The sequence below is a fragment of the Pezoporus occidentalis genome, unplaced genomic scaffold (assembly GCF_034315485.1).
Source record: "Pezoporus occidentalis ecotype Australia unplaced genomic scaffold, CSIRO_AGI_Poc_V1 ctg127, whole genome shotgun sequence".
Classification (NCBI taxonomy): Eukaryota; Metazoa; Chordata; class Aves; order Psittaciformes; family Psittacidae; genus Pezoporus; species Pezoporus occidentalis.
In genome coordinates, this window is record NW_026913071.1 from 2,211,091 (window position 1) to 2,355,269 (window position 144,179).

Sequence of the window (144,179 nt, forward strand, 5' to 3'; positions counted from 1 at the left end):
GTCATCTGAGCGATCTCGAGCTACCCATGTGCTGGTCCCCCTGCATGCAAGGTCGGATCTGCAGCTTCCCATGCACCTTGTCACCTGCCGTTTTGACCCTCACCCATCCATACAGACAAGTGACAGTGAGCCCTTCCAGCCTACACAGTGGATTTTTTAGGTGAGGTGCAGCGTGTGCAGAACCGGCCTTTACACCTGAGGTTTGACTGCCATGGCCTAGCGAGCTAGGACGGTGACAGCAAAGTCCTCAGGGCGTAGCTTTTGTAAGATCACCTTCTCCTTGATGGAAGACCATACAAGGCTAGGCGAGCTCCATCAGCCCGCGTTTGAAGATAGGAGTTTTCCTTCTCCTATGACAAAGGCCTGTCTTCGCTAACGAAGATTCAGGAAGACCTTTACCCACGCATTCTGAACAAGACTGTCATCTCCTGGGTCAATCACAAGCGACCGGTGATGCAATAGCACAACAAGCGTCTAGGCGGGATACCAAGGTGTTCAGTCATAAGCCCGCAGATGGTATATTAAGTTAAATAAGCTGGAAATCAGGGTGACAGCACCAATATGGCCAGCAGCCCACCCCTGGAGCAGAACAGGCCAGGCTGGTCAGCCCTGCCTGCGTGGAGGGGCTCCTGAAGGCATCCCTGTGTCTTCAAAAGCAGATTGTATGTCTGTGGCTCTGTGGAGACCAGAGAGCATCAGCAGAGTGGTGCTCATAGATGGGGCAGGAACATGGGGACTGCTTTACCTCCCCTCCCCTGGGAAAGGGCAAGCCCTGAGAGATAGACACACTGGGATCCAGCTTCCCATACAACAGCTGAGCAGGCCTGGGCCTTTGGTGAATTATTAACAAACCTTCAAATAGGATTTCTTTTCCAGAACAAACTCCTCAGGTGAAAGAGAATTAACTGAATCTGCTTGCAGATATCCATTGCCCAGAGCTCTTGGTGCCACCAGTCTGTACCATATCTTACAGAACAAGAAGGTGAACAGGGATCTTCCTTGACACTCTGGCAAAGCTGGAGCAGGCTGGTAGCAGTGAACACATGCTGGGGTGAATCAGGACACCACAGGAATCCCCTGGACAGGCTGCTGTGTGCCTCTCATTCATGTCTGGAGCATCACTCAGGTGTGGGTATTGCCAATGACCGAAGGCTGGATGAAAAGCAGCTGAGTGATGACTGGCAGCAAGACAGGAGACTTTAGCTGACTGCAGTTTGTCACAACAGGTTGAAAACCACCGGGGTATAAAGACTAGCAGAGGCCCCTTCTGAACCCACTACTGCCACTAATATAGAAACCTTAATGACTCATTGATAAACCTTCAGAGTAGAAATACACAGAACACCTCTATGTACAGTAACATTCTTGTATACATCAACTGGGTTAGGAACTTGATGCAAGGATTGCCACTGGTTGTTATTGATTTAGCTACGTGATTGGGACTTGTCTGGAAAGAGCAAGATCATTTGGGATAACTCATATTGGCAGCAGTTGGCTCCGTTGCTGCGTTGAGCAGTTGGTGTGACGTGGAGGAGGCGCTTGGTATGTGGTTGTGTTGCACAACTCAACCTCCACCTAAAGATGATTGAATCCCCTTGGCCAGGAATGGGCAATTCCAGTCTTTAGTCCATCTAAAAAGATGTGCTTCTAACTAGTTCCCTTCTTCTCCCATTCCTGCCAAGGAATAAAGGCAAATTAGTCAAAAGGCAGATCTGGAAAGCCACAATAGTTGTAATGTGCATGGTCAACCCAAGTGGTTTTGGCTGCAGAATAGGTCAGGGCTGTCTCTCTGTTATAAGCAATACACACATTTATTCATTTAAATCACATCTAAGGCAAACCCAGGTAAAAAGACCAGAGGAAAACCAGGCTCCAAGTGGTGCTTGGTCAGGGGTAAGACACCCCACCACCCCATCCCACTGCCAGGAGGGAAAAGCAGCGGCATGTACAAATTAACGCGTACCTTAGCTTTCTGTAGGACTGTTCCCTTCCCTGTCACCATGACGGATAAAGGCCTGTTTTTTAAGGCTGTTGCTGAATTGACTGGTGAGTTGTCTGCGCTGTTGGTTGGACTGGCACATTTTGCCTGAATCTACAGCAGAAAGAACAGAAGGGTGATGACTTCAGCCTACCAACAGAGATTGCTGCCTTTCCCCAGCAGCTCCTTCTCACAGCCACATCCCACTTGCACTGAGGAATATATATTTCAGTGACATCCCAATTTCAAAATACCAATATGTGTGTGGTGTGTTTGGGTGTTGAGGACTCAAGCAGAGATTCAGAGCAGGGCTCAGGCAGTGACCATCTCCGTTTCATGGGAACAACGTTCCCAAGAATGAACTTAGCTGCCTGAATCTCCCCCCAAACCACCCTGCGGCTCAGCTGAGCACAGAAGGAGCTGGGTCCAAACCTGCATGGCCCTGGAGGGTGTTGTTCAAAGTCCCATGTGGAAATACAACTGCTCTCTTGAGCCCCAGCCCCCTTTCACTTCCCCATCACTGCAGTTACCTCATTATGTTATTATTATACTATTATTTTATGTCTATACATAGCTAATAATTTACATAATACTTTGCTTAGATAAGATATAATCTAGACTTTTATGTAGGATTACATATTATAATAATTTAATGCTGTTGTTAATGATTATATTATTAAGCAGGCTGAGACAATGGGACTGCCTGGCTGCTGGAAAGCCACTGCACACCCCAGGGGTGCCCCCACATACCCGTGGGGCTGCGTTCTCCAGGTGTGTGGTATCCACCGCAGTGCCCAACGTCACAGGGCCGGACTCAGCCTTCTTCAGGTTCTCCTTCACTTCCACCAGGCTCAGCTCCAGGTCCACCCTCCGGCTCTCCTTCCTTTTGCATTCTTCTTCTATCTCCTTCAGCCGCTGCTCCAGGCTCTTGTCTGTGAAGGGAGGGAGGGGTAACTTGATGCTGGCTGGGAACTTGGGGAGCTCATGAAGGGAGCAGGGACCAGGGCATGTCCTGTATGTTTTCCTTGTATTTCCTTATATTCCCTGGGCAACCTGTGCCAGCACCTGATCACCCTCACAGGGAAGAATCTATTCCTAATATCCAATCTAAATCTCCCCTCTGTCAGTTCAAACCCATTCCCCCTTGTCCTACCCCTGCATGCCCCTCTCCACACATCACCCCTTGCCCAGCTCTACCTGTGTTACCCCCAAGCATTTCCTTCAGCTCTCGCCTCTCCTTGCGCAGCTGGGTGAGCTGAGACCGGATTTCATCCTTCTCCTTCTCCAGCCGCTCCTTCTCCTCTGTAAACCGCTTCACCTCTGCTTCTGTCCTGTTCTTGCCCAGCTTGGTTTCCACTGCTGATGCTGCAAACACAACCCATCAAAACAAGGGGGAAAATCAGGAAGGAAAGCTTTCTTAGGTGCTCAGAAACAAAATGAATGAGGGTCTGGGAAGTCACCAACCAGGAGACTCATCCCCTTGTAAAGCTACTGTATAGCAGCATCAAGGGAACCACAGGGCAAAACTCACACTCAGAGCACCACCTCCCTCCAAGCCCCTGCTGCCCCAGTGTCACCCACTCACCCAGCAGTGGCATCTTGGGCCGGTGTGTGGGTACCAGCTGAGGGCTGCCCGCTGTCCCTGCGCCCAGCGGCACCTCGGGGGCTGGCTGGGGGAAGGCGATGTTCTGCTGCTGCGTCTGGATCTTAACAGTGGGCATCCGTGGCAGCGCCTCATCGGGCTCTGGCTTCTCTGGCTGTTTCTGGGGGCAGAAATGAAGTGGGATGATGTGGTGGGGAGAACTGGCTCACTGGTTAAGTCTGCACCACACCACAGTCCAGGACAGTACCTGCTCCGAGGTCTCCATCTCCTTAACACAGGGCTCGGCTTCCTTAGGCACAGGGGCTGGCTCTGCTGTGCTCTCTGCTGCAGCCTTGTTGGCAGCCCTTTCTAGAGATGGTGAACTGAGGGGTGAAGGCTGGCATGACATCTTGCCAGCACAGTGCAGGAAGGACTTCACTGGGGTGAGATCCAGGTATACTCTGTCCTGGTCCCCCTCCGCTTTGCTCTCATTCTTGGGTACTTCTTCCTGCAAAAGGAGAGTGCTCCCCTGAAATGGGACCATCTGCTGCAGTATAGGAAATACCTCACTGCAAAGCAGTAGTATCTCAGGCAATCTGGAGTATTTTCCATAAACCTTAGAGGAATTAAAAACCCAATCTCTGTGTCGTTCCATACAGGGCTTTTTGGTGTACTGAAAGAAAGGTCCTTCTTGCTCTCCTTCTACAGCACTTTCCAATGGTACCAGCAGCCCCATCCAAGGATCTCACGCTGCTGTACATCTTGCAGCCCTTGTCAGATTCTTTCCTTGGATAACAGTCCCATCCCCAGGGTGGTCCGTCTTTCTTGTCCTTACACAGGACTTGTTCTTACAGGCATCAAAAGGAGTTTGGATAGACCAGGCTCCAAACAACCCACCATCAATCACCAAATAATCCATGCTGTTTGCTGACGGAAACTGTGGGATTTTATCCCAGCTGCCTGAGAATCCATACAGCACCCTGCTGGAAATTTCTCTCCCATTCTTTAGTGCCTCCTCTCCAGCACTCACTTTGCCCCATTGCAAAAGCCTGGATTTCCCCAGGACCAAGGAATCCCTTTTGCTGCTGTTGGAAAACCCTCCCCCTTCACTGCTGGAGACTCCCCCACGGCCAGATGTTTGCTCATGGCACAGCACTGGGTGATGATGACTCTTACCACAGGCAGGTCTGGCAGATCCACATCGTCGTACAGCTCCTCCTGCTGCACCTTGCCCTTCGGCAGGTTGTCGATATAGGCATTGGGCTCAGAGTACTTCCTCTGCATTAAGCTGTGAACAAGAAGCAGGACATCCCATCAGGGTGTGCTGCATTTTGGGGCACCCAAGCATAGTGGTCCTGGGGCCTGGGCAGGGCTGCATGGTCAGATGCAGAAGATAAGAAGGTAGAGCCATGCAGCAATGTGAGAACTGCTGCTGTCACATTTCCCTTTGGCTCTTCCTCACCCACCCTCAGGCACAGCACTGCAGCAGCACTATAGCCCTGTACCAGTGGCACAGTGAACCACATGGCTGGGTGCCCATGGCCTCACATAGAATCATAGAACGGTTTGGGTTGGAAGGGACCTTCAAAGCACATCTAATCCAACTCCCTGCAACGAGCAGGGTCATCTTCAACTAGATCAGGTCCATGAACCAAGTCCACCCCACCAACCTGCCTTTGCAAGAACCACCTAGGCATGTGCCCTAGACCCATGGTAAGCTGCAGCTCAGGTTAGATGTGCCATGGTGAGACAAGTGCTGTCCTGTCCCTCACCGAGCTTCCAAAGACAGCTACAGAGCTGTGAATTTACCACCCCTTCCCATGTGGGAGGCAGCCAAGCTCCCACAATCAGAGGAACCCTTGCTCCAGTTGCTTTCCCTCTACCAGCATCCCCATTCCCACTGACGTACAAGAAGGAGTTCTTCGCGGCGCTCACGATGCAGGAAACCCTGTCAGCATCCACGTAATCATAGGTGAATTCCTCTGGGTCTGTTTTCGAACCTGACTCCGACAAGAGGAGGCCCAGCCAGTGACCCATTTCCTCCGAGGACTTGGCCTATGGGGACATCAGAGAGGACAAGTTGCAACAGCAGTTTCTCTTCTCTCCCAAGGCTAATGCTGCTTAGCCCTGCAAAGGGGAGTATGCTGGGCTTGCAAGGGGAAAGATGAATTGCTGGCTATTTATATTAAACCTAAGCTGCATTGAAAGAAAAAAGAAGTACCCCTGACTGATGTGCAAATTTGGAAGATAAATGAATGCAGCTCTTCGATTAACTCTAGTCAACCTGCGTTTTCTTTTTGACGGTGATCAACTCAGCTGCTTACAAGAGTAAGGGCAGTCTCTGGGGCTGGAGATGCTGGCATGGAGCTGGCTTTGGCAAGGAAAGCATGCGGGATTTATTTTGCACCAGCAGAGCGCAGCAATGGGATTGCCAAACACAGACATGCAAGGAGACCTGAGCACACAAGGGAACCTGCGAGTTCCTTATGGCAGAGCTCAAACCCCTTCTAGGGCTGAGAGGAAAGAGGGGAAGGAAGGTGTTTAAAACAGGATCAGAGAACATCAAAGACAGCCCCTCACTTTAACATGATCAGTATTAAATGAACACCCTGATATTTTGCACAATGAAGAGAGAAATATGGTGCCTTGTAGCCAGCTATAGGAAATAGCCGCATGTACTTCTGGTAGTGAGGGATTTCTACCTGAAGCAAGAAGATGCAGCCATCTTTTGCTTTGATTTAAAGAGAGCAGTAAGCACAAAGAGAAATTCAGGGCAAGTGAATCCCAAACTGGAAAGTATATTTTAAGCTACCAATCTGTTTTATTTAGCAGGGACTCGAGCCCCTGGGAAGTCAGCCAGACCGTACAAAATACACATTCTTCCATTCACAAAATGTGAACTTTCCCAGCACCTCTTCTTCACACCTGTAATTAGGCAAGATTCCTCAGACACAGACATACCCTGAATCAGAAACTAAACAAAAACACCTTTGAACTTCATGGCAGGCCCTCGAAGTCAGTTGTTTAGCTATAAATATTCCGCCCACTGGAAAAATACAGGAAATTGCTCACATTGTCCACCTCCTACTATAATCATGCTGTCGTCAGAGAGAACTAAGATTAGAGATAAACAGTCCTGGATGCAGGCAAAGGAAAGTAACAGATGGAGATGAATTCACTTGCACTTTCAGGGGCAGATCTGTGATCAGTTTACTTGAGATTCACAACCCATGGCTTTGGGACTCCCTGTTTGCAGAAGGTGAAGCTCTCCATTTCTCCTAACCACAGACTTAAATCCCTAGAGTGGCATTCTTCTCATCTAACATTAGCTATCTGAAATACATCCCATACAACTTAATCATCATACAATCATAAAGTCAGCGGAGAGAGATGGGTATCTCTAGAGGACCCTTCATCCCATCCTAAGATGAGTGCCTAAGATGAAGGCTGAATGGTCCTCTGGAGGCACCAGCATCAGACACAACCTGGATTGACAGCTAGGTGGGACACCTTCTAGGTGACCGCAGGCAGATGAACCTAAGTCCCTCGCTTCAGGTTCTGCTTTCCTGGACTGAGGGCTCCTCTGGAGGGCCTCACCAGCATTTAGGCCTCTTGAGACACCCCCGCTGACAGCTTAAAGCAGAAATGTCTTGGAGATATACACCCTACCTCCAGAATGACCCGCTCTTCCCCGTTGTGCAGGATGCGGAAGGAGTAGAGATGATCAGGGCTTGGCTCTGGGATAATTTCACAACCTGCCAGGCTCAGGGGCTGCTGAGCCAATTTGCTCCGGTTCTTGTCCTGGTAGAAATGGAGGTGACCATCTTTTATCTGGCACCAACGGGACTTCCACTGGCTGTTCACTAGCACATTCAGGTAACCTGCAAGCAAGCATGGGTTACTTAGGCACATTTTCTACTCCAAGGGGAGAGGGAATCCAAACTCACTGTGTGCATGAGGATGTCTGATGGGTAAGTTCTGAGGTCACCACACAACACAAAGCCACTGACAATGACAAAGAGCAAAGGCACAAGCTGTTCTATCCATACAAAACAGGATGAAAAGGGTAAAATCTGTTCAAAACGAGACCTTTGTAATTCAGGTTAGGTTTGGAGCAGCAAATTGGTTGCAAAGGGTTGGACAAAGTTGGTCCCAGATGGTGAATAACAGCTGACTCACACAACTCTCCCCCTGCCAACTCCTACACACTGGGCTAATGCCCAGGGTGAGCAGCACAGATGCCTTCTGCATGCACACCTGGTATTACCTGCCCTTCCTATTGGGTCACCCTGCAAGCTAGTGTCCTCCTTGTAAGCCACTCAGTCACCTTAATGTGTAAGAGGTACCACAACCTATACGGATTTACTGGCACAGACCAAGCAGACTGTGGCCTCTGCCTCGGGACAGCCTGGCACCTGTGGTTGAGGAGGAGGATGCCTGGTGCTCATCCTGCCCTGCACACCGAGATCCATCACCAAGACAAATCCCTGCAGAGGAGCTCATGCTGGCACTTACTTGAAGTCTCCAGGGATCTCTCTGGGCTATCCAGGGAGCTGGATTTCTTCCTCCCAAGGTTCATGAGGTTGCTCAGTTTCAGTCCAGATGTGCCCTTCTTTTTAACTACCAGAAAAGAAAATGAAAGAGAGCATTTGTGTGGCTTTCCTAGCCCACAGACATACACACAGCCTGCTCTCCCTGCTAGTCCAAAGTCCAGGGAGACTATGAGCAAGATGTAATCCCACCACTAATCGCAGAGTGATTTGCTGAAGATACTTCATCTATATTGCTTTAAACTTGGGTTAATTCTGACCAAACACCAGTCACTGCATAAAGGCTGTTCGCACAGGTCTTGCTGTGCAGGTGCCAACCTCCCTTCACTTTCTTATACTACAAAGAATGGAACTAAAAGGAGGGACTTCAGGTGGGGAGGGTGAAAGCTTATGTCCAAACAGCCTCTTTAGCATTTTCCTACTGAGCATATCAGTCAGTGAATGAATATAGCTGCATAATCATCAGGTAATCACGGTGAAGAATCAAGTTGGATGTTTTTAGTCCAGATTTTCTTTCCCCCTACTCTAACAAAATGATGAATTCTTAGTGTAAAGGGACTCAGCAGCCAAGTTCCATCCGTTAGGTGACTCCAGTTGAGTCCTCAGCATGGCTTTATCTTCCTCTATCCCTCATATACATACATGGTGCCACCATCCTTCTAATAGAGCATCTCTTCTTTCAATGTACTTACCTGCCCTATCGTACAGAAGGGGAATATAGATGAATTGCCCAAAGCCAGACACCCTAGCATGAAGGTGTAACTCTCCCGTTGGAGACGGCTCAGCATTTCACACTCCAAGTTTCTCTGCAGACATCTCTGAGGGAAGTCACTTAGGTTGCATTTATGCCACCTCAAACTGCCCCAGCGTGACTTGCCCAGAGTCACACAGCATCTCTGTGGTGGGGCAGGCATCATGCCCAGGCTTCTCCAGCCCTATCCTAACTCTGTAACTGCTGAGAAATCCCAACATCTGTCACTGCATTATGGAAAATAATGAACTGGAATCAAAAGGACAGGCAGAGGATTCACACGCAGCTTTCACCCTGCACCAGGTCAGTTTGAGGTGGTGGTGGCAAACATGAAGCCCTCGCACATGCAGGGTCAGTGATCCCCATTCCCCTGCCTTTCCCAGGGTGAGGTTTTACCATCTTTTGTCTCGGCTGTCTCCGGGTGTCCGTCGGTGCTGCTCCCACTCTCGGAGGCTGCAGAGTACCTCTCAGACACCTCCACCTGCCAACAGCACCAGATACAGGCTCCACAGACAAACGTGACCCATCCCTCAGTCCAGCACCCGCCGCAAGTGCCTTTCCCCCCTCTCCACAGCAGATGCTTTCACACAGACATGTCCCACCTCCCCAGTCACTCTGTGCCCTCCCTGTCATTTCTGATCCCATCATCCAGCACACGAACTGCCCTGGCTGGGCTCACCTCTGAGGTGACACAGTGGCACCACCAGTGGCACCCTATGGTATCCTGTCCTGCAGCCTGGCTGGTGGCGGCATCTTCCAGTCCCCATAGGACGGCATGGGCAGAGGAACTGACCAGGTACACAAACAGGTCCATTTTGGGTATCCACCAGAGACTTTAGAAGGGCTCTTTCACCTCTCAATATTTTGGAACAAGTTGCACCCCCTGAAGAGTGCCACCTAAACTGGGACTAAGACTGGCCCAAGCCCTGGCATCCAAGGGTCTATTCCCCTTCCAAAGCTCCTGGGGAGTACGATTGTCCTGCTGGATGAGATAGTGGCTGCTGCCTTGTGTGGAAGAGAGCCCATTGCTGAGTCACTTTTGGAGTAAGATTTGGCAACAAAAGGCTGCAAAGAAAAATTATTATAGCTCCAATAACTCTCCTTTTCAGCAGAACAGGGGTCTGGTTACACCCCTATCAGTCTTTGCTCAAATAAAATTACTACACCTACAACTATTATTTATGGCAGGGGGTTGGATCTGGATGATCTTAAGGTCCTCTCTAACCCAAACCATTCTGTGGTTCTATGAATAAAGGAACAGATGGAAAAGTTGAAGTGCTAATTCCCTCTGTAAAGATCAGGTGTACCTTTGGGTAACAGAGCCTCTGTGAATCTGGGATGTACTGGTTGCCTTCACTGCCTCCTTCACACAGCAGACCACTGGTCTCCTGGATTACCTGTGCAGAAAAGCAAGCCATAGCCTGTGAGAGAGCTGCAGTACCGAGTCAATACTTGTCCCCCACTCAGGACAGGCAGAACCAGCGCAGCCTGGGAGACCCACAGTTTATATTGCTGGCAACGCTGGGGATTTTCCTGGCGTTGCAGCAGGCAGCCAGCAGAAACCGATGGATCCAAGTCAGCGGGCAGAGACTGCCAGCAACGGCAGCCCCGGCGCCTTGCAGCCCAAGGCTGCTTCTTTTGCTGCTGCTGTCTGAGGGAAAGGGCCATATCTCCCCCTGTCCTCAGCCAATTCGTACTGGGCACCCACGCCAGACATCCCTCCTCCAGCAGCTGGGCTGGGAGGTCCTTCCACAGCCTCTTGCACACAGAAGGCAGCAGGGGCTGCAGGAAGAAGCTATCCCAGGACATGGAAATAAAGCCTGTGTTTGTATACAGGCTTGCAGGGAGGAAGGGAGCCAGAGCACACAAGGACAAGACTGAGATAAGATATAGTCTCCCAGCAAAGCCAGGGTGGGAGCAAGGAAGGCGCCACTGACCCTGAGCCACTGCTCTGCCTGGTCTTTACTCTGCAGCCCCAGCACAATGACGTCTGCATTCATAGGGATGATCTTCAGCTTGTGTTCTTTCTTCCTCACTTGCTTTTCCTTGTGAATGACAGTGCAGCCCAGCAAATTCACATCCAGCTGAGGACTGTGGTCTTTGGAGCTCTTGTAGCACTGGGGAAGGAAGAAGGAGGGCAGGTAAGAGGCTGAGGAGGAGTTTTCCCTCACTCACTGGCAGAACTCAACCCAAGAAGCGGCTCAGTGCAAACACACGAATTAAGTTTGCTGAACACTAGAAAGTCCCATAGATCCTACAAGGCTGCGATGTCTACATAGGTATTTATAGAGATAAATGCACATCTATGTACATGCATATATAGTCTGAAATACCTCTTGCAGATACTCCTAGAGGGTCAAGTATGTGGTCAGCCAGTGAGATAAACATCCCTTCTCCTTAACCACCTCAAAAAGTTTCCCCCCAAAAGCACCTCTTTGGGAGTTTGGGATTTTGGTTCCAAATGTGACCTTGGGTCCCCCTCAGCAGCCCCATGCACACATCCCTTCTGAAAATGAAATGGTAGGCCCAAATCTCTGGGACATGATTTTTGAAGCACTGCTTCTAGAAGTACTTTTGTTCTGCCAGCTAGTTAGCATGACCTGAGGTGCCATTTCCCTCCCCAGCTCATGAAAATAGGATGTTATAGGCATAGAATAGAGGATCTACTCACCAGCAGCCTGGTGTCCTTGATAACACACAGCTGTTTTGCCCACTGTCCTAGCCACTTCTTCCTCCACAGGAATGCACAGATGCGGGCATCCTTCATCAGCTCAATGGTGGCCTCCGTGGATGGCCATTGGTGGGTTGCAGACTTGCCTTTACTACTCTCTTCTTCATCGTAAGATTCATAGGAGCTACTAACGGCTTCACCATCTTCTATAACAAAAGCAAAGCTCTATCATTAAATACATTCCTAGGACAACTCTGAACTTACTGCTTGCCTCAGCCATGCTCACACATGCAAAAGCTTCCAGCGCAGGGATGTGTCTTTTGAGGCTCTCCTACAGGAGAATAATGGATAGGATAATAACCATCATGGATCCCTTTTTCTTTCTAGCCCAATACTGATTCCATTGCAATGCTTTGTGCCTCATAGCAAACACTCAAAAGACACTTCTCAGTTGCCCACAAATTCAAGAACATTCCCTTAGACATTTCTGATGTTTGCTGCTCCCCCCACCACCACCAAAGATGCTTTTCCTACTTCCCACTTCTAGCCAAACACTCACAGTTTTTAAGGCAACAGCAGGCTACAATCAGCCCTTGTCCTCTGAATGTCAGAAGTAAAAATGATATTTGCAAGGCCATGCAGCAAGCAATGATCTATTGCATTTGATCTGTCATTCCACTTCCCTCTCTGGGCTAACAGGTCTCTCTCTACTCAACATCTAAAGGGCAGCAAGGGGCTTTGAAGGAATACACTGCTGCAGCAGCAAATAAGACTAATCACATCTTTTATATTCATTCCTAAATGGATTGCTACGTTATTAAGATGTGTTGGGATTTTCAGTACCCAGCTCTAATACACTGTAGGGTGTTGGAGTTTTCAGCTGATAGGAATAGCTGGTTATTGGCACCAGACCCATCAGAAACAATGAAAGTGTTTCCACTGACCACAGGGGAATTTGCAATGCCCTGCTGGGGTTTACAGTATGCCTCTTATTCACAAAATAAGCTCGCATAGCAAGATGGTAAGAACTGGGCAGCATCTTGTTTTGCATTCCTGTCTTACCAAACAGCATGGAGGAATATTGTTAAGTTTCTCTCACCAGAATTTATCTAGGTTTGACTCTCATTAAATCTTACTATATAGATAAAAGTCACATTATCAGATTGGTGCAAATTAAAAAGAGGAAAAGCAGCCAGAAAAGAGAAAAAAAAAAAAGCATTTGGAGCTTCACTGAAGAACATTTCTCAAGTTAGGTTTATTTCCTCTTAAGATAAAGGGAACTGAGATGCAGTAACAAAGCTACAGCCTTACCTCTAGTGAAATCTCACTCTATAACATCCCTCAAGTGATCAAAGCTGCACCAATTAAACAAGCTTAATAAAAAGAAAATAGCCCCTTTCAAAGTCTCTGAGTGGTACTGATAACACACTACTGGCTCACCATCTCCACACCCTCAGTGTATTGGACTGTCCATCCTTCATGGGAAAACATTACCCCAGTGCACTATCACTATGCAGACCTTGTCCACAAGCACCCTGCACAGAAATTCAGATGGAGTAAAAGTGTTGAGGTTTCTCATCCCTAAATATACTAAGAAGCCAAACCTCTGCACTGCTAGGGACCTTCCTTATGCATCAGCAAGGATGCCTAAGGGAACCTCATTGTCTAAACCTCCCTCCTTATCAACATGGGGCAGTTAGCAATATGCCCCCTGGGTGTCTCTGCTGCCACCTTTCTCCTAGGACAACAATACTTTTCTTCTATGCTTTCAGCAGGATCCCTGGCTGCTGTTTTCTGCACCAACCACAACCACAAGTGCCTCACAAGATGAGCTCTTCTTTACTTGGAGAGCTACAGCCATTGCTTTCCTGGTGACACCACTATGGCCTCACGACAGAAAGGTGTTTTCCAGACAGTCTAGTTGGCAAACAGGGACAAACCTTGCTTGGGTAACTTGAGACAACACTGTTGTCCCTACTGAGCTTCACTTGATCCCAAGTCATACAGCTCAGGCAGTATGTGCTTCAGTACAAGCTCTCCATGTTCACCTACTGGCAGTTCAACTAAGACCAGTTTTACCCTCTCATTGCCATGACATCAGTGGCAGCCATATTCTTGGTTATCTTTAATCCACCTCTGCTTTCTTATTTGTCTTCCTATGACCATGATGCCGGAAGCTCCAACCATCTTGTACACCAGAGCTGCCTCTGTCCAAGCAGAGCATCTTCAACATTCACTGAACGCTGCTTATCAATACAGCCAGTGCTCTCACCTGTCGGCTCCACATCAGTGACCAGAACCAGGGGAATAAAGGCTAGGGATGTTCTCTTCACTGTCATTTGAAGCATGGGGAAATACAAAGAAATGCCACCTTGTGTATTGCCAGCATGGGCAGGGAGAGGTGGTTACCCATGGTCATGGGTAATGGGCAAAGCCAGGGGGAGGCACCTGATCATCTTTGTGAAAACTGAGGGGCTTTTGAGGTTTGGTTTGTTTGTTTGGTTCTTTGAAAGGCACTTCAGGTTGGGAAAGCATGCCATACCCATCGTTATTGTGGCATAAATAACGCCCTCAGTAACCTGCAACCCTGGCCTGGGTCCAGCCGCAGCAAGCCTACCAAAAAGACCTGCACAGTCAAAGGGAAAGAGAAAGGGAGACAAAGGGAGAAAGACAAAGAAAGAACAAGGTCAGTCCAGCTCAGCCCCGTGATTTCCCCTCAGCCGGAGAAGCTGCCCCATCCCTGATGTGAACAGGGGAGCACACTACACAGTGAGACTTCAGACAGATGTTTTCAACCCATCCCCTCAAACAAGGCAATTCCCTTTCAAACAGAACCATTGCAATTCAAATCAGCCAGGGCAGATGAGATGCTTCAGCTGGAACAACGATTGCTCAGCTGGCAGTCACACTGCCCCTTGCTTTTTCATTCCCTTTCTTATCACACCCTCCAATTACGCAAAGGCAGACGAGGACGATAACAGTTTAACACATCTCAGCCCAGGAGGAAAGGGAAGGAGCAGCAGCACTTGCTGTAAAATGAAAGGCAGAGGTGCCCCCAGCAGAGGGGAGGGAATCCTGCTGATGAAAAAGGGACCCCGAGACCCAGCGGACTCATCCTCCTGCTTCGTTTTAATTAGTTCACCCATGGTTTGCTACAGTTCCTTGCAGTCCCACCTCTGATGCTGCACAGATCCTCTATCTCCTCAGCCCATCTGGAGGCTTGCTTTGATGTCCTTTCTTGGCAGTACACCCACTAATTTTAGTGGTGTTCCTATTTTTGTTTGGTTTCACTACGCCCATTTGTTTGGAGACGCATGGGTGTCTTCCAAGGCTCATGTGTAATTCTGTCAGAAACATGACCAGCTGCTCCCTGGAGCTCCAGCCCTTTCTCTACCCAGCTTGTGGGGACAGGGGGTGAGCACAGACAGGTGAGGTTGTAGCATCTTTAGTCACGGTAAACCCATGTATGTCCAGAATGCTCTTTAACAACAGCAGTTACACTAAGGTCTCAAGGCAATTGCTGGCAATGAGCATCGCTCCACATAGGACAGACAGAGGGTACTATTTGCCATCTGGTGAGATAACAGAACAGATGCCCAGAGAAGCTGTGGCTGCCCCATCCCTGGCAGTTTTCAAGGCCAAGTTGGATGGGGCTTGGAGCAACCTGCTCTAGTGGAAGGTGTCCCTGCCCATGGCAGGGGTTGGAACTGGATGATCTCTGAAGTCCCTTCCAACCCAAACCATTCTATGATCCTATAAAGGAAGGTGGGGAAAAGAGATGGGGAGCCCAGATTTGTACTTGTTGAACCAACAAGCAGGACCAGCAGGACCAAGACCTGCAGGTTTGTCAGTGTGCCATAGGGTTTGAAGCCTGATCTCAAGGCAAACCAATATACTAACAGACTCCCAGCACCACTGCCTGACCTCCCTTCTGCACAGCATGCCTTTACCCTCTCTTGAGCCCCTGCATCCTCCTCCTGCCACATAACTGCTGCTTCACATATTTCCCTGCTCCTCTTTCTCACTCAACCCAAGGCACCCTCTCGAACAGGAGCTTGCCAAACAGCAGAGAAATTCTCAGTGACATGTTGTTGCCTTCCTTCTCACTCAAACCAACTTAAAAACCATCAGCATTATAGCACACCAGGTGTCTTGTGTAGAAGGGACTGGGGCTTGCAGAGGGAACCCAGCAGTTGAGTAGTCACAAGAGGCAAAGGCACCACAAGCCTCGGTGGCGAGGGACTGCCTGGGTTTGCATGTCCCATCTCTGCTCCCTTTGTGGGCTCCTATCTCTTCTTACAGCTGTGATACTGCTTGGTAAAACAGCTATTTATAGCAGCCACAGACTGCTCTTTGGCACCCAGAACGATCTCATTTTGACAGTGCTCCTATGATATGGTTTTCTTCTCTTTTTGCAGGGCTCTCATCTCCTTAGGCATCTGACTGGCCTGGATTTCAGTGGCTGGTGGGTGGATTTGCATCTTAGAGCAGCAGGTTACCAAGGCAAAGCAGAGGTTTAAGCTGGGTGTGTGCTTATCACTCCTTCCAGCCAAGGCTCTGAATGCCACTGAGTTTATGGGGCTGCCTGGATAACATAACCTGGGTTTCTCTGCATGGATCCATGGCTGTACTCCAGCTAATCCAGTCTATGTCTTTACATGCCATGGCTCCTAGCACATTATCCACTTTCCCAACGTGTAGCAGGGAAAAACAAGTCCATTTATCTTACAGTGCAGGCAACTGGAAACTCCCTGTGAGTACAAGGCTGCAGCAACCTGTGCTGCAGGGCTTCATCCTCCTGCGTGGTTCCCTCCCGGGGAGCTTCAAAGCTCTGTGGTGCACACTGGGGCTGGCGAGGACTCATAAGCAGCTCAGATTCAACAGCCAAGGGTTTAAATCCAAAGCTTTTACACTTAATGCTCACTTCTTTGCTTGCCTTGACTCTCCTTGCTCAGCCTGCCCCATGCCACTCATGTCATGGAATGGTTTAGGTTGGGAATGGACTTTAGAGCTCATCCAGTTCCAACCCCGGCCATGGGCAGGGACACCTTCCACTAGAGCAGCTTGCTTCAAGCCCCTGTGTCCAACCTGGCCTTGAACACTGCCAGGGATGGGGCAGCCACAGCTTCTCTGGGCACCCTGTGTGAAGAAAAACGTTACACCCCACTTACTGCAGTCAAGGCTGATGGGCAGAGGTCTGCTTCTGCAGCAGAGCAATACAATCTGTCTCACTTGGTTTTAAATGGATTAGAAAGTGATGACAAGATCAGCTATCAGATCAAAGGAAGGTAATCTCTCACTAAGGGTGTTTGCCAAAAGATGGATGAAGGAATACAGCTTAAAAACATGAGAATCTGGGAACTCGGCCTGTGCACAGCAGTCTGCTTCCAAAGGGCTTGCGATCCCATAGGGATCCTATAGGGATTGTGGCACTGCTGAGGACATTGCCATGAGGTGCCGACCCAGCCACAATCAAGTGTGTGCATGGGGAGCCTGCACACTCTCCCCTCATGTGAAGAGTACCTTTCTAATCAGGTTTACAGGTCGTCAAACTGCCACAAGAACAGAGCTGAACAAATACCAATTATAAAGACATTTAACAGACCAACAGAGGCATGGATTTGGAGCCCCAAAGGGACAATTAGAGCACCAGGATACAAATGCAAGCCACCACAGCTTCACCGCTCACTCCTGAACAGAAACCTGGGTTTGGCTGCAGTCTGTCTGCCAGAAAACCATCAAGACAAAGAGAACCCACAATGGTTTATGTTTCACAGCAATGTGCTATTAACCCGGATATACTACTTATTTCTACAGTAATCCAGTAGCCTTTTCTTTCCAACTAGCATTAGATCTGTAATATCAAGTGTGACCAGTATCAGAAAACAGACTTTCCATACAAGCTGTAAGAAATGTCTGTGCTTTCATTTACTCATTCTCAAACCTCAACTCCTCCATGTCCCGCATGAACCCCCCAGAGAGTCAGCTGTGATATACCATTTACAGAGACATCGTATGGCTCAGCCTCCTCGTAGTATCCCTCTGGGGATTCAATCTTGGGCACCGGAGGTTGTTTTGTTTCAGGAATCTGCAGAAGACATAAATAAAAGCAGCACGATTTAAGGTAAAAACATCCTTGAGAACAATGGGGCAACCCATTTGCCTTACCGTGAACTGGGACTTGTGCCTGCTGCACCAACCCCCTCTAAGCTGCTTGTTGTAACTGGGGATGATCCTCTCTGCTATGGATTGTCTGAACAGGGAACTAGAAGGGTGGGCACTTGGTGCTATCCCAGCTTCACATGGAAAAGTGTAGCCTGAGCAGTCGCTGGTCATGTCTCAAGTCTCTGACTGATAACAAACCAACAGCTAAACCCCTCTGCTTCAGGAGCTCTATCAGGAATCTTTAATTGTGCTTTGAGCAAAAAATGAAGGAAATGGATAAACAACACTGATGGAAAATAGGCCTTTGAAAAGAGTCCAAGTGCTGGAAAATCCCTGTGGCGCCTGCCAAACCCCTCCCTAAACACAAGCAAGGGCTGGCAGGAAGAACAGGGCCTTGATCCTTTAGAAATACCAACACATGAGAAAGCAGAAGAAAGGAGGGGGAGCTAAGAAACAAGCTTTTTACTTTTCAAGTAATTCGCATTGCTGCTGAACATGAGACAGCAGAGCTGGAAGATGAGCACACAGCTTAAGCTGTTCTCAAAATACGTGGCATCCCATCTCCCATCATGACCCAACAGTAGTGTCCCTCTGTTCACAGTGAGGTGTCCCCTCTCCTTGCCCAGGTCAAACCAGCCCAGTCATCTGACACTGGTACGCTCCTCTGGCTCACAATGCTTCTACTGGCTTCTGTGCAAATCCTGGACAGGACTTCAGTGCATGTAGGGCTAAAGCCCTACTCAATCCTCCCAGGAGGACAAGGCAGAAGAGCAGGTCTCTCTGCAGACAGCAATGTTGAAGGTTATGGATCACACATGGTCCTTCATGCCTTCATGATTGCCCTTGGTGGCCTGCAAAAGAGGGTCCAGCTGGGCACCAGCACTGCAGAGCAATTTAAGGCAAGGTCAGTCCCTTTGCAGGTCATCATCAGATGCAGTTCAAAGCTGCCCACCCTGCCCTGGCTATTTCCACCAACAGGCACTACTACCCAGAAGCAGAAAGAAAGCTTTGAAGGGAAAGATTTTGTGGCCAGCAATTGCCCATGGAGCGGGATGCTGCTGAGCCAGTGGGAGCTAGGTACCAAAAATCACACATTTCTGCTCCCACATGGGCGAGCTGCCCGTGCCTCTGCCAACCTCACAGACTTCTCAAGTGCCTTGGATGGGAATTCCTTCCTACGTGGGCCTGCCAGATGTGTGAGCAGCCTCTGAGCTTGCTTTCCAGAGCCATACAGGACACACCGCCGGAAAACACTCGCCTCCAAACACTTCAAGGTTTAGGAACTTGTTCTAATGTGTTAAATTAAAGAAAAACAAACCCAGCCACTCCAACGCTCTACTTAATCCCTTCCCTGGCCAGGGAATGTGTTTGCAATAGCCATCTGTGGTGGCCTTCTGCATGTAACCAGCTCACATTGTGTTACAGCCATAAACAAATTGCCTACACAAAGAAACGCTGTGGGTTTATTTGACATCATCCCACAAATGTCAGGGAAGGATGGAAGGGGAAGGAGCTGCTCCATTTTGTTTCCTACAGACAATGGAAGCCAACAGGGACTAGGTGGGACTGCACCTCAGCTGCCCCAGGAGCTATTTTTTAATCCTCTCTTTCCCTAAAGGCGTGGAATTGTTTTGTCTCTATCTTAAGTCCAGAAGTATTCACTGTGTTATTTAACCCAAGGCTGGGCTTGCAGAACATTTGCCTGTTCCATTACAGCACAACAGAGCATGCAAATAAAACCCTCTTGGGCATCTGCATCCGCAGTGTGTGACTTTTTCAGTGGATGGCTGTGGAAAGAGGCAGGGCTGCCAGGGGTAGCACCAGAGGAAAGGTCACCAGTGTCTCAGCCACAGCCTGCAGGACCCATTGTTTAAAGGCTGCTTTGGGACAAATCCAAAGGAATTAGTGGGATCCAGGTGGGCCACCCCTCATGGGTTGCCCATTGACTGTTGGTGTCAGTGAATGTCAGGCACAATCTGCTGTGCAGAGGTTTATCACCACATTTCTCCTGAGCCTCAAAAGGCAGGTGTAGAACAGCACCATAGGGTTGCTAACACCACTGCCTGAACATCACTAAACCACAGAAAACTCCAACAGCTAGAACAGGTATATTCTGAGGTTCTCTCCTAACCTGCCCATTGCTGTGTAAGGAATTGTGCTCCCTCTCCATCAAGTTCTCTCCAGCCTCGCTCCTTGAAGTATGTTCAGATACCTTTCCTGCTAACAGCTCACTGACACTTAGATGCTCACAGTGAGGAGGTACTTGATTGCTTTATTCAAAGGAAGTCGGCTCCAGTGGCAAAAGCAAGTGGGAGAAGATGGATGGCTTAGGTCCCTTAGCTAAAATTCAAGATTGCTTTTTCCTATTCCCTCACTTCACTTCCTGATTTCCCTATCAAAAGGCTGGGCTTCACCAAGCACCAGCAGAGATGTCTTGGGGACACCCATCTGCTGCTTCTGCCACCCTCCTGTACATCTCCCTGACACAACCACCTTCCCCTCTGCCTTTGAGATGCCCAAAGCCAAGCAGTGATTCCTGCTCCGGTCGCTGCTCCCAGGCAACTCCAGCTCTGGGGCTGTATCCCAGCTGCCTGTGTGGGCAGAGCCTCCCTGGACTGGAGCAGCTCCCAGCAGGCAGCCGCACTGTGTCCAAGGGTTCATCGGCTGCATCCCATCCTTTTTTTCCCATCTAACAACTCCAGCTGAGCCACACAGCCCCCTGAGCAGAAGGTCTGGGGCCTCACCCTGCATCCTGCTTCCTGGGAAAGCAACAGATCCTCCTCTACTCTTGATGGATGCACCACCCCGTCATCCTCCATGCCTCCCCTCCTCCTCATGCACACTCCCTGCCCTTCATTCCTTTCACATCCCGAAATCCCAGCTACAGCGATTCCCACGTCAGATCAACTACTGAGCAGCAACATCCGGGGTCTCGAGGATGACCCGTGTCTCTCTAGGACAGCCATGCTGGCACAGAGACAAAATCCCACTGGAAGCTGATGGTGCGGAGCTGGACCTTGGGCAGATTTAGAGCTGCCCTACAGAAACACCTACAGTGCCAGTGACTCATCCTTGAAGACCTGTGGGCCAGCAGAACACTCGGCATGGTCACCAATGCACAAACACAAGGCACTTCATCTGGACACAAACCTGATCTTCTCTGCTAAGGGCTCATGGTGCTGCCTGGGGATTGCACCACCATCGCACAGCTAGAGGACTTCTGGTTTGAGTAAGTTCATGTCACCAGCCCAGGCACAGCTGCTTTACAGCTCAGGGGAGATTTCCAAAGCATCATCACCTTTGTTCCTATGAACACCCCCATTCTCTTCCTTCCCTTTGCCATGGGATGTGTGCAGGTTTCCCTGGCAGGGAACACAGCCCGTTTTGCACAGTGCTCCCGCACATGCATGGGAAGCCCAAGGCTCTCACAGCTGCTTTCTCCATCTGTGCATGCGCTTTGGGAACCACAGGGGTTACTGCATGCCCAGCCACCCTGGAACACAGCCACCCTGCCTGAGCCAACCGCATCCTGACCCGCAGTGTTCATGAAGACAAAACGTACAGCTGGAAACCCATACAGGGGGGAGTGCATTTGAATATTTCGTTGTTATTTTTTTTAAATACTAATAAAATTATTATTTAAAAAGTATAAAAAATAAATAAAAATAGGAAGTATTTTTTATAATTTACTTTATTATAAATAAAAGCTCCCCATGACCATTCCCGTTACTAACACACGTGTGGAGTGGTCTCTCCATTTAGCCACGCTGCACAGTACATAACATAAGTGATGCCTCAGTGGGTTCAGATCCCCAGGCTGAGGGCTGGGCAGTGAAAAGCAAAGGGTTTTCCAAACCTACCTTTGGAGGGGGGAGGTCCGGCAGGCTCTTCTGAGGAGGGGATGAATGCAGTCCCAAGTCTCCATTGGTCAAGGAGTTCCTCTGATCCAAAGCTGCAAGCCAGAAACCCAATTATACTGACAACATGTGGCATTTCCCAGCAGAGCACTTGCTGCTAGGGGCTGTGCAGGAACAGGGAGGTGCTATTTGGGTAAGAAGCAGTGACAATTACAGTGCTGCAGGGCCACTGTGTCATTTCAGGCCTTAGCCAGGAATGTGGCACTAGGAAACCCAGCAGAAGAGCTGGCCTCTGTTTTTAGGGCATGATTTTCTTTCTGGAGCAAAAACTGCGAAGCCCACACCCCTGGCTGAAACTTTAAAGGGTATTGAGAAGCAGAAAGGGCAGACAGTGCACAGTGACTGGAAATCCACATCACTTTAGCCCTCACTAGCTCTGATCCTTGCTGCTGTAAGCAGACAGAACAGCAACTGTGCCCACCTCTGCTGCCTTTCCAGAAAACTGGAGCTAATATCACCCTGCTCCCATTCAAAGGATGCTGCCTAGCTGAGCTGCACAATGGCTCAAAGCCAGCCAAGAACAGTGATTTAATCGCTACTGAAGGAAGAGCTGCTCTTGAAGGAACCCAGGCCAACCATGCGAAAGGGCATATGGCAGCAGAATAGCTCCAGGCGACCCGTGTCTGCCTTTGAAAAGTCAGATTTTCCACACAGCTGAACCAGCAGTGATTCAGTAGCTGGAGGGTATATTGAGGGCCCCGAAAACTTGTGTTCAGTCCCTCTTCCCCCACCACACAACTCCTGGGTGGCCTCAGACAAGTGCCCAAATCCCATGACCTGCAAGATAGCTCAAAGCAGCAATGCTCAGGAACAAGTGGGAGCAAGGCACAAACAGCTGTAAAATGAAGGACTTGGAAGGCATTATACTGTGCAGAGAGGAAGTCCCCCTTTGCAGAGCATCTCTTACCAAGTATTTTGAGAGAAATACAGCTGAGGTATTCAGATATTGCAAGTCCAGTAAATTATTTTAGGATTTAGGGCCTTAATCAGCAGCAAGCTGATGCTCCAGCTCCCTTAGTCACCTGCTGATGCTCCAGCCGCATTCTTGCATACACAGAAACCACCAAGGCATTGAGCAGTGCCTGGCAGTGGTTAGCACTGCACTCAGAAGACATGGGCAGGAACTTTGTTGCATATTTTCTGGGCTTTAAAAATAGAAGCTGGAAGCCACATTACTTTGTTCACGTCTGGGGCCCGGAAGCCACAATGACAGCTCTGCCCTGCCAGGCTGCAGCCAGCTCCTGGCCTGATGGCGCAAGAGCCCAAAACACATCTCTTGCGGCAAACTGTTTCCTTTGGCTGCTCCTGATCATCAGCACTGGGTAACTTCAGTACCCCAGGAAGACATGGAGATCCACGGATCAATAGGCACCAACTCTAAGCAGCTGTGTGCACCCCACAAGTAGGGCTGCTGGATGTCTTGTAAGGTTCAGAGTAAGCTGATAAGGCTATGACTGAGTGATTGTGGGGAGATCCACCTACCAAAATACCCCATTGATTATACTACCAGAATCATATCTACAGGTTGCTGTTGGAAGTTGTCCTTTTCTATAAAGGACCAAGGAGATGAAACCCTCCAGGCAGGCACCTTCCCTCAACAGCAGCTGCTGAGGCTATTACTGAAGCCCCAATGGGCTACTCTCCAAGAGGGGATTATCTCTGCACTCACACTTGTCCACACAGAGACTTTTGAGGGGCCTCTTCAGCAGGCAGAAACACAGGTCAACTCACATCCTCCTGTACCAGGCAGAACCTCTCATGCTCAGCTCCATAGAAGAGAAGTCATTGCAGCAGCAAAAACCACTGCCAAACCCTTCATAAGTGGTGGCCATTTGTTCTGGACTCTGCAGCAAACCTAGCAATCATCCCACAGAACCACAGTGCCAGGAAAATGCTGTTGGATTTCTGTACCAGCAGCTCCTCCTCCTCCCATGAACCTTGGAGCACAGGATGGAGACCACAGCTTTGGTCCTTGCCCTGCTGAAAACCTGCCCACCTCCACAGACATGTGCCCATGTACTCCAGCTGAGGAGCTGAGCGGGATATGATGGAGTTTTGATTTCCAGGCTCTGTGCAAGTAGAAACACCCCTTTAGCCTTCATCCTGTCCTGACAAGACCTATGGGAGATGTTATGGGCTCTTCTGTTCTGAGATTGCAGAGGGCAGCTAATGGTCTGCCCATCATATGAGGACAAGCAACTAACACATGCTTTCTGTACGGAAAGTCCACACAGCACGTGTTGTATAACCCTTTCTTTTCCTGCTACACACATCAGCACCACAAATAACAGGCTGCTTCCTTAGTGGGGTGGGAGAAAAGGAGTATTTTTTCTCAGACAAGCACTAACACTTCACAGGTGTCTTCTGATAAAGATGTCTCTCTAAAACACAGGATTTGGAGAATTTAGAAGAGAGAAGGAAGAAAAAGAAAAAACAGACAGCCAAAAGTCTGCTAAAATTTGTATCTGTACAAACTGCGACTTATCTGTGGGCTCTGTTCTTTGTATAGGTGAAAGTCTCCTGGTACTTGGGCTAAAAGGATCACACCACCAGGAGCTGTGGATCACTCCTGCTTTTGATCTCCCTGTGCTGACTTCCAGGACATGCCATTTGGCTCACTGAGGAGCCCCATTGACTTGCAGGGTAGAGATTTGCTGTGTTTCTCGAGTAACTGATATCAAGCAATGATGGTGCCTGCATCACTTGCTGCAGTGAATTCGATTCCTGCCATAAAGAAGTCTCTCAAAAGCAGGGTACTGTTCAGCTTAAATCCTTACCAATGAAATTGGATGTAGATACAGTGAGCAGTGAAGTATTGCAGAAATAGCATGTTTTAAGGTTTAAAGGGGGGGACTTTAAGAGCTCAAGTATTATGACTTGGAAAGTGCTTCACCCTATGCTGCTACAGCACACTTGAGCATGGCTATGGTGGTGAAGAAACTCCGCAAGGCACAAGAGGTCCTGTTGGCCTCAGCTGCAAATGTGATCACCACATCCCATCAAAGGCTTTTGGTGAAACAAAGTGCACAGAGCATCAGTAGATAAATCGGTTAAAGGGAGTGACATAATCACTGGGACATCCGTATCACACTCCCCTCATCAGTGAAGTACTAGGCCCCTCCATCTGCTAAACCCAAACCTGCAGGTCTCACCACTGACCAGACAGGCACTGATCTCTCCATCCCATTACAGAGGTGGGATCAGGGCTGCACACCCAGCTGCAGCTATGGCTATGATCCATACATGTGTCTCACTGACTTCAGCATTTCCAAGTAACTCAGAAGTTTTACTTGGAATAGAGAGGTCAGTGAAGTGCCAGGTCTCACAGGGAGTGACTGAGTGGGTAGGCTCATGGCCTTGATAGGGAAAAGTCTGAAATAAGAGAACCAACTCTAAAAATAAGTTGTCTGAAATTTGCCTTCATGTTCCAGCACAGTGAATCGGTGCAAGCCTTATTTTATCCACCCAAAGGAGAACTTATATAAGGAGATGTTTCTGTTGCTGCTGAGCAGCTGGAGCTACAGGGAGGCTGTTCAATCCTGTTACACAGCATTGCAGCATCACCCAGAGGGCTCCATCATTGGCCACATTGGGGTTGCACATGTCATCTGGGAGGACATCCTGTTGTCAGGGGTATTGAAGTTCACCTAAATTCAGCTGCAGGTAGTTTAAAAGACAAGACAAAACAAACAAAACCCTACCACAAGACAATAAAACCAAACCAAACACCTCTATAAGTGGAGCTATCCCAACTCCTGCAGGACCAGCATGCCAGCAGCACTGATGCATCCTCTTGTCTCATCCATTTGGACTGGAAACTTTGGGTAGGGTCAGCCTCAGACTAGGTGTGTATTAAGGAGATGCGTGTCACTAATAACCTCACTCTGCTGCTATCAGAACCAGCTTTTGCGATGAGCTTCAAGGAACAGGAACATTTTAAGACTATTATGTTCTTTGCTGTGTTACAAATTCAAAACCTGGGAAGTCTGAAGTCAGTATTTTACCTAGGTTTAATCTCCTGGCTTGCACACTGCAGAGCTCTCGCATCCCCAGGAGATGAGGGTGCTCTGCCCATGCAGATAACGAGGGAACTGGCCTGGTAAGGTTGGGATGACACAGAGCAATACACTAAAGAAGACACATGCTTTCAAGGTCTCAGCGAGGTGAAGCGACTTGCTTTGTGGCCAAAGGAAAGATGAGGGCTTCCTTAAATACCTCAGGCACTGAAGCTTTAAGCCTTAGAAGGCAATGTTTTTATCCCAAAATAACACCTTCCAAAGTGCTTCTTCCAGGAATAGCCTCACAGTTTTGGCAAGGGCCACTATTTCTGAGGGAATGTCATGAAAATGGCAGTCCTTCCACACCATCAACTGCCTCAGCCCTCAGAGCTGACAGAGGGGGCCCCACTGGTAAAGCAAAACTCTAACCACATGTGCCTTCATCACCACCATTAGTCATGATGCAACCATTAATCTTCATCTCCCTACCTTTATCTTGCTTCTCCTGGTCACCCTGCTGTTTATGGATGGTCACTTTGTTCATATAAATATATTCCTCATCGCCACCTGCAACCAGAGGGAAAAGTGAGCTCTTTACCCACACTCTGCTTCCACGTTGCTAAGTTTCTCCACAAAGACAGATGTGAAAAGTGTCTCTGCTGAATACATTTAGGGAGAACATGTTGTTGAGGCAATGTAGGATAAAAACCCCAAGCAATAATAAAAAGCAGAAAAATTAAGTGCTTTATAGTCAGGAAATTCCGTCAGTTAAAGTTTCTACTTAAACATTAAACTTGGCCAAATGGTACATCCTGTGTATCTTATAAAGTGGATTAAATAAACTTAAGTTTTAATAAAGAAAACAGAAAGGATCAGGAATCTTGGGAATCCTTTGCTTGTAAAGCTGGACGCATAACTATAGTAATTTTACATAAACAATTAGAGGTCACTGCAAAAACAACCTCTGTTTTATTTTCTCCTTCTAATTTTCATGTCCCTCTTTCCCACCAGCCTCCAAGAAAACACTGCTTCAGGACTCTTCAGCAATCCCCATGAGCCCAGTGCCCCGTGCTTCTTGTCTTTACCAGTGGACTTGGTGTAGACCCGCAAGAGGTCGGAGAGGAAGCTCTTCTTCAGGACGGCAGTGCTGCTCAAGCTCTCCTTGTCCAGGATCAGCAGAAAATCTTCCAGTTCTGTGAGCAGCTGCTCGAGAGCTACAACAGCAACAGAGACAACGCTTGGCAAAGCAGTTGGGTGGCATTCAAAGAGGACATACATTAATGCTGTGTTTTCCATGCAGGAATAATCCCTATTTCATATGCAGCTTGAACCATTCTTTTAGTTTTGAAAAGAAAGTGGGCCCCAAAACCCAAAAGCCTCCAACTTCCCTTCGCCTGTTCATACAACAGTAAAATCCTGTATAATTACCTGTTCTTCTTCTTAAAGGACTTTTTGCTCAAGGTGGGAAAGCCTGAAGTGGTTTTGAGTACTGGGGCTGAGATTACACAAAAGCAGTTAGTGAGATCTTGAGTCTCAGCAAACATTCAAACCCTATTTTTATTGGGACCTACCAAACCCACTGCTTTTTCCTTCCTCTTTCCAAGTCTCCTCCTTATTTCTCTTTCTGTAACGATTTGAAAATGTTTATGTGTGCCTCCTAAAAAGGGACAAAAAACCCACCTCAAAGACTCCACGTACGCAAGTGATAATTCGGTAACTTCTCAAGCCGTCTCGCTTGGCTAGTGACAGCAGAGATCATTGTGCCACGTGGAACTGAGGACATCTCAAGCAACCTTAAGGAAAATCAGCCCTACCAAAGACATCCCTACATACCCACATCAAGCCACTCCCCAGCATGGGCAGAGGCTAAGCCAGGCTAATAAGTTTGTTTTCCTCCTGAGGAGGTGCTGCTCAACACCACCACCGACAAATCACCCCACTGACAATGCTCACGCTGAAGCAACAGGCGTTTAATTGCTTGCTTTTGTTCACGCTGAAGTTTATCACGGGCTGATTAGCAGCAGTGGCAGGAGTGGGTCGCAGGAAGGAAATAACAGAGTATTATGTGGAAAGAGGAAGTGCTGTGCACGAATGACAGCGTGTGGGAAAAGCTCGGAAAACCCAGCCAGGGCTGTTCCTCCCCTTTGGAGGCACCCCTGCTTCCCCACTCCATCGCTCCCTGATCTTAAGGAGCTGCGAGAGAGATGGGTTCGCCCATGGGATGAAGCTTGGGTTGGCCATTGCCAGGCTGCAAACCAAGCTGTGCCTCCTCAGCACGTCACCAAGGAACGTGACTTATGGATAACTGAACTGGGACAATGCTCCACTCCCTTTACTTACAGCATTTCCATGCCATGTGTTCCCATGGTACACCTATGCGTTCACATCAATGAACTAGGACTGTGTTAACAGTTTGGTTCCACAGTGCAAAGCATCTGAAGCATGTGTGGTTTAAGTGCTACCACCTCCAAGGTCACAAAGAACATTTGTTTAAGAGCAGGAGAAAGTCATCACCTTCATACTTCCCTGTCTTTAGCCACCAGATGACCCTTCCTTGGGTGAATACATGTTAGAAGATTGATACAAAAAAGGCAAAAATGACCCTGTAAAGGTTTATGCTGCTAGCCATTGGCTGAAAACCAGGCTACTGCTCTCAAATTGTATTAATTTCACTAGCTTGACTGTAGAACAATAATGACTCCAGATCGATCAATAACGGCTCAAGTGGAACCTACTAAGTAGTAGTTCCTCGCACTTCATTTTATACCCCTTACACCAAACTAATTCTCATCTGGTCTGATTTAGAACCAGTAGAGAATGGAAAATGCCTGTATCATGCTGCATTAACCTGAATGTTTTTGCTAGCTGCTGTTTTGCTCAGAGAAAGCAAAAGTCACTTCAAGAAACAATGGCTTTTTTCATTAGCTATAAGGAAATTGGTACTACGTGTTGACAACAATATCAGATGGCACTGATAATCATTAAACAATGAACTGGGAGCATTTGGTGTGAAACCCACTCATAGCCAGCTTCTCTCAAGCTTCAAGGTCCCTGCTGCTTCTAAGTTTAAGGAAGCTCCACTGGGGTAAATGACAGCCCTGCTGTACTCACTCATCTGCTTCAATGGCTTATTTCAGACAATGTAAATGGAGATCAGTTCCTGCTGGTCAGGTCTGATGGACAGGACATTTGTGTCAGGGATGGTATCAGAAGAATGTAGCTGTTGGGATGTTGGTTGATGAGAAACCCGACATGAGCCATCAGCGTGCACTTGCAGCCCAGAAACCAACCATGTTCTGGGCTGCATCAAAAAAGAGTGTAAGCAGCAGGTCAAGGGAGGGGATTCTCCCCCTACACTCCACTCTTGTGAAACCCCTTCTGCAGCCCTGATCCAACTGTGGGGCAACAACACAAGAGGGATGAGGAGCTGTTGGAGTGAGTCCAGAGGAGGTCATGGAGATGCTGCGAGGGCTGGAGCAGCTCTGCTCTGGAGCCAGGCTGAGAGAGCTGGGCTGGGTCAGCCTGGAGAAGAGAAGGCTCCTGAAGGGGAGACCTTAGAGCAGCTCCGGTGCCTAAAGGGGCTGCAGGAAACCTGGAGAGGAGCTTTGGACAAGGGCCTGTAGGGACAGGACAAGGGGAATGGCTTTAACCTGCCAGAGGGGAGACTGAGATGAGCTCTTAGGCAGAAGCTCTTCCCTGTGAGGGTGCTGAGGCGCTGGCACAGAGAAGCTGTGGCTGCCCCATCCCTGGCACTGTTCAAGGCCAGGCTGGATGGGGCTTGGAGCAACCTGCTCTAGTGGAAGGTGTCCCTGCCCATGGCAGGGGGTTGGAACTGGATGAGCTTTGAGGTCCCTTCCAACCCAAACCAGGCTGTGGTTCTATGACTTTAAAGTTTCCATGTATTAAAAAAATAAATGTAATTAGTATCTGAAGCAGGTCAGCTCCAACAAGAGCCCACATGGATGTCACAATATGGGGTTTGCAGGAAAGGGGGTACAATTAAGGGGGTATAATTCCCATTCCCTCCTCCACCCCCACAACTACAGATAATGACTTTAGTCTTTTCCCAAGCATCCACAGCTAACACACACACACAGGGCTCTGCACTTATGAATAGCACAGCCTATACAGTAGATTGCATTTTCCAGCCCACCAAAGCTGAATTCAGGCTTCTGTTGACTCAAAGCAACTCATTTAGGATGTGATCCTGGGGCCACAGAGGTCAGCAGAAAGACTCTGTCAGACTTCAATGGATTCAGACTTCAGGGGCTCGAGAGATTCATTTTGCTCTTCTTCAGCAAGAAACAGCATATAAACCATCTGCTTCTATGCAAGTATCTCTTTGATCTCAGCTGGACATTCCCAATCCAAACCCGATACCTGTACAAATAAACTGCCGTTGAAATGAATGTGACCATTCATCCTCTCATATCTGAAGAGCAAGCCAATACTCAGAGCATGATGAATGTGAGAAGTAAGAATCAACATCATGAGGGTCTGTAAGATCCTCTGTGCAAGCAAGTATTGCAGCAGGGCCCAGAACGTCAATATGACTAAAGAAATTGAGAGCTTACGTACATCAAATCATCTCAGGATTCTGAACGCTGGAAACCTATGATGTTGTGGTGATGATGTACGGAACACGCTCATGGTAAAACCAGTTACCCAAAGCAGCCTGAAACAAGTGTGTCTTGTTATCTTAGCAGTTTAGAAATGAGAGCACACAAAGAGATGATTCCTGTAGCGCGGTTTGCAGGGTGATAGTTACAGGTGCAAGGAACATGTTTACAAAATCAAATGGCTATGAGCAGCAGAATGAGAGATCAGAAGTAGACAGAAGCCCAAGTCTCAAGACAGCACAATACTCAGGGATGCATTTGAGAAGCCTTCCACAGCTACATTGCTATTCTTAACTATCATAGCACTTCTTTGTGAACCCCCAGTGCAGTGGGACTCCAGTAATCTTTCCAGCACCATCTCAAGTAAATATCTCCATAAGGCTTGCAAAAATTCAGCCTAATTCATGTAAAAGAGGAGATTACCTCTAAGGTTAAGATTGGCCCAGAAGAATTAAGAGACTTCGCCAAGGTCACTGTGAATGCCTCTCCTGAATCCAGCCCTCTCAAGTCCCAGGATATGACGTACTCCATCTCCTCAAAAAGCATGGCTGCAGATATGGGGTACCACAAGATATCACAGCATAGCTTGTATCATGCTGCTCTTCTTCATGGGCAGAGGCAGCAGTCACCAGATAAAACCCATGAAGATTTCACAACACAACATGGGGAGAGCTGTAAGAGCATCATAGTCAATGTAACACTTAACTTATTTGCACCTGCAGTGAGTGGATATTCATCTCTGAAAGGACTGAACTTTAAAGGGTATAGAGATGCCATATCTTTACTGATGCAATAAGGACTTAGAGGATGGGCTTACAAAGAGAACTACCAGCTCCTCCTGCATGCACTTAAATGCATGGTGAGAGATGTTCTCCCTCCTTTTACAGACACTCCCAGGCATCCCTCTGACCACAGCAGACTCTCTCTGTCTGAAGACAGTGACTTTGGTCACAGCAATAAGCAACGGATTGCTTGAAACACGACTACTCTGTTTCAAGGGCAATTCAGTAGCAGTAGGACGGAACTGAAAAGGGCTTCTTTTGGCAGGAGTTTATGGCCTTTCTTTGCAGACAGAGGCTCTTGCATTGCAGCAGTGTCTATCCTAGTTCATGGGAAGCTAGAGCCAAAAATGCAGCAGCTTGCAAAGCCCCCATTGAGGAAGCACATTCCTTGTGAAAGAGCTGCCAATTTTGCCTGACACCAAGGTCACTGAAAGGTAAATGACCATTAAATGAGATTATAAAAGCCATTCCTACCAATAACCACTGATCTTTGTCATTGTGCTACAATAACAACCTATGTCTACATCTAATTACTTCATGCCTTGGCCTTATGAGGAAATGGAAAGAGAGGCTCGGAATGAACTTCCATTCAAGTGTTTTAGTAACCACTGGGCAGGATTATATTGGATCATTTAATCTAAATTCAATTATTTATTTTACCCAGGTGGAGGGGCCCCAGCCACCAGACGAGGAACTGTAATAAGATACATACTGAACAGCAAACTCTTTCCTCTGCTGAGAGGTGAAAGATAAGGAGTATCATTTGCTAACAGGAAACTAAGGCATAGAGAGATTAAGTGATTTGTCCAAGGATATGGGTGTATTCTCCAGCAGATCAGGAATACAGTCCAGCTTTCCTGTGCCCCAGCCTGCAGATCGCACTCCCAAACCACCCTTCCTTGGATCCTGAAGCTATGGGAGACTTCCCACCCTCCTGTCGAAAACAGGATCTGGGGTTGGTACTTTTGACTTGACCCCTTATGGAAGGGGCTGGGCTAAGCTGCTGGCAATCCGCACAGATTCAGCACATACCTGCAGCCTGTGGCATGCCAGGACTTTTGCTTCAAAACCCTTGGGAAATCTAGAGATAGTGGAACTGATGCCAGCGTCGCGATTCATGCATGCATCAGACTGCAGAAGCAGAGAGGCTCCTGAGGGGCACAGAGGTACCTGCACATCCCCGACTGCCTCCTTAGTGCAGTACATCCCATGGCACCCCTTTCAGCCCCCATTTCCCACTGGCCAGCCCCAGCTGCCAGCACAAGTATTCCCTAGAGGCTTCTTTGGCATAAAGCAGTTCCTTTCTTGTCCTAGTTTCTTTTTCCTTTCGCTGCATAAAATCAATAAGGCAGCTGACAAGCGTGCCGAGAGGACAGGCGGGTACAGAGACAGCATTCAGGCTGCTGAATAGCGGGTGCTGTCAGCAGAGCAGGAGGACCCAGCCCAGGCCTCCTTGGCTCATTTGGAGTCTTACAGTAACAGTCGGCTTTTGCAAGTGGGAAAAGTCACCCATGATGACAGCTAGAGAAGGCCATTCTCCCCAGCTGTGAGGAAAGGCAGATGTGTGGATGGTGACAGCTGTAACAGCTGGATGACCCCTACACGGGGCCACCTTCCAAACCAGCAGAGTGGATCCTTTCTCAAGCAGACCAGCCCTCCTCATCATGCTGGCTTCAGGGTGGTGAAGAGGAGCAGTGAAGCAAAGGGTAAAGCAATGCTTTGGCCCTTCTGCAGTGGTTATGGCTCCTCTGCCCTGCTCTGGATCCTGCTGGCTTCATCACACATGCACAATGTAATGCAAGAAATGACATGGTGAACAGCATGTCCAATACAGCACCAGGAATAGGCAACGTTGAACTCCAGAAGGCTGCCCTTCTGAAAATCATCACCCTGAAGCCCCACCAGCATGCACCCAGGGTGATGAGCAGAAGAAAGCATACAAGTGCAGAGTAAAATTTACCAGGTTGGTTTTGACAACCAGAAACCAGGCTTTACTTCCTACACTTGCACCTGCAGTGCCTGGGCAGCCTTCCTTGTAGCTTTCCATGGGAAAAGGAAGAAAATCCCCAGCTTGTTGTTGTCCAGCTGAAAGTGCTCCACTTTTTCAATAGAAAAATAACTAAGTCTATAAATACTTGGAGACAGAAGAAATCTCCCCACAGCAAGATGAGAAGTGCTATATTTATCAAAGAAAGAAATTAAAACCCCCACCAAGTTTCTGGTAAACAGTGAACTTCCTCATTGGGGAATCACTGCTATTAAACAAGATTAAAGGCAAAATTCACAAGCCTGAGACAAGATAAAATCCCTCACAATAAGAAAACTCTAATCTTGGAGAACTCCTGTCATAGTTCTCCTATTAAACCAGACAAGTGCCAGACAGTTATGACCACTGTCCCAAAGCAGTCTGATTTTCAGGCACAATGAGTTCTCAAAAAGAAGAAAGAAGAGAAAAAAATCACCCAGACTGCTTCTATTGATGCACCTACAGCCCAGCATCGCCTGGCTTCACACCCATGTTAGGAGCATTAGGCTCCTCTTTGTTGCAAAGCATGAATCATGGAAGGAGAGAGGCAAACAATGTGTCTCACTGGTTGTGGGCTGTGAACTGTGCAGATGAACCCGAGCAGCTCTGCGTGGGCTGCTCTGGAAGCTCGAACAAGACCCGTATTGAGAAGGAGCAGCTCTAACCTAGGAACTCTGAACTTTAACAGAACGGCAGCAGAAAGTGCACACAAAGCTTTTTTTCCCAGTTAGCTGAGCAAACAACAGGCTTCTCTTCCCTCCTGGAAGGTGGGAAACTGCATCCAAGAAAAATTAAGGAAAAAAAAAAGATAGAAGAGAAGCAAAACATGAAAATCACTGAGTTCTTACTGAGCTGTCTTGTATTTTAGTCCCATGTCGCCTTATTATATGCAATAGAGAGCATAGGCATGAAACTTCAGGGGTAACACAGTGATGTCTTTCTTTGCAAAGGGTTTCAGTTTTCCCATGACAGAGCAACTGGTGAGTCATTGGAGGTCTCACACTGCCAAAAAACTTTGTTGGACACATCTTCGTACCATGCCATGTTAGCAGACTGCCCATCAAATCAGAAGATCCCCAAAGCTTTACTAGGCTATGGGCTGCAGGTCTGTGCTTAGGTAGTTAGAGATGGATGTATCATCAGCAAATGGAGACTTATCACAAAGTGCCATGGAAAACCATGCCGGGACCTGGGATGGATCAGAATGTCACCCTGGAAGTGCTGCATCTTCAGTGTGTTGGAGAACCAAGTCACACATTGGTTGTGTAATGTGGTAATGCCTATTGGGACAGAACCCAGCTAGCAAAACATCAGCTCAGTAGCCAAGACAGTAAGGACTGACTCAAACCAGGATAGCTGTCAACTAGAAAACTGTGGACTAAGTTAGGCAGGGCAGGCTGTTAAAGAGGGTACTCTTTCTAAGGTAAATGTCCCTAAGCAGGGCCTATTGGGATCCCTTCTCAGCAGGGAGGAAAACAATCTCAAATTGTACAACACAGAAATCACATTTGCTGCCAAGCCCCTGCTGAATCCCACAGTGTTGTGACACATGCATGATTTCCTCTAAAGACTGATTCCCTTCTCTCCCCATGGTCCTTTCTGCCTGTTTTTCCCCTTACTCTTTCAGTTTTCAGTAAGATGGGTGGCTGGTTTTGGTTTCTTTCTGTCTCGCGAAGTCTTGCTCTCCTCTCCATCATTCCATGTGGTTGACTTGGCTGCAGGGGTTGGTAACCACCTGACCTGCAATTTAAACTACATCCGTTGTTTGCTATCTCATGTAATGCACAGCTATATCCAGGAAGGGGCTACTCAAGACGCGTCTGATCAAGTAGAACAGCTGTTTTCAAGGAAAAGAAACATGCAAAAACCTCCACTACATGACAAACACATGGGGCTCTACTGCTGGAACCCAGCACAAGGAGGCATCCCACAGCTCAGCCCAGTTTTGTTCTCCTCTGCTTTAATGAGGTCTTTGCTCCACGAAGGTGACAACATGTGCTCCTGCACCTCAGCTCGGGTCTTTGCCATGGCCTCTGGGTTAAGGAGCATGGTTGTAGTAAAAACTGTCAAACTTTGCATCATCCTTGTTCATCACTCTGCATGGTTACGTCTAGAGGAAAGTACATTTCTATCCCTCTTTGCATTACAGAATAGCAGGCACATGGCTGACTTAACACCTACCAGAACCAGCCACCACAGGAGACCTCTTTCCCATGGAAAAAGGAAGCCTGGATACCACATTCCCAAAACAGCAACAAGGAAAATGCAAGGTCCTGATGAGATTAACTATCACAATGACTGTGAACGACAGCTTTCAAACAACACCCCACAGTTTGTACCACTTCGATACAAATAATGGAGGTTAACTGCCAAAACCGTCTGGAGATGGATTTCTCTCTTGCAGGCAAGACAAATTAAAGGAAGCTGCCAGATACACAGAGGGCTGTGTTGTTTTCAAGAGAAGACATGCACACTCACATACGCATGCATACACCCTCTGAAGGCCTCATATCAAAGCATTTTCCCACCATTCTCTGTTGATTTAATGGCATCATTCTCCAATGAACAATAGAAACATAACAGAAGGGGAAAGCAGTTATGTCTGAGAAAGCAAAAGCAAGAGCTCTGGGGTCAGAGAAAAAGACAGACACACAGCCGTGGAGTTCCCAGTCTTTTCCTTGCTGTTTCCTCTGCAGCAGGGGCTCATCTAGCTGTGCCACCCACAACAGCCAGGGCTGGGCCTCCATTCCTACAGCTGAAAAGCAGAATGACTACTCAAGGCTATTGCACTAGTTCAGGGGAAAACCAGATTTTAAAGTATCCTGAAGTATATGAGGGTAGGCTGGCAGAGCCTACAGAAACATTGCTATTGATTGCTAGATTTCTTCCTTAATAATCTTACTCAATCCCTTGTCCAAACACTGCACACAGCCCTCATCCATCCTCTTCAAGGTGACCTGGGAGCCTAAATACCAGGAGGGAGCACAAGAGGTGCTGAGGTGCATGTGAGGAGCATATGCAGCTGAGGTGCTGAGCACTGTTGATGCAGCAATGTGCAAACCAGAGATGTTTTCTGGAAATTGACAGTCATCAGTAGACAAATATACTCAAAAAATGAGAACAAAAAACCCCAAACACCACTCCCCCAAAATTCCCCAACCTACAGGCATCACCAGTGACAAACACTCAATCGCCTTCCTAACAACAAGATTCAAAGCAAACCAACATTGGCCAAACTTCAGTTCAGGGTTAAGAGGCGTGGAAAGGAAAGGTTTAGGAGTGACTATTCCAGAGGTCAAATCACAAGCCCACTCCTGCCATGAGTCACTGGTACTCAGTGAGTATCTCCCAGCAGTGCTCCAACATCTGCCTCCACAGGAGGCCACAAGCTCCCACCCACCCTCCCACACGCATGGGGATGACTGAAGGTGACCCGAGGACAGTGCTGGATGTCCTCACTCTTACATTCAAGAGATGCCAGCTTTATTCCTCTCCCACACCTCCAATTTGATGTTTCATTGAAGGCAGGGTGGACAAGCAGCCTCCCAGGAGCAAAAAGCTCCCCTGTTTGTTAGGCATTGCCAAAGCAGCTGGGCATCATGAGCTGTTTCAAGACACATGTGCCCTGTGGGGAAACACTAATGTTGTTCTAATGCTGAAGCGATGCTCCAGAGAAACAGAGGCTCTGCCCTGCTTCACAGCATAATCATTGCTTCCATCACTCAACAGGTTTTCAAATGCCATTCAAGTTTTTGGTTAGATGTGTCATGTGTTATTAATCTACCTTGTCCAAGAAACTCCCAAATATGTTTTCTTAGTAGAACCTTTTTGTCCAATAATAATAAAACCCAATACTTATTGCTTGCCTTGGGGAAACAAGTGTCACCGATAGTGAAGAGTCTCAGAAGAGAGCTTCTCCCAAGCCACCCAATTCATGCAATGGCTGCATGCACATCACTCTTCCAACATAGGTCCCACTCATCATGTGAAAGAAACATGTCCTAAGACAGTAGTTGAAGGAAAAATGGTGATACAATACTTCTAAGCCAGGAGTGTACTGGGATAAGTGATGCAGCAATATGCAAACTAGTGTGGAACCAGTGAAGGTAAAGGGTCAGGATGCTGGGACCATGGAGACTCCTGAAACTTCACACCACTGCATGAGGAGATACAGTGTGAGCTCCCCTTGGTCTGCCTACAGATCCAGGCCCCACATGGTGTGATAATCACTCAAGGAGCATGGATCAGAGAAACAATGGACATTTACCTACTGAGATAAGCAACTTCTGCAGTGGCCTACCTAATGGATGGCTCTTGGTTTGATAGTGATAGACCTGTCCCACTGCCCACAGCTGCAGGCGAAATCTTTTACAAGGTACGATAGAGGCAAGCACTGAAAGAGCTGCCAAGGCTGAGAAACAAACCTTGTTTTACCATTAAGGTCACAGGAGAAGCCACCACCTGCACCCTGGGCTTGTGTCTCATCACCAAGCACCAGCAACTCAAACTCAGAGATTTACAGGTGGGAAAGAGAAGGATCAGGACAAAACAACCACACCGCACCTTTGTCTCCTTCCCCAGCAGGGCCCTGCAGGAGCCCAGGGCGGCTGAGGCAGCCGAGGACCAGGAAAAGACTGGCGTTTCTTTTTTTCCATGTGAATCGGAAGACTTCTCTGTTTCTATCCCAACTGTGAGGCATGGGAAATGAAAGACAGCTCTCAAACCAGCAAAACAACCATTTAACGGATAAAAGATTGTCTTACTTTGTCTGTCTTGCACTTTGTTTACATGAATGAGAGCCAGTTATCCAGGCTGGGAACAATCCTCTGAATTAAATCTCTGAAACTCATTACATAAATATGCCAAAGGTATCACTAATCCTATCACAGATTTAAGAGTTAGATCATTATTTTCATTTACCATTTCAGCAGAAAATCTGTGACAAGAAACTGCTGATGAATGAGCTCAAGCCCTTCCAGCAAATTCAGCTTCCTTGGAGCTTTTCTAAACTCACATTTGACTCTTTCACCTCCTTTTTAACAGTCTTTGGAGCCATCCTTGTTTGGCTGTAATTTACCCAGCCTGGCATTTCTCTTTTCTCAGCATTACACACTAATGAACACTTATGCTATCATCAGAAACAGAGGATCCCTTCCCACCTGCTTTATTTGGATAGCAATGGCTCATGCATGGATCCCTGCAGTTAGGGCAGCCCATGCTGTCCTCACTCAAAACCACATTGCCATGTTTGCCATACAAAAGGTAAACATAATAAAGTTAAGTTTTGGCACTAATAAATTAATAGCTTTTAATGAAAACAATAACTTGAAGGAATTCTCTACTTACTTACTGCCAGTCCACTGCTCTGCCTCCAGCACTGGAAGCAATTCAGTGAAGGACATGATTAGCATCTTGGAAGCAGGAACTGTCCTCGAGACAGTTTTCTTGTGTTCATAGGCATAAAGAGATGCACATCCTCACAACTGCTGGTTAGCTAGCAAGGAAAAAGGCAGCCACAGCCAAGCCTTCCAGCTCACAGAGAAGGAACTGAAGACTTCTGGCCATACCAAGTTGCCAACAGCCCAGAGAAGAAGAGAGAGCAGGGACGTTGCTTTGCCTACCTTGGATATTGCTCAAGGAGGAATCATAGGCTGCCACTGCAAACATCTACTCAACCTGTTGACTCTCCTTTTGCTCTTACGCTCCAGCTCTGAAGGCAAAGCCAAGGCAGCCAGGGAGCACAAAGCCACAAGAGCCTTTTGATCCTCTCAGGTTAGGAAAATACATGAGGATTATATCTGTTGTGGTTTGTTGCAATTTCATTTGTTTTATTGCTACCTGTTTGCCCTGCCTTTCTATGAAGCAGACAAGGAAAGCAGGTGAAGAAAAGATAAATTACTAGGAAAACACTCCCCATCTGTAGAGCTAGGCATATTTTGTTGCAGAATTCACTGAAAACAAAAATATTAATTTGTTGAGATAAAAGTAATTTTGATTTCACCCAGTTGTTTCAAGGATGGGGAGGAGGAATAAAGATATAAAGAGATGGTAGGAAAAGGCTGGATCTCCAGAGGCAGGGCAGTTGCCCTCTAGCCCTTACCTCCGATTGGGGTTGAGATCCCTCCCCTAATTGAAGTGACTTGAATTCATCTTCTCTGGAGGCTGCTCCATCTATTTATGTTACTACAGGTGGGAAGGTGCATGGGCTCTTCCACCCAAAGAACCCCACCTCGAACAGCAACTGGGATCTAATCACTTTGTGATTAGACTGATCTAATCAGTCTTTCTGATCCCCTGAAAAGCTTTTACTTATTGTCCTCCATCACTCGAGTTTGGTTAAAAAGAAACAATCTTTTGTGTGCCCCAAACCAATGTCAGGCAGTCATCCCTTGCCTGTAATTTCTCTCACACTGGCACCAATGGGAGTTTGCTGCCTCTCAACAGTTCCTTGCGCAAAAAACTACTCAGGGGAACAAAGTGCTTGACCTGGTAGCCAGATGGATGGGTAGGGAGAAGCCATAAGCTCCATCTCAACCTTCAGCAGGGACATCTATTAGAGCCACCTGAATAAAGTGCTGAACAGGTGGCAGGCATAAGAGCTGCCCAGTTCCTCAGGGCTGCTCAAACCATCAAACTCCCCAGCTCCTCCGTGGCATTCAAGAATCGCACAATTAAATTTCCTCTCCATTTTTAATAGCATCTGACTAAATTTCCAGGTGGGACATGCCAACTGATGCTTCTGCAAATCCCTCCTCTTGGAGGGCAAGGAAAGGGCAGGAAACCATTTTAGAGATGTGAGGACCAGTGAGCCTGTTGCTAGCTAGGGCAGGCAGATGTAGTAGGGGATAAAGGAAGGACTGGGAAAAAGGTCAGTCAAGACATCTTATATACTTATGCAGCTTATGCTGCAGCATCTCCCCCTCACCCTGAGCAGGCACCATGCAGAAACCATGCTCAGGTCCTGGAAACTGGTCTTGAAACACCACCATGCTCACAAGCTCTGCTCCTTTGCTAGCGTAAGTATCTCTGTCAAACTGTAGAATCAACTTCCGCAACGCTTGATAAATTGGTCCTGCAAGCCTGGGAAAGGCTACTGTACAGTTAAACACTTGGGAAGTTCACTTTCTTCAGTATCCACCCTTCATCACAGCCAGCCTTTTAGGTCAAAGCACAAAACTTCAGCAATGGGGCTGATTGCCAAGGCTTTGGCAAAGATACACACCCAGCGCTGATCGATGCTCAGGTTCCTGCTTCACCAATACGTGTTTTTCCTCTTAACACACCTCTTAACACGGCGTTTAGACCTCTGCCATCAAATTTGATACCCTATTTTAGGGGGCTGCAGGAACTTGCTCTCCAGGCTGACACAAGGCACATTACCTTTTCTTGCATGAGTCAGCCGCCAGCAACAGGAGAGGCGCTCTTTGTAATTGCAAAGGAATTAAGTGATTTTGAAGCAGGGGAGTGTTTTGGAGACAGCAGGAGCACTTCAAAAAAGGCTGCATTATGAGAAGCAAACTTCAAAAGGAGAAGTGACAAGAGTGTTTGTGGTGCCTGAGGAAGTAATTAGAATTTAAAAGGGACACAGATCGGGCAAGTACACTAGGCTAAGGAAGATGAACTGCTGCCAAAAAAGTTTCTTTAACTCTTCCAGTGTAGCTTGCACCAGAAATGCAGTTTCATGAATATCAGTCTTAAATCAATTTTAGAGAAAACCCTAGCATTTGTTGAAAGCATGAGAAAGATGCCACTGTCAAAAAACTAGATGCCTCGTGCTTCTACTTCTCTTTTCAGCTTGTTAATTGCTGCCTTGCTTTCATGGTTCCCAAACAGGAGAGGGTTTCTGCAAACCCCTCCGAGATAAGGCATTTCTTAGAGGACTGGGTTTGTATATGGCACAGTTTATTTCCCTTCAGCCCAGGGTGGGGCTGTTTTGAAGCAAAGGCTTCCAGGTTCCATAAGCTTTGACCTGCCAGCAAGTGACCTTCAGGGTGAGGAGCACTGCTCCAGCTGGAGAGGTGTGATGCTAGCCAGAGATTAAACTGAATGCAAAACTTCCATGATCACTGCTAGATCTCTGCTGTGTCACAGGAGGCTTTGAACTGATGATTCAAACAAATATGAGGCTGCAACAGCAGAACTGCAGCTGAAAGGGTTGTTCTGGTTTCCATCAGCAAGCTGAAGCAGCTCATGACAAACTCAACACTTAGCCCATTCCACCATGAGGTCCTAACACTTCCTTGGAAAGCAAAAGCCAGAGATAAAGGTCTGCAGTAAAACTTAAGACCAAAAGATTTGCAGCTTTGGTGTGAAGCCAAAGTTCAACCAGGGCCACTTCTTCTCATCCTCTGTTCCCTACCTGAAGGCACTAATGCCCATTTCCTTGATCCTTTTCCCTACAGCAGACTCTTTTGGTCAGTGATTCATACCCAGACAGTGACTGAGACAGCTAAAATGAGTCAACAGCCCTTGGAAAGCAAACAAGGCTCATGTTGTGTTGTCTCACCTGGTGCAGGTGAGGTGGTGAGTCAGGCTGGAGGAATGAGCTGGAACAGCAGCACCTGGCAAAGGCCATCCCTCTGGACCACTCTCCCAGCTCAGTGGGTCATTGCAGTTAAGGCACTTAAGCTCCTTATCTGTCAAGTGTGCAACAGAAAACTTGCCAGGAGTTCGGCAAGCTTAAACAGGCTTCCAGTAACACTCTGAGGAAGCTTACAGGATGTCATAATACAAAGTAGTTACTGAAAATTATCTCAGACTTCAAATGGTCCTCGTGGATTTAGTTCAAGCTGTGTTGGAACTCATCTACTTCAGGCTTGTGGATGCAATCCCAATTTCAAAGGAATGGAAGTTTCCACCCTATGTCATTTATCCCCACAGGTGTCACAGGGCCTCTCTTCCCCAAGCTCCTGACATGGATTTTGAGAGAAATTTAATATTTGTGCAAATGCAGCTACTCCTGAATGAGGACTCATAACAAGAAGGTGAAAAAAGGACACCCCATTTCAGGACTGCATCTTGATACAGAAGATACCACTTTGGAATTTGCTCCAGGAGGTATCAGTGGTACCATCAGCCTGACCCACACACAAGCAGCCACCTGGGTATTTGGATCATAGAATCAATTAGGTTGGAAAAGACCTTTAAGATCATCAAGTCCAAAGGTGACTGAACGCACTGCTTGCCATGCTGATCCCTTAGTCACTGGCTGGAAATGAGTGTTTCTTAACTATGTCAGTTCAACACGGTGGGCAGGTCTACCTGGACCTTTGGACTTGCACTGAAACTTGGAAGGTTGGGTATAAAATTGGGTTACATATAAAAGGAGCATTCCTTTGAGAGCACAGAAATGCTGTGAGTATACATAAAAATCATACCGTTGCTGTGCAATCACCGCATGTATCTACCAGAGCTGCGTCTTCCATCTGTCTATACCAGATGAAGATCCTATACACCCCTACTGAAGCTTACAAAATCAGCTTTAATTTAAACACAAAAGTTTTCTCTTGTCAGAAAATTCCAGTTTTATGGAGGCACAAACAGTGCAGAAATTTGCCCTTTCATGACAGATCCAGATGTTCAGCTCTGGAGAACCCAAAACACCAGAGAAAAACCCAGATGAAAGTGAAACAAACGCAAGCTGTACTTCATTAAAATGGGAACCGCAAACCACCCCATGTCTAATGGGAAGCTCAAACTTGGGGATTTTGTTTGTTTTTAAGAAAAGGAAGGCAGAAGCCACCACCTTTCAATAGCCAACAATCCCACCAGGCCACCCCAGCAGGATGGGAGTGTCTGAGGACCAAAACCAAGCTCAAACTATGCAGCACCACAGGCAACTCCTCTGCATACCACTGCATACCAACCACCAGTCCCTCTAAAGCTGCTCTCTTCCATTTTCTCCCATTTAAGTCGTTCCCTTCCATATACATGTATACATACTACTAGTGTTCCTGGGGGTGGGAGCCCCATCAAGACAAAGGCAGTGATCTCCAAGGCTCAGGCCTGATGACCTGTGTTTTCTGGCCTTGTTGCAGAGGGATAGCCACAAGACCAAAAACCAACACTGAAAAACAAACATCTCTTGAACCCAGAGTCACAAGGCAACCCTAAACTTCTGTTTGAAAATATTCAGGCAGGATGTCTTGCTGAGCCGACACATCTGGTTTCCAGAAGGACTTCAGATGGGAGCTGCACTGAACAAAAGCTTTTCAGGATGCCCATGGAAAGAGGGAAACAAGGAGCCTGGGAGACACTGCTGCAGACATGCAGCAAAGGGACAACTTGGAGCTGTAGAGCCCCAAGGGACCCATCCCCATGGCTATCCCCACTCAGCACAGCTGTTGGTCTTGGATGTAACCTGAAGTCCTTTAGTTCCTGCATGTACCAAGTACAGTAGGGGGGTGATGTAAAGGCTGTATTCCCCTTAATCCATCACTAGTAAGTGCATTTTTTAGCAACTCAGGACAGCAGACGTTTACAAAACACTGTACTATTGCAACTGACCTATTTATGGCCCTGGCTCAACTAAACAAGTCAAGCATGAGGTTAACTCCATCCCTTGACGCACGTCCTGGCACACACAACTCACTTTTAAGCAAGTCTGTGGTGGGATCTGATCCCATGTTCAGGCTGGGGGAGGGACTTCTCAGCAGTAAAGCAGGCAGGAGCCTGCTCCTGTACTTTCCCAACTGGCACCTTAAAACCTCCCAGAGCATCCCAAACAGTGAGCAGAGAGGAGAGGAGCTCCCGAGATGTCCACTGTGCTCGTTCCTAACACGCTTCACCTTCTAGTAAAGGCAGGGAGCAAGACAGATTTTCAGTAGAACAAAAAATCCCTTTTCTTTCCCTTATTACATTAGTTGTGGAAGCATCCACCAAAAACTGGCTGGTACCAGCACCAGCACAGCCCTCCCTGCATGCTTCCCACTCAGACATCCCTTTGCTAAGAGAGGAGAGGCAGGCAAGCAGGATGCATTTTGTCTCTTGCTTACCTAATAAAAACATAGATCATAAAAGGTTGGCTTCCAGGTCCTCACTGTAATCCAAATAGTATTAACACAGGCGAGAAGGCAAATGCAGCATGTACCCAGGGGACCTGGAAACACCCAGCCATTCCCAAAATAGGAGCAGGGCCAGGACCCCCATTCCCGGCACTCGGCTCTCCCAGGCAAGCGCTGGGTCAGGAGGTGCATTCCTCTGACTAAAATACTATGAGAAAAAGCGACGGAGCAGCAGCCCCAGCGCAGCCCCTGCAGAAAACGAGGGAGCTGCACTGGCCCCTGTCACCTCCGGGATGGTGTGGGAATGATGGGCCCCTGGGAAAGGGGCTGCTTCTCATGATGTCCCTGCAGAGCGCCTGGCACTGATTGCAGCCCTATGGGATGCTGCAGTGCTGAGAGGTTCTGCTGAGATGCTGCTGGCTGTGCCAGGGAGATGGGAGATACACAGAAGCACTCATTAAAAATAAGAAGTTAAACCCACCAAAACCAACCTCCACCCTGAAATCAGCACAAAACCCCAGGGCAATCAGCTCACTGCCATAGGAACAGGTTTTGTGTTATGGCAGGCAGACAACTTGGTCCTGTAGCCCAGGGTCCTTGTGGTAACCTTGGGAAAGTCATCAGCTCTTAATTACAAATCTCAGGGAACATCGGATATTAGTGTCTTTACTGCCACGTTACATCTTGGCTCTGGCTAAGGCTTCCCTTGGCTCCCAAGGTGCTGGAAGACAAACATGTATTTTCTTCTCATTTCAAGATAGCTGAAAGCCACAGCCTGAGCAATGATGAGAACTGTGTGTGATTAGCAACAAATGAATAAGACATTCTTAAACAGAAATCCCCTGCCTCAAATCCCAGACCAGGACCCTGGGGAGCCAGAGGGATGCAGTAGCGGTGGAAATCATTGGACCAACAAGCCTGAATCGATACCTGGCACTCCACAGATCCACTGCAGCGTCAGGAGCCCACCTGCAAAACAGGGCTCAGAGACTAGGGACTGCAATGTGGGGTCTCAGCATAGGATGTTTTGGGTCTCAGCATGGCACACAGTAGGACAGTGAGTCTTTGCCTGTGCTCCTTATAGAGGGTCTTCTTCCCTAACTTGGGCTACACCGCCTTGTCAAGGCTTTGCTTTCAAGGTGTTTACCTGCAAGACCACACCACTCCACATCAGCTGCTGTACAACTCCCCTAAGCCCAAGGAGCCCACAACATGCCTGCTTTGTATTTATTGCAAGCGTGCAGATTGATTCTGCCTAGCCACAAGGCACAGTGCAGACTTACTGCTTTGAGGCATGGCAGATTTAGGTTACATTCCGTTAGCAAAGCCCTTTTTAAAAGCTAGGCTAATAGAGTGACTCTTTGGCCCAAGCACCGTGTCCCACAGGCTGCACTCACAGGAGTCCTTTCCTTTATTCACTTCCCATTTCCTGCCCTTTTGCTTCAGCAGCAAACTCCCTGCGCTCATAGTGTGGGTGGGATATATGGAGAGGAAAGGAGCACTCCCTCCTTACTGTACTTCTCATCCTCCACCCATCACCATACAGTATCAGGACCACAAGTTATTTCACCCAGCCCTTTCTAGGAAGGGGCAAGCTTGCAAACCCAGCCCTTCTGCTGAAAAGCAGCTTTTCCACAGAAAGCATGGAAAGAGAAACCACCACCCACAAGCAAGGCTGGACATGTAGTTTCCACAATAAATCAATGCAATAGCACAGAGGGAAGTGCTTCCCCATGGTAAATGGCATCCCCAGGCAACTTTGCTCATTAGGAAACCAGCTCCCAGAGCAGGTGGAGAACGACCCAACAATAACCCAAACCTCCCTGCTTGGATTTTGCTGTTCCAGGAGGAAAGGGGATGGGGGGATGCAAACAGGCTGCATGCTCGCTGCAGCAATCTACCCTGCTCCAAAGCAGCCCCTGGTGCTCCCTTTCACTTACTCTTGTGTGAATAAGATCAAAGCTACATTGCTGCAGCTAATGCAGGGAGCAACTGAAATGGCCAGAGCTGCACAGGCACCTTGAGCACTGTGGGGTGAGAACAGCCAGCCCTCATATCCTCACTGCGAGCACCACAAATCTTCAAAGCTATTCCCTGTGCAAGCCTTTTTCCAGGTTTGAGCTCATGTGTGAGTTTTCCCAGGGAAAAGCAGGCAAGTTTAGCCCAGCAGTTTGATGCCTCATCAATGGTTGAACCGGCTGCTATTGATCACCTCAGCTGAAACCTGGCTACCTGAGTCAGCAACTGAGCCTGAGGACAGGGAAAGTACAAGGGGGGAACCCACCACCTCTGGCCAAGATGTAATGTGCATCAGTGTCTCCTCCCAGCCCCTGCGGTGTTCCAGGCTTTCTGGTTTTTAAATACACAGGCAGCCCCAGATGACTCAGCCCGCTGCTTCCCCTCAGGATTTACAGCTGGGATACAGGCAGCAGCGCAGGGGAAGGTAGAGGGAGTGGTTTTACACCCTGTGGAAACAATGCCATTTGTTTTGCTGGGCAGCCTTGTACCCTCCAACAGGAACAGTCCTGCTGGTGGAGCAAAGCCAAGCACAGGAGCCATTCAGCATCCTCATTGAGCTGCATTGCAAGGTGCATCCTGCACCAAACTACACTAGAGGTGTGGGATCCTGCCTGACCAAGCGCTCCAGCAGCTTTCCACCAGCACAGCTTTGGGTGTCAGAGGCACTGACTCAATATGCTGTAATTTAAAACACAACTAATCTCTCCAGTTATGAAAACAAGCAGTTATCCTCAGGACTTACTCCCTTTCCCTCTTCCCCTGAAAAATCGGGGATTACCCAGCTTTTCGCCTTTGGCTCCAGAACTGCTTTGCTGGAGGGATGGAAACCTTGACAGTGGTCACACTTAAGGAGTTACAGATGTTCTTTTTCACTGGAAGTCCCTCCTGCCCAGCTGAACTCCAGTATGTGTAGGAGACCCCATCCTCTAGTGAAAAGCCTCCCAGAGACACTTCCAACCCCTTAAGAGGGCAGCTAAGGAGGATCAGCACTGGAAGCACCACACTTGGTTGGGCTGGAGGGCAACCTGGACAGCAGCTCTGCCCACATCAACCACAGCTAGCCAGAGGTGGGAGCTTACCTTTGATTCCCAGCAAAGGAACAGGAAAGAGCAGTTTGGAGTGCCTGGGAAGTGACAGACCTGCCAAGGGAGACTCTGTGCTGAACCAACCAAATAAATAAGAGCGTTTTCCCTCCAGCCAAACAGAAGAGCTGATTAAAACAACCTTTCTGCATGACCCATTTAGCAGTGCTTCAAGGAAATCGGAGAGGCAGCAAACCCATTAGCAGGGAAAAGCCTCTTTTTCCAGCCCTGACAGTACACTGTCAACACTCGAGATTTTCATCTGCAGAACAGCTTAAGGGCCACAAGTTCACAGATACCTGGAGTGTGCCAAAAGCAGATCCAGTGCAATGGGGTGGGTGTTCATCCATGCAGCTGTGTCATGTGCTAAAGGAACACAGGCTCTGCTCCAGGAAGCTAAAACTCCCTTGACCAATACAGATTGTGCCTCTATGGAGCTGCATTATAGGATGGCTTGCACACTCCTATTAAAATGTTCCTTCTCTGTTACTAAGGGTGTACCTAGCACAAGCAGCTGCTAGGGCTGGAGTAATGCATGCTCCATCCCAGATCCTTACTGCTCACAGAAATCCCTTCAAAGGGACTGTGCTGACAACTGAGAGGTTTCACTGTTCCCACAGGAGAGGGGGGCAGGCACCTCTGGAGAGCGCCTAATCCAAGTCTCTGCCTGGAGCAGGATCAGCTGCAGCACATTACTCTGAACAACCTGTTCTAGTTTATGATAAAAAGCTTTATCCTTACATTAAAAGGGATTTTTCCTGTATTCTGCTTCGTGCTCACTGCCTCTTGTCCTTTCAAGACACCACTGAGGAAAGCCTATCTTCTCTACACCTGCTGCACTGGGCATTTATACATAAGGATGAGATCTGCTTGGACTGATGCTTCTCCAGGCTGGATGGTCCCAGCTCTCTCAGCCTTTCCTCCTGTGACAGATGCTTCAGTCCATCATCTTCATAGCCTGAGACAGCTCCAGTATGTTCACCTTTCCTGTACCAGGGGGGCCAGCATCAGAGCCAGCATTCCTCATGTTGTCTCACTCGGGATGAATAAAGGGTGAAAACACAACCTTCCTTGACCTGCTGGCAACACAGCCCCAGAAGCTGTTGCCACCACAGCACATTGCTGGCTTGTGTTCAACTTGGTGTCTACCAGGACTCCCAAGTGTTCTTTTGCAAAGCTGCTTTCCAGATGTTCGGTCCCAGCAGGTACAAGGTGCTGAGGTTTTTCCTCCCCAGGGGCAGGACTTTGTCCTTCTTTCTTGAACTTCAGGAGATCCCTGTTGGCTCATTCCTTCAGGCTACCGAGGTCCTTCCTAACAACAGCACATTGAGCACTCCTCCCAGGGCTCTCTTATCTGTAAAAGACACTACCCCCTCAGCTGGGTCACTAACAAAGACATGGACCAGCACGGGGCCCCACTATCAACCCCTGGGGCACACCACTAGTGACTGGCCTCCAGCTGGATTTCGTGTCTCCAGTCAAGACACACTAAGCATGGCAGTTCAACCAGTTTTCACCTCACCATCCACCCTCTGGCTTGTACTTCATCAGTTTGCCTAGGAGGATGTCATAGGAGCGTGCCGAAACCCGTAAAGAAGTCGGTAAACATCCACTGCTCCCCCTTCAGCCACCAAGCCAGTTATCAGAGCTCTACACACATCAAGGCTGTAAAATAATAGGGTGTAATAAATAAAGCCAACATTTTCCCAAGCTGTCTACTCATCAGAAGCTAAACAGAAGTAGTAAGGTATGTTTGGGGTTCTTTATATAGTTATTTAGAGTGAGTAATATTGCATGTCTGTGGGTTGTTCATGTTTCTGGTTTAGGATGAAAATACAGAGATAAGAATAATCGTATATCACCAGAGAGACAGAATCCGGTTCCCTCACCTGTATTTCTAGATGCCACCTTAAACCAAACAACAGATGCAGTAGATAGATATTCTGTTGGCTCATTTTAATCAGCATTCACCTGCATTCAGTTTACAGCAGAAACATTGGCACTGCATCAAGTTACAACACATGGTTTTGGCAGCATCTGAACACCTCCCACTAGTGCATCACACTTTCTCTCTTGGCCTTTCTTTTCATAGGTTTAGAAGAACTTCTTGTTCAGAAGTTCTGTATAGTGTGTATACAAGAAACCGTACAAATAGGTTGATGCCGCTTTGTTAACATCTTGGTCTCTTGGCTTGTCACAGCCTGAACTTCATCCCAAGGGAACAATTCACTGTCTTGAAGGAACATTGATTTCAGTTTCGTCAATAGACAGCATTGCTACAAGCAGACTGGCCTATTCCAACCAGAAGGAGGAAGTCTACCTGGAGAACCCTTACTATATTGTCAGCACTTGCACTCTTTATCTTGTTTTAAAAGATACACACACAAGCAGCTCCTGGCTATAAGGGCAGCTTTGGACAGTGGATGTGTATACAGAACTCTCACAAAAGGGGCTAAAATACAGCTTACACAGTCTTCAACTACTCCCTGCAGGCAAGGGCCCTCCCCCACACACCCAGGGGTTCCAGTAGAATACAAACCACAATCTTTTTCTTCTCCAGCCCCAAATCCAGTCAGTTCTTTACTCCTCTACAAGCCCACCCCTTGGACCATAATATCCCAACCTGGGCACACATTTAAACTGGACAAGGCTGTCCCTGTGTCTGAGCATCACCACTGCATCCTAAGCCAGGAAGCATCCAGTTTTCCATCCAGAGACAGGCTTTAAGGCTGCAGCAACCGCACTGCTTTTCAATTTACAGCAAACAAAATACTTGCTTCACAGCAGTCAAACCAAATACTTCCTATAAACTTTTCTCCATGTTGTGGGTGGGAAGGGAGTGGAGAAAAACAAATCAGAACAGTTTACTCAGGGTAAAAAGAAAAAAGAAGGAAAAAACCACCCTGAAAACACTGAAAAAAGGCATTTGCTGGAGCAAAGTTGTTTTGACAGAAATCTTCTGTCTTCCTCTCCCTGTTTAACCCAGCCTGCTAAAACTAGTCTAACTTCCTTGAAGTCAATGGGAGATTTCCCCCAGTATAGTGACAATTGAGATTGAAATAACACAGATTATGGGTACAATCAGTAAAAAAGAAAATCAACTTTAAGAACCAGAGTTTTAGGTTGAATATCATATTTCAAACATAAACATTAAGAGCATGAGGGCCTTGGAGGGCTTGGACAACTCCAGCCAACAGGCAGAGCCCAAGAGGTCCCGTGGAAACAGAGACAGTAAATTCCCCAGATTGAGTTTATTTGTTGGCAAAGACAGAGCAATTCCCTTCTGATTTATTTGTGCCTTGAAAGAGACATTCAACAGTTTCCCAGCATTAAGACATTTTCACCCTTAAGTCCAAAAAGGGTCTTAAAGCTACTTATGCCCAGTTACTGTACATTTCCACAACAGCACAGAGCCTTGGCAGGCTTCTCAACCAGCTGGTGAGCCTCAAATCCACCAGAATGTGAGGAATAAAACATTTTTCCTCCCAAATTTCTGAGCAGCTGTTTCTCAGGAAAGGCACTGGCCAACTTTCAATGGATCTGCATAGTTGCAGCGCAGGAAGTAGATGCGATCACTTCAACATTGCACACAAAGCCAAGGGTGTCTTCACCTCTCCAGCACCATTTTAGCAGTGATTATTCCATAGCACAGAAAATGTTTCTTGAGTTAATCTGGACAGGCTTGTTAGAAATGCAGAAGATGTGTCTAAGGACTGAAGACAATTCTGCTCTCTTCGTGTTGGAGCCCCCTCCATATCATTTCCATGAGTTCACTTTGGGAAACATCAGAGTTATCTCAGGGGCCCAGAAACCTCCCAGACCCATACAGCTAACAAGACCCTGTGCTCCTCTTTCCTTTTCCCTGCCTTTGGCTACATGGTTTCAATGCTCCCTTGCACTTGTGACGGTACCCATCGCACCCTGCACTGAGCCACATCCACTCTAAGTTGACGATATATGCAGCACGACATGTTTGATGTTTGAGTGATGGTTTATTGTGTTTGGGGTTTCTTTCAGAACTGGCTCAGAGGTGGGCTGACAGAGCAGGCACAGCAGAAGCAGCTGAAGAGCGTGGCTAGGGCTAAAGCTCCCTTTCCAGTGGGTGTGAGGTGTTCAGCAGCTCAGGTCCTCTGCTGTGAGGTGTGATGACACTCTGAGAGACCTCACTCTCACTTCACCCACTCCCTTCAGGCTCTCACTGCATTGGAAACTGTTGAAGGTCAGACTCTCCCATCCCTTTCTCTCCCACCACTGCCCCCCCCACCTCTGGCATCTCTGCTAATGCAAAGCCACCCACACTCTCCATGTGACAGCTCCATCCACTAACGTTTAACAGCTGACATTCTTCCCTAATTTGTTGATTCTGAGCCATGTTTTCTTACACAGGAACACTCTAGAGCATCAAAACTATTTAATGTGGAGAAAAGCCCATTGCTTCCCACCAGAAGGCTCTATCTAATTCGTATGTGTCTGATGCTCATCACTAAAACGCATCTTAGCGCAGTGCCCTGATCACTACCTCAGTGTACAAGAGTCTTCCTGAAGCCAGAATGCAAACTTCTCACTGAACCATTACATGCTGTCTCTTGCCCATTATCCTCACTTACAACCCAGAAACAAACACAAAAATATCCCACCAGAACGCCCCAGGAACATACACCTCAGGCTGGAAAACCCCCAGACCTGGTTCTCACATCAGCAGCAAGGACACTTGGCTGGATTCTCAGGTCCAAAGTGCCCAGTAATCAGTGGCCAAAGAGGGACTACTCAAGTGGTGCTGAACCCAAGCAGCTCCTCCAGCAGGGAGGCTCTGTGTCACAGTGTACTTCTCTGCTGCCAATTCCCCTGCACTAGCCAGAGCACGCACATCTGTGTCTAGGACTGTGTGTTGCTGCCACTCTTTCTCAAGGACAATCTTTCAGTTACACCAACTAGAGCATGCTCACCCCAAAAAGCGTGCCTTGGTGTTTCCTGCACAGCTGCCAGGCTAATGACGGCTTGTTTCCAGGGAGAAGCTCCCAGACTGCTGCTGCTAGCAAGTCCTGCACAACAGAGAACCCAGCACAGGACCTTGCTGAGTGTCTCACCTGCACGCCCTCCTCCAGGACACCTAGTGCCACTGCAGGGGGTGTGCTGCTGCTCTGCACCCTTTCCCCACCACATGCTCTGTCTCATGGGATCAGTCATGCCACAAGGCTGCTAGGAAGGTCTTAGGGCACTTCTACAACATTATCAGTGTGCAACACTACTGGAATCTCCATGGTCTGCACACAGGGGACACTCCTTCCTACTGGTGCCAAGTACACAGCTGGGGGTTTGGGAAGGAAATTGTAGAACAGTTTGGGTTGGAAAGGGCCTCAAGATGATCCAGTTCCAACCCCCTGCCATGGGCAGGGACACCTCACACTAAACCATATCACCCAAGGCTCTGTCCAACCTGGCCTTGAACACTGTCAGGGATGGAGCATTCACAAGTTCCCTGGGCAACCCATTCCAGTGCCTCACCACCCTCGCAGGGAAGAACTTCATCCTTAGATCCAACCTGAAGGTCCCCTGTGTGAACAGTTTGAACCCTACCTGGACTGGGGCTTTCCAAGGCTGCTGAGCCACTGTAGCCTTACCTGGAGGGACAAGCAAGTAAACTGCAGTGCAAAAGGCTCAGACAGATGGAAAGAAAGGGATAAGTTTCACCTCAAACAACCACCATGAGGTAGATGCTCATCAGTCTCTTACCATTTGCATCCTCTACAGATTCAGAGCCCAGATCAGTTTCAGGTTAGTGGAAACCCTATCTACTTCTGCTGGGTTTGGATCAGGCCCCTCCTAGGTAAAAAAATGACCCAACAAGTTAATGTTAATGCAGCACGCATGGAGCTCCCACTCCCATTAGCAGGTCTCTCCGAGAGGACACAATTTTCCATCCATGCATTAAGCCAGTCCAATACTGACATCAGCTCGTTTCCATTGATCCTGATTACATAATAGTGACTTAATTCTCCATAGAATTGAATTTTCCATATGTTTGAATCTTTTGCAGTGGCTACATGACTTCCTTGTTCCCTGCTGGATTTATCATCTTTTTGTGTTATACTTACAAAAATCACGATTTTCTCTGCAAGCACAGATTTCTACAGACCTGCTTTGGTTTTCTGATAAAGCATTTATCACACCCATTTCCTTCTATCTAAAAGAGACTTCATAACTCTGCAGCACTGGACACACCTATAGCTTTGAGGATCACTGCCAATTCTGGACTGAAGTTGCATTTTGTAACAACAGACTAAAAGCAGTTAACTGTTATGGCACCCAAACATTCAGATATATTTACTATTCATTCACAAGCACCCATTTTGTGAGATTTATAAGTTGTCCAAAACTCCCAACTGGTTATAAAGGTTATAGTCTTATAGCTGTAGATGAATATTCTCACTCTTTGTCCAGCCAATAGTCAGGAGTGTTCCTGTCATGAGGTACAGCTATCACAAGCTCTCAGTGGCTTCACTCAGTAACACTCATAACACCTCTTGTCAGGTCCTTTTGGCTGTTTCCAGGAGGACTGGAGCCCACGTTTCCAAGTTCTTTGCTAACTTACACATTACCAGGGCTACTCACAAGAAAATGTTTTTCCTTTAACACTCAGGTGGTGCCATTGGGTAAAGCCATTAATTTTCATACTACTGCTTGATAGCAAAGGCAGCACTATGCACATGAGACAGGAGTAAACCAAAGCATGGGAATAATGCAAAGCACCCACAGAAAGTAGGAGTACACCTGTACTGCCATGCTACAGGCTGCTGGAGGTTTGTTTGGAATCAGCCAGAACTGCAATGCATTTTCAGTCCATCAGCCTCTCACTTGTGTATCATGGTCAGTTTTGTTCTGTCTTAACCTTGACACAACCAAACATGTTCCCCTTCCCATCCCTGCAATATCCCTTCTTTTCAACGTCACTGAACTTTTTTCCACCTTTGTGCTAATTTTAATCCAAGAAATCCTACAAACCTCTACCAGACTCAGTGGAGCTATACACATACTTGGAAGATAGCAGAAGTTCTTCAGCACTCCTGTAGATTATGGTTTGCAAGATCAACTACAACATTGATCCCATCTGAGAATACTAGTTAGAGAGCATGCTAAATTCACCTAAAGCTTTTCTTCCAATCCTCCTTCCCTAGCTTACTTATTCTCCCACCTACCTCCCAAGTTTCAGGAGTCCATGCGTGGGCAATGAGTACAATTCCTGGCAGAGCAAGGCTCAGATTTCTTGCCAAATAAGCACTTTGTTCAGCAGGAATACAAAAGCTGCCCTGATAAGTAACTTGAGAACGTTGTAGGAAAGGCTACAGCATCTACAACTGCACGAGCAGCATCCAGCCCCTAGCAATGAAGGAGTGGAGATGGAGGAGGAGAGCACAAATGGCAGCTGAGCATGGCTTGCACAGCCTGGAGATGGCCTGGGGGGCTACCAGGACACTACGAGAAGACCCAGCTCCCCAGAGGCCCATGGTGGGAGAGCAAGAAGTGGAATCAATTGAAACAGGGAGGTGCCAACTGGATACACAGGGGGAAAAATTTCTCCATGAAGATTTGTTGTGGCAGGCCTGCCCTCTGAGGTTTTCAAGGCTTGACAGGATGGATCCCCAGACAACCTGGTCTGAGTTCAGTGTTGGCCCTGCTCTGAGCAGGAGACTGGAGTGGAGACTTCTCAAGTCCTTTTGGAGCCAAATAGCAAAGCGTCATTAAAGTACATTCAAAACTATTCAATTGAAGAGACTGGGATTTAGGGGAAAGACAAACTGAAAGGACTCTTGGGCAGAAGTTTTCTCTATGGCAGGGGAGCCACTGCTGAAGTAAGGCTATTTGTAAAACCTTAATGCAACCACCTGCTCCTCAAGCCTTCACAGAGAGACCCTCCCTCTGTCTCTGCAGGACTTTGAAATGGTGATAGTTCCTGGAAATGCATCAGCAGAACAAGACACAATGATGGAATGTACAACGGGAAGTTGGAAGAGAAGGATCTGTTGACATCTGGGAGCTCTCAACCCTCTCTGCTGTAGAATGGGCAGCAGCTGCCTTCTCCCTCCCACATCCCCCATGGTGAAAGCACCTGTGACTGTGTTCCTTTCTCCTGGAAGAAGGGATGCCATCCATCAGCCCTTCTCTGTACCAGCATGAGGTCAGTCCCCGGCCACCTCTCACCACCTGCAGCTCCCGAATCAGCTCCAGGCACAGCCTCTGCACTCACACATGCACAAGCCTAACCAGTCAGTCTCACAGTGATATGGCTGTAAAAATCATGACAGCCAGGATGGTTTCAATTTGGTGACAGCATGCAGCATGGGTAGCTGCATCCTCTGTGCATCCCCTGGTACAGACACACTCTCTCCAGTTCCCACATCACAGCACCGGTTGTTCTTTGGCATCAGTGAAAATGTTTGGGGTCTGTCTTGCCAAGAAAGGAAATTATTTTATTCTCTCATTCTATATATATATATATCCAATACTAATAATGTGATGCCTTTATACATGGAATCCCAGACTGGTTTGGGCTGGAAGGGATGCTAAAGCTCATCCAGTTCCAACCCCCTGCCACAGGCACGAACACCTTCCACTAGGGCAGGTTGCTCCGAGCCCCTGTGTCCAACCTGGCCTTGAACACTGCCAGGGATGGGGCAGCCACAGCTTCTCTGGGCACCCTGTGCCAGGGCCTCAGCACCCTCACAGGGAAGAACTTCTTCCTAAATCTCAAAGCCAACCATTTTGATTCAGCTGTTCTCAAATGCAATGTTGCAGAAAGTATGCATCTTCTAGTGTTCTCCCTACTGAAATGTGAACTATTCCCAGTAAGGTGACTTGCCTCAGTTCTCTTGGGGATTATTCCATGGTCTGGGACATCTCATTACTCTTACGAATATGATGATGGAGTTCTACCTGGAAATCTAAAGGATCTTTTCTGTCTCTGATTTCACCACCTCTGTACCTGCACAGCTTGGGCTAACTAATCAGTCTACTCTCTTGTAACAAATTCTGTGACCAGAGCTACAACAGGGAAGCTCCTGCTGCCAGGCATCTCTGAAGGATCTGCACATCCTTGACATCCCAAGTTAGTCCATTTGCAGTTCTTTGCTACCCAATGGACTACTCCCTCTCCCCAGCACACTGTTCCAGCTCCCAGTGCTGCCCAGTCTGCCAGCAAGCCAAGCCAGAAAAGTAACCTGGTGAAAAGCTAGTAGCTGTCTGCTGGTGAGGAGAATGGGTACCAGAGACAGTGCAGGCAAGGAGGTGCGACATCTTCCCTGTGTGTGGGTAAGGCTGAGGGCTGGGACATCCTTCTCAGCAGGAGTAAACTGTTAGATAGCAGGATACTTCACAAAGTGACTGTGCCCAAGAAGCCTCCATCACCTACTGAATGCATAGAAATGTTCTGAGGCCCTCCGCAGGTAGACATTACCCATTTGTTCTTAGCCTATAGAGGCCAGCAGCACAGAACACAACGTATGTCAGTGGCTGGATGTACAATAAAGCTACAGAAATAATGAACACCATTGGCACTTTCCTTCCATACTGGGAATTGCCAACAGCCTGCTGGTCCGTGCCAGACGCGTTTCAGCACATCCCCAGGATGCTGGCCATGCAGCACACCAACCCAACCGCACAGCTCAGTGCGCATGCGTGCTGCGGGAGCACAGGGACCCAGGCTGGCTCCAGCTGTGTTTATTTGGCCAGCTGCAGTGCCACAAAACACAGCTGCATTGATCTGCGGTCGGACACCTGGCTGCAGATGAAAGCAGCTCAGTAGAAAGGAGCTGGCTATCCCTGCTCCATGCAACAGGAGCTGACCCGGTGACCGAGTGGGGTCTGACCACATCTGCCTTCTCATCCACAGCACTGTGAACAGTGACAAAGGGGACACATTGAATCAGCACACATCGGTTATGGAGCCTGACCTGTGGTCAGGAGATCCCAGTATTCATCCTGGTCCCACCTCTGGCTTGATCTGTGCTGGAGGAAGTCTTTCTCCTTCCTTGTTTGTCCACGTCGCTCATTATTCCTCGATAGAAATGATGCTCCCCCTCAGTCCTTTCTGGCTTCAGGAAGACTCTTGGCAACCAAGATCAGAAGTTGTTTTTTCTCTTTAGAAAAGTCTCCACACTTCATTTCAGATGTTATGGTTTTCATTTTCACATAATATACACTATGACTGACGTGTCAAAGCCATCATAGCCTAAATCCTTGGGTTTTATTTCTAAACTCACTATAAAGAGTTGTTCCCTGCTACTGACTGAGTCATCTCCTCTAGATCAAAGCTTCTCCTGCTCAAATTGAAACAAAACAGTTTGGCATTTGTCTCTTTCATCTAGAAGCCAGCTCTGTCTGTACTAAGCAGCAGCTCCCTTTACATATTCAGAATGGAATATTTCACTTCCTTCTGTCTGTACTATGGTAGGGCACGCCTGCACATTTGGGAATAACAGACCAAAAGTGAATGTATGAATGAGGGGAGGCAATCCTACAGGCAAGGACCGAGAGTAAATCTGAAACTCCAACCCAGAATCTGAGATCAGCAAAGCTCTCAGCAGCACCGTTTCACCAACAGCTGAAGAAGCTTCAGCCCAAACCACCAGAGCAGTTGAAAGCTGGAGCTGTTCAGCCTGGAGAACTGCGTGGAGACGTCAGAACAGCCTTCCAGTATGTGAAGGAGGGCTACAAGGGTGCTGGGAGGGATTGTTCATTAGAGACTGTAGTGATAGGACAAGGGGTAATGAGTTAAAACTTAAACAGGGGAAGTTTAGATTGGATATAAGGAAGAAGTTGTTTATTGTGAGGGTGGTGAGGCACTGGAATGGGCTGCCCAGGGAAGTTGTGAATGCTCCATCCCTGGCAGTGTTCAAGGCCAGGTTGGACAGAGCCCTGGGTGGCATGGCTTAGTGTGAGGTGTGCCTGCCCATGGTAGGGAGCTGTGGAACTGGATGATCTTAAGTTCCTTTCCAACTCTAACTATTCTATGATTCTTTGTCACGGACTGATAGGGTCTGTGCTGCAGTGCTGGCTCCGCTATCAGCTCCACAGCCTCAGCACCGGGGGCCCTCAGCCCTTGCAGAGATGACCACAGTTGATTTGGCTGCATTTCCAGGTCTCCAGTGCAGAAAAGCCTCCTCATCTTTCATGGTCCAGATAATTATGTCTGGAGCAAGGGTCAGTGCCTCTGTGCTATTAGCACCCGGAACTGTTAGCATTGCTGTTTGGCTAAAAAGTTGTCAGCTCTACATTCCTCCTCTATCACAAGTCAACTTTTGTTATGTTAAATGTAGATTTCCTGGCATGTAAAAAGCATCTTTATCAACTTCACCAGAAATATGGTAAAGCAACATCTCAAAATGCATCAACAGAAATTGTGACGTATTAATAAGACTCGGTAAATCTAATATCTTAGATCCACCGAGATACTTGTGGTCAGCCCATTGACTATGTTGGAATGACACCAGGAATGAAACTGGCCCTTCCCACCTCCCCTAAGCATCGGCCAAGAGACATTCATGTTTATCAGGAAAAACAAGAACATATGCTGAAAACAGAGCATTTCCAACAAAAACCTCAATCCAGCATGGGAACAGCAGCAAACTGCTAAGATTTTGTAGCTAACTGGGAATGTCAGTGTGAGGTTGTCTGACCAGAGTTAAATGTTATGAGGATACCTTAAAGAAAGCATGGGTATATCTTCCAGACCTACACATTTCTTAATGGAGACATGTACAGCAGTTAACTGATGCATGAACATGGGATCTGGAAGTGGTACACAACAGTCCATGGGTCTTATCCTGGTTTTAGAGTAAGATGAGTTTCAAAAAGACACCAAACAGCCTACATTAACTGCAAGGATAATCTATTCTATTATACACATGGCACCAACAGGACACCCTACATATGCTTTTCAACCCCTCTCACACAAGCACATTGTCTATGCTCAACACCTGGGTGTGCTCCTGTTGGTCCCTGTGGCTTTGACAATCCTGTGGGGTTTGTAACTGACCACCACAAGAATAAAAGACTCACCATAGCTCAAATGATATGAGCAGCAACTGAAAAACAACCCAGAACACAACCTTAGGGGGATGTCGTTATTTGAGCCAAAGAATTGAAGGAAGGCTGACGCAGCCAGCCCAAAGAAACATGAATGTGAAATTCCATGGTGTTTAATACACAGTTTCAACCGGAGTCAGCCTGTGCATGGCCCACAGGCAGTGCAGATGCCCAACAGCCAGGCATATCCATACTCCCTACAGCACCCCAGGATCTTCAATCTCAGCACTGCCTGAAGCTCGATGCAGTCAATTCTACGCAGTATAATGAAACTGTCATTACTCTCTTGGTTTAATAGCTTCAATGAACTATCAGAATTAAAAATAAATCATTCCAGTTTGGGGAATGCTGAGCCTCCTGGGTCTAGAAAGCATTTGATTCTCTTCTCAGCCAGACGTGGGAATTGAGCCTTTAGGGTAACATACAGGAACTCTGATTGCCATTTCGCTTCCCCCCACCCTGCCAACTCCCACTTCAATTTCCAGAAATAGAGCTTGGAGAGCATCTGCCTGAACAACCTGATCTGAAAACTACGTTCACTTGCAGTTAACTAGTGCAGAGTGCTAACAGACACGGGCTTAGAACAACTACATCCTCACCCAGGTCAGCTCTGCTTCATATAGTGCCAGTTTATGCTGGCTTAGTATAAGGCAGTGTAACCCATTTACATTGATGTGATGAGTATTTTGGCATATATAGCTGAATAAATCAACAGCCCGCTGAGCTCAAAGTGTGACTGGCTACCATGATGAAAGTGTTCAGATACCAAACCACATCAACAGTGTCTCAATAGCTGTGGATCAGGATCAGAGACAGAATTACAATCCAGCATCCTAGAAATCAAGTGTATAGGTCAGTATAACTCAAGACTGATTTAGAAAACTGGTGAATTTTCATAAACCCAGGCCTTAGAGTTCACATACACTCAGATAAGTGCCAAGCCACACTTGTGAGAGTTGATGCATTTGACATGCTTTAATCAGTTACAGTGTATGGGGTCTGAACAGTGTTGCATTAGAACAAGCCAATAATTCCTTTCAGCACTCAAAGGACAACCTAAATACCAAGAATTATTATCTCACTAGGGGAACAAATGCAAAGCTCTAGCTAGAGCAAATTAAACTGACGTGGCATCTAGGAACTAGATAATAACATCGGCCTAGCACTGCTCGTTACAGAAAGCTAAAAGACAATGTGAAAGGATCCATGTGTATGTATCCTGTAATATGACTGGAAGAGAGAAGATGGGATAAGGTTGAAGCAGTAATGAGAACCTGTGTTTATACAAAATGATGCCATGCTTAACGGAAGAGTAAATCATTTACAAGTGTTGCTCTGCTAAATGGTATGGTACCCGACTTCTGTTTCTATCAGCAAGAAGAGACACGACCTTTTTGTTTTGTATCAAGGTGAGTGCATCTCTGCTGTAAACCACAGAGAATGTGCATTGTTCCTTATTCCACACAGCCTTGGCCCAGTAGTAAGACAAGTCCTTGTTAGCAGAAAAGGGATTATTAATTCCTTACTGTTAGGATTAGTTGAGTAATAGAACCCAGTAACACTTGATTAGGCCCATCGTGAGAAGTTAGACCTCACATTTTTCCTACAGCTTGTAGATCAGCCAAAAGAGGCCTCAGCAGATGAACTGGTGGGGTGAGAAGGCAGAGCACCCAGGAAGGTGGTCTGCAGAGCAATTTGTTGTAGAGGCTTCTAAAGATACCATGACCATGCACAGGCTGAGCATCACCAACCACATTCATCTCTGACAATGCTGCACAAGAGACAGGAAGCACAAATACTGGGGTAGGACGAAAACCAAAACCACCCCGAAGAGTCACATACACATTTCACTGGAGACTCTGCACTGCCCTGGGGTACTTACAACCATCTCTCAGTGAGAGGTGAAGGTTGCTGAGCTCTGATATCACCTGCAGCCCCAGGCACTGGGTGCAACAAGCCCCACATGAGGCAAAACACCCCCATGGGCTGCAATGTTTTCAGGGGGAAAAGCACGTAGCCACCGTGCAGCAGAGACGGTGAGAACCACCCTGCTCGGTCTGCAGCCACATCTTCTGTAGGTGCAGCCCTGGGGGGACATCTGGACCTCTGGCAGCAGCCAGGCTTGCCTGCCCTTGTATCACACCTTCTACTGGGCATCGCTTGTGCCGTTTCACACACTGCTCATCTTCCAGCAAAAAGAGCTGCCTTCACCCATGTGCACATATAACCAAACTCACAACAGGGACCAGAAACCTGGCTGTGCATAGAGGAGATGGATTCACCCCTCAACCCAGCTCACTACAGAAAGGTAAAGATAGCTCAGCTGCTCTGTAGATTGAGCCCCATTAGCCCAAGCAGTTCTCTTCTCAAGCAGGGTTTTATCATACTCCAGCAGCTGCCAAGATCAAGCAATCCTATAAACAGATGTGGAACTGCACATTACAATCCCAGCTCTCTGACTGATCCTGTGTACCCCAGGGCAGTGTGGAGAAGCCTGAAAAGTACAGCAATAAAAGCGGCCGAAGTTCCCACCATTACAGACTACATGGCACATTTTTAGAGACTGCAGTAAAACACAAGAGATCCTTGAAGACACTGGATTTAAACAAAGGAGACAGGACACAGTCCCCAGCCGAGCAGTAGGGATGAAGCTGCCGATGGGATGCATGGGGCAGATGGCCTCCAGCTGTTACAAGCTGAAGTCTGGCCTTGCCACATCTCCACATTTAAAGGCAGCCCCAATGTCTACATGTGATATTTTGCTACCACAGGTGGTGGCCACTTAACCACCAGGTACCAAAGAGGTACCAGCAGGTACCAAAGAGCATCTCTGCATTACTACTGACTCATTCCCAGCGGGACCACCATAGTGGGAGCTGTTTGGCACTGGGACTGGACACATACACTGGTTTATTCCACAGAGATGCCAGACCCACAGTGCTACTGGAAGGCTGTGGGGCTTCATTCCTCAGCAGAAGAAAGCTCCACGTTTCACATACGTGTGTGGAGAGACTTAAGCTAAAGCCACCAGTGGCATCACAAAACCTTGTGCAACTCAAGATGTCTGCGAGCCAGCTCCTTCTTCCCAACCTTAATAGTTGTCATACTTGGTGGTGATAAATAGCAATGATGAGATCTGCAGAGCGAGTCCGGATCAGAGATTTCTTTGCAGATACCTTATCTCTGCTCACAGAAGCCTGCACACATGCTTCTCCTCCCACCTGCCTCAGACCACATGCAGGCTCTGGGAAAGAGATCCACGCTCCCCATCTAACTTGCTCCTAGAGGTACAGGCTCAAGCCACGTCTTGAGCATGAACTGCAAGAATCTCCGGGCTCAGACTCACCTTTTTCAAAGCACTGTTGCCAAAGCGCTACACGAACTTCAACAAGCATCCCCGCTCGCTCAGCTGCCCACCTCTACACCCCAAACTCAGTACCCACTCTGGAAAGCCCAGATTCATTGATTATTGGCATGAGTGGGGGTCTAAAGTTACTGTTTAAAACATTCAGTTTCTTGGTTATCACAGGAGGAGTTTCCTATGCTCAGAAATAGGAAGCCCACAGGGTGAACTGGCAGCAAAGACTTGTGGATCCCTGTTTCCCAGGCTCCTTCTAAGCCTTGCACTATACTTTAAGCCTATGCAGATCTTTATGCAAAACAAAGCACAGTCCACCCAAGGGGGGGAAATACTAGCTCTTATTAAATTGTAAGTGGCCAAGTCCATATGTTATAGGAGAGTTTCAGTCTGATCCCATAATTCTGAGATATTTACTTCCAGACAGAGTTGTTTATAACCAAAGACAACATTGCCATGCACCAAACCGTCCTCAAACATGGCTTCTATGGAATTCTGCACACAAAGAAAGCAATAGGTCAGTGGGGAAAATAAAGAAATAGTCCTGACCCTCATCTTCTGAACTTTAGACCAAACCAATGCACTTCCCAGGCCTCCCCTCTGCAGCACCCTGATTCACTGCGGGTCCCACACACTGGCACAACCCACCTCCACCGCTGCACCCAGCCTGAGCAGGATGGGCAATGGGAAGCCAAACCCTCCCTGCCAGCAGGAATTGCCACACTCCCACCTTCTTTAGCGATGGCTGCTCCCACAGCCATCCCAGCCCAAGTTAAATAGCTCCAAGTGGTTTCAGCCCCAGTTGGTCTCTTTTAGCTACAGCTGGAAGGGGAAGCTGGATTCAGACCCAGCGCTCAGCCCCACAGAAGGGGACACGCAGGCACAGCTCCAGCCCTGCTTCACAGGGGCTTGGAGCAAGCTGCTCTAGTGGAAGGTGTCCCTGCCCGTGGCAGGGGTTGGAACTGGATGAGCTTTAAGGGCCCTTCCAACAAAAGCCATTCTATGGTTCTCAAAGGGCTTGGTTCCCCTGACCACCCTTAGCAACTTGCTCTGGAGCTGTATTTTTTCCTCCTAAAGCTCTGCACTCCCTGGCTTCAAATAAATACATTATTTTATTTTGGTTTAAAGTACAGAAGAACTTTGGGTACCAGAAGATCGATGTCTTCATGCTGAAGACTTCCACACAGATTTTACTTTTGTGAACTTTTACAGTCGTTCCTCCGGTTCACACAAGTTTTACCCCAGACTATAGCACACAGCAAGAAGTCCCCAAATGTGACTCCTCCTCTTCTTTAAATCACAGTCTAGCTCTTACAATGGCAATGCCTTCTCCCAGCTCCTGCCAGGGAACGTGCCTGCTAACTGACACTTCCCTTCCCACCCCATAACCACAGCCAAATAAGCGGTTCCAGCCCCCAAACTGGTATCGGCGCTTGCACCAGCAGCTCCATGGGGCAAGCCCATGTCAGACACATCTCTGACCCACAGAGCTGTGCTGACAGTCTGCAGCACACACCTGACCAGTCCGTCCTGTCTGCTGACCCAAGAGATCAGCACAAGTGACTCAACTTCCAAGATGAAGTAAACAACACCACACAGGTTGTCAAACTGGCTGCGTGACTGTGGGATCCCAGCTTACTTACTGGGTCTGGATGTGTGCTTCAGCAAGGAACACGTATGTCCTAAGGTGCATCTGCATCATCTTTAATCATAGGTGCACCTCTGATTTTTGGTTCCCCAAGACTTTCCCTGCAGCTCTGGGCTCTCCAGCTGCTATTGCCTGAAGATGGACTTCCCAGTCTTAAATGAATCCTGCCATTCTGAAGGGTGCAGCAAATTAGAGTTTACAGGGACTTTGCAAGAGAACAACATCTCTCATTTCCACTGATCCAGGCAGGGTGGTTTCAGGGAAGGCATTAGCCAGTGGCTGGGAAGCTTGGAGTTCAGGTTCTGGATTTGCCATAAAATCTTAAAGGATCCAGTCAAGTCATTAAAGCCTCCGTATGTGCTGTATGTTGAGACAGAAACGTCATGGAGCAAGTATGCAGCTGACCAGAATCCAGACTTAAAAGCCTTTGGTGCACAGTCCTGCAGAGCCTGGCTGATGTTAGCTGCCCAGTTGCCTGCTTGCCCCCAGTCCATCACCACTGCTGGGAGCCGAGTGAGCCAGCCATGCTCCAAAATAAAGCAGTACAAGCATTTTCACATAGCCATTCCCTGTGCTCCTGGGCTGTGGGTGTTCAATGAGAGCCATCAGTGAACAATAAACTCATTCACATGGTGCCTCCAGTCCTCAGCTGGGCACAGAGCCCACTGTGAGGAGTGATGGAGGTGCACGGAGGAACAGGAGCAAGACTTGCCCGACACACTGATTATCACAAGAGAGAAGCAAGGGCTCATGACTTGCCAGGAGCACTCCAAAAGCAGGTGCCTAAAGGCTCAGAGCTCATGAGCACTGCTCACTGCAGAGCGGGCTCCTGTCAGCTTTGGTGATGACACAGATGGGGCACAGACCCCTGAGCTTGCAGGAGCAAGCACCACTGATCGTTTAGGAGCAGCAAAAGGAGCACTCCAAGGCCTGGCAGTTACAGACACCCCCTTGAGGGCCATAACTGCTCATCAAACGGGACTGAAGCCAGCATCCCTAAAGCCTCCCGTCCTTCTGCAGTGAGCCTGTCCCAGTCTGGAGAGCGCTGAAGAGGCTCACGTGCACCCAACACAGCTAAGAGCATCCTCAGGCACCCTGTTTGCATAAGGAATGCAGCTGTGCCAGAAGAGACACAAATGTTATGCTGGCACAGGTGACAGTGTGTAGGATAGCTTGATGGGGTGGACAGGGTAGATGTGTAACTGAGACAGGCACTGGTTTCAGTCACAGAAAAAGGTTGCATCCCTTAAACCCCTGACTCCGCATTCCTGCTTATTCCATCCTCCAAAACCAGCCACGGTCACACTCACATAAATGAGTTACTGCTCATGTTATAAGGTTATGCAGGACATGAATTTTCAGCCGAATTTAAAGGCAAGCTCAGCCCAGCTGCTGAAGATTGCATTGGATTTGGCACAGAGCTGTACATTGCCCTGTTTTCCCCAGCTGCCAATTACACCAAGACAATGAGCTAAACACAACAGCTGTGCTGATGATCAGCTGAGGAGGAACTACATATGTTTTTATAGAGCCTAGCTCATGTTAATATGAATCGAAGCATTTCTCACTCTGATTATCAAGAGTTTATAAAGGGCCTCAGATTGTTACCAGGGCTGGCGTCTCTCATTCATGTCTCCACTTTGCGGTTAATCCCAAGCCTATCTCCTTGTATGTGCAAGAACTTGTTCAAAAGAACACGTGCCAAAGTCCCAAACAGGCCCACACCCCTCTCCCCTCCCAGTTCAAACATGTTAACTAGCAAGCAAACACTTCATCTTTCTACCAAGTCATTGTTTCAATGGCTTCTGTTAGGAAGACCACCTCTTCTCCACTGACAAACAATGCTTGCCTCCATAGGGAAGCACTGCAAACACCACCAATGCTCTCTAGAGCCATGGAAGACCCTCAGATAAGAAGCGTGAAGCTTGTTTCTTTGCTTAGAGATAGTAAAAAAGGAATGCCAGACACCTTTCTTTGAAGAACTGGGCTTCAAGGCACTTCAATTTCCATTACATTTAAGATCTAACCTTAAAACCACAATAATAACCTTCCAAATCTCTCAAGGCTCACATCTCTTGCCATTTTAGACTATATGCACAGGGCTGCATTACACGGGACATGCGCATAACTGTGGTGACAAGAGGTTGGTCTGAGAGGCCTTATTAGGGAAGCAGATAAGCAAGGGTGGCACCAACACACCCCTCATCAGTAACAGTGCATTCAGCACCTCTTCTCCCCTGGGTCTGGAGATGGTCATGTGTGACAAGTGGGGCAAGGAGTAGGCATGAAGCCACAGTGCCACTATAAGAGGGAGCACAAGATGGGACAGGTGTACAGATCTCACACTGAGGGGAAAAACTCATGGGATGGAGGGCAGGGAGTGCTTACAGAGAACAGAGGAGGAACAAGAGATGAACAGCTCTTCCTTGTCACTCCATAGCTGCGGGTACAGTGACCTGGTTTACTCGTGCCTGCCCTCTGCAGATCACCCTCATGTCCCCTTGAGCCTGGGTATGCTGCTCTTCATGCCTCACACATGCTTCCTAAATCATAGGAGAATGTGGATATTTAAGCAGCATCTTCACCAACAGAAGACACTCTTCATTGCGGCCTTGGCAGGAAAAAAACCCTGCCACACATTAAGATCATGCTTCAGAGCTTTAATAGCTTGACAGAAGTCAAGACATCTTCCTATGCAGTGGCCTTGCAACCTCATTTGCAAAGGCTGGGAAAGGAAACCCATTCCCAGGAGAGTTTCACAATTCCTCCTCCACTTCCCACTGCTCAAGTCCAACAGCCTGATCCCTTCCAGCCCCATGGGTGCCACCCTGGGAGCCACCAGCCCCAGGCTCACACCCCAACTTCCCTGCCTGCTCCTCCCAGCAGGATTCCTGTGGGTGCTTCACCCTGTCTTGAAACGGGAGAGACACCTCTTGCATGCCAGGATAGAGTTTGGATGTAAGCACATCCTTTCCTGAGCTTAAAGGAAAAAAACGTTGCTGTTTGCTGATGCTTGCAACCTGCATTTCTTAAGTAATAGAAAAGATCTTGTAGTCAAATCTGTTTTCCCATAACACCATTTTGTTGCTCAACAGCCCTCTCTATCCATCTCTATCATTACGGGATTTCCCTGCACAAGTGCTCTGCCTTACTAGTGGCAGGGATGAAAACTCCCCATGGCAGCAACAAGATATCCCCCCCAGAACAGACACATATACCCGGTGCTTATTGCTAACAACTTACTTACCTGCTTCCTCCACCTGCTCCTCAGGGCTCCCAACTCCCATGGGTTCTCCCCAGCCCAGCACAGCCATTCCCTCCCTACCTGCCTCATCCATCCACCCCACCATGCTGGGGACACCTCCTGCCACTAAACAAGGTGCTGCCATCACCTGTGGCTGCCCTACAGAGCTGGAGGTGCCTCGGTCCCCTCATTACCACTAACACAACAAGGACTGGCAGGGCTCCGCAATCAGTTGCGCTTGCTATTCATTTCCCATGTGCAGAACACGTCCTCACTGCTCTGAGGGAGCAGTGTGCATATTTCAAAAGACAATATACAAAACATAGCTGAATCGTAATGAATCTACAGCTTTGCTACTGGAACTGAATGGAATTGTACACAGCCTGCCAGAAAAAAGGACAAAAACCAGACTACATAATATTTGACTTGTAATATAATCCTTCACATCCCTCTTGCAGTATGGTGCTATTGTGCTTATTGCGTCTGTAAAGTATCGATTGGAGGGAGGAAAAGGATCAAAATGCAACAGGCAGCACAGTGCCAGCCATCAGAATACTGAAGTACCTCCATAGTCAAAAAATACACAGTCCTGGCAAAAACTGACTTCACACAACAGGACACCGTGACATACAAAGTCCCCACCAAAGGAGGATTAGGGAAAAAGGGCTACTAGCTCAAAGGCATCTGCTGAGACACAACCGAGCCTTGCTAGTTTCACGGTAACAAGTCCAAATGGAGGAGTAACTGTCTAGTACCAAGTTCATTACTTAAATGTTCAAGCTGCAGAAGGAGGACAGCAGTTACAAGGACCACCACACTTCCTCTCAGCAGGTAAAATGTGCTGTGCACTTTGTGCTACGCAAGCACTGGATCCCCCTCCACCAGGGAGGGCTTTCACACACCAGCAGAAGCAGAAATCACAGTGTACCCACACACACCTGAGTGTCCCCTACCAGGACACCTCACCCCACCTCCTCCCTCCTCATCTGACAACGAGCACTGAGGTTTGAGAAGTTTCCAGGAGCACCCATAGCCCCACAGACACAAGAAGAGCCAGACTTGGTGATAACAACCAAGTGGCATCACAAAGGAAGCGCCAGAGCCATCGATCGCAGAGAAATAAATGGGTCGTGGGGGACCACCAGCCAGGATGAGATGTGCCAGAGAGGAAGCAGGGTGGCTGCTTATTTGCCCTCTCTCTAACCACCAAACACACTGCATTTAGAACACAGGACACTCAGTATCCTGCCTGTTAAGTTGGGGAAGGTGGGATAGGCAACTTAGGAAGGGGGAGCGACCATCAATAGCTAAATACAGTGGTTGTATAAAGCAAAACAAGACCCTCCTTTTAGGTAGCAAAAGCGGGTCCCGAACAGCAGATGGTGCAAAACAAGAGGCGTCCCCTATTCCTCCCTCTCAGCCCGGGGCAGGTACGTATGGGCATCGCATCACTCGGCAGGGCTGCGCTGCGATCCGGTCCCAGACCCCACTATCCGGACCGCATCCCCCGGGGCTGGCTCCCTTCCCCATTTGCTGAACGTTTCCTCCTCCTTGGAGCGGGACCCCCGCCCTTAGGAGCCGAACTCTCACTCTCGGGACAGTCCCCCCCCACACACACCCTCGGGAGCGGATCCCGGGCTCCACTTGCGGGGATCCCGGCTCCTGGTCCCACTCCCGGGAAACGCCAGCTCGGAGCTGCCTCCAGCGCTCCGCAACCCAGCGCCGCGCTTTCCCGTGCGTGGGACCAGTGACCCACAGCGACCCAGTGATCCGTCACCCCCAGAGCCTCTCCCTACCCCCGCCGCGCACAGGCACCCTCCGCACCTTTGTACTTGTCCATGGGGCCGCAGCCCGCCGGCTCCCCCGAGCCTCCAGAACCCTCCGCTCCGCCGCGCTCCCGTAGCCTCTTATTCCGGCAGCGCCGTATCCCTCGACCGGACCGGGCTGCCCCGCCCCGCCCGCCCCGCCCCGGAGCCGCGGAGATGGCCGGGATGGGGGCTCCGGGATGGGGAATGGCGATCTGGGTCCGGGATGGGGATCTGGGATAGGGGGATGGGGACCGGGGACCAGCCCCGCGCCTTGTCCCGCACGGCGCAGCCCCCTCGGCCGCCGGTCCCCTGGGGAATGAGCTGGGTTAAGGCGGTGAGAGGAGGAGGAAGAGGAGGAGAAGGAGGAAGGCGGCTGAGGTGCTAGGCTGAGGACCTGGGGGGCCGTGCTGTCTCCTGTCTGCTCCCCATGTTTGCGCTGGATGAAGACGGGATTTGGGCACGTTCAGAGAAAGGCTTTGGTTATCCCTTTGGGATAGCTGTGTGTGGTCCAGGTGGCTCCCGGTGCTAAGACCCCAGGCAGGATCCACCAGCGACCCCCCTCCTGCCCCGCTCTGGGCTGAGGGGTTGGGTTCCGCTTCCACCTGGTTGTAACGCTGAGCCAGAGTCTGCACTCTCCCTTTCCAGCGGCTTCATTAAGGCTTCCTGCCTCCTGGATAGCACAGCTCGCACTGGAGGGTGTTCCTCCGCTTGGGTTCCTGTAAAGTTTCTGCCTGAGTTCCTCCACTGCAAACAGAGCTCAAGCATGGCCAAAGTGCACAGAGTGACAAAGGAAGAAGTGAGCATCCAGTCTGACCTCAACAGAAGGTGGCAATCTGTCCTGGGGCCAGTACTGTGGAGGCACTGCAGGAGTTCAATGTTTATAGCAATAAAGAAAACACTGGAAGATACAATACACAAGGTCGACAATGATTATAGAGGAAGTTTTCTCTCCAGAATTAAGCCATCAGCTTGGGGACAAAGGAGCTTTACCTGCCTGTACAAGGCCTTCCTGGCAAGAACAGAGGCTAGGCATCCAACCGGGATGGGCAGCTCCATCCGATTCCTGCAGGAAAGATACAACTATTACCTAGAAAATCAACTGCTCCCCTTGGGAGCTGAAAAATAGGGAACCATAAATCAGCTCTGCATCATTCACCAGAGCTGCATCCACGGGCTTTCTGTGTGAGCATCTAGTCCTCCTTCCACTGACGGATGATGGTCACACCAAGCTCAGGTTGTTCTGAGATTAATCCTCATCCCACTGCTTTGGCACTCAGGGGCGTCACAGGCTTTGCGTCAGGGCAATCCCAAGCACGTATACAGGCTGCGTGGAGAGTGGATTCAGAGCAGCCCTGAGAACAAGGACTGGAGGGTGTTGGCTGATGAGAAGCTCAACACGACCTGTCCATGTGCACTCACAGCCCAGAAACCAAACACATCCTGGGCTGCATCAAAACCACCATGAGCAGCAGGTCAAGGGAGGGGATTCTCCCCCTCTGCTGTGCTCTGGGGAGAGCCCCCCTGCAGTCCTGATCCAGCTCTGGGGCAACAGCACAAGAGGGACATGGAGCTGTTGGAGCGAGTCCAGCGGAAGCCATGGAGATCCTGTGAGGGCTGGAGCGGCTCTGTTCTGGAGTCAGGCTGAGAGAGCTGGGCTGGGTCAGCCTGGAGAAGAGAAGGCTCCTGAAGGGGAGACCTTAGAGCAGCTCCAGTGCCTGAAGGGGCTGCAGGAAACCTGGAGAGGTGCTTTGGACAAGGGCCTGTAGGGACAGGACAAGGGGAATGGCTTTAAACTGAAAGAGAGTAGAGTTAGAGTAGGTATTAGTAAGAAGTTCCTCCCTGTGAGGATGCTGAGGCACTGGCACAGGGTGCCCAGAGAAGCTGTGGCTGCCCCAACCCTGGCAGTGTTCAAGGCCAGGTTGGACCTGTTCTAGTGGGAGGTGTCCCTGCCCGTGGCAGGGGGTTGGAGCTGGATGAGCTTTAAGGCCCTTTCCAACCCAAACCAGTCTGTGATTCTGTGATTCTGTGACAAACAGGGCTTGGGCCTGGCTCAGGGTTTGGGATGTGGGCAGGAAGATGCTGCTGTGGCCTGCAATGGAAACAAATCTTTTCTTGCAGAGAGCAGCGGGACAGGTTGGTGGGCTCCCCAAACCGCACAGCTCCTTGCACACTGACTGCTCTGCAAGCCGAGCTCTTGGCCACCAACCCACATCTAAAGGTGTTAGTGCAACCGTGAAGTGACTTCTGCTGCATTCACTTTTCATATGAGAACAAGTTTAGATAAAGGGCTACTGCTGCTCAAGGGAGCTGAAGCTGGAGCATGTCTCATCTCTTGCCAGTACATAACTACCGCACTCAAAGACCAGCAAGCCAAATGCCTGAACCATCAGATCCAGCAAGCAGATAGCAGCCTGCAATGACTGGAGAAAAAACAGGTTAAATAAATATATCTGTTATGTAGGAACACGCCTTTTAGAGCTCTTTCCAGCTACTTCTTGGCTCTGACTTTCAAGGTCCCCATCTTGCAAACTTGTGAAGGTTGCCTGTGTCTCGAAGCAGTTCATAGTCATTCCAAACTCAGCAAGACTGAGGATAATACCAGTTAAACAAATTAATTAAAGATGATTTGAAAGAGCAAGATGTCCGGTAGTTGCGATTCCTGTCTTCAGGCCCCAGAGCCTGTACATCCCCTGCTTGTCCCTTCCTTCTCCTCCTCAGCATTATAAGGATGCTCTGGAATTCCAGGACTGCTGGTTAGGCCCATGGCAATTACTGGGCAAGCAACAATGGGACAAATACTAATGCCAGAGGAATACAAGTTCTTCCCGTTTGTCTCCTTCTTCTTGCAGTAGGAAATACCTAAGCAGCATCTAGTGGAAGGTGTCCCTGCCCATGGCAGGGGGTTGGAACTGGATGAGCCTTAAGGTCCCTTCCAACCCAAACCAGTCTGGGATCCTGGGGATTAATAATACTGGGAAATACTCACACTTGGTATGAGGGATTAATATTCCCAGTGTTGATGCTGAAGTCTAGGTGTTTACCACTACACTCAGCTAGAGCAGATACATATGTACTAGTTTTCCTGATGGAGTTTCTTGAAGCCAATAAAATAGCAGCCATCTACCAGTGTACCCGTGTATCCCGTGCCTTTTTCCTGCTTATTATTAGTGATGCTCACTAATTATTATTATTATTGGTGATTATTATTAGTGATGGCTCAGGTGTGACAAGCCTCGAGGACCCAGCTCACCCTGTTCGAGTCTTTTTTTTAATGTGAATGGCATCCTATCCTTCAGTGCAGAGGATCATACTACAGATTACATGTTCTAATGGGTTTTCCCCTGCATATTCATGCTGTATTAATAGACAGTGACTGCTGGTGAGATTATCACCTTTAACTAAAGTTCTCAAGCACGATGCTGTGGCTTTCAACCAATGTGAATCTGCTTCTCTGGCCTTACATCCTGTCACTTTAGCACTTCTGCTTCCTGTGAAATAGAAAAGGAATCCAGTGTCATTTTAGAAGGTAAAAGAACTCTATAAACAATGATAATGATTTGTGGAATACCTTGTGCAGAAGCATGACCCTGATCCTCTCGTTTATTCACTGGTGATGCTAAGTGCTTTTTGTTTTTCCCCAAATACTGACACTAAGCAGGTGTTAGTGTTACTGCTGTTACACTTACCTTTTGGATCAGCAAAGTCTTTGGTGTCTAATATTTGTCTATGTCTTTGCTATGACTTTCTTCTCTTTGGTTGCATTTGACTTGCTCTTTTCTTAAGCATAAGTCAAAGCCTGGTGAAGTTACTGACCTCTCCCTTGTGAAAGCTGGGGGGGACCCCTACAGTGACAGCTTACGTACAGGTGCCCTCCACCGGCATCAGGGAATTGGTGCTTGGTGCCATCACACCTGACCTGGACTGTGCAGGGCTGCTCCCTGGGATATTTCCTCCCAGATGCTGTTCATCCCAATTGCAGCAGCCCACGGTGGTCAGGATTCTGCCTTTCTTCAGGGGAAACATTCCAGCTGGCAGAACAAAAGGTATAAACTTCCTCCACACATGAAGGGTACCTGTCATTACACAGGGCTCCTCTTTCTCTCTTCCCCATGCCCTTATCAAGTGTGAAAGCCCAGTTCAGGAGTCTACTCAGCAAGACCAAGCTCAGTCAGGAGTAAAATTAACTTGATCTTGTTAAGCTCCTGAAGGATGGGGAGCCATGTCAGACACTCCACTTGTGAAGGCACCTGGAGGACAGATGGAGAAAGAAGCTGGCTTGGCAGACTAGGGTTAGCAGGGATACGTGCTCAGATCAATGGGGGTGCGCTGCTGTCCTCTTTTCTTCCAAGCATCACCTCAGGTACCCACTTAGCAAAGGGTGTAACATCACTGTGGACAGTTGTGGTCAGGCAGGCATAAAACTACTTCAGAGCAGTTGACATGAGAGGTCTGAGCAGATGTTAAAGCTGAGGGGCTTCCTGTGAGTAAGGAAGAAGCCAAAGGCTTCTTCACTTTGGCATCCCTGGCCACAATGCTGGGCTATACATCCGCCATAACCCGATGGGGAAGAATTCCTTTTGTCCACACATGGATCCCTCTGAACAGCAACAAATCCTGTGGACCTAGGTGCAGCCAACAAAACAACTCTGCTGTCTCTGAAAGGGAAAAGTCTCTTTCCTCCCCCTGCTTCTGGCCAAATGATCTCTCTTCTAGTATCATTTTCACAGTTACCAGATCAATTTCTATGCTGAAATAGTGGAGAACTAAAATGTCCCCTCCTTCTCCCAGCTGAGGAGACCCAGCTGGGTCACAATACAGTCAGGAAGAACTGGGGCAATACCAAGTAAGTGGCAAGTACCTACAGCTGGAATGAAGGAGGAGACCAAATGAGCATGTTAACGCAAGCAGGTGGGATACACAGCTGGGACTAGGTAAAAGGGATCATCAGTCACAGGCTCAGGTGCCTTCTTAATTGTCCCCCCTGATCTCTCCTCTAAGCCAGCAGCACAGAGTAGACACTGACAGGAGATCAGTGTGTTTATGGAGCTCCCACCAATGTGTCTGAGTCTTGATCCATTGAATTCTGCCTGTATTGCAGATTTTCTGATCTGGGGGTGAGGAGAAGAGTTGGTGTTGGGAAATTGAATGGAGCAGTCTGCTTATACCCAAGGAAGTCTAAATAGCTGGACTCTAATTATCCTGACACATATGATCAAAAACTCTACGTCCCATGTTAAAACCCCAAGCAACCCAGGCCCTGGGAGCAGGGGTTTGTGAGGAGCTGTGATAAATGACATTGCCATTTGTCTTACTGCAGGAAGGATCACGGGCTACCCATTCAGGAGCATGAATACCAATGAAACACCATTCCCCAGAAATAACCCTTATGGGTAGTCTTCATAGCAAACCAGGCTTGTTCCTTGGTTCTGTAAAGGCACTGGCAGCCTATCAGGGCTCAGTCTAGGAAGTAAGGGCCAGAAGAAACAGAGAGGCAGGACAGCATGGCTGTTGCAAGCAAAGCTACTCACTGGAAGAGTGAATACTCTGTTGGAGAACAGGCCACGAATCTTTCCTCTTGGAAGGTTTGCAAGAATGCTGCCTATGGGTGTTCCTTTTGAGGTCTTCTTGCTTCCCTGTGAAGCATTCCATGGTTCTGGCTGTAAAAGAGATGACCAAATTCTCCCCAGCTCAAACTGGCCTCACAGTGGTGGTTGCTCCACTGACTTCTGTCCAGCCATTTCTGACTTCCACCAATGAAAGGCAAGACGATCAGCCCTAACACAAACAAAACCAGAGCTGTTCAGCTGCTCAGCTATACAAAAGCTTCATGGCTGATACATTCCAGCAATGTTTTGGATTCTCTCAGACTTCAACTGTTTCAAAGGAGGGTGACTAGGAAGAGGGTGGCTGGCGGGAGGGGGGGATTTCCCATTAGGGACAGCAGGACCAGATGTCTTTTTGATGAGCTTCTCTTGGCTTCCCATTCCCTGACATTTCCTTTTCAGCTGCTGAGTCCAAACTGCTTGTAGACAAAATTTCAGGGAGCTCTGATAGCATGAATTGTTTTCTTTCCCCCAACAGACACAATACCTTCTTCTGGCCAAAGCATGAGCCATGCTAACCAGACAGTGTACTCAACACCCAGGGCATTTGCTCCTTCTGGAGCCATTTCTTCCTTACACTTATTTTCCACTCCAGACCCTCTCATCCCTCCAGAGAAGTCCCTAAGCTTCCCTTTGACAGTTTTCAATACCAGTTAAAGATGTAAAAAGCATCCTTTGTTCCCCTCCCCTCCAAACTCTGCATGGGACATGTAACACTCACAGGCACCACAGGGCAGAGCTGTCAGCATCCTAAGAGTTTCTGATACAGGTTTCTGATACATAATTAGTTTTTGAGGGGACAGGATGGGAAATCATAGTTTTCCGCTCAGCAAATATTAGAAACTTCATCCATACTTAAGGATTTTACCAGTAAACCAATATTGAGAAAAATCTTTCCCAAGTTCATACAAAAAGCTCTGTGGGGAGTATCAAGCTGTCAGTGCAGGACTCGCCTCAACAGAGCTGAACTCTTGGCAACTTTCAGCACCACTAAATCTCACCCAGGCGAGAGGAAAAACTTGTTTTATCAAAAGATGGGAAAACATCTTGCCACACTTTCACTGGGATTTTCCTAAGCCTCCTCCATCATCACTGCAAACTGGGGTCTGATGTCAGCTGTGGGCTCACAGAAGGCTGTTTATTTTGGCTTTTTCAGTCTGCAGCTTTGCTTCAGGCCTAAACCCATTCTACTCCACCTAAGTCAACAAGCAGAGCACACTGAGGTCAACACTGCTGAGGTGGGAAATGGGAAAGGATGAGAACCTGTGGTCTTCACAGGAAAAGCACCAGCAGACTGCAGTTTGATTCAGCAGAGGCTAAATACTATGAAGAGCCCAAGTTCCATTCCCAGACCCTACATCTGCTATTAATATTAGATGATAGGGTCTGTCAAACTACCCGCCAAAGTGGAAGTAACTACCACGTAACAGCCCTCACCCATGTCAGTGAGTCTTCTACTTCATGGGTTATTTTGTTGCTGTGAAAAGATTCATCAACACTCAAATTAAGTCTTAATTAATAGTCAAGAAATCCATCTCGGCAAATACCAAAAACCAGTTTCCCTTCTTGCACGTAGACCACTGGAGCTGAATTTCTCCTGCCTCCCCAGCTATCATTAAGTATTCTGTTTAAATAGGCCAGCCGCATGCCATCTATAATGAAGTTATAGTGTATTGCTGTGTTATGAATGATGAAGCTGTTGTGTCCTACGGGGAGAAAAATCGCTGCAATCCAACTTTCCTTTTGAAAAGGCCTAATGTATCCACATGAGATCTTCTGGCAGAGACAACTGAGAGAATATAAATAGAAGCTTAAAAGAAGAAGAAGGAGGCGAAGGGGAAAATAACTCCAACAGGGCTGAGTAACTGAAATTCACAAGTTTAATAGGAAGATGGATGACTGAAGAGCCTGTTCTGTGACACAATTAGGACTTTATGTAGGCCTTTCTCAATTATTTGTAGCTGACAAAATATCACACAAAGGCTGTTTCACACTGCAGGCCAGGTGCCCAGAAAGGGGCTTTTTGGAGGGGGGGGGAGCAACTGGGAGAGTCGCCCAGGGGCACAGGCCATTGGGGTTGCCACTGGCTAATTTAGGCAGTGGTGTGCGTCACCTCATGCACAAAGCAGCAAAGAGTCCTGCAATGATGGAGGCACCTGTACCTTCAAGCCATCATCTGCCCATCTCCAGGGAGCCCAACAGACTGTGGGATGGGAGGTGACTATACAAGCGCATACGGTTCATCTTGGACCACACTTTTCCGGTCCTCCTCACAGATACGGTAAGGGGACCTGTGGGTTCCTGCTACAGGAAGAGGTTTCTGCTGATGGGTAGTTGTCAGTACTGAGCTTATATCAAGAGATCTCATCCAGGAGCTTGTTCAGTATGGGTTCTGCCTGCGCTGTGCTTCTCACTGACCGCTCAACAACTACTACTGTCAGTGTTACAGTCTGTCCTCAGCACAAAGCTAACACAGTTGCACATCTACCAAGGATGGTTCCTTGACATAACCTGCTTGTGTCTGCATGGAGCGCTCACACCTTCAGTTGCTTCAGCGCTGCTGCTTAAGGTGGTGACATGCAGCAGAGGAGTGATGGTGAACTGATGAGCGGGGATGGCTTTAAGATTTCCCATGACACCCACAGAAGATCTTACCAAATCTTCAGATCTGAAGTGGTTTTGGTTTGGTTTACTCCATTCCACAGTGAGCTCATCTAACTCATAATATCTTCATCTAAAAATGCCTGGGAAGAGGTGATTACATTTAATTTAGTTAATTTTGGGTGAACTTTCCTGAGTGTCCCCATGAAGAGAGGAATAAGTCAAATCCAGGGACCTGTAGAGGCGTTAATTCTGCTTTAATTTAACTGTGGTGGGGCAAGACCAAACCTGTGGGAGCAGAGACAGACTGCTAGGAGTCTGCCAGGCAAAGATAAAGCAGCATAATGGGCATGTTTGTCCATATGTAACAACCTGACTGGGGAGAGAAAGGCACGATAAGGGGAGCAGGGCTTGTGGAGAAAGGAGTCACAGGAATGTCCCTCCTTGAGGGAGGTGACCCCAGTGGCAAGAGCAGACCTGGGGCAGCAGCAAGAGGCAGGGATCCTTTGGGCAGCGTTAGCTGTTACTAGGGGAAGGAGATGTTCTCCTGAAGGCTCATTCTTGACTCCAGTCTTCAGTTAATGGTTTACAATTTCCTTTGAAGGCTCAGGTGGCTCAGCAGTGTGGTCAACACAGGCACGGGGCAGAGCTCTCCCATGCCCTTAGTTGTGGTGGCTTAGGGCACCCATCTGTTACAGCCTCCATAGAGCATCACTGGCCCCAGCAGGACTGGAAAGGCCAGGGTTGCCTGGCCTCACAGCAGTAGATGTGACTTCATTTTCCATGTCCATGGACATGCACTGTTAAAGGTGTTTGAAAGCTATTTAAAGACATATTGCCACTGAAAGGTAATGCCTTCCCTCAGCCCTTCCCTTGTGCCAGCACTGGCACAGGTTGGCCGCATGTCCAGGCTGACAGGCGTGCTGATACAACTAAAAGCTGCTTGGTTTTCCCTCACAGGGTGAGGTTTTCAGCTAGCTTCCCCCCCTCCCCTGGATCAGACAGGTGATCCGCCTGCCCTGGTGCCAACTCCATTGTCTTGGAACTGGCAGAACACAGGAAAATTCTCCAGAGGTTCCTCTGCTGGGATCGCTCCCGACGGAGGAGCCCAAACCTACTTTTCAGGAAGCTGCACAATTAGTTATGGAAAAACCAAGCTTTGAGTGCCAAGAGTTCGGAGCTACATCAGAGCATTGAAGCGGTGTGCTCAGGGCTGTCTGAGCATCATAGAATCAACTAGGCTGGAAAAGACCTTTAGTAAGTCCAACCATTACCCTGGCACTGCCAAGACCACCACTAAACCATGTCACTGAGGGCCTCACCTACATGGTTTGTGAACACTTCCAGGGATGGTGATTCCACCACTGCCCTGGGCAGCCTGTTCCAATGCCTGACCACCCTCTGCATGAACCTTGGCATTTCATTCAGTTGATCCAGTATTCATTTGCCTCAGCACAAGTTTATTTTCAGTTACCTACTATTGTTTCACAACCTGGCAAGAGGAGTAACCCTTTTTTTTCTCTCCCCTTCCTGGAAGAGGGGCAGGCAGAGGGAACAGCAACAGCCAAAACATAAACATAAACCACACACTTTCAAATGCTTTAAAATATCAAACACTGACTTTCTTCCTCCCACAGCATCTGTGCTCTTAAATGCATCATTGCAAGGAGAATTATTCATGTAGTCCCATCAATAAATCTTCCTTAAGTCCTTTCAACTGCAGTCCTCATTCATCTAGCTGACTCCTCCGTAAACGATAATTAGGGGAAGAGCTAATTCAGATACCACAGAGTTTGCTCCTGGCAGTCATTTAACATCCAGCACAGTACCAAGGCTCTAAAGCAGGTATTTCCCAGCAGCAGTTCATTCATTGTAAAACCTGTTTCGATTATTAGCTTGTTTCCTGTTTCACACCAAACACTTGGGGTTCACATATAGACCTCAAAGCATTTGTCAATGAATTCCTTGAATCGACTCGGCTGCATTTCACTTCCCCTGTAGCATCCAGCCTAAATCCAGGAGAGTCAGCCAAGGGGGAGCACTGTTTCCCTCTGGCAAAGTTATTGGGTCAGTCCTTCAGAGAGGGTTGGCTCTACCATCAACTCTTCCCTCCACTACCTGGTGCTATGGGGGCTGGGGTAGCCCAAATAATGGGAAATAGATAATGGATCTGCTCCCAAGTGTGGAGACCCCAGCAGCTGTCAGTCTGCTCCTGCCAGACCCGAGTTGCCTTTGGATGTCTCTTCATTGAGCTGCCCAGCACAATTCACATCCAGCCCTGACTCTTACCAACTATGAAGACTGGGGATTTCACTAAGAAGGGCTCTACTCTGTAGAGACCATCTTCTCCAGCCTTATGGCTAAACAATATTGCTGCAGTTTTAGCAAAGACATTATAGCACCGACCAAGGCAAGCATGCCCACAGAGGCTCTATCCCATCTTCTGCCCTAAACACTAACATAGGACAGACTGTGTGGCTCTCAGAACTCAACCCATTCTCCTTCCACCCTAATAACCTTCTTCAGGACATCACTCCTACAGCCTGACAGGTAATGGAAACTCTCTAGCTTAGCAAAGCCACTTGCAGAGAGCAATTACCTCAATAGTTAGCGGTCCAATGGGAACCTTATCCCTCTGGCCCACAGCCCCTGCCTGCATTGTCGCCTCTTGACCAGAGTCTATCAAGGCAAAAGCTTCTGGCCAGGCTGATGCATTGTTCAATCAAAAGCCTTAGGTGGGGCTTAACCTGCCTTGCAGACTGGAGTGACCCATGGCACAGGTTGGCTATCTCCAGCCAAAACAGACCACAAAGGGTGTGAGGGAAACCTGAAGCCTAGAGAATTTCAGTGACTTGCCCAAGTTCAGAAAGCTGAAAGCCTTGAACTTACATCTCGTGACTTGCTGCCTAGCCACAAGACAGTGAGGAATACCTAAAGGGCAAAGCAAGACACTGGTATTTCACCCCTTTGCTCTCGAGCACAGTTCTGGAGTGAGCGAAACAGTCGGGACACAGGGCAACATGCCACTATAGCAGCATTCCAGGCAGGAACAGTCTGCATCTGGCTTCCTCTCCCAGCAGCGCAGCCACGTCCAGCAGGTGAGGCAAGTTGAAGGTGAGTCTCAGTCCACCTCCTTGCTTCCCTCTTTCATTCTGGGGTGACAGCAGAAACACCCCTGACCTTGCAAAACTGACTCCAGCAGTGTGAACCTTGGAGGCCTTGGGGACAATTACACCCTTCCTAATTGACTACTTACACATAGAAGGTGGGAAGGCACTGATGGAATTGAAGGAACTAAGGGAGGGCCACCCCCTGTGCTCTTCGCCATGGACCTGAGCCTGTGATTCTATGACCCAATATTCCTAGCAGTTTAACATGTTCCGCTCTAGCTCTTTCTTCAGACCCTGTTGTCTTTGTGCCCACCCCATTTTTCATGCCAGCACAACTGCTTTGTGAGGCCACTGCTTAAATCAAAGCAGGGAACTGACTCCATGTTAAAAGCAAGAACAGCAACAACAAAAAAAAAAAATAAAAAACCCAACCCAAAACGACTCTGCGATGAAATAAAAAGTAAAAAATGTTTTCCTTAGCGGGATCAGTTCCGGAATATCACTGGGAGTCACCCCACAAGCAGTCATGCTGACATATCTGATGGCAGGAACAAGCCGTGGGGCGTGGGAATACCTTAGGCTTGCTGAACAGCCGCCCAACACTTTGTCTTACGGCATCACAGCCCAAGGAGAGGCTGCGCTGTGCTGCTCTCCTGCTCCCCTCTCCTCCTTCTCCCTGAACCCATGGTCCCCCACCACTACCGCAGCTACATCCAGCCCGGGATGTACACTTTAATCTGCAGTGTGTATATACAAGAGAGCTGGAAACAGTGGCTGAGACCCACCTGACCTTTGGATGTACAGCAAACTTCCTGTTCCAGTGCTGCCAGCTCTTTCATCTCCCAGTCCTTAAGAAATAAAAGTGATCCTATGTGAAAAAATGCTTTGTAATGGGAACTCCTGGAACGACTTCCCTCTCTCGCCCTCTGACTGAGCCATATAAAACAGTAAATCTCTCTCCCAAGGGTCCTTTTTTTACAATAGAAAAATGGCAGGGAAATCCAAAGTTTCATTTCCCAGCCTCAGACTCGACAGCAGACAGACACAAAAGCCACAGAAAAATAAGACAGCAAGGGGAAAACACTCCCCACTCTTGTTAATTCAGAGTTTTGGGGTTTTTGGTGGAGAAAAGCTTCTTTTGGTGGGGAGCAAGTCACACTTGGGAACTGGCTTTCTCTTTTTGCAGGAGGAAGTGGTCTTGGGCTATATTCTTGACAGCAAATTAGCATTGACATTTGACTTGTTTTGATCTCAAGCTATTCACAATGGTATTATCTGTGTATTTTTGACATGCTGTGAAGATTCCCACTGCCAGATGCCTTGCGATGCCTGTAGGATGCAGTGCATTCCACAGTCATTACTCAGGGGTCATAAACCTCCTATTATTTGTGGGGAGGAGGGGAGCAAGGAAAAATAGTCCAACAAGTACAAAAAATATGAAACCCTGGCCTTGGATTTCACTGGGGTTGTGTATTTAACTGGAGGGGAATTACATTGTGCTTAGGCTGGCTGGCACTGTCACACTGCGGGGCTGGTGACTGGAAGGGATCCTTGTGGATTTGGTGTTCACACAGAAGTACATTCACAGTGACATTCCCAGCTAGTCTGGGCTGGGGAAGGCTGTAATGGAGCAACTGCTCTGTTACGCTGCTGGGTCAAAGATCCCCAGCTGCTTTGGACCTCCAGAGCTTGGGTTGACAAGACGTGTCTGAGGGCTAGCACTACACTGTACTTGCTACAAGTAAGGAGCTGAGACATGGGCAGTGGACTGAGACTGATTCAAAAAGGAGGCTCTTCAGTTGGGAACCTTCCAATTAAGTTTCCAAGGGCAAATCATAGACCTACACTTGTGCTTTTTTAAGCAGATGCTCCATGCACAGCTCTTGCTTACTTGCTAAGTGTGTGGAGATGCCCAGGGAGCGCCTAACATGGAAGTGCTTGGAGGCTGCACTCTGGTAGGTGAGGAATGGGGTCCCTCCCTGCACGGAAACATCTCCCTGATGCCCAGGGGAAGAGGAAATAAGCAGTGTACTAAAGGTGTCTCTTAGACTGCAGACTAAGACTAGATGCTTAGAAAGACTCTAATTAGACTCGCTGTTCGGATGAACGGGGAGACATTTGAAACCATCCCTGAATCTTCCTAACTCTTCTCTGTCTCTGGTTTGCCCAGCACTCCTCATCAGTAACCTGCACAGCACCATGTGCTATCAGCCAAGAGTTTTCCTAAAACACCTGAAGTTTCCCAGTGCTGGTCCTAAAAAGAAGAGGATAGAATATAGGTTGTTATATGGTCATTCAGACCTGGTCTGATAGCTCTGAGGGCTGCAAAGCAGCCAGACATGAAAGGTCTGTAAACATGGAGGAAAAGGGGAAATGAGGAATACTGGGACATACATGCTGATCTGCTGAAGTCCATGGGCCTACATGTCTGCTGAAAATTAGACCATTAAATGCTCAAAGCAAGGGTCATCTCCACCCTGTATGTACAAACATCCAGTTCAGGATAAGGGCTCTGCCGGCAAGGCACTGCATCAACATAGCAAAAAGCCTGTGTTTAAATACTCCACTGAAGCGGTGTTTCTGCCCTTCACTGAGCCATACTTCCAGCAGCTGCAGTAAATGAATCTGATTTTCTGATTCTGATTTGATTCTGACCCATCTACAGCAAAAATACAACCTCTGCAGTAAACCACCCAAAGAAAGGAAGCATCTAACTACTACGAGGTCACTTTGCTGGATTTGTCCACAGAAGAGTTTCTCTTGTGCAAGTTCCAGCACACACACTGGGAAGTGAATGGGGCAAATATGAACTTTGCTAAAGGCTAACTTCATGGTGATGTTGAATTCCCCACCTCTTGCTCTCTAAGCAGGAGCAGGAGCCCCCATCTTATCTGAGACCTGGTCCTTAGATATATTCAACACAGGACACTGAATTAAAACCCTGGGGGAACCTCTACCTTTGATGTGTGAGAGAACCTCTCACAGTGTATCAACAGCATATCAACGTAGGGCAAGGGCAGGGATAAGTCTCAGAGGGCTGGGGAGTGAAAGAGAAGAACGTTATCTGCAGACATGTATCTTATGCTGCAAGGGCTTTCTGTAGGCTCCAGGATGCTGTGCAGGGTGTGTGTTGCCCCTCAATGGAGGGCTGCAGCTAGAGATGATCAATGGCCTGGAGCAAGATTCTTTCCCACCCCCTTTAAAGTTTTTCTTAGGACTGCTCCCCATTGGCTTCACTTCAAACAGTAACACCACCACCCGCCTGCCTCCCCTTTAACAAACAAGCCCTGAGGCCAGTCCTAATGAGGCTCCAACTCTGGTTGCTCCAGGTCTCGTAACTGCAGGGGGCTCAAATTAATTCAGTGATGATGCTTGGCAGGTCACCTAGAGCTGTGTGTGAGCGGCAGCTTTTTCAGAGGGTATCTACATGTAGTAACGAGCAAGTCCCTTGGCATATCTTGTCTGAGGTACTCACAGGAGTTGCTACGGATTCCTCTGAGGTGCAGCATGCTTAGTTCTGCTGCTGCTATGGTATGCTGGAGACCTGGGTGCTCAGCACATGCATAGGTGGTTTATAGCCTTATTTCCTTGAATAGCATCATCCCCTGCCTTCTACACCCTGGGGAAGGCTGGGTAGGTTTAAACTCCAGGTACCAAAGCAAATGCCTAATTTTAAATACTAAGACACGTCAATATCTTTTCAAGTCAGGGACTAAAATTTTAGCTGAACTTGCAAGGATAAAGAAAGGAAACCATTTAGCTTGATGTAACAGCATGACTTAAGTTAACCTTGCGGACATCTAAGGTCCTTTCAAACCGCAACTTGACCATATGAAATTAACAGTCCTATGTGGTTTGTATGAATATCTGCTTCTAGTGACTTAGTTACAGGAAGCCTTGCATCCATTTTCAAACCTTTTGCTATAATTTTACTGACGCTGTGAACTGCTCATCTGTCTTGCTCTGGTCATTCTTATCTCACCTCTCTTTCCTGAGAGCACATCCCGTTTGACTTCAATGTAACTCTGCAAGATGAAAAAAAACCCAACAAATAAACGAGGCAATGTGAACCCAGCAATTAAGAATAAAGCTCCAAACTTTATTCATTGACTTGAGTACAACAGTGATGCAGATTACAGTGGCACAGGAGTGCAATATGTGCTGCTTGCGGTAATGACAGTGGAAACACTAATTGTACAGAACAGCAACCCAGCTCAACTTTTCATTATGCATACAAGCAGACTTACTGTACGGACAAGACATTGATTCACTTTTACAGAGACTCAGAAAGAGAGCTGTCTCACAGATGAATGGAAAACACAGGGACACCTCCCCAGAATGCTGGTTTGTAACATGTGAAGGGAGGAGAAAAGAAAAATAAAATAATAAAAACCCTATTGCCAAAATCTACTGATTTAAGGAAAAGATACCTTTGAAAAATTAGTTTCAGTTTTCAAAGCTTAAAAAAAGCCCCCAGCTGTAAGGCCCCCTTACAGGAAGAGTTGTCAGCAACGACCAGGCTGCACTGCTTGGACAGGACTGATCCAGTAATAACACACAGAGCTCGCTGCTGTGCACATACACAGCAGTCCGAGATCTTCCTTGCTCTAACCAGCTGAGCAGGAGCCTGCTCCAGCCTGTGTGGATGTCAGTGAGGGGCTTCACTGATTTCAGTGGGTTTGCATCTGGGGGGAGAGGGGAAGTGCATTCTGAACGTGTTCAATGACAAAAGCCCAGGCAAGTGTCCAGTGGGACCTGTCAAAGCACCTAAGGGAGCTAGAGACTCAGCCTGGTAAGGCACCGCTGGGATTCCCATAGCTGCTTCTGCTACTTGAAATACTTCATTTCCTAATGCCCGAAGGAGTAAGGTCCTGTGGGCCTCAGCTTTGCAAGTCTAGGGAGCAACACTCACATTAACTGTGGTGATCCTGGCAAAACAGGTTACTTTTTGCCTTCAGTCATCTCTTTTTACCTCAAAAGAAAGACCACAATGCACGAGGAAGTACTACCTCTTCACATGGACAGGCATTTTTTAGCAAATCATTAGCAGAAATCTATTTCCCTGTTAGTAGCCCATTGGGCAACAAATAATTTATTTTGCATCCAGGCAAAGAACATTAATGGCCAATTACATTCCCACTTCCTGCACTGATGCTTACATTAAAGTTAATAATACTTTTTCTCTCCCTGCCAAATGCAGGCACATAGCTCTGCCAGCAGAGTTGTCTGCCTAAAAACCCTGTATCTTTGCATTATGATAGATGGTTTTTGTTTCTTTTCTTAAGCACAAAAAAGGTGTGTGGGAGAAATCACAAAGCAAAACTCATCAGCCAGAGCAGTCCTGCAATCCACAGCGATAAGAGTGTTTCTAAATGAAAAGAGAAAGGTGCATTGTACTACTATCACAGTGCTCAGTAGCTCTTCATTACGTAGCAATGGGGTAAAACATACTACCTATCATCAAGACCAGCCCTTGCTATGTGTCTACCCTGAAGACTATGCTGGACTCTAGCAGGTGTGTTGATAGGGCACGAACTGGACCATGACCTGGGGCTAACTGGATGGGGAAGGGGCTGTGGAGTCAAGCCCTAAAGTCTCTCTGACATGGAAAGATGAGTGGCATTGCAGGAGAGATTAGTTGATATTCTTGTTTCCTGCACATGTTTTATTGCATTGCCATTGACTGCTATTTTTCACTGCCATAGGTAACTTCCAGGATGAGGACATCCTCCTCCACAAATACATTCTGAAGGAAAGCAGTGAATCATGGAGTGGGAAAAAGGCTGTTTTCCATTTAGTCTACTCTACGAGGCTATGGTCCAAATATGCCAAGGTCTCCTCCTAAGTCAGGATGAGTCAAGATAAGTCATTCCAAGATGAGTTTAGAGGGTCTTGATATTTTTAATGTTCTGGGGGTTAATTATTCTGTCACTTGTTGTAGCAGCTTCATACCATTAATTCCTGTGTAGATGCTCATAAGCTATGGGCTCCAAACTGTACTTCCCCACAGTCTGAAATAGGTACCACAAGCTCATGCAGGATATCCAAACTGTATGACTGAGAAAGGATTTCCAAATTGCAACAGGGAAAAGCCAGCAAGCACTTAAGTGCAAGGCCCACAGACTTAAGACTATAGGACTTTGTAAGGAGAGATGACATCTGTCTTGACAGAAGCACTACTGGAGCCACAGAGCTATCTTGTCCCACATACAGCTATTAAGAAACTTACTGTTCTCCTAGTCTAACCTTTCACAGCACACTGCAAGTATGTCCACAACACATCACAAACCATATTTAATGAAAGGCTACTAACCAAACTGAAAACAAGTATGTTTCTGAGATGCCCCTAAAACCCGCCCTAAGTGACACCAGCATGAGATGACAACAAACAGTTAAAAAAGAAAGATCCTGTGAGCAAAGTTTGTAAGAACTTACTCTTCCAGTTGTACAGAAAGTTTAGCAAGTTTGGGATAGACACTGGCAGAGTTGAGATGCTACATTCAGCTTCCTGAACTGAGGACACAATAGATCACATTGAGAAACAGTGGGCAGTTCAGTAATTTCCAGATCTGCTCTTCAAGCTGCCTTAATTCTGTCTTCAGAGATGATGATCAACATATTTAACTGCTGACTCACAGTAGGCTGGAACTTACACTAAGTTAAGGCACAAGTATAGAGGGTATGGCCAGCTGTTCCCACTGGAATGCAGAACAGTTCTCTACTTGTTCATAAGGAAGTCACCAGACCAGCATCTGGAGGGGGCACAAAACCCAGTTAAGTCAGATCTCTGGATTCCTCATTAACATAAACACTACTGCACAGGGTATTATCCTTCCATCTAAGCACTGCTGTGGGTGCTGCAAATGTTCACATACACCTGAGGAGGCCTTTTAAATGGCATCACTTGTGGCCAACCTGGCACTTCCAAGATTTGGGAAACTGATCCTGCCTTTTGCACACTCAGCATATCACAGCTATCCACAAGCCCTGCAAATACAACCACATATTTAAGTGACAACCTTCGTAACTTAATGACTGCCATCTATTCAACACTAGGAACTACCTGGAAATTCCAGGGTAGCTACTCATGTAGTATCTCAACTCCAAATGAGGAGTGCTTGTGCTACACATGCAGCTGTGTTTGAGAACCTGCATGTGTACCTAATCCTATTTTGCACATGTGTGGTTATCTTGCAATGTTTTGACAGGTTTTGTCTCTTACCTTGCTCTTAAAGTGGAAAAGGGGAAAAAACAAGACAAAACCAATCAGTTTTCAGTCCCCTTGGCAATGACATTCTGCCAAGACAGTACCGAGTTTGTTAGGATTTTATCAGGACCTCAGATGCTTTGCATGAAGAACGCAAGCATGAACTTGAGGTATATTCATAGAATCACAGAATGGTTTGGGTTGGAAGGGACTTTTAAAGATCATCTAAGTCCAACCCCTGACATTTCTCAAGGGAATATTGAAGAGGGGAATTACAAAGAGTTTCCCAGGACAATGCTGCTTTGATTGACGCAAGGAAAATGATGTATTGCTTACACAGAAAATCCTCCCTGCGGCTAAGTTTCTGTTTTTATTAGGTGTGAAGATCAGATGAAAGAACAGAAAGCGTTGCAGTGACATTCACTAACAGCCCACTGAGGAAAACACACTCCACACCCCGGGGCTGGCTGCAGCATAAGTCTGATGGACTGGTGATCTCTTGGGGTGTATCGACATGGAAGGGGTTGGGATAGTTAAGGGGAATTAACTGTATGCATGAAATGGAAGCTCAGAAAACCCTTTGTGTTCTCAACTGGAAATAAAGGAGTATTAACTCTAGTGCAGAGGGCCATGAACTGACTATGCCAGTGAGATGTGAACCAGCAGTAGCCCAAATATCCAGTTAGAGATGATTCTGCAGCATGTAAGCTGGCTTCTCTTCATTCCTTCCCAAGCTGCAGTTGCAGATTTAAATTCTCTGCTGATGAGACAGATAAAAACTACCCTGTCATTCCTTACAGGCTACGAAGTGGGCTTATAATCTTCTTTCGTCTTTCTTTTTGGAGAGAAAATAACCTGGCTTAGTCATTTCTGAAATGATTGGGTAGTGCATTCATACGCTATAGTAATCTGGAGATGGGAACAGAAAAACTGAGACTGGCAGCTCACATCCTTGAGAGAGCAAGTCTTCAGATTAAAAACGTTTATTGGCAAGGTGACATGGGCTAATAGACCTGCAATGCCTACTGTGTTTGAGAGGCAGCAACACGGTACTGTCCACAGGATGTGGGCTGATGAAATGTGGAGATTTTAACACTTCAAATGCATTAAAACTCAAATACTCATCTCAAAGTTGAGCCACACCTTGCAGGTGACAAACACGGAATTTCTGAGCCTCCAGCTTTCACAAAGCCCCATGACTGTTCTTTCATTTGATTTGTTTTCAGCAGTCACTCAAAAATGCATCTCAAGCTGCCAGTGCCCCTACCATTCCCACTTGCTTCCCAGTGTTCCTCTAAAACCCTTTCAGATGCTTGTTCTGAAAAATGAAGTATAACCTGTTGAACTGATCTTTGCTGCAATCTCAGCAACAGACAGAAAGCTTACACACAACTGCAAGTGTCACAGTGTTCACTGAGGACTTCAGTGGGGACTGTGATGCCAGACCTGCAGGGTAGCACATTCTCCATCTTGCTCCACAGACCAACCACTCCTTTGGTTCTAGGGACAAGGAGTTGTGCTGACCCCTTGTATCTGCCTCTTGTATACTGAATCTTCACCTCAGATTATATCAAAGGAACCACAGTGATCTGTTGCAACAGGACTTCCTAAACCAGCAAAGAGGAGGCAGGATTTGGGCTGTCCTGCACATTTCATGGTGAAATGCCATGTGGTGATGCAGAGAATTCAATACAGTGATACTGAATCTCACAATTACACGGGACTGTTTCCCCTTCCTGACTTCCAGATTTTAACACCAATGTCTCATATAATAGAAAATACAAAGGTTCTGATGTCTCCAGTGACAGAAGTTCAGCGTTAAAAATGAAACCTTGATATTCTTTGACAGACACAGAACCTAAATGACCCTCTCCCAATCAGGAGATGGGCTCATTAGTGCAGTATGCATTGGCAGTTAAGCACCAAGGAAGAGAGAAGCTGACCTGGCAGCCACGATGCATTCATTCTATTACTTTGGTGCTCATGTCCTTCTCTGTATAGGACTCGCCCAGAAGCAGTTAAGGTATATACACAGGCAGTATTTCAAGCTGCAGCATATTGGAAGAGGACTGAAAGCCATAAGGAGTTCAATGCAGCTCAGAAACTGTCTTGCATGATTACTCTGTCTTCAAAAACCAAGTCAGGCACAAAGAGAAATAAATATAACCAAGGCTGGAGCTTTGACGCTTCAAGAGAGGAAGAGGGGAAAAAAAAGCCTGTGCCCTCTTTTCCAAGCACAAGTGAAAAACTACATTAACTAAAAGAAGTGCTTGGCCCCATGCACTGTGCCATATTGACAACAGCAACTGCAATTTAATCAAAAAGCCTCTATTGGCAGAGCATGGCACCTTGATGGTACCTTTTAATTCATAAACATTCCTCCCTAAGAGGGATGAATTTGCGTGTTAGTTTGCAGAGAACCGTCTTCCCTGCTGATGGACAATCCTACAACTCCACTGCAGTCTGAGCTGTACTAGTAAATACCAGCAGGGAGACTGTCCTGAAATCTCTGGGTGTGAACCAGGGCACACTTAAAAAAGCATTTTCTCACTCTGTCACTCCCACCCCCAACCACCCATCTCCTGGACTACATAACAAGAAAACTGACTCTTCTCCATCATTCCCATTACTTAAGTGATCTTAACTTATTCAAAGGACTGGTTAAACTCCGGCCCTATTAATTCAAGCAGAAAGTGTGGAAGAGGGAAGACTGACAACAGACACAGCAATTCACTTCCTACATCCTAGCAAATATATACAAGGAGTCCATTTTCCAGAAGTTCAACAGGTATGTACTGTAAGTGAGCAGAGCGCCCGCCTTTGCAGATGATATCACACAAAGAAGTTGTCAATTAAGAAACGGTTGTGTGAAAGACTTAAATGTGACCATGTGGATAAGTCATAAGGGGCTTCTCCTTCACTTCAGAGCATCTATCTTCCTCTCCATATATATACACACATATGTACACATACATACACACACACACAGATAGATGGATAGATATAAATACATGTGTGCACACACGCAAACAGGCATACATATATATATTTATATATATATATATATTCTTTTCCAGTTCTTGGAGTGGTTACAACTACTTCAGTCTACAAGGCATCCTAAGGGCACTTCCTGGCTCTAGCAATAAAGTCCATCGTATTGTGGATAAAAGTAAAGGGAATATCATTGAGGGAGAAGAACAAAACAGTTTCCTATCTTGGATAACACCATGTAACAGGTCAACACCTCAAACTATCGTTGTTTCTGAGCCCTGAGTTCCAGGAGGGCAAACGTTCATCTTGTTCAATTGCTGTGTACAGAGGTGCTGCTATGTGATTTTCCCTTTTTGGTGGACAAGTAGTTGCTTCCAAATAGTTTGGACTGCATGACACAATATCCTTTGCATCATTGTTTTGTTGGTTTAAGGGGAGATTAAAAGAGTTTTGCTTTTTTCTTCATGTCGTTGCGTCTCCAGAGAGGTAACTTGTCAAACTCCTGTATCGTCATGCCAAATATTTCTTGGAAAACTTCAGGAGCTAAGTGACGCTTTAAAATAGAAAAAAAAAAAAAAAGAGACAAAAAAAAAAAAAAGAGGAGAAAAGGCAACGGTCAGTCAAAGCCAAAGAGACACAAGAGGAGATAGGAATGCCTTAGAGATTTCGTGTCACTGAATAAGAGCCATTGCAGGAAATAATGCTTTGGCTTTCAAGTCCTCATCAACTCAAGTGCTCGATCAATCAATAGAATTTTGCAATTGGTTAAGTCTGAGAAGTTTACAAAGGACATCAAAAGAACTATTTCAACTGCTGAATAAGCAAGAGACAAAAAGTTGCCTGAAGTCACCCAACCAGCAGTGACAGACCAGAGAACAAAACCAGCTCCTGCACACCCTGGTGCCAGGCTTTAGCTGTCACCTCTTGCTTACATGTGGAGGCTCAAACAGACACTGGGTTTCAGGAGAGCTTTGCAGAAGGGCTGCAAGTTGACATGCTACATTCATCATTATGGGAAGGAAGATGTCAGGCCAGGCTAACTGTGCAGCACATTTCTCTATGGACAATGAAACATTTCTTGGTGTTGTCGTGTGCACAAGTTACTTCTTGTTCAGCCGCTTCAGAGTGCACTGGAAGGGGAACTGCCTCCATTCGGTAGTAATGTATTACAGCATGGAAATCTGATTAGTGATCACATATCTACTAGTCTTAAGGTGCATAAATGGTTACTTACCCAAATTTTTTGTGGCCCCTTCCATTCATCTTCACAGAAGATTAGCTAACTACAAACGACTTTAACATCCCCAGCCTTACACTGGGCTGCTTGAACCTTTCTAACCCACAAAGCTGTAAACAGTTTTCATTTGTTGGCAGATATTGAAATCCTCATATTTTTTTTGGATATCAGTCAGTCTAACTAACTCACAGTACTCAGGGGTGAGTTAAAGAAAGTTAGAGTTTTGATCCTCAAGGATGGCTGGGGCTGACCCTTAACTGAGAGATGATCCAAGATCAAACAACGTATTGCTCCATTCCAATATGGATCCAATGACCACAAAACATCAAATTTGGGCTTTTTACCAATTTACAAGTATATAATTAACTACCTGAAAACACAGTGGGGTTGTGAGCAGCTCAGTCCATGAGCAGGGAGATAAAGATGTGGGACTCCTGGCCGAGCACTGTTCATGGAGATGCAGCTGCTTCCTCCATCTGTCTCCTCTTTCCCTGCTTAGTGCTGAGAAATCTTCCCAGTCTAACAAGAATCTACTCTTCAATGTTTGAGCTTTCAAGTGTGCAACAACAAACAACTTCAGCAGGAAAGAGCATTTAGGAACTTGCTTCTCTTACCTCGAGCCTGGTTCTGTCTACATCTTTTAGTATTTTATTTCGCCCTCTGTTGGTCACCATGAGTATTTCATATGGAAAAATCTGTTAACAATGTATAAAAGGGGGAAAAAGAGATGTATTTATATTCTAAAGCAGAAAGAACAAAACGTGACATAGCAAGAACTTGTTTAGTAGCAAACGGCTTCATATTGTACTCGATACTTCCCCACCCCACCGATTTTTATGGTGCATCTAATACACTGGCTGGCTTTGATCAGAGTCCTCTCTAGTTAATATACCTTCTCATCCATCAATGTATAAGTTTATTAAGGCAAATGTATTTGTCACTCATTGGTCTAACCGGTTGCCAAAGTGTGGACAGCTCTAAGGAAACAGACACTTAGTGGACTTTCAAAAGATGAAACATATGAAAGTACATAAAAAAGGAAGCAGCTCTGAATAAGCAAGATATTAATTCACAGGGGCCACTGCATTCAGTCAAATTAATCAAATGATTTTCTTTGCCGTTTTGGGTAGTTAAGAACTCAAACAACTGCTTGCTGGGGTTGCTGGCTGTGCATACTTACATGGATTAAAGGAGATACTTTTGTAGATATATTTGTCTTATGCACTTTCATCTGCTTCAGAAGAGTAAGTGTCCAGCACATCTCCCATTAACATTTCCCTTGATTTCCCTTTACATTGCAAAGAATGACCAGAACTTACACATATCAGTTACTGGTCAGTAATGAATTCCTGAATGCATAAATGATTTTACTTTTGTTTTATGTGTACAGGTTCTTTGTTTGAAGTGTTTACTGTCAGTCGGTCTCCAATCAGTCTAATCCAATAGAAGCAAAGGCTTTCTGAAAACCATGCGCCTTAGAATCAGTTTCTGGAATCATCCCTGGCAAATAAAAGTCTGGTTTAGGATTTTTTGCCTTGGGCAGATGCTTCCATAAATGCCTGGAATGACACAGAAGAGCTCATGTTCCAATTGACAGTGTCTCTCTATAGCCCTTCTCACTGCATGCCTCTGCTGAGTAGGAAAACATCATTCCCAGACTCCTCATCCAACCCCTACTGAAGTTCTTCTGCAGACTTCAGTGGTGACTGGCTCAGCCTTTACTGTTATTGATGGGTCTTGCTTTACTTGCCCACTGGGAACAAGAATGAGACCACCAAAACCCTCCTGGAGAGATAACTATATATAATAACCAAATGCTCTTAATGATATTATTTTAACATCAGAAGAGATTCCACCTAACCGACATTGGTGCAGCACGAGGCCATTAAGTTCATTTTATTGTCAACAATTATCCCAATGAACTTTTCAGAAATATAATAAATAAGATTCAGGCATCAGTGAACACACCACTGAGTTTATTGTAAGTAGTAATAATTTAAATGACGTGTGCTTACATACCAATTCCAATTGTAAGATATGGTCCTTAGGAGATTCTGACATCATCACAATTGTACAATTAAATCTATTACTTGGAATTACATCGTGTGTGTTTGATACTGGAAATGGCTACCACTACCATATACAGCATTATAGGAAACTAAAATGTAACTTTTCATATTAAAACAGGCAGAGTTTGACTCAAGATCTATGGTCATAGGTACATTTTATATTCAGATATTCACAAAAAGGCATATCTCAACCTGGGGTGGCAGGATGCACAAATTCTGTCCTTTCTGAAGACCATTCAGAAAGATTTGGTCATTCTTAAGTTTAGTTATTTTCACTTTTCACATGTTTCATGCTGACTTTTTACTTTATCAGGTTTTAATTAGTATTGGACCATTGACATGAATAAACATACTGCCAATTCACACCTGCTGAGAGTCTGGCATCACCTTTATAACCATCAACAGGGAGTGACCTATTATCTCATGAACATTCCCATCAATTTTATTACTAATAATACTGACAGAATTTGTCACCCAAAATACCATTCCAAATCACTGGGTGCATCAACAGCAGTGGTGGCTGTAAGAATTTCTATTGTACTGAAAGAGAAATTATTTGGAGTAAAATGCAGTAACTCAGGAGTTGGGGATGTCCCCAAGGTCTTATGTATATAATATATAAAACCACTTGTAAATATACATCACACTGGGCTCTCAGCTTATAAAGCTGGGGTTATTGCCTTGTAGAGTTTGTCTGGAGGTGACTCGGAAGCACAAATAGTCATTTGGTTTGTAAAAGAGCTCCTCAACTGCAGAAATACTGATCTTTGTAACTGGCAAAATCATGATTTCTTGGAAGGTTCACCAGCAATAAAGTTGTAAGATTTGAAACACAGCCCTGGTTGAATCCCTCTGTATATTATGTTAATTTTTGACTCGGATATCTCTAGACATAGCTGCAAAAGCATTTGCATTAATGACTTAAATTACAGTCAGCTGACATTGCCTCTTTTCCAATAAATCTCCTGAATAACTTCTTCTCTGGGGAATTCAACATTATTGGAAGGTGTCAGGCTAACCTTTCTGAGACCTAAAGAACAGATCCAGAGAGACATGTATCTTTATATATACGTCTATATATAGATCCATATATATATTTCAGTACTTAAAGGGGCTGGCAACAAATCTGGAGGATTCTCACAGGGCATGTAGAGATAGGACACAGGGGAATGGCTTTAAACTAGAAGAGGGGAGATTGAGATGAGCTCTTAGGCAGAAGCTCTTCCCTGTGAGGGTGCTGAGGCACTGGCACAGGGTGCCCAGGGAAGCTGTGGCTGCCCCATCCCTGGCAGTGTTCAAGGCCAGGTTGGATGGAGCTTGGAGCAACCTGCTCTAGTGGAAGTTGTCCCTGCCCATAGCAGGGGGTTGGAACTGGAGGAGCTTTAAGGTCCCTTCTAACCCAAACCAGTCTATTATTCTATCTAACTTCCAATGTGAAACAAATCCCAGAATTGCATTAATTTTGAAATTAAGACAGCCTTAACAGTGTGTTGTGATCCACAATATTCTGCATTGCTTTTCCAGCCTGAAAGGCCTGAGATTTTCCCATTGATTTTGGCCTGCTGTTTTGGCTAGTGGCAGCTTGACAGAGAACTAGCTACTGAGTATCTTCAGCATCTTCATTTAGTCTCTGGAAAAGCCTCCTTAACCCCAGAAGCACACTTCTGGGCTGCCCTCAGCCTGCCTGAAGTGCTAACACCTGTAACAGGCAAAGTCCAGAACAAAGGGAGAGGTCTGGCACATAAGGAGCAGGGACTGAGGTAAGGTAAAGAAAAACAAGGAAACTAAGACATTTCCCATATTTTATCTGCATTTCACAGTCAAACCTTCACTGTGTTGAAGGAAAGTGAATAACATCTGCACTTGCCTTTGGCTCCAACATGTTAGGCATAGATACTCCTCTGTCCATTCTCATTCCAGGGACATGACCATCCGGAAGGGACTGCATCAGATACAGGTATACATCAGACACATAGGTTACACACACAGAGGGTAAAGGCACTCAAGTAGTGGTGAAAACAAAGGTGAATTTGCCCTGAGACTTCCTTCAAGTCTTAATATTTAGTCTTCTCATATAGATCACTGCCATGGCTACTGCTTATTACTTCCCTGAGCACGCAGAGGGATACTTTGATCTTCTCTGCCACCAGAGCCTTCTGTGATTGCTAAGGCTGGTAACAGTTCCCCACTGAGTCTACCAGCATTGTCTCTACAATGGGAAAGTTTACTATGAACACAGACAGGGATAGGGTAAAAAGGTGCTTTTCTGACACAGGTACTGTTCCTAGAGAAATAACATTTGGAGTACAATACATGGACAACTCCTCTCTCCTCCTATAATCTAATTCTCTTTCCAATCATCATGATTTTGATACATAAGAAGTATTTAAACCCTCTCTTAAATCGTCATTTCACATGGTGATTATGCTGAGGAGCCAGACAGACTCAAACCATTCTGGAACCCTGCAGACAGTATTTGGAGTAAAAGGGTTTGTATTTGCAAGCACATCTCTTACTGGCTCAACTGTGATGATGCACTGTAGAAACCTACTGATCAGCAATCTTGTCTGGAGAGCAAATTCCAGAGTAAAAATGAGTTCAAGACTCCTGGTATGGGAAAAAACTGCCTCCAGAAGAGATTTCTGTACATCTCTGGGTAGGTACTAGAGAGGCTTGAAATAAATCCACCCTCAGCTGTCCAGAGAGGACTGTTACAGATAACTCATAGATCAACAGACTTTAACAGATTTTACAGAGCGAGTCACAGAACTGGTGGGAGCTGTCTCAACCCAGCTCTGGGGAGGTAACGAGGAATTTGAGGCTGTGTCTGGTTTTTGTTGATAAGAATCTACATTGGTGATTATGCTTAAACATGCAGGAAAATCAAAGCTATTGTCTTAAGAAACCCTTCCCTGTAGCAGAAATTCAGACTTCAACAGGTAGATGCTTTTAGTTCTGGTGTCAGTTGATTGATGAAAACCCGTACTGTACCTGGAAATCTGAAAAGCAAAAGAGAAATCAGCTTTAGAGCGTAGAAGAACAGGAATCAGTCACAATCTACCAGATAATCCCTATGTCTTCTGGTCTATCTGATCTGCTCAAAATCCCACCTGATGCTCTGAGGCCAGCAACCTTCCTGCTGTTGGGCTTAGTTCATAAAGAGTCAAACACTCCAAATATTGCAGCCCTTCTCATTTGAGCAGGCTTTTCATTTGGGAAAATCAAGTCACTTTGGAAATATTAAGAGACACAAAACCACAGTCAAGTAAATAAAAAGCCAATTAAGATTCAAACGTGCAGAACAATGTTCACCTCACCTAACCTCTGCCATCAGGTAGCTGTCTAGATTCCTCTGCAAAGAGACACAACCACCAACAGAAGATGCCTGACTGTAAGGTACCTGAGGTAGCTGGGAGCAGTATTCCTTTGGCAATCTCCATTCTCTCAGCTCAACCCATTTCAAAACATTAAGTCTTAAAGTTTCATAACTTTTATAAATATTGTTCATTTTTATTAGGCAATGACTGATACCACATCTAGCTGAAACTCATAATAAAACCCATTTACAGCAACAAGGATTAGAAGGCATTATCCTTTCTTCACTCTGGCTCATTCCTTCAGGCTGTGCAGTGGATGGTAACTTTCAGAGAAAGAAAAGAGAACCCAGTACATATTCCTGATTCGACATGTTACCTGCTTCCCATTTGCAGCAATGCTAAAGTGATCCTTTGGCATATACAAGGATCAGCTCCACATGGCAGATTTAGCAAACTAAACCCTATTTTTTAATAGGTATTTGCAGAGTTTGAGTTAATTGTTGAGTTTACCAGAAGAAGTGCAAACGTACTGAGCAAATACAAAATAACCACATCCACTTAAAAGAAAACAGCAGAAATGATCAAATATCATCACATGTTCAGTAATGAAGCAGCATGTAAAGGCTCCTCTGCCTTACCTCTAACACCACCACTCACATCTCCGTAACTGTTGTACTGACCAAAATCTGTAGACACCGGCTGCAACAGGAAAACAGGGACACGAACATAAATTCACAGCTCATGACTTCACAAGCAGGTTGGTTTATGGGGAGAAATAAATTGCTTTAAGCCTTTTATTTCCCCTTCAACTTTCACAATGTTTCTTGCATTGCTTTCTTGCCTTCTTAACAATGTAGTTTGTGGGAAGGCAAATGAGGTTTTGTCTGACTTTGGATGGTCTTATAAGAAACTTGATCAAACTGAAAATCCAATACAGTTAATAGGGGAATAAATACCATGGATAATTAAAGCCACCTTTTGCTTCTCAAAGTCACCATCTCCTTACCCTGTGAAGTCCATTTTTTCCATAGCCAGGGAGGGAAGAGGTTTTGGAGGCTGCAGCATGCGCTGTTAAATGAGAAAGGGAAAAATCTTTTACTGGAAAAAATCCCATAGAAACTCACAAACAAGAACATTTAAGGAACCAATTAGCATAAGAAAAAAACCACAGCTAAAAGAGCTAAGCATACACATAACCAACTGAGACACACTGACTTTAAGAAACATCTCAGCCCCAAACTCATCACAACCTTCCATACATTCTCTAAGTTATGCACCATTATCATGCCATTGCACATGACTTGCCACATGGTTCATTATACCCTCTGAACCTTTCACGAGTTTCCTTTCTATCCTTCCTACTGCAATTACTATTGCACTTATGATCCCAGCTTCTGCTGCTGCAGAAGGCTACAAGACACGGATGACTAGCACACTCCTTTCTCTTTGTATCCACATGCTTTAGCTTGCCATTTTTTTGCTACAAAGGAGAAAAGGGTTTAGATCCTGAAATACTGTAATTGACAGATGTTTCAGTACTGAATTAACAGGAGAATGATCAGAATGGGCAGTGCTGAGTGAATTCAAACCAGTTTGAGAATTTGGCATTCTGATCTGAAATTACAGTTATCCTGTACACGATGTGACACTTTTGAGAACAAGACATGATTCAACAGAACTCTGTGCCTCCATCTTTCACCTGAAATGAAAGTGAAATAAGGTATTTGGGGGCATTCAGTATTTGCACTGCACTCAAAAATTGCACGAGCAAGATAAAAGACAATGTGGAAATGTCAAGGGTGTGTTTTCAAGTACAGATAAGAAGATGGATGAAACAGATCATCAGCATATTCATTAATAGCATCTCTACAGTTAATACAGCTCCTTCAGATGAGATCCTCCATATAAAAACTCAATGTTTTGTTTTTTAAATGTTACTGTTACCACAGAAGGGCAGGGAATGTACAGCTTGAGGAACTGCTGTTGCCAGCAATAAGCACCCTTAGGAAAGGTACCACTGATTCCAAAGGCAACTGATGACTGCACTGACCATCACTGCAAAGAGGGATTGACTCCTCTCCAATAAAGGAGTCCTCCAATCTTTGTGAAAGTTCGTATAAAAATCATAAGCTCCGAGTTGAGCAGGTGGACTCAACAAATACACTATTACAGACAGTGAGGGAGAGCCACAGGCATTCTCTTCAAGACCATAAATAGAGGCAACACACTTATATAATAGGGAACACTAGGAATCTTGGTTTGTTTGGCACCTACTCCAGTGGATGACTCCAAAGAGACTCATCTTGTCCCTTCCTGGTTTGAAGCACAGCTGCTGTGCTACAATGACCCGTGGATCGGGAGAGTGAAATAAAACCCCCAGGCCCTTTTCTGGAGATCTGAGAGGGCCACAGATGTATATCAAAATGTGCAATGAGGCCAAGAATCTAAGCCACCTATTAATCAAAGTTGCCTTTTGTGCTTTTTCTGTATTCTTTTGGAACGCAATCACAATATCAGCCAAGGCCAAAACACTGGTTGTGTTTGGCATATGCAGCCCCACTGGTAAATGTTACTGATTTTAGCAAAATATGTTATTGTAATTTAATAACCCAGCCTATTGGCATGTGTGTGATGTGACAGTCACCAAATGTTTTACCTCATTCCTTATCTAGATTAGAAAATCTCTCTCCTCAAAATTGCCTGAAAATCTTTTTTTTTTTTTAAATAAAGAAACAGCCATGAGAATCCTTCCCCCACCAAAACCAGCTAATGAATTAGGCCACTCTTTCAGGGGAGAATACAGCATATATACATATCAAGCAGTTTTCCCAGTGGTTCCTATTCTGGGAGGCTGCTTGATGTGTGTATATGTGGTGTTCACTATCCACTGTTCATTATCAGCTTTATTGCCTACATGAATTACCTGGAGAATCGTAACGACTGGCAGAAAGGGCTGACCTATCGCGACTCTCCTTTTCCATCTCTTCTTTCAGTATCAATTGTCCCAGACCAGAGTTGAGCTACAAATAGAAATTAAAAAAAAACAGTAAAATCGATAAAATAAAGCTGATCAGGCATTAGTAGAAACTGCTTACAGAAAACAAAGGGGCACTTTTGGGATAGTGGTCAGAAACAGCATGAAGACAAGCTTATAACCACCTTCATGAGCTGCTCCTCCTGCAGCTGCCGGCGTCTCTGTAGTTCCTCATCATCTTCCTCTCTTCCACTTGATCTGCGTCTCATGTCAGCTCCTGCTTCCATAAAACCACAGTACAGAGAGAGCTTTGTGTCTCAGTTCAACCGCAGCTTGGGGATTTCAATGCTAGTTTATTACTGAATAAACAAAGTCGTATTTTCTTGCAGACTCAAAAGACTTCTTGAACACTCACTTTTAATAAAACTCACTCAGACAGCCTGCCCTATGGCTATCAGGCTTCTTGTAAAATTAACAACTACTTAAACTGCATGTGAGTTCCAAACCAAGCTACAGTCCTGGATACAAAACCCATGAGTCTATAAACTGATAAAAGGAGCTCAGATTGCTAGTCCTGGAAACATGAGGTTTAATGGCACCACTAACTGTATCAGTGGCTGAAAACATTAAGTCTAATTTACATTTAAACTTTTATCTAGACTCAGAAAAGCAAATCTGAATTAACATTTCAAAAGGAAAATTAAACTACGTTAATATTCTAAATGGCCACTCACATTTAGAATAAACAAGGTTTTAGCCAAAAATGAAGCAAACTAATTTGATCCATTGAATAAAGCTAAATTTGATTTAGACACAGGTGCTCTACACTTTAGTTCCTTCCTTTGTATTGAATAATCTTTATTTTCTTGGATATTCTTGAGAAGTAATTCTATTTGGACGCCAAGACACTTCCATGAATACACAGAATATGATATTACTGCAAGAATTTGGACAGCAGTTTTACCTTTCTCTGCACAGGCTATAGCTTGATACAGCTATTCACCAACTTCATCCTAGACAAACTCAGTGTTTTATTTGAATGAAAACTAAATTTTGCAACTATAGTATCAGAAGGTTTCTATCAATTAAATGTTTTGTACAGCAGTGTTAAATTGATGCTGATATGGAGAGAGAGAAAGCTATAGAGAAACTGCTTGTATTGAAGTTATTATTTAGTTTGTTATCTCAGGCTTTTGCAAGACTTTTCAGTACAATAGCAATAAAACTCCTTTTTGGCAGCTGAGCTCATCCTAGCTCTGTAAGAAAATACTCAGACAAACTGAAAAATCTGGGGCTTGTAAGTTTGGTTTTTAATCTTGTATGATGCCTTCTTATCTATGAATATGTCCATGAGCACATTTTTACCTTTACCGTTTCCAAACCGTTCTGTTTAGTCTCTCAGGTGTAATAATATCAACTGATGGATAATATAGAAGGCAGTTTTACTGGAAACCATTAAGAGTTGTCATCCACTGCCTAGAGACTGAGCTGATAGCCAAAACTTCCAACAAAGGCTCCATCTTAGACACACATCATAATAATGCTGTAGTTATCACAAGCACTGCCAGGAGAGTTCCAAGTATGTAGATGTATTCACTGTGACTGTAATGTTTGTAAGGTTGCAGCCCTATATAAAGGACATTTTCAAAGCATTGCCACTGCAAATGCAGCCCCTTCAATTGGTCATTGAGCTCTCCTACCCTTCTATTAAAATCCCATTGTCAGGAAAACCGTACACTCCCTCACAGAAACCTGAAACAGGCAACACCTTCAGTGTTTCAGGCATGACTTCATAAATGAATCAGGCTAGATGGGGGATTTCATGTTATAGGGGTCAATAAAAATTAACAGAGGAAAAAAAATACAAACCAAAACAAAATTATGATGAACATGATTGAAGCAAAAGAAAATAAGACACCTCTAGTGCTACAACACAGAATAGAAATGAAAAGTCTGCAGAAACAGTAACTGAAAATCTCGACTCTTTTAGTCCATTAATTTTTGACTTCAGTTATTGCTTTTTGTCATGAAATTAACTATGTGGTTGGAAGGAACCGTATTTCCTGTGGAATATTTGCTATTAGCTTAGGACTAAAAGATTAAATAGACATTAACTGAAAGAAGTCAGGCTTGTGTGACACTACATATTTTTAAGCTCCTGCATGGGAGTTCACATAATTTGCCAATGGGCTCATACCTGTGTGATCAATCCCAAAGTCCTTTAGCAAAACCTCTTCTACTTAGCGCTCTGCAATAGTCCTAATTCACAGGCACTCGGAGGTCTCACCAAGAACTGCACTTCATGGTGAACACCTGGAGTAGACACAAGCTTCGCTTTCCATTTTTACAGCTCCAGTATTAATCTACTTTGGTTACCAGTACCTTGTAAGCAGCATCGCTTGTATCATTTGTTTTTGCATACCTATGGCTGCAAGGGAGGGAGGGCCTGGCCAGTGGTCAGTCTCAATCTTTGGTATCTCGTTGGGTGCTGGTGCATGAGCTGCTGGGAACTTGGAGGACTTGATGATATCCTCGGAGGACTTGCTCTGTGCTGCCAAAGCAGCTGCATCTAGATGGCAATCAGGGAACTTAGCTATGTATATCAATATAAAGCTCTTCCTTATTTTGTCTAAATTTTATGGTTTACAAGAGGTTAATTTTCAAAAGCAAAACCACTTTCATGGTTTGCTTTACTAATTGCAATTTGAAGCAAAGTAATGTCTTTCTCTTGCCAAAAGATGAGACTCAAACTTTCCTCTCCTCCCTTACTCCCACCCCCAAAATAACCCCAAATCAGCTAGATTTTACTAGAGTTAGAATGATTAGGCAAGAGTGAGAAAACTCAATCTAACAGTATTTGCCATTAACTCCAAAGGACAGCTGATTATGAATGAAGGTGAAACCAGATTTATGTACTGATCTGTCTTCTCTCTAGGGCAAGGAAACAAATAGTTCAGAGAAACAGAGCTAGTTTTAACTCTATTGATGCTGATTGTTTCCTACGTTTCTGGGAAAAAGCAGCAAAACAAACAAAGGCATTTGAAACAAATATGTTTATTTAACCAGTGGATATTTTCAGCTGCATGCCCTTGCTTAGCAGCATGCAGTAGTAGTAAATGCAGATGCAAATTTGTCCTGTTCTGAAGAACAGAAGGCTCCAGGGAGCCAACTTCCATTGGCTAAAGGGGCCAACAATAAATTTAGAGAGGGGCTTTTGACAAGGCCCTTTATGAAAAGGACTAGGGGAAATGCCTTTAAACTGAAAGAGAGGAGATTTACATCAGATATTAGGAACAAGTTCTTCCCTGTGAGGGTGCTGAGGCACTGGCATAGGGTGCCCAGAGAAGCTGTGGCTGCCCCATCCCTGGCAGTGTTCAAGGCCAGGTTGGACACAGGGGCTTGGAGCAAGCTGCTCTAGTGGAAGGTACCCCTGTCCATGGCAGGGGGTTGGAACTGGAGGAGCTTTAAGGTCCCTTCCAACCCAAACCATTCTATGATTCTATGATTAATGTGGCAGGGAAAGAGACTTGTATTGAAATGAACCTCACCAATAAAATACCTCAGCAGTGGGGCATCCACACAGGATTCCAGCCTAAGTCAAAGTCTCTTAAAAGCACATGAGGATGTGCATTATGGCTTTCTCTTCTTGACATTAAAAAAAAAATCAATCCAATAGGATTTTATTTTTCTTTTAGGAGACATACATCTGTTCATGAAGTGAGCCACTGTGTGGCTCATCCAACACTTTCATGGTAGTTTAGGAGCATCAATATTAGGATTAATTGGGAATTCTGAGCAGTTTGTGATTGGGAAAATCTAAGCACAATTGCAGGTATTGAAGAAGCTGGTCAGAGTTTACAAAAGCATGACTTCAAACAGTACTTACGTATTAGAATTGGTGATGTCAGTGGTTAAACATTCACATGTTAATGGGAGGTGAGAAGACACATTAAAACCATAAAAATAAACAGAAATAATGTTAAGACTTTTCCAAAATGAGCATATGGTTTGAAAATTAAAACACAAAGAGGAAAAACCCCTCATAATACCATAGCACTGTTATTTGCAACCCTTACTCCTAACTACAGAATGGACTTTCTGAGCTTTCCTAATCATCTCAGCTCAATGGCTCTCAGCCAACTGTTCATGTAAACCCTGTAGCACTGCTGATTTGCCACTTAACCCTAAATGCATTTCATTGGATAAAGGGTTTGCAAAGGGCTGCAAACTGAAAGTCTTTAAAAAGTAGAGTCATCCATCTGTCACCACATTACACAAAAATCATCTATTCAAAGCTTCCTGTTGACAGCAGAAGGGCAGAGTGAACACACTCCATTAAAACCCAGGGCCTTGCTGTGCAGTACTAAGGATGGGCAAGGCAGTGGGCTTCTGCCATCGTTGTAACTTCAGGCTTGCTCTAACAATGTTTACACTGAAAACCTTAAAGTACAAACACTGCTGTCCAACTTGGAGCCCAAACAGCTGGGAAAACAAATACAGAATCTACCTGAGCTGTATCACAGGGCCTGAGAATCCCATTAGCCCTGCCAGTGACAAGTCAACATATCGTCTTCCATTATTAATATTATCATATCTTATTTAAAGCCAGAGATACATTTGGAATTCCAGGCTGCTAATGGCATCTCCATCTTTGCTGTTAAATTATTGTTCTTTGTCAGTTTAAAATAATGAAATTCCATGAAGTCCCTGTCAGAGAACAGTCTGTTGTTAATCCATTTAACACGATCAGTACCTGTATTCTTAAAATATAAACTTAAACAAGTGAAATACAGGAAGACATCATAATGCTAAAGAGACAGCAAAATCCCAGTTAAAGGCAATTCTGCCATTAGTATCAATGTGGCCAAAATTTAAACCATATGGTTCAAATGAAACAACATGCTTTAAAACAATCACTCAGCAGGACATGCAATAACAGCTGTTTCAAGCTTGGGCTACTGAGTTTTTATGCTTACAAAGTAACAACTGAATGCTTTTCACTAGTCTGCTTGCCTTTTAATTCAAGTTTGGAAATAAAAAGGGAAAGATCATTTACCATGTTGTTTGTAGATGGGTGGTTTTCTGTAGATGTTGACACCTTGATCTGTGAAATCAAGAAAGAAAAATGGGAATATGAAAACCATTTCAGTTGTAGACACAGGTAACTCCTACTCTAAAACAACAGACAGACCAAACCAAGGATGTAGCAGAAGAAAAACACAGAAAGCTATTTCTAATATTATAAAAAATCAGAAATAAAGACCCCAACATAAGAACGAGTGAAAGTCAAAGACATGTGGTATGAAGTCCTTTGGAGCTGACTCTGTAACATGTAGATGCTTCCAAGTCATGATCCATTAATTTTAAGCATTCAGAAGATTACCAGTGGGATAAAAGTCAGAAGAGATGCAAACAAGCAAGACATTTCAATGGTGAAGATAGACGCCATTTGGGGAAAACCACCCCAAATAACTTGTGTGGAAAATTGCGCTTCAGTCACAACAGCTCAATTTTCTTTCCAACTGGCTGGCTGGCTTGAGCAGAGGAGAATGCACCGAGCTTACAGTCCACTTCAAATTCCAGAGAACGAAATAGCTGTCTGATACACTGTTTTGAACAGTCAACCACAGCTACACTTCAGTGAGTCAAAGGGATGCTTTATACAGAGCTGATACAACACTAATTCTCAAACCACAAGGAGAGATTTTATTTCTCTTTCATATTTCTTTAATGTAGGACCCACCATATTGCACATTATCAATGGAAATCAGAACCAAAACACTTCCCAGAACTCTAATGCAGTCATCTAGAGCATGTCTAAAAGACACCATATTTTACAAATAATAATCTAAGACAGGAATCAGTTCATTCCAAGCCAACGCTTCATGTGTTCAGCACAACTCATACACAAAAGTTAATCCAAATCAGTGCTACAGTGCAAAAATCTGACAAAATCTTATTTGAAGACCAAAATGAGCTTCTGGGAACTAGAAAATTAATGTCAGAAACCCATTCTGCTACTTCATACTTCCTGAAAAAAGTTTTCAGTGACATTAGAATGGAAGATGAGAAAGCATTTCAGAATCGCAGATCCAGCTGCTACAGGAGACAACTGAGCCTTTGGCATTAAGGAAAGCTAACCCTAAAAATCTATTGTAACAGAGGCAAATCTTACCCTTTAGAACTCTACATCCTTGACTAAACAAGCAAATTCACTGCATACAAAGACACTGAGGTATTTCCTTGTTGTTAGTGATCTGTTATGGCTACTTGACCAGCGAATAGGTACAAACATCACAAGGGCGGTCATGCTGAACTTTTGCGCACATCTATAGCTGGAAGCTGTAAGGGGATAGGAACACAGCTCCTTCTGTGGCTGCTCTGCTCCAGCTGGAGGACACTCTCCCACCATGCTAGAGGTATTACTCAAAGCTCTTCATGCAAGTGCATTTTAGCTTACACAAGTCCAAGTGAGCCAGGTTAGCTTAAGCATTTAAACCGGCCTACCTTAGCCAAGCCAGGTCACACTGACTGAAAGGGAAGTTCCCACAAACAGTTTACCTGCCAGGTCTGAGGAAGGAGGAAGAGCAGTAACCTCTGGCAGTGCAAAGGGACACTAGACTAAAGGGGACCTGAAGAGTCAGCTAGCAATTGATACATGTCCACAACCCTCAGGTCATACATTCTCGTGTCATCAAAATCCAAGACAGATGGTCTTCTCAGAGGCTGGAAGAGCTGTGCTGCTCACTTCAAAACAGAGACTGCCCTTTATAGAGAGGACATCCTAAGGCATACATATCCTTGTGTATTTGCAGGTTTCTAAGGACACCAAGCCATTGCACAAAACAAGAAACATCCTCATCTGCTTTAAAAAAGGGAACACTAAACTAGAACTGTTGGGTTCAAGACTGAATCAAGTCACAACAATCTGAACGAACAACATATGTAATGGCTCACTGGTCGACTCTTTTCTACATGTGAATCAAAACCAACTCCTCCAAAGTTACCAGAGTTATGCCAGTGCTCAACTGGTGCAACTGAGAGAAAAATCAAACCTTACATAGCTCATATCTAGCTCACATGTCATCAACAAACCCTGAGAACCAAGGCACCCTAACAATGGTTCTGACCAACAGAACAGGTAAAAATCACAGTGAGCCCCCCCATTTCTTAACTCACTAACTCCTTGCAGCAAGCCCAGGAGCAGTTCCAAACCCTGAGGGTGTACCCCATGGTAAACAGTGTGAAACAATGGAGACAAGACAAAAGTTACAAAGGCTACATTCTACACTGTGACAGGACACCGAGACACATACAGTGCCAGCTCCTACCTGGAACATGGAAATGTTTAGGGGCCTGAGCGTAAGTTGGAGTGAGAGGGCGGCTGTCGGGCCGATAAGGGACAGGGGAGTTCCGACCGCTGGACGGCTCATTGCCTCCAATGAAAGAATGGAGAAAACAAAATGAGAAAAGGGAGAGCGACAAAAAAGAAAAGCAAGCCCATTCAAATCAACCCCAAACAAAACTGGTGGAACCAAAACCTCCGGGGAGAAAAGAAGTTGAACCAAAAACATAAATACAAACAATAACGAGAACTGGTAGTAGCCCTGGTAATGTTTTTCCCTCCCGCCCCTGATATTCCTGCAGAGACAAAGTTCATGTTGAGGCTGGAGTTGAGGCGTGAGCAGCTCAGACTCATTCTGATGGCATGCAGGCAGGAGCTGGATGCTCATAGCTGGTGGTAGATGGGCAGCGTGGAAAAGAAGAATGGCAGGTTACTTGGCAATGATTTAGTACGGAGATTGATATTAGGAGTTCAAAGGCGCAGACGCAGAGCACAGTAGTTGATATGCAAACCCAAAAGGAAACCAGCTTCCAAGCAGATAGAAGCAGATGCTGGCAGTTACTACCGTTCCCTAAACCAAAAGCATACAGAAGCTAGAGATGGAAAACAGCTGGGAGGTCACTTGGCCTCTATCAAAAGGCGTAACTGTTCCTTACACACTCTTTCATTGGTTTAGCTCTCTGGTAGGAAATTTCTGATATGGCAAAATAATTTTTAAAGCAATGCAGCCTATCTGGTGGGGTTGGAACTACACCTTGAAGTCCTTTCCAATCCTAACCATTCAATGCTTCTATGCTGATGCCACTCCAAGTCTCTGTCAACGCCAAAATTTGGCTCTGGTGACAATACTCCAGCACTGCTGAATCATCAAATCTGGATCTAATGTCTAACAATCCCAGTTCCACTTTGCACACATGGTTACACTTGTAGGATTACTCTTACCAGGACTATTTCTTTGCCACCTAACAACCCACCAATGGCCCTGAAAGTTCCTGTGTCTGTCAGGACAAGAGGGCTGTTAAAGAACTATGCTGGTATCAAGACTTAGCCGCCAGATACCCAAACCCATGATGTGTGTGTAAGAGAAAAGAATGTTGCTGCCTTTCCTTTGTGCCATTCTTCACACTAGTGCAATTTGCACAAGCAAAAACCATCCACATGGGTGCTTGTTTTACACGGGGCTGGGTGACTACAATGGTGAAAAGTAGGGAAGCATCAAACCCCTTTCATTTTTCAGGTATGCATTAAAAAAGGTTTAAAAAACCTAGAAAAGGTGATGAATAAATCCAGATAAGAGAAAAAAGGGGGTGGTGGTGGCCAGGGCAAGTACAGGAGGGCTATAAAACACAACAAAAGAGAAATTGCAGGCCTCTTTCACCTACAGGTTTCCTATGGCCCATTAGAAATCCAAAACTTTGGACTCAGTACATTTCTTATGTATATCTTTAGGGTGGGTTGGTGAGGAGAGAAAAAGTTTTCTTTATATTTTACACAGAAAGCTAACTCTATTCCAGCCCAAACCAGGACAATCTTTCACTTGAATGGTCACCTGCCAATCTAAAAGGCACCAACAGGAAATAAATGCTCTTTCCAAACCTCACTGAGAGAGATGTGCTAGAGGCTTCTGCCAGTATACAACTTCCTCCATCTGCACATACATGTTTTAAAAACCACATACACGGTTCAGGGGGGTTGACTGCATAAAATTTATCCAGAAGAATGCATGAGCAAAATTATGTATTTACCACTTGGGTATTTTAGCCCTAAACCACATGAGTTCATGGTGGTTTTCTATTGTGGGTGCAGCAATGCACCTCCTCATTCAGCGGCAGTATTCGGTAAGTTTACTAACTCTGAAAAGCAGTATGAATGATTAGCTAAAAGAGTTTTGTCATATCTCAACCTATGGTCCTTTACTCATCAGTTTCAATACTGTGCTCTACTTGTCCAACTGTTGAGATACTGTGATGGTGAAACATCTAACTTGGCTAAGCTGATTTTATTTATGTCTTTTGTTTCTATTGAGAACCTGTGAGTTAATTTTCAGCAAAATCATTCTTTCATGTGGAAAAAAACCCTCATCAATAGAGATGGCTTTGAGATACAGTTAATTCTAAAATTTATAATCTTTACAGAGACATATTCTGCCTCTCTGCTTCCATTAGCAATTAGTATATTCAATGAAAGAGAAGAATCAAAAGGGATTTGTTGACCTGTGGACTTGTCACAATCGAGGAGTCACAAGTGCATTTACCTGCTGGGAACTGGTAGTCAAAATGTGGGCACGTTTCATTTACAATGCTTCTACATCACCACCACGAATAGAGGGAAGAAACCCTTCTTATACCACCCTCTATCTCAACTAGACATATACTAAACTACACGTGCTCACATTCATAACTGTATGCTGGCTAATCTTGTATCAGGTACACAGATAATGTGCTTAGAGAGAACTGGTAATGATATATAATGCACACAGTACCAGGCAGACAATTAGCATGGTATCATCCTGCATATGATGCTTCACAGATGGCTCTGTTGACTTTTATTTCCTGGGGTTCCTGTGCAATCTCTCTCTTCGTAATGACTCCTACTAGTACTGACAAACGACTCTCCTTTACGCTTTCTAGGATGGCAGTCTCATTACCTCCAACCACTGCAGGAGGGAATGGTACATCTACTTACATTCTCATTACTTACACCCCTGAGGAGCCCACTCTTATAAAGAGGCTTAAGTGCTTCAGATGCAACTGTAAAATTACCTACAATTTATGAAAGCAGTGCCAACATCTGTGGAATGTGCATATGCACACAGGAAAGCAGAGCTGCTAACCTGCCTGGACCTGCCTCCCAAGGCCTCATGGACAGCCTGCTTCCAGCTTTACATGAAAGTAGGGACTGTGGATGCTCTGAATTTGGGTTCCTTGCTGTGCCTGCACAGGAGAGTCTCTTACTATCTCAGATATGCCATAACTAGTGTTAAGTGGTAACTCCACTAAGCAACAAGAGCACCCCAGTTGGCCAGCACTGTAGGAAAAAACAGTTCTCACATTGCTGGCATGAAGTTTAACAGTATGCGCGTAGGTGCTTGGGGGATGTTAAGAGAGACTGGAGTAAGTTTAAAAATCAATCACTTGAGCACAGTAGCCTCAGAACTGAAATTCAGAGGCTTTTTTTCTTTCATTCTGTTTACTCCACGAGGTAGCTCCCATTTCCTATAGCTCGATTTGTTAGGCACGTTCCCCTAGCAGTCAGGAATACAATTGCTTGCTTACACACAGAACAGTGTAATGCAGGTTCCTGCTGCCTTCTGAAACATTCACCTCTGGGCTCCCTGTGTGATTCACAGGCTAAGTTCACAGAATCAGGCCAAAAACCCCACAAGCAACCCAACACTGAGACTTCTGTGAAGCTGAAGTTTAGGTGCTTTACTTCTGAATAGACACCTGAAACCTTAGTCCTATTCAGGTTTTGTCCAACTATCATTCAGCACCTTATCCAGACGTGCAGCCCTTATTTCCCAGCACAAAACTGAAAGTCATGAAACAGTGAAAGCATGGCTGTTTTCCAGAGCAGAGCTTTCAGCTCCATCCACAAACCCCTGCAAATAGTTATCACACAAAGAGAGAATTTGATTTCAGAGACCTGCCTTAGGGAAGGAAAGGAGGAATCTGTGAAAGTCAAGGCCTAAATTCACTGTGAAGGTGGATAGATTCCTTATGGGAAGGTCTGTGAGCAGAGGAATACACACTAGTTTGGAACTCGTAACTCTACTTGCATGAAAATCTTAAGGGGGCTTTGCAATATTCTTGAATGCCTCTGAAAAATTCTAGGCATGTGAGATGAAATCCTGGCTCTCAATAAGAGTTTTGTCTCTGATTTCAGTAGGGTCAGGGTTTCGTTCATTCACGGACTTGTTTTGATTCTTTCATAGCAAAGACAGTGCTTTATTGAGACAAGACCAAATTCAGTTGAGACTCCAAATGAGATTAATCTCATGAAGTCTAAGTTAATGTATATTATACTGTCTTCCAGCTCATTCAACATACATGTCACATCAGCATACTCTCACTAAGACTTTCTGGAGCATATTTAGCCCCTTTGCTCCTTGAAGTTCTTTGCATTTGGCCTTGTAACTGTCATATCTAATTAACCCCAGACAGTGCTACAGTTCTCATTTCAGATAAATTCACGGGGGTCTAATTCTCTAGTGCACACAGAAACGTCAAATCCTCTTCAGAATTAACAGCATTTCAAAGCATGGCTTACATTTGGCTACACTGTTCACAGAGAAAACTGTTGCTCATGTTCTTTATTGAGTACTACTGTCCCAGTCTGCATGTCACCAGGGAACTCTGCGATACTGTTTCATGTTTTCTCTCAGATCATTACCTAAAATACCCCAAATTACTTTATCTGTGTTAGGTTTTATAAATGCGTGAGCTTGGCTCAATGCTCTGAGGGAACTCAGCTTGCAGTGTTGAGCTGAAACACAAAAGTGTATTTTTGAGGGCTGTTTTGAGCAGAAACCTTCCTCCACAGGGAGGAAAAATGTGGCTATTCCCACCATATTAACCTAAGCAAAAACTTAAGTCACCTTAAGAAGGTGTTTCTTTCTCTCAAGCAACTATTAAAAGACTATTCTTTCAGTTCAGCCATGTGAATTACAAGATGTGGGTACCTGCTACTTGCCCCTATTCAAATGTATGACATCCTCAGATGGCGTACAGTCACAGCAATACGAACTTGAGCTTTCAGGAGCTTTGCTGAGTTAAACACATAAATCCTGTCCAGGCTTATGACCTTTATGTAAAATTTTCTGAAAATCATGGATTCTTGCAATGTTTTACTGATAAGTACCATACCCACCCCTTTGCCTACAGTGCTGCTTGTAATCCCACTTGGCCCTTTGCACCGATAACTGAGATACATACCTAATCTACATGCCAGGTAATGCTTTGAAATCTGAAAACAATAGGCATGGATTTCCAATAGTTCTTCCGATTTATCTGTTGCAGAAGCTATTTTCTCAACAGAAAAAGAATGAAAATGCCACTTGAAAGAGTGTGAGCATTAATTTGGATTTTCAGCAAAGAAATGTTGAACTTGCAAGGATTATGAATTAACTGCATGCTGAAATGAGCAGTGCATCTATTTTTAAGGGTCCCAATCTTTTAAACTGAGATTTTCCTTTTATAGTGACATAATAGGAAAATTGAAAGCGCATATTAACAAAAATCATCTAAGGAAAGGCAAGAGTAAAATTAGTAATGGTGATCTAAATGCTTGAAGAGCTGTAACATTGAGATCTATTAGTATTTCTTGAAAGCTCATGGCAACAACTCCCTTGCAACCGTTTTTCATTATCTCCAGTTTATGATTACCTACATTATTGAGAGATGCCAGAATAGAATCTATGCTCAACTTACTTAACTGCCTCTTTTAGAGCTCTTGTAGGTGGTAGGAGTTATGACCTTCCCCCCAAGTAGAAGGCACAGCCAGAGAGTGCTCCAAAAGAAGTATAACCACATTCACAGAAAGCAAGAAACAAAACTAAAAGCTTATGGAGCTGAATGAGCTCCTTGAAGGGACCCAAAGAACCACCTTCCCCCAAATCAAACCATGGAAAATAAGACTGAAAAAGAGAAATAGCCATATCCTCATGTAGTGTAAATCCCTGCAACTCTACTGCCTTCAGCAGAGTCTGCTGATTCTCACTAGTAGAGGAGAGGCACAGAGATACTAATTTTACTCTGTAGGGAACTAATGTATGCCAATATGATTAACAGAGATTAACTTCCTTGTTGCCATTGATCTTTTTTTCTTCTCCATAATTTTGATCACCTTCCTGTCATCCAGACAGTATCTGTAGTCAATTTTTAAATGCTTGTTTAAGAATGTGGAAATAACACTTAAATCTGATGTGCTAACTGCTGGAGTGATTGTTATGGACTGCTTTAGAAAAAAGCTAAATTAGGCACATGTAGGTGCTAAATAGGAAATGATAATGCTTTCCTGTATATTTCAAATAGGTAATTGTTTGATGACTCTTCAGCTAGGGCCCTTAGAAATGACATATTTCCTCTGATAAAGGATATTATGTCTATTCTAACATAGTTTTTGGTGTAACAGCACATTTCAAAGCATGCTTTGACGACCTTACGGAGATACACCTTATTAGCTTTGAGAGAATGCTAATAAATCTCCAGCCTGGAGGGTACTCCCTGGAGATGCCTGGCTCCTTACCTTTGACATGGGGGATGAAGTGGTGTCGGAAGGGGGAGTTGGGGCGGGAGTCATGGTGCGTGGAGCTGAGACTGCTAGTGCGCAGGTATGACAACCGCTGCACACCAGTAGAGAGCAGCTCTGCGGCAGCAAGGAATCAGGGGGCAGAACAAAATGAAAACAAAGAAAAACAATAAGAGAAAGGCAGGGAAGGAGGCTTCAAAGGAAGAGAAAAAAAAAGCATTGAGCAATTAGGATTCTGAAAAGAAGGAAGGAGAAAAAAAAATAAAGGTTAAAGACGTACCGAAGGGTTCATAAATGTTAGACAAAGTTACAGGAGTTATTAGGAAAGAGGCTCAAATTTGAGCTGCATCACTAACTTAGCATCACATTTATTGGCTTCATGAGCTTCTGATCTATGCCTTGTTACCAAAAAGTAGCCTGCCACCAGCATGCAAACATCACAAACACTGACGCTCTATCAGTTAGGAAAGCAGCTGTTTTGAAAAGTGCCTGACCAACAAGTGTCAGTCAAGAGGCATGCAAGCTGTTTTCTATTGTTTTAAGGCATTCCAAAATTGCTGCCAACATCAGCTAGGGCACTACAGGAGGAAAAGGCTGCAAACTTTTTCAGAACTCATAGCACTCCAAATTTTGAAGAACCTTATGCTGCCAACGTCAATGCAGCAGTTCACTTCTTTCTCAAGGGTTAGCTGGGAGCTCAAGAGAAGTTAGCTGGGGGCACTGGGTTGATTCAGAGAGAAATTATTCTTGCAAATCACATGAAGATAAGAAGTGCCATTAGGAGAAAAACGGCAAATATACATGTGCTGCTATTCAACATAAATAATTACTGTAGGAAAATTACAAGGTAGCAATAACAATTTCCCCAAAGCAGGGTAGCAAAGATCAAAATGATGCATTCAATAGAATAGTTTCTGTGTTGTATGAGGAACAGAAACAGGTGAGCCAAAGATGAGATCATCTGAACAGAGGTAAGCTTGGACAAATATCTTCCCAGAAAACCCCTCAGGTTGTGAACTGCTGAAGACTTTATACTTGGATCCAAATTCTGGCTTGAGCCCATCCGCCCATTACATAGAGATACATAAATAGAGACTGCTTCTGGGGAAGGTCCTTGACTGAATGCAGACAGTAAAACTCAATCACAGTAAAGTCTGGAATAGGGCCTGGATTTGTTCATATCCCTGAAAACACTGATACAAATGGAAAAACCCTCTCAGAACTGCAAGAATCAAAACACAGAAGTTTGCAGCTTTTTCATGCTTTCAAGTCTCTTTCGGTTTCAGTTGTAACGTCATCTTAACACAGAGTCATGTTGTGAGCACCAAGTATCAGACACAATTTGCTTCTGTCCCACCTCCCTTGGGTCCTTTAAATAAGGCATTCACTGACAGACACAATTAGCTGCTTTCAGCCCACCCCCACTAGGAAATGGCTACAGCATTCAAGTTCCACAGTGGTGGCTCTATTATAAATCTTTAATCTTAAAAATGCAGATGTTGTAGATGGGCTTTTGGCATCCCAACCTCTCAGCTGTAATCACCAAGGAAAATGAAACCGCATGATTGTGTCACTTAACTTAAAAACAGATCACAAAGGTTTAATTCACTACTGTATACAATAAAATTAGTCTTGAGAAGTCTTCAATGAATAGCATTTAGAGATACATTTTTATGCATTTTGGGTGTGGATGAGCACTTTGCTATCATATCTTGCTTTTATATATACAACCAGCAATTTCGAATGCACTGGGAGCCTGAATGATATGCACATTTTATACATTTTACATACAACTTGTCCAGGACTGCTAAACCAGTAAATGAAGTTTGTGGTTTTAAATGTTCCCAGGCAGTTGCCTATGGAATTAAGAAATCTACTCGTGAGGCTGCTTTAAAAAATGACTATCAATTTGGAGTATCTGGGGGTTTTGCTGCTGAATCTGATATCCCACGGCTGCACCAAGCTTTAAATGAACTGGGTTTTTAGGAGGGAGGAATCCTACATTGCTGACTTCTATACAGTCAAGCCATAACTTTCTTTTCCAGTATGTGATACACTTTTCCCAGATTCCAGAATGAAGTATGTGATTCAGTGCTGTGAATTACTGCTTTCAGAAACATATAGAGAGTGTTAAATAATGAATCAGAAACAAAACCAGAAGATCCACATTTGCAGGAAGCACTCATCAGCCCTATGCAAAAGACTACATCAATAAAGAGCTAAAAACCAGGCAGAAAAGGAGATATTACAATATTCAACAATATTTCAATCCTAAATATTCCCTGTTAAGAGGAACAAGTGCTTTGCTGTGCCACTCACTGCCATAATGAAGAAACAATAGTCTTACAAATACTTGTAATGCTGCCCTTACCAGGTCTGTGGAAATGCTGAGGAGAACGTGACATGGTGGGTGTGTAGCTATGACGACTGTACACGGGAGAATTGATGGAGCCCTGACTAGTAGACCTGTGAATCATGCGATCCCGAACATCTTGATAACCCTGCAGAACAGAGAGCATTCACTAATAAATGGAAATGCACATGACACAGTTTTAGAAGCACTTAACTTTCACAGACGTGAAGACACCAGCAGAAGCTACACAGAAATAACAATATCCTTTCAGGTTTTAACCTCCTTCATTATGAGTGTTCTCCTATGAGCTGTTCCAAAGACTCCAATCCATTGTTATAGTCTGAGTCAGAATTCAGTCTTGGAAGGCTCCGTATCCACCTGTAATTTCTATGAAATTCCATATAATTCCAGATTTGCCCACATTCCTATGAATCCATGAGGGAAGCTACGTTCAGAGTTATGTCTGTCCTGCAGCATACTGCACAAGATACATGAGCTGGCCTTCAGCTAGCTGACTTGGACACCAGCAAGAATTCTGCAGCACAGAGCTCTCTGTGGCTTTATTTACCATGTGTCTCAAATAGCTACATCAAAAGGTATTTAATACCCAAATTAGATCCCCCTTGTATCTGAAAACATGACACCTTCTTGTATAGAAAAATTCAATTTACTTGGTTTCCTGGGGAAAAAGCCAATAAAAAGAAACAAAACCCCAAACAAAACAAACCTACCCTCTCCAGCCCACCAAAACCCCATGAAGCAAACCAAACTGAGACAAAAGGGGCAGAACTGATGTCAGTGCATGAAGAGTTACAAGAGATTTCACAGTCACTTTTTTAACACATAGCAATCACTATAACCTCTATGTTGCAAATAAGCAACACTCCCCACCTTCAAAATGATAATGATTCTGCAGTGGCATCTATTGTATCCTGACAATCAACATCCAAATATTTCATGGAAACATTTGGATGTTCAAAACGTTTTGTGATGTTCAAATTCAGTCCTATGGTAAAGCAGAACCAAACCAAACCATAGTTATGCCTTCTTCAAGACAAAGCTGCAAATGTTTTAGTAGCAAACATGGCTTATTATATAGACGCTTAAAGCAGCATTTTAGTTTCTGAAATCCAAGTCCACCTGTGCCACAAAGATGAATGCATAAGAAGTGACCTCTGCTGGACAGATGACTCTGCAACAAATGGGTAAGAGCAAAAGCTACATTTTATACAAAATCTGTCACTAAGAATGTAATGTTTTCTTTTTAGAACTCATTTTTGTTAAATTTCAATCTTCAGGAACAGATGGATCAGACCAATACCAAAATCAACACCTGCATTTGCTGAAGTGAGTAATTCTAATCACAGCAAGGTATTGCCCCCAAAGGTTTCACCAAACTTACTTCTGCAGAAGGGGTAGGTGATAATGTCCTTGGAGACTGCAAAGACATAAAAATAAGGTTACTGAATCATCACTGCATGTGTTGGGCGAGAAAATGGTAATCTAAATATTGCTGCAAATATTATATATGGCAATGTAAAGTGGTAATACAGAAATTACTGAGGCCATTGAAGTGCTGGAACTTGCTTCTTCCACATTGCTCAGGAAGTGGTCCATAAATCACTGAAGCAATTAAAGTTTCTCGGAGAATCTTTATAAGCGTGATTAATTCAGTCAAATATCATGATGCATCATCTCAGTCATCTAATCATTGTGGTAATTAAAACACAGACATAAAGATCAAAATCAGAAAGGGTTATTAATGTAATAACCATGCCTGTTATGAAGAAATCTTTAAAGTGGAAATCAAAAGTAAATAATCTTAATTCAGAGTTTTGCATGGAAAATCAGGAATACAGAGTAACTTCCAGGATGAAGCATGTTCTTCCTCCAGCACACACACTCTGGCTAAAAGGTGCTTTTCCCCAAGGCTTTACATTTCATACCCATGCAGAGGAGCACGTAGCTGTCATCAACATTTCTTTGATATGATCTCCTTTAAATCTGAGTTCTACCATGGTTACATGAGGAGAACAGACAGAGATTAGAATGAAAGAACTGTGCAAAGGCCAGTGGGCAGAAACATGCACAATATTATGAAAAGTTTCTATTACAGAGACAGGGAAACTGAGGCAAGAAATACCTTTAGAAGTGAAACATAGGATTATGTTGATGGTACAAACAAGAATAAAGGCAATGTTATTTGCCCTTTAATCACAAGACGAGTTGAAGCTGGAAGATCAGGATTTTATTATTTTCTTCATGCACTAAACTTCAATACTATTTAATTGCCATAATAAACTGGGCAAGAGATTATGTTTTTAATGAGACCACAATTATTACAGAACGATTAAGATAATGTCTTCGAAGGAAACTGCTGATTCTGGTCTAACTGCTACAATAATATACAACAGCAGCTATACTTTTTTTGCACTGAGACACCATTAACTCTCGTGGGGCTGGTGACACTGTGAATGGAAAGGTTCCAAAGGAGTGGCATTTTTTTTATTTGGGTTCAGAACATTTCCTTTTTCAGGAAGTTTCATAAAGCTTTTTGCAGACTGCCCTTGTTACTCTCCATCAAAGCCTGAATCATAGCATCATAGAATGGTTTGGGTTGGAAAGGACCTTAAGATCATCCAGTTCCAACCCCCTGCCATGGGCAGAGACACCTCACCCTAAGACTATGCCACCCTAGGCTCTGTCCAGCCTGGCCTTGAACACTGCCAGGGATGGAGCATTTACCACTTCTTTTCACAACCCATTCCAGTGCCTCACCATCCTCACAGTAAAGAACTTCTTCCTTATATCTATAACTGCACAAGTTAGATCTATAATGAAATAGTACAGAACAGCACAACTCTGCTTCACTGAAACACATTGTAGCACCATTCTCCACAAAACCTGTCAGCTAATCTAAAACTTTGAATATGAATGAAGAAAGCACATGTTGTGATGTGCATTCCCACATTTATCTGGTAGTAATTTATGTGTTACTGTAAATAATCAAGTTTCCATAATCTGCTGTGATTACCCAGATGCTAAGGTAATGAGTACTGTAAAAGGTAGTCACAGGAACCTAAGAGTGGGAAGGCAGCCCAGAAAGTAACGTGCTGAATCCACAACCGACCTTTCATGTATTTTTACTCCATCACTAATCTGACATCATCTCATTGCTTTTTGGGAAATGGAACCATGCTCTGGAGCCAGTTTGCTGTTTTATCATGCACAGGTGAACCGCCATATCTCAGACTCTGAGTCTGCCATGGAATGCTTGGTTCTTCAGGGTTTATGAGGTCTTTTAAAACCTGCTCCATCATAGAAGTCTACATTAGTCAGTTTGAAATACACTGTGCAGTCAACTGAGAAGAAATAGCTCAGCTCCAGAATTGTAAGCCAGAGGAAATACAGAGGGAGGACTCCAAATGAAAAGAAAGAGAGAAAGAAGGGAAAAGGAGAGAAGAGAAGGGGAAAGGAGAAGGGGAGAGGAAAAGAGAAAGGGAGAAGAAAAGAGAAAAGGATATAGAAAGGGAGAGGAAAAGCAGTCTGGGTAGAGAACCTTTCCTTACCAAATCTACAGTAAAACTTATACACACTGCAAGAGGCTCAATGCTCTACCACTTTGAGCTCTAAGGGGCTGCTCTATAGCTGAAGTCACACAGGTTGTTCTGTATTCTGGGGAGTTTCTGCAAACTTTGACAGGTGTCATTTTATATCACAAACTCCAACGTTTTGCACCAACCTCATTGTAACTGTCTTTTTATTGCACTACCAGGTAGGATGCTTGCTCCACTTGGAAGCATCTGTCACATTAGAAAGAATCCTTTTCTCATTTACAGACATTCAGTGTTTTCACCACACGGAATACTAGAAACAAAGGACATGCAGGTAAAATGCCGCTTCTCTCAGGATTTCTGCAACGAAAGTCAGAGCTGAAAAGAGACTATTTCAGTGCTAGTGAGGCTGCTGGTAGCAGGGCAGAAGAACCTGAGCAACTGACAGCGTCTGAAAATGTTATCGCTACACTAATGGTCAGCCTCAGGAGCAGAAAATTTACTTACAGATCTCATTTATATCTCTGCATATCTTTTCTACCCGAAGCTAACCCACCTCTCCATGAGCTCCCTTTCTCTTCCTTGCTAACTGCTGGCAGGTCTGTCTCACTAGATGGTGCTATGAGAAAACGTTTTTCATTACAGACTTCCAGAAAAACAAGATAGGGATTAAATTGAGCAAGACAGATTAGGAGTGAGAAACCCTTCAGAGCATTTACCTTCCATTGCAGTGAAGAAAGTCTCATGCTGTGTTTTCTCACTTTCTATGTCTAAGACATGTAATTTTCTTGTAGCCCATTCCCTGTAATTAAGGTTCGTCTCCATTAATTTTGGTGACACATCTCCCTTGTACACCCAGATATCTTCCTTAGCCGAGTTTGGCAATTTTTTCTGTTTTTAAATCATGATGAAGGGCATTTCTAGTGTACAAGCTTAATGTCAAGGTCCCCTTTTATTCAACACCACCAACTACATACACGTTACAAAGAGACTGCAGGTTAAATCACTCAGTCTTGAAATCCCTGCCATGACTAAACACGTCACTTTGCTTTTTAAAGATGATGGTGACTGATGTATGATGTTCCAAGATTGTTGTTACTCTATTATCACAAGACAAACACAAAGTAAGAGATCAGTCCACCCTACTGGGCTTGTGTTCTCATTAAGGGAAGGGAGGAGAAACAGGCACAAAGAGGTGAGGTGACTTGCCCAAGGTGACAGAAGTCAGCAGTAGCGTTAGGTGGAAAACCCACATCTTCTGAAAAGGGGAGCACCCTTCTGTTTCCACAACAAATTTCTGTACTCACTAGGAACTAACCAGATTTAATGCAGGTGGCAATACTGGATAAGAAAACTCCAAAGGCTTTTGCTTATCCCCAGAACAGGCATAACAGCAGAGAGCTTCCACCATGCTGCTCCATCAGCTTCCACATACTGCTTTGTCAGTGAGGAGTATGGAGCTTCCTCTTAAGGATTAACAAATAGCTCACCTTCTCTGGGAGAGATTAGTTCTTCCTCTGTGACTAACAAGAGACTTGTGTGTGTAGAGGGTTTTGTGGAATGGGCCAAGCCTATTGGAACTGGTCACAGGTCACCAAAGCATCTCTGAGTGGTTTTGATGCAGATGCCAGGCAGATTCACCAACAACACAAAGCTGAGGGGTGAAATGCTGTAATATTCCTGACTTGTTAATCTCTTATTTTATTCCTGAGCTGAGCCATCTCCTGAATTTCCAACTCATGTTAAACTTTAAAAGCCTAAGCCTATAAAACATTAAAGGACAAAGAAAACCTGAGGCAGCTGTGATGTGAAGGTGGGCAGAACACTCTGCTAAGAAAGCAGATTATCAGTCACTGATCTGGGCAAATTTAGACCACTGGTGCCTTGATGATTTACTGTACTTCCTTTTTCCTCAGCTCATCTTCAGCTGCAGTTACAGTCAGTAAAAATGCTGAGATTGCAAGGAAGTAAATCCACTTCTATGTCCATTTATATTTAAATTCAAGCACTGTGATTTACAGTCAGGTGGTATTACATGACAAAACCTGCTTCACAATCTGCAATGGAACCACGTAAATAAGTCACTGCAGCTACGAAGTTCACCTGAGAAAACTGGGGGACCCTACAACCTGAAATATATATTTAAATACAGATTTAGGTATGTTTTTTTTACCACTGCAGGATACAAGAATCCTTCCTAAATGTCAGCACTTTAAAATGTGAGGCAACTATTTCCGTAACTAACCTGGCTTTCCCAGTTGGAGAAGCACTTCATCCTGACCTAGTTCAGATTTTATCCAGTCTGGCAAAGTGCTCTGGAAACACATTTCCCTTCAATATGTGAGAAAGCATCCTGCTGCTCTTAATCCTTTTACTGCCACAGAACATCATGGTATTCCTCATAATCTGCTGCGAATATTGGTGCTCCGCAGCATGACACCAGGTTGGCTTTTGCTTCATGTGCTGGATTTTGCTGTACCCAAAGACTCAGCTACCCATGCGAGCTACACACATACAGCCAGACTGCAAGCCTCCTCCCTGCCATTCCTCTGCCAGTGGTTGGTGTTAAGGTAGGTGTTTCATTGTATGTTTAATTGTGCGGTTTTGCACACGAGGCATCATCATGATGGTTTCCATTAAACCCAGATCAAACAGACAAAAAGCACTTGAACAGCAGCAGCAACAGTATCTAGGAGTGTCAATTAGAAACTGTTTCAAAAGAGGATAGAAGCAAAGCAGGCTTTGAATAAAGCATACAGCAGAATGAGTTGCGTGTTGGTTCATTACCTCTCCAAGACTCTGTCTCTCCTGTCTGTCCTCGTAGGCGGAAGAGTAGAATGGCTCATATGTAATTAGGTCTGGACGTTCAATGTCATAAATGGCCTTGACTTTGGGAATGGCTGCTAAATCCTTGTAATCAAGGATTTCATTGTCTACTTTTGCCTGAAGGTCAAAGACAGAAGACAAATTAACTTACACAAATGCACTGGTAATTTCTGTTCTACACAATTTATGATTTCTGTGTATTTGTTGTCACACTGTTGCTATGGAAAATCCTTTTTGGCACTCTAGATGTGAAGGGATTGCTTCTTGTTCTTCCCCAGCAGGCCTCCTCTGCAAAAGCACACAGTGATTTCTCAGTTTAGGAAAGAGCATGGCTTATAAAAATGTAAGACAAAAGTTTCTTATCCCCAGTAGCAAGCTGAAAACTTCAGCTCTGAAAATGATTCATTTTGTGGCCTCAGGCAAGTATTTTCACCTTTCTGCTCTTGTTTTTCCATATGTAAAATGTGTGATAACATCAACTCAGTTTACAGATTACAGACATTATGAAAGGATTCCATGCACAAGACCACAGACAGAAATTCAACTTAGAACTGTGAATACAAAAGGAAATACAACGTATTACAAGGAAATCAAAAGGCAAGCAGGACTATTTGTCAGGACTGGGTACCCAATCTCCCAAGTCAAATTATTATATTGTACTCATCACTCAACCTACACCCAAGCTTCTGACTAAGGTATATGTTGCTTCCTAACTGCATACCATAGTACAAACATGGACTATTTTTGCCACTGCAACTGCAAGCAGCTCTTGAATAGTTAAAACATGGAAGTACAAAATCAGTTCCAAAGACAGCTGCACTCATTAGAAGGCGCTAGAAAGAGGCTTTACAAATAGTATAGATAACTAAAATCTTCCTGACTTCAAAGCAGACTTAAAAAAAACACAACATTATACATTTTTACCAATCTACAAACATATATTTGATGATTAAAACTGAAAGAGAATATTTAAGTTGGGTTTCAAGTCTTCTGCTAAATACATTATTTATTCATAGGAGGCTACACAAGGAAATGAGTCTGCTCCGTTTCCACTCACATTCAATTCCCTTCTTCCTGAGTACTACTAGCACCTAGTGTTTTCAGATTGAAGATCATCTGCTTCCCCAAGCAATCCTAACAACCACTGGTTCTGGCTGTTCTTAAGCAATGCCATAAATTAGAAACAATACAAACCATTTTTTTGATTGAGAATTAAGTTGTGAAATAGGAAAGTCACTTTCTAAAAATCGCTTCAAATCTGTTCAGGTTTTACTCACCAGATACAACAAAATACCTTAAACCGATCTAATCCTTAATCACTTCTGCCTTGGGTTTTGTGCAGGTTATCTGAGAGCATGTTTTATATAAGGACAAAAGTTATGTGGACTTCCAAGGAAGAGGACTCTTAGATGTGAGGTTTTGGAAGTGTGGGTTATATGCACAGAAATACAGCAAGTTTAAGATGGGGCTGAGTTGTCCTGCCCAAGTCCATTTGAGTGGATATTCTTCTTCCTTAGAACAGGATTACTATGGCCTGTGAACTTCTCTGCCAAGAAAAAAGTGTACTGACATTCACTACACTGAAAGGCTGGGAAAATGGTATAAGAAGAGGAAAACATTATTCCTTTGAAAATTTTGGGCTAACCTTCTGCTAATGTATTTCCATTTTAAATACCTAAGGTCTTGTGGACTCAAAAGGTACCAATAATGAAACCAAGAAGAGAAAGAAAGCCTCTAAAGTAATGAAAGAGGAGGACTGATTACCTCAAGAATCATATTAAACCCTGCATCCCAGGTAACCACAAACAAAATAGCCTATCAATGGCTTTGTACTTTCAGCGCCATTAGTTTAGTAAAAGGATGTTTAATATAATTCTTTTTCTTGAATAAAAACCCCTTTTCCTTCCACAGCCAAAACATCTGACTTCTGAAAAGGAAGGTGTTGTATCAGCCAGGCTTCCTTTATTGTAGTGACCCTCCTCCCCACATCCTGCAGCTGCAGACAGCAGCTCTCTCAAGATGTGCATGTTGAGGAACACAGATCTCCTTACATGGCCCCTAAAAAGGCAAACGACCTGTCTGCCATCTGTCCTTCACATCACCAAGTGACTTCAAGAGATTTATTGCATATTTCTATTTAACCACTAGAAAAAAGACATTAGCATCAGTATAAAAGTGACTTATGTCAGCACAGAGTATTTCATATGCAAATAAAGGATCAGCAGCTTATTCATCAGAAGGAATACTTACATAGATAGTGTGGCCTGGAGAGCCAGGTATACTGGAACCTGGTCTGGAATAAATGCTTTCTGATGATGTTCTTGTAGGCTGAAAAACAAAAAGCAACTTTTCAGAGCAACCTGAAGCCATTAACATTGGGAATTTTGGTTTTATATGAAGAAATCTGCATACATCTTGAAAGTAACTGAATTTAGGAAAAAAACGTCAAGACAAATGCAAGCAAATTTCACAATCTTGTGAGGCAAGTGGGCTTTTTATATTGGTAGGGAAAGGAGTGCTGTGAGAGGGGAAAGAGGCTTTCTAAATCATCTAATGTAAAAGACTGACAGCAATAATGAACAAAATCAAACAGCACCTGCCAGAGACACTGCAAGGAGCCATACAAAGTATGATCCAGGATAATCCTGCTAGCCATTTAACCAAAATGTTAGTTCACAGCTAGAGATATCAGCAGTTCAGCAGGCAAACTGTTGAAAGGAGCACAGCACACACGCTATCACTTTCCAGATGTTCCATCACTGGATTTCCATTATGAGTACAGAACTAAATTCAGTCCTAAGGAGAAGGACCAGAAATCCTGGGCTTGGAGCTGTTCCCTAAATCTGCAGCACAATCTAGATGCAGCATAAAAGCTAAGCTGTTGATTGAAATGTCATGATTGCTTACGTTTAACGACAATGTCCTGCAAGCTGAAATTCATGAGAACAGTCACACCCTTACAGAGTGGAAGTTGTTACACATTAGTAGATTTTTCAGACACTTCATCAGGACTAAAATTCCCTGAGGAATTTTTTGGGAGAAAAGACAAAATAACCCAGCACTGAGATGTAGGGATCCTGAAAACTTGATGAATCTGAAAAACACCTTTCAATTAAAAGTCACCCAGGCTGTTGCGGCAATTGCTCCTGAACTTGGCACACAACAACAGTCAACGATACCAAACCTGTAACCAAGAAAGCATGAACAATTTTTGATCCCTAGTTGACTTCAAAAGAACCAAATGCCATCGCAAAGCAATGCATCAGCAGATGACTGATGACACTGGTGAAGTGGGATACTTCAAAGTCACTGAAAATTAAATCTTGGTAAAGAGTCCTTACCTCGTCAGCTTGCGACATTGAACTAAGGGACCTTCAGGCACGCACTGAAGAGAACAAGGCTTGACAGCCTGCCTCACTGGCTTTGCCTAGGAAATATCTGGAGTGAACGCAACAAGGCTACTGGACCTTTCTTACCTCTCAGCATACATTCCTTGAAAGGATCACTCAGACCCCAGAGACTTTCTATCTTTTATTTCATAGCCAGGAATGCTATTGAAACCATCCATACAAAAAAAAAAAACTGCTGAAAACTGGTTCAGGATCATACAGGCGGCTTTCTCTCATTTCACTTGTGGAAATGAAATCACCCCAGTGAGGAAGGGTCAGAGGAATAAAAGGCTTTGAACATGTTCCACCAGAAAACGTGAAGATTCAGATCAAACAGAGCAGATGTGGCCGTGGACTGACATAGCCACAGATCCTCTCCAGAGAATGTCTGAGAACACTTTTCTCAGCTGGACCTTTATGTGTTTCTTTGCTTTTCTCTCTGTAGTTGCATATTCCTACATTCCAAAAGGGAACAGAAACTTCTCAGCTGCCCTTAAGCTCCTCCCATGATGCAATCAAAGCAAAAAACCCAATAACAACCACTTGTTTCATGGAAATGTTACAAGGATTAAGCTGGAAAATCTGGCTGTTGTTGAGAAACACTTTATTCCCCCTTCCACTCTGCCATTTCACCACTGTCTAAGTGGAGACACACATAACATGTTGCTGCAGTTGCTATGGATAACGGTTGTTTACATTACAACATAGAGAACAGTACTGAGGATTTGAGGTACTGTTAGGGGTGTCTCTTGTTACCTTTGGCTTTTGGCAGACATACTTTAAGAGATTTTTCTGCTCAGTTCTCCCTGTTGCAGGAAAACAAGTGTTAGAGGCAGTAACAGCTTCTTCCCACCTGGCAGGGCCTCTTGGCTGCTCTTCATTCTGCATCTTTTATAACCACTTCAGCAAACAAGAAATCCTCAGCTCTCCGTCCCTCTCCTCAGCCTCAGCTCTCAGTGTCACTGCTAAAAGCCTTTTCAGCAAAGGAAAACTCACTCGTATTTCTCACTTCAGTGAATTATAAATGAAGTTAGACACCTTCAGAAGATAGTTCCAGCCACACCCCGCTAACAACCTTAAGTGCTCCTGACCCTGGAACACAGGAGTTGCAGATGGACTATCAAGTTGTAGCACCTTGCTCTTCATTTGTGCACTGTGCTTCTGCTCCACTGTTATCCCATAACACAGCCATGAGCCAGATAAGACATCCTCTAAATCCAGTTTTCTATTTTCTGTAATTCTTCCTGCATACATCAATTTTACCTTCCATCTACTGCAAAGCTCCACACTGCCTGGGCAGGACACCATCATACCAGCCCTTAAGCCCTCACCATTCCTCTCCTGAGGAGCTTACACCAAGCAGATCTAAAACTGTGTCTCCTCTTCATTCCCAGTCCTGTATCTTGCTTAAGTTTATGAGATACCCCTGAGAACAGCGCATGAAAAAGAAGACTTCTACATCTACTCTCCCCCTTCCTGCCTCACTTTGCCCTGTTTCTTGTTTTGAATTACACAGGCTGTTTCCATTGCAGATGGCTCTTTCCTATTCTGACTGCTTCCCATATGGTCTGGAATCCTTCACAGCTTTGCACTTTCCCCTAAAGACAATTGCATTGCACTTAAAAACATTTGTGCTGCTTGCCTTAACAAACATACGCTAAAGATTCCTTGATATAAGCTGCTCCTCTGGCATGCTTTTAGCTGCTATGGTTGTCTCTTCTCCTAAGGGACCTAGAATAGCGCCTGACTATCTGTGACAGGGTATGGCTTTTATTAGATTATACGTTACACCTCCATTAGCAGTGAAGAATCCTGACCCTGTGTATCACCACTGTGACTTCGTACCTTAAACAGGTGGAAGGAGGCACACTGGAGGTCAAGTTCTTTACTGAGGTAATTGCAATGGGGTGTAAATTCCACCTTAGGGGAGAGCTGATCAGAGCACTTGTAAAACAGGAATAACAGCTATCCTTGATATAACCCTTAACTTTTAGTGGAGATGTCATATCAGCATTTCTTGCACACATTATTGGAAGAAAAAAGGTAAAGAAATGAGAGGAAACACCCTTTAATGTGTCTTAATTTAGAGTTATTTCCTTCCACCACAGCAGTTCTGTGACACTTGTTCTACACTCCCAGCAACAAAACAAGTTAAGCTGCCTTACTTCTACAAACAGATCTGCAACACTCTTTATGTGACTGGTCTTGTTCTTGAAAGGATTAAATTAGAGCTTTTCATAATGTCAGCTTTGGGCATGGAAAGTTAAAGTTAATTTCTATGAAGAACTAATCTTTCTTCCTTTTCTTGTGGCAGATGGCATTTTTCCACATTTTCTGACAGTGGAAGAGCCGTTGTTTTTTTCTTTCCTCTTCCACCCGAATGGCTTTAACAGTAGTAAATACATAAATATGGGATGCCTGTACCAGATGAATGGAGTCTATGTAGTATATGAAAACAATCAATAGAAATTCAGTCAATAGAAATTCATGCATATCATTAAAGAAGCCAAAGAGCTAGATCCCAAAGCATCTAAAGGATCTGCAAGACTTCTCAGTATCTCCCACTTTATCCTAGAGCTCTTATTTTTGTTTTTGTTCTTCATTCCACGCATTTATCTTGAATGCAGAAGTTCCTTACCAACTTCATTTGCAGACTGGCAGAGGTAACACCTTCACGCTCATCCTGTTAGCTTCACTGTTGGATTTCAGTGCTCAGTTATCATATCACCCATGCATATGCCCCATCTGGATTAATGTGTTCTTTTAATATTAGGTTGCAAAGCTGAAGGTGTTCATCCTCCTTTACCTCAGTCTGTCACGTTATCATGCATGGCACACCATCTATATAAATAACTTCTTGCAAGAAGTTGCTCACGCAAGAGCCAGTCACATCACTCGGGTGCGGCTACAATGTGATGGCTCTGGTGTTCTCAAGTCCAGATGTTCAGAATCATGCTCTATAAGAACTTGCAAGTGCAGGCAACCAGATCAATATCGATCCCTAGAACATCTGGCCAAACGGATGCACTACTGTTCAACAAAGGCATTGTCAGCATAATTTACAGTACCTGCCTTAGTTTTTTGATAGAATTCATTATGCAAGGTGGTGGTAATAGCTGCAGAAGAATGAATATGTTTTCACTTGATAACATTTAACACTATAGCTTAAGCAAATTCTCTATATCTCCAAAGCTACTTTAAGTGAAGCATGTTTATAACTGAACTAATTAATAGAAGATTAGGATGTAATTCTACTAGGCAGACACAACTTTGCAATAGCAGGGTGTTTGGCTTTCTCAGTACATCACTTGCTACTCTGACCACCTGCTTCATCCACTGCAAGATTTTACAGTTATTCAGAACTTGGAACCACAATTCATTAAACACAAACTTCCTATGGATTTCAATAATGTTCAGTGGCCATGTACATAACAAATAAAGCACCTCAGTGTTACAGCATTAACTGGGCCTGTCTGTTAATTTAACTGTACCCTTCTCCTTAGAGGTGCTTCCTTCAAATGAATGAATTCATTATTTCTCTGTCTAACAAAAAATTACACTATGTATGCATCAAGGCAAAACTAGTGAACAGGTTTAGTTCAAACTCACACAGACACACGTATTAATATGTTACAACCAATTTTTCTTTCCTTTCTAGACACAAAGGCCAGAGAGGAGAATGAATTTTCAACACACAATCATTTAAGGCACATTGCTAGCAAACTTTAACAAGACTACTCATGCAAAGCTTTTATCAAGAGTAAGTTAAATGGAAAGCAGAAGTAAATAAAGTGGGAAGTCCAGAACATACTGAATTCAACAGCAGACTTCTCAGAGAAGTCACAGGCTTTCACTCAGTAATTTTCAACCTTCAGTTTTCACATAGATTCAAGCCTTTGGCCTACCTTTGTACCAATAGCGATAGTATCTTTGTGTCTGCTCTGCAGGAGAACACTTGAAGCCAAAAGCTGCCTTGAATTACACTTCATATAATCAGCATGTAAATCTAACCAGAATTTAATACTGGCCAAATTTACACAGGAGGATATTCATCTGACCCTAAGCTATTTGTATCCTACACAGTCTACAGAACAAGAAAGAGAGCATACCTTTATTTTGGCATGGTCTGCTCCTCTTTTGCCTTGCATATTTTTTCTATTACACTGGCTAGAATCTGCATTTTTTTAATCCTAAGGCTCCTGGATTTCACCACTGGAAACTCAGACTCTTACATGCTAAGCTGAATGCAAGAAGCACTACACCGACCCAAGAGATGAGTGAAACTGTCCCACAGTTTGCTCTTACCAGACTCCAACATTTGATTCCATAAAGCCTAGGACTGCAGAGACATTCCTCTCCTTAGTAGCCCTCACAACACGTCTTTACAGCTGTATTTTAAACACAGTTACGTAGCTAACAGAGAGACCATTGTTCAAGAAGGGTTAATGCATTTCAACATCCTAACTTAAGTGAATAAAGTACAGTGCAGAACAAAGGGTACAGGGCTTGCATTAACGCCCACTAAATCACAGCATTGGATTCAACCACACAACACTATCCTGCAGACTGCATGTAACACAAACATCCTGCCCTGGCTGATGAGATGACCGTCTCTTTTGCAATTAGATACATGAAGGCAGCACAAGCAGACACAATGGAAATCCAGTGGCATGGACTCTGTCAGCCTGTCTGCTTACTGGTAGCCTCTACTAAGACCATACCAGCACATTCTTACTTTATCAGGTGAAAGCTACCTCAGGTGTGCATGCATGCACTACAGCCACATGTCCCCCACAGCAGACACAATAAATAAGAAGAAATGAAAGTGGGTGGTGTTTGTAGGTGAAAAGCAAACTCAAGGATGTCTGAAAGTGGAAAAGTAGTCCAGGGACAGGGAGGACCTCCCAGCTCAGAGGTGGATGTACCCCACATTAGAGAGAGGCAAATGCTCTTGGGCAGCACACAGAGCATGTCCAAGCCTGGAATTTTGTAAGTATCTCCTTAACTATTCAAGTGTAGCTGTTCAATACTTATAAAAAAGAAACTGATTTAACTGATGCATTTTCTTCTTCTCTAAAAAGCATGAACCATTGTTCATGAAAAAATATTTCTTTTTAACCATCGCTTTAAAGTCAAATGCTTTTCACCATTTTCATTTGCTTCATATTTGCACTGTAGTTACTTGTTTTAGAAGAACTTTCTGTAACACTGTTACAGCCCCCAAAGAGCTCATTTGAGTCTAAAAAAAATTAGAAATTGAAGCATTTCATTGAACCAAATAAAAAGTGAGAATTAACATACAACACTGCACCACATGATGCAAAACACAGCGTCAGTGCCCATGGTGGCAAAGTGATAGCAGAAAGCTGTGTGGCAGAAGTAGGAGCAAGCACAGCGAATGACAGCAATGAAGAATCTTCCCAGTAAAGAAGACTGTTATCAATACTATGAAAACACAACAGCCAACCTCTGCAGAGCGTGGCCTGCGCAGAACCAGACTCTTTGGATAAAAGAACTCAGATGAGGAATGCTGTCATGAAACACAAAAGGGAAAAAAATGAGTGAAAAGGAAAGCAGTTTCCCCAGTTCAGTGGTTAAGCTCTTTTTTTCAATCAAGTTACTAATATCTACTTGCTAGATAATAACCTGTGTGTTATAATACCTAATGTTACTGATCACTGCAGAATCACAGCAGCCAGACAGTTATAAAACAGCTCCTAAGCATGATAGATATGTTTGTAACATACATATGTTTGCTGTATTTTCTGCTTGTTTTGGCTTTGTAATCTTCCCCAAATCTCCAGTGGGGGGAAGACCTAAAGCAACCATTGTTTCAGATTTTGACCACGTAGAATGCTGATTAGTTTCTATCACAACTCAGTTACTGAGGGAAAACAGAAATTGCTGACAACTTCTGAAGTTACCTCAGTGATAAAAGAGCTTTTTGTTCTGTTTTGCTCTATAGGGAAAGGAAACGCAGCAGAGCAAACAGGCCACATCCCTGGCTCTTTGCAGAACCACCAGAAAACCTAGGCCTGACCCTGAAAGTGGCTATATCATGTATTGATAAACTCACAAACCAGATTCCAGTTCTCACATCAGGTGTAAATGTATGTCACAAGAAACTGAAAGTCAAAGTACAGTTCATAATTTAGAGGTGACATGTTCACATAGCACATAGGTACCCCAGCTTCGTTTCTGTACCCACCTCTTTGCTACTGCCTTCATCTGAATGGCAGTAAGAAATGTGTCAGTCATCAAAATGAACTTAAATCGATTTTAAAATGAGGTGTTTGGCTTTGCACCAGGGCAGATAGAGACCGTGATGTGCAGTTGAAGCTAAAAAATTCTCGAGCTCTTCAGATAGTTTCATTATAGTGCATTTGTCAATGCTTTAAAAGGCATAATAAACCTCTGCATAGAAGCTCTCACCCAGGAACAAGGTGACCTTGGGTAGCTGTGCAATAACATGCCTCATATGTTCCCTTAATATGCATTCTTTGCTTCACTTCATTCTTACGCAAGAACCCAGGTAGAGTCTTGCAGGTGGATGAATTCATTTACATCATTCACTTCTATTCAGATTAGCTGAGGGGGAAGAAGACTGACATGCTTGGATGTGTGATGGAAAAAAGGAAAATATTTGAACAGGACTTTGGCCATTTCCACGGGGAATGGGAACAAGCCAACTGACTCATAAGATCAGCTGGAGAAGGTTCAGAAGGGACACAATGTAGTCAGGATTGCTTTGGTAAGACTCTTGGGTCTAAGTGAAAAGGAGGTATTGTACCCCAACCATTCACCACAGAGGACTAGCATTCTGATACTTCAGTAGGGCTAAAACACTGTCTTACATTCAAATTGTTAAAGGAGGAAGAAAATCTAGGCTGGCATAATTTTCCACTTTCTTACGGAAAGTCAGGACAGAACCACGTGCAAATGCTGGATGGCACCTACAGCAACATTTGGCCATGTTAGATCACATGCCCATCTAGGTCAAATTATACCTGTGCATTATCAGGACAGCCCCCTCTAACAAGAACTCTGCTCAACAAGAATTTATCTGCATGTTGTCATGATTGTAATGAATTCTCTGCAGGAGATGTTTTACAGACCAGTGCACCTGGGTAAATGCTGAAGGACGTGGCTTCCTGTCAATGAATCACACATAGAACACAACCGACAGGATATCCTAAGGTACATGACAGTACCTCTTAGCTTCCTTGTCTGAAAGACATTTTATTCATATGCAATCTCTACCCTACGGGAAAATTAGCAAAGTTCAAAGTACCAATCAAGACATCAAAACGAGTAAATTGATTTAGAGAGTATGGGCTTAGAACTACCTGGTGCATGTAAAAACCAGGCTCCAGCATTTATCAGTGCAGCACCGTTGCTATCAAGCATTTGATACAGATTTGTCTGGATATGCTAAGGTGACTCCATGGGTAACTGCAGATCTTCTTGGCATTCAAATTAGGACCACTTTAGGGTGAGGTTTACTTGCATGAAAAAGCAAGAAGAGTCCATACTGTCTAAATGCTGTAAATAACTGTGCAGAACAGGGGATGAACTATAGAGCAATTATAGAGATGTGCAAAAATACTAAACATATCATAGATAGATAGAAAATGAAATGTCTTAGAGATTTTGCCATGTCTGTATGTCACTAAAGGTCACTATCTTTAAGGCAGTGTGCTGAGACACGTATGTGGAGTTGCTGAGGCTAACAATCAGAGCAACACCTCTGAAGTGCCTCCACTATTTAGTTTGCCAGTGGTAACAGCTATGTGAAAAAAGTAAAACCCACAGAAAAAGTCCCTCTTTTAAAAACAACATTCAGTTATTGAGCGTGCAGTGTGTCTTTGCTATGAATTCAGCTTACCCGTAGCTTCTCTTCAGTCTTAGTGGATTGCTTACAGTCGGGATGCCAGACAGTGGAACCTGAGGGAAGGAAAACACCCATCTTTATTCAGGACAGAGCAGATAGCATACAGCCATGATGAATCAGCTATGGAAGAGAATCCCTTCATTGCATCAGCTGGTGAATCTGCATTAACTACGCAGTCATTCAAATTGAATTCTAGCTCATGAGAAATACAAGTGAAACAAAATATATTCAAATCCTCAGCCCATCCACAGCAGCCTCTTCCTGAGGCTGTCAAAGCACCGTGCACACATTCTTAACTAAAACTCAAACAGCCTCAAGCAGCAAGCACCAGCTAGAGGAACTGAAAGACACAGGGATCTTCTGTGCAGGATGGAGGGTAAGAGCAAAAGAACTGGGCCACGGCTACCTGATCTGTTCTCCCCTTACATACTGCACCATACGCAGAGAGGAAGTTCTGTTTATTGGTCCATTAATAGTGGGAAAGTCCTATGACTTCCTTGAGCAACAGGTCTCATATTCAGTTACTGTAAATTATTACTCAGATCACCTTTTCCCTGCAATTATGCAAAATGCAACAGGAAAGGCAAAATCAGAAAATTCACCGTGCAGGAGAGTCAGGGCTGTATCTCACACACTGCACTAAGTTAGAGAGGCCAGCGGTGAAGCACCACCATGTAAAAGAGCATCTCCATACATCACAGTGGACCATAGTCACCATGGGCACACACATCATTGTACTCCAGCGTCAGTGGTATGTGTTGCCCTGGCATTTCCACGTAGCATATTCCAGCAACACATCCTACTATACAAGGCAAGGCCTCTACTGTTTGCATCCCAAAACATGGGATTCTTCTTTATGCTGTAAAATTGGAAATATCTGGCTGTCCTCAAGGTCTGAACAGTGTCGGGGCAAGGAGCACTTCCATCCCATTTCAGTTCTACTTTAGAGTGGCGTATGAACTGTGGTCACTGCTGGGAAGCTGCTCTCAGGTATTAGCCAAGCTGAAACAGAGCAGCTCACTTTCTGCAGTGAAATTAAAACCTCATTCCAGACACCACAAAGCCAAGATATAGCCTTGTCTGTCTGCAGGGGAGAAAATCACCTCTTCATTCTGTCCATGAGGAAACCAAACAGAGCAAAGTCCAGGTCTCCTGTTGGTGACTATTAGCTCAAGTGCAGCCAGAGGAAACCCCACCCTCCAAGCCCAGGAGAGGAATGGCTCAAGGCCCCTGGAAATTCTGTTCTAAGGAGCCCTTACATGGCTTGGTACAGGAGTAAAGACCAGCAGGAATGATTTCACTTCCCAGCAGCATACAGTATGATCATCATCAGGAGACTGAGGAGAATGCTGTGACTCTGGATCAAGGGTCTGAGATGTTTGGCTTTGAATCCAAGCAAGAGGAAGAAGAAGCTGTGCGTTTGGCAGGGGGAGATGCTCAGACAACAGGGAGAAGTGTACCAACAGCCTTCTCTGTAAACAAACACCAGCCCCAGAGCCAGGACCCCACAGAGCCTGTGAGAACAGGCGAGAAGCATGCCCTGTGCATTTGCTTAGGAGGTCAGACAGATCCACGCACTCAGGAGGAAGGCAGTTCATGTTACAAGGGCTGATGAACTGAGAAGGTTTAGGTTCAACTCTCAAATTCAGCTGTGAGCTTCCAGTGTGACCCTGAGAAAAATGATCTCTGCTCTGGACCTCAGGTTGTTTTTTCTATTAAACTATCCTCACCATCAAAGAAAAAGCTGTCATTGCATTTTTGGGGCAGTATTTAGAACAAACCGGCATAATTTTAGGGACACCCCAGGAGAATGTTGCAGCTATTGGAAGTGTACAAGAAATGAAAGACAGCCTGGATGCCATTTCCATGGTGAGACTTAGCTAATGGTTGTGAATTTCCTTTCACAAAAGGTTAAGTGTGAAATATGTGAAATATAAAAAACAGATAAAGCAGGCTTAAGAGGTTAAATTTGTTGTGATTTTGAACTCTGAGCCACCTAAAACTTGTAGGTTTTATTCATCCAAGCATGACACTGTATTTCTAAATGCTTGGAACAGTGCACGTTCTCAAGCTGCATCACCCCTCCTTTTCCTACCAGATATAGTTCAGCAAATTGTGGCTTTTCCCATTCTTAGCATATGTATTGTTTGCTCGCTTGGCAATGCTTGGAATGCTGTTATTCTGCACCCTAGGGTAAACTATGTGGATGGAGTCAGGACATACGTATCAGCTGAGAGCTTTGCACAGGAAAGGCTTTTAGGTCCCTTACACTCACAAGCATGCTGAATTCAGTAAAGAAAGCTTTGGCAGGACAGTCTGGAGCACACTCAGCAATAACACGACTTAGTCAGAAAACAGCTTGTGAACAATAAAGCAATGCAACTCAGGCTGCTCCTCCTCTGAGACAGAGTGAGCATGAAGAACATTAATTCACATCCACAGGAAGGGAGATACAGCCAAGAGAACTGTGGCAGATCAAGGAGCCAGGCATCTCTCCTCTTTGACCTTGGCCAAGACAAAGTAAAGGAGGGAGATTCAAGCTGGATGTGAGGAAAAAACTTTTTACCATGGGGGCGGTAAGCTACTGGCACAGGTTGCCCAGAGAGGTGGTCGATGCACCATCCCTGGGGATACTCAAAGGCAGGCTGGATGTGGTTCTGGGCAATCTGGTCTAGTTCATAGCTCATTGCAGGGGCTGGACTTGATGACCTTCGAAGGTCCCTCCCAACTCAAACTATTCTATGATTCTATAAAATCCAGCCTAGTTTAAGTAGAAGCAATGCCTACTGTCATCTTTGGATCTGCAGAAATTTACACCTCAGCCTGCCCAGTCAACATGAACTCTCACTCTCTGATAGACTGTGCAAACAGCACAGTGTGGAGTGAGGTCCAAAAGAGCTCAGAAAGTGAGCAGCAGAATTCAGGGGAAACCCTCTCACTTTGGTATCTCTCATGCCAGTCTGTGTGCTAAGCTACCCATGAAATGCCAAACTCGGAGGCAGCCTAATAAATCGCATTTTTGTTACACAGCTTTTGAAAACACAGCCTGCCTCAGCTAGGGTGTAGGGTCACTGCAAAGCCATGTTATGGCCACCTACTAGTGCAAAGGGGTTTCAAGTGAAAGCATATGAGAACACTATTAAAGCTATAGACCTCCTTGCCCATATTACCCGGGGAGGGCTCATGAACTCCTGAGGTCTCTGACAGGAAAGGTATCAAGTCTACTTTTATTGTTTTGGAATGGAGACCTCCTTACCTTGCAGATACATTTCTTCTCCTTCTGTGAACATCTGGTTGCACCTGCTGCATCGTGCACAGCTTGGATGATAATGCTTGTCACCTGCCTAAATAAAAGAGGGAAATGAGGGACAAATGCATTGCACTCATTATTTGTGACAGGCCACTGTCATTTTTCTTCTAGTTCACCTATTCTGATACAACATGGCCCCCATGATGTGACAATAGCGATGAGAATGTAAGATATGCTATACTGATACATATATCCTGAAACTAAGCATGAAGTTCTTCAGCAGAGTGGGGCCCACCAAGCTGCTTGTCACAAGTGATACCGGACAGATTTGATTTAAAGATGATGGCAAACCTGATGTGCTGGGAACCGCTCCCAGTTAATGAGATACAAACTATTCCAAGAAGGCTGAATCGCTGCCAGAAAAAATCTCCAAACAGGAAGACAGTACTTGAAAAATAGATTGGAAATAATAAAACAGGAATATTTTCTGGGCTCTGCCTGTCTCACCCAACTGAAGAATGTATCTGCAGCAGAACCGTGGCACTGCTTAACAGAGCTCAGATTTTCAGTAAGGACACTGATGTTCCTGAAATAAAATTCATAGCTTCCCAAAAGGTGTTCAGTAGGGTAGTTAAGTAGCTACACAGTCAGAACTGGAGAGAGTATGGGGCTTGTCATATTACGATTAACTAACCTGAGATATCCCATCTGAGATGGGTTTGTGTCCCATGAGATGCTTACCAAGTTCACAGACACAAAGGACTGAAACCTTTGTACACAAGCATGCAGCTTTAGGAAGGATAGTTAGGTTCCAGCAGAGATTTCTATATTGTGAGAGGACCACGGCATGTGGACAAAGAAAATCACCCATTCACACCTGTACACTTTTAGCTTCTGTTCTTCCAGTCTAGCCTTTGAGGTGTGGTGGATTTGGTTTGGGTTTTTTGGAGGCTTTTGTGTTTGTTTTTTGCTTAGGAACAAGAAAGCCATTTCACAGCTCTGTTTTCATTAAAAGCTGTATTTCATTGCCACAAGCAAAAGGGGCAAATCCTTTGGATTTTCCATAGTTACTCTGGCAGTCCTACTGCAGGCTTCTGAGTTTTCTGTTCCTTGTTTTGCAGTTAATTCACAATAACTTCAGTCAGTCACTTCTACTAGCTTGATCCATACTTTGTCTTAAAAGGGTCTGTATTCCATCCAATGCTAGTATTAATGAGTCCTTGAGTTGTCAGATAAACATTCCACCTACTTTCCTCCTCATCTGAAAGCTTTTCTTGAGAATCCTTTAGAAAAGGGCACCTGGATTCAAGCACTCATCTGTTACTTGCTAGAAGCAAGTATATATGTCTTTATATGAGAAACAAAGAGAGAATTCATCACAATACTCTGGGTTGGTTCAGCTAAAAGTGCTAAACCCAAACCAATATTGAACATTATTTCTCTTACTTTGCATACAAATTATTAAATGGACTTGAATGAATTGGCAGCAATTTCTTGCCAAATGAAATAGTAAACCCTATGTGTTACTGTCACTGCCTATAAATTCTCTGCTAAATCAACTGGCATGTGTGTTGGCAGGAGAAGCAAAGATCAATTATCAATTTATAACCATAAACAATCTCTTCTGGCTTTCCTATTTACCTTCTACCCACACTGACAAATGTAAAATAGGTTCTCAGATTAAATCCCATTTGACCATAGCAGACAGAAAAATTTAGTTAAAAGATGTAGTAGTATACAATCATTTAGGAAATAATTCCAGAGCCTTAGAGTTGCAGAATGATGGAACAGCAGCCAAAGATGTATTATAAGTGTCATTATAAATGTAAATACATGGGTGTCGAAATTGAGTAGCTTTCCATGGCTCTGCAATGTCACCGATTCATGGTTGACCACTAAACCATGTCACTAAGGGCAAACTGATCCCCCCTCATGGTCTCCAGTCACAGCCACCGCTCATCTGTCCCCTTATGGTGGCCCACACTATATAGCTGCCGCCCCTACCCCTCATGGTTGCCCCTGACCTCACTTCACAATCTCCCCTCACCCCTCATGGCCACCCCTGCTCTCACCTCACCTCTCATGGCTGTCCCTCCCATCCCTTCACAATCTGCCCTCATCCCTCACTGCATCCCTTGCTGCATTAGACCACATTGCTCTGGTGAACTGCTGTGGAAACCCGAGTGAGCTGTATGCCCCTATGGCACAGAACAACTGCAGTCAGTGCAGAAATGTATTCTCATGACCAATCCTGAGAATAAAACCGTCTCATCACCTCTCCTCTAAGGCTTAGGAATGACAGTTGGAGGCTCAATAGCCAACATTCATGGATGGTCCGCTACATACGGGAGCTGGATGTGTATATTTTGCAGAGGACATTGCCCAAGTAGCATAATTCAAAGTCCAAGCTCTATTATGTATTATAAAAATGCCAAGACCTACAATAATAGTTTATAATGAGACATCCAATTTTCTTAGATGATCTTTCCAGGCTCAGCAGCTATCAATATTCAGCCTTCCTACAGCATACTATTCAATTAAATGGCTTCAGTTTGGCTATGCAAATCCTCCTTAGCTGATCAAACCAGTCTGCAATGCCACTTTAAAAGCCCCCTGTGCACTGTTCACAGAGGGCTTTGAAGGCTCCCTTTGATGTGGGGTGATTGTCCAGAATGAGAAAGGTTGTAGAATACAAGTCACTGCATTGCACACTGCATGCATCAGGCTTAGAGACCTCTTGCAGTTTAAAAGGTAAACTCAAAGGCTGGGAGGTATTTGAAGCACCAGTTAAACTCAATGCACTGAGCTCCTGCACAAGCCCTTCTCACACCACTGATGCTGCAACCTCTTCACAACGGGCACTTTGCCTTCACTTCACTAAGGTGCCCCTACAGACCTCCTGAAGCCAAAACTGAACTGCCACCCCTAGGTGTCAAGGAAGGCTATGGTGGGTATTGTAAGAATGATTCCAAGCCCAGGGCTACAAATACAGCTGCACGCAAGCTGATACAACGTGCCCCAGAAACCCAGCATAAAAAGTACCTGCACTGAGCGCAGACACAGCTTTAACCCCATGGTAATAGTATTTCAAAAGCCAAGGACTGTGTTTTTTGAGTCCCTCCCCTCTGTCTTCACTTCCCACAAGACTTACTTTTATTCTCTGAGTGCTTGTAGAGCTTTAGGCTGATTAAATAAATGTTTTCCTCTTTAGTGAACATGAAGAGCCCAAGATTTCCTATTACTCATGCCTCCAGTTCTGCCCTTCCTTACAGAACAACAGTGAACAAGAGCCAGAGAGAACAATAACAAGAATCCCGCTAGGAAAGCTCACATGCCAGTGGGTCTGGTAGAGGAAGAACTAATTACCAACAGACATTTTCTGCTGGCCAAAGGACACAATTAAGTGCATAGTTGTTGCATTACGTTTGCACAGCTGCACTTACTCTCCATTCAAAGATATCTCAGCAGTCACCTGACAAACAGCTATTAAACATGTAAAAAGCTTTACTTTTCTAACACTAAATACCACAAACCCTCCTATATAGTTGAAAGAGTACATTTAAGACTAAAACCTCCCCCTTCCTTAGGTATGTATTTAATTTTTATGAACAGGTATAATAGACCCATTTGATGGACAAACCTAATCGACTATTTAGTCCTACCGTGACTGAGGAGAATGACCTGATTTCTTAACTCCCTTCAGGACTAAGGAGCAGCACAAAGAATAACTCGGACTCATCTTGTAAACCCCCTAAGGAATGTCATGCATTGTAAAAGAGGAACTGTGGCAGTAGCCTACCATTTCCCAGTGAAGCTTTATTTTAATTACTTGCAGAGGTCACAGAACCTTCAACCCTGTTTGATGTTTGGTACAACATCAAATTCCATTGTTTCCTGCTCTGCAGGCTTCTGTGATATCACAACGGGCTGGAACAGCATAAACAGTATGAAGACCAAAACCTGACTCTCATAACATCCTGACCCAAACCATCCACTCATTTTTCCCAGGCTCTTGTCTGTTTAGCAAGTCACTACAAATATCTGTGCTCAGACTAAAATAAAAGTGCAGCTCCTTTGCTTCCAAAGGACTTCGGAATCTACCATGATTTTCTCTGTTACTACCAAAGGAAGGAATGTCTCATCCAATTTAAACATTGAACAAATTCTAGACTGATAAATCCTTGTTTGAATGTATCTTTAAAGCCAGGACCTTCTAAATGTGTTTTTAACACTACTGTCACACCATCTCAACAGAAACATCTCTCAAGCTCTCGCTGTTCAACCCAAGACAGGACAGAGCAGCAGGAAGCAGAGCTCACACTGGCAGTTCCCAGGCTGATGGAGCTGCAAGACACAAGACAGGGGGAAAGTGGGAAATGGAGCGTGAGGCCATGAGTGTAAATCTGGATGACAACATGCATACAAAAGATGTGGAAGACCCTCTGATCCTTCCATTGATTGCTGTGTTGAGCAAGCCAAAACTACAGCTGTCCTCCTGCTATGAACACTTGCACTGTTAATACATGCCGCTTTCTGATTTTTATCCAAGAATACTTCCCAGCATTCCAACAGTGACTGCCAGTGTCATGGTAGTGTACCCCTTAACAGACATACTGCAATGAACTCTGTAACTTACTAGTGTTAATTCTACCACCATTCAATATAGTCATACTTATTAGTTGCTGCTAATAGCACTGCAGTTGTTAGCTGCTTGGAATATAACTTTTCCTCCTAGCAAAGATGTGAGTAATGATTCACACTAAATCCCCAGTTGTGCAACTGCTCTGCTGGCATGAAGAAAGAAAGAGTCCTCATGCCAGCTGAGCATCAACTGGACTTCCTTTAGTAGTTGGTAGTTACTTGTGACCACACTGTCAGCTTGGCTTTGAGTTCTTATTTTCCTGCAACATCCAGTGTTGAGCAAGTTGCACAAACAGATGAAATTATAACTACCAACTATGGTCTTTATGGGAGCTATTAATTCTGTCTTCATGGTGCAAATCCACCTATTGCTACATCAGGACCAAAGTTAAGAACTTAAAAGCAGGCAGTCAGTATAAGGAAAGTAATTGCACTCCACTGAGAAATGTGTTCACAGTAGCCCAAAGTGGCTGGTTAGAATATTGCAGGCAGTACAGAGGAGCAAAGCAATAGCAAACACAGCTTTATTTCCTATTGCCAGGATTTCGACATCTCTTAGGATCCTGGGTTACATTTATGCATAGAGAAACCGAACTCCAGTGACTGACCATACACTTAATCAGAAACAATCCAGAGGAAACATATGCACTAGATTTAATTAAATTTCATTTTAATTACAATACACATCTGTGAATTCGTTGCCTCCATTACCCTTAGGCTTCATGAAGTACTTAATATACATAATAATGCATTAACTAAACATTCCTTTATCTTGTATACCTTTTTTCCAGCATGCATATTTGACATGAAAATATACTTCACCTAAAGGAGTTGTTTACAGCCACATTCATATCGCTAGAAACAGAATCAACCAAGCAAAGCTACTTTACAACAACTTCACCATAGTGCCAACGGCATCTGCAAACAGCCTAATACTGGCATAACCATCACTTTGTCTCAATCAGTCAACAAAACTCCTCTACTGACTTGAGTTGTGTAGGGCTGCTGAGCTACAGTTGAGTGATCAGTTCTTCTGCAGTAAGGCAAGAAAGCCCTTCCAGTCCCAGCTTCTAGCCTGCTGAAAGGAAAGCAAAACCCTTATTTGGTTTGCTGCTGAGCATTAATTTTATGGTCCAAGTCAAAGGACAGCATGGAGTCTTGTGAATAGATTATGTACTAGATGCATACAATATGCAATCTTCCCTAACACCAGGAATCTCCCACTTCCTGAGGCATCTTCATGTTTTCTTTTGTTAGGTGACAACAGGACCACCAAGTTATCAGGAATGTGTGAGTTCAAGTGTGAAACACAACCACGTTTCTCCTTTTAACTCTGTGCATGAAGTGACTTATTAATGGCTTGACCTGTCCGTCTGGCTTCTAATAACAGAGCTTGATGGATATATATTAGCATATCACATTAAGTGAAATTGTATTTGCACTAGTGCAATAGTATCTCCAAAACAATGGAAAGTATCCTGGGAGACTGAGATACTACTAGTTTATTTAATTAGAAATACCTTTATCCCATCATTAGAATTATAGCTGACTTCAGCCTGCCAAGATTTAGCTAGGAAGGTCAGTAACAAGCTTCCTTTGGGTATTAAAAAAACCCAACTGAATTATTTAATAAATCAGAAAGTCTTGCACCTGACAGCAGGTAATAAATATGAGACCTCATTCTAATATAAAAAGGCTCTTTGCAATCCCCCCAGATTAGCAATTATCTTCATTCTGATCATGATTTGATTGCATGTATAGACAGACAGAAATAAACAGCAATATTACACATGCTATAAAATCATAGAATGGTTTGGATTGGAAGGGACCATAAAGATCATTCAGTTCCAACCCCCTACCACAGGCAGGTTCACTTTCCACTAGAGCAGGTTGCTCAAAGCTCTGTCCAATCCGGCCTTGAACACACACACACACACACACACATATATATATATAAATGTGCACATGGAAATTTAAAGGAACATACATATTCCTAGATTTTAAAGTAATCGTAAAAACATGAACTTTTAAGACAACCTACTAATGTCCAAAATTCTGTATTCTAAAATACAAACAGCAAAGTTATCATAGTCCATAGGCTCAAGGCACAGGAAAGTTCCAAGAACCATGATACTATTAACTAAAAAAAACAAACCAAAGAAAAAAACCAAGGCAACGAGTAAGTGATTAAGTTTGAAATAAAGACAACCAATAAGAAAGCTGAAGCTACCAAAGAAATAACTGTGAACAGTAAGCTCAAGGCAATAGGAGTCTTTATTAAAGCATGATG

General features: G+C 45.2%; 2 protein-coding genes across 21 annotated transcripts in view; both read right to left on the bottom strand.

Annotated features, from left to right (window-relative positions):
• Nucleotides 1-516: 516 nt before the first annotated feature.
• AFAP1L2 (actin filament associated protein 1 like 2) lies at nt 517-69,472 on the bottom strand. 7 transcript variants are annotated; one of them, XM_062607926.1, is made up of 20 exons: nt 69,299-69,472; nt 26,695-26,826; nt 26,102-26,182; nt 21,558-21,649; nt 17,530-17,620; nt 14,075-14,158; nt 11,533-11,738; nt 10,799-10,978; nt 10,169-10,258; nt 9,258-9,342; nt 8,076-8,180; nt 7,230-7,441; nt 5,470-5,615; nt 4,737-4,848; nt 3,829-4,068; nt 3,564-3,741; nt 3,185-3,343; nt 2,729-2,910; nt 1,964-2,092; nt 517-1,674 (listed from the first exon to the last, which is right to left on the bottom strand). In XM_062607926.1, exons 1-20 carry the CDS (start codon nt 69,312-69,314, stop codon nt 1,648-1,650), a joined length of 2,547 nt encoding a protein of 848 aa, XP_062463910.1. In that variant the 5' UTR covers nt 69,315-69,472; the 3' UTR covers nt 517-1,647. The 7 variants fall into 7 exon arrangements, with proteins under 7 accessions (XP_062463910.1, XP_062463909.1, XP_062463908.1 ...); XM_062607925.1 differs by having other exon boundaries at nt 3,176-3,343; nt 26,102-26,179; nt 26,698-26,826; nt 69,299-69,467; XM_062607924.1 differs by having other exon boundaries at nt 3,176-3,343; nt 11,533-11,735; nt 69,299-69,467.
• Nucleotides 69,473-84,674: 15,202 nt separating this feature from the next.
• The window catches only part of ABLIM1 (actin binding LIM protein 1), a 192,496-nt gene continuing 132,991 nt past the window's right edge, over nt 84,675-144,179 (bottom strand). For 3 of the 14 annotated variants that reach the window (XM_062607934.1, XM_062607933.1, XM_062607941.1), the window contains exons 7-22: nt 137,255-137,342; nt 133,993-134,051; nt 131,575-131,637; nt 124,969-125,046; nt 122,680-122,835; nt 117,741-117,776; nt 116,357-116,486; nt 113,983-114,102; nt 107,723-107,827; nt 105,448-105,495; nt 102,814-102,960; nt 100,577-100,668; nt 100,341-100,437; nt 98,424-98,485; nt 98,056-98,116; nt 93,991-97,099 (exon numbers count right to left, since the gene is read on the bottom strand). In XM_062607934.1, coding sequence (XP_062463918.1) covers nt 97,062-97,099; nt 98,056-98,116; nt 98,424-98,485; nt 100,341-100,437; nt 100,577-100,668; nt 102,814-102,960; nt 105,448-105,495; nt 107,723-107,827; nt 113,983-114,102; nt 116,357-116,486; nt 117,741-117,776; nt 122,680-122,835; nt 124,969-125,046; nt 131,575-131,637; nt 133,993-134,051; nt 137,255-137,342 — 1,380 coding nt within the window. In that variant the 3' untranslated portion in view covers nt 93,991-97,061. Of the gene's footprint in view, nt 91,348-92,645; nt 92,727-93,990; nt 97,100-98,055; nt 98,117-98,423; nt 98,486-100,340; nt 100,438-100,576; nt 100,669-102,813; nt 102,961-105,447; nt 105,496-107,722; nt 107,828-113,982; nt 114,103-116,356; nt 116,487-117,740; nt 117,777-122,679; nt 122,836-124,968; nt 125,047-131,574; nt 131,638-133,992; nt 134,052-137,254; nt 137,343-144,179 lie in introns of those variants that run through there. The other 11 variants (XM_062607942.1, XM_062607943.1, XM_062607930.1 and 8 more) reach the window with 11 other exon arrangements.

Excerpts from the sequence above, each read along its gene's own strand:
- AFAP1L2 (XM_062607923.1), bottom strand. Across the intron at positions 11,739-14,074 it reads TTATGCCACAATAACGATGG|AAGATGGTGAAGCCGTTAGT; the intron begins GTATGGCATGCT and ends CTTTTGTTATAG. Across the intron at positions 2,911-3,175 it reads AATGCTTGGGGGTAACACAG|ACAAGAGCCTGGAGCAGCGG; the intron begins GTAGAGCTGGGC and ends CTCCCTTCACAG.